Here is a 123,371-nt window from a genome sequence, read left to right as displayed (position 1 = left end):
AATTGTTCTCGTTATGTAAAAAGAAACATAAGAATGAGCTTGTTTTCAAGGCTTCCGGTGTTCGTCAAAGAAATTCCCGCTCACCCAAGGAAAAGCAGCAATAAAAGCCAAAGCTTTCGACCCTTGAAAAACAAAGAGCTCTGCAACGTCGTTTAAAAATGATGAAAGGCGACCCATTTTTGCTTTTCAAAAGCGGAAATATCTGACTTATAGGTAAAGTTCCTACAACGTTTCATGCAACATTTTCACAGAACTCCTTACTATAAATATACTTTTATACAATGTTACATTAGAGCCCTAGTATGCAGTATAAAAAATAAATTATGTGAAGTGTCTGATGTAAACAATCAAGTAATTACTTCTCCCTTCCCCTGCATGATAAATATGGGGTTGTGATTTTCCTTAAATAACATTATTATCCATATATTTTCCCTTCTCAAAATGCACCTTTTCGATCAATTTTAATAAATTTTAAATGAAAACTGTTAAAAAGTTTCTTCAAGGATCCTATTATTGCATACACGGGGTACCTCGCGGGTACCTCCTTTTACTAAATCCTTCTAAAATAAAACTTATGGCCTTTTAGTTTGCGTTTTGACAGTGATAGGATCAGACGTCGTTGTTGTTTATTTTTGCAAAATGAATTTCTTCAAATCCGATTTTGATAATTTCTTTCGGCTTATTTGTTTCTCCGTTGTAATGAAAACTCTGAGACCCCTCGATGGAAATTTCAAATTGCCTCTTTTGCTTATTTTCCTAACAATTTACATTCTAATTAATATTACCTTCTCCATAAATTTCAACGTTAAATTCCTTCTAAGTGACGAAGTTTCGGCAGTATCAAAAGTTTTTTCCATAACAATCCTTCAGGGGTACATGCAGCTTCTTATTAAAAATGTCGGTGGTACAATGAGACACGATCAATTTAAAAGTCTAACTGAATGGATTTATGATTTGCACAATAAAATGGAAGTTAATGAATTAATCAGGAGAATAGTTGAGGAAGAACTTGCAAAAACCGTCAAATATTGTCTAATATTCATCAAGTTTGTTACTCTATTTTAATTTTTATTGAAAAGTTCTGGAAGAATCATCAATTTGAATTTTCTTTCTAACTTTTCCAGATCATATTTATCAGTTTTAACAATGACTGGCTTTGTTGGTACAACTACCTTTATTCTAAAGAATTCCATCATCGTTGATATCCCGAATGTTGATGCAGAAACCTACAATGCTGTCTACCACTCAATTCAAACCTCAACCATCTATTTAGTACTCTACTGGTCGGCATTTTCGGATGCATCAATAATCTTCATTGGGCTCTATATTGTGTCATTCGGAACAATTACAAACAGGATGATTAGAAGCTTGAATGATCCGGAAAATTGGGTAAAATGTCCGGATCTTCTGGTTCAAACAATGCTCAAACACAATGAATTCATCCGAATGCTCAAAGTTTTCAATGAAGCCGTAAAGTTCGTGTCTTTCGCACAAATTGTGGTCAGTACTCTCCTTATTCTTACGCTCTTCTACACTGTTCGTGCTCATCCGGAGATCTTCATGACCTACACCACAATTGTGAGTATTTTAGTGCAGCTGCTACTTCTCTGCATTTTCGGTGAGATGATTGGATCCCAAACTGAGGAGATTTTTAAGAATCTCTGTCAAACAAATTGGTACGATTGGGGACCAAAGGAGAAGAAAATTGTCCTGACGATGCTGATTATTTCGAAGAAATCTTTTGGCCTAAAGGCAGCTGGGATGTATAACGTTGTTCTTGTTTCCTTCGTTCAGGTAAATTATATTTTTAATTTATCAGGTTCTAAACATTATAGATTTCTAAGAAAAAAATTAATTAGGAAAAAAGAAGTTTTATCCAGAAAAACTTTTTTCCTAAAAAAAATATTCTTCGTAAAAAATAAAATTAAGACTTAAAAAAAAAGAAAGATTTTTTTTTGATTTCATTATTTTCTTTCCATTAAAAAAAAATATTTTTTATTCTTACAGATTGTGAAACTTGCTGCATCTTATTCTGCAATTATATTAACAATGACAACATAAATAACAAAGAAAATATCACAGCTTCTAAAATACTTGTTAAATTAAATAAAAAAAATCGTTTAAAGACAGTTTTAGCTGTGATTCTTTTTTTTAAATAAATATCTCTTTGTCTTATCCGAAAAAAAAATGTTTTCTCATTATCAAACCTACATACATACATATGTAAATAGTTGCTTATTATTATTATTTATTCCATAGATAATTAGGCACAAATAATTGCTTAAATATCATTGAAATTCCTTTATAAATTTATCGTTTTTCATAACGATTTTTATGCTGTATTATTATTTAAATTTTATTATCCAGGGTGGTTGGCATTTTGGATAAAAAAGTTGTGTCTTAGATACATTTTTAGGGCGAAATCGCAGATAGAAATTATTTAAACCAGGCAATCCGTTGGTAACAGAATACATAGAAAAAAAAAAAACAAGTCAATAAATTCTTTATTTTTATTCATGCAATTTTTAAATCTCTATTAAAATTTTAACAAGATTTTTCTTCATTAAGGGAATGTTTGTCTCTTAGAAACCTCCAAAACGTGAAGAACCGAAACATTCTTATTCTGGTAAGAACCTTAACCAATTTGGGTAAGCGTTAGTTGGTCGAAGCTTTAGCTTCAGACAAGGCACTCAAGTCCTCATACCAGTGATAAGGTAAAGAACCGGGAGTGAGAAAGCGGAACCAGACTCAAACCAAGAATCAAGAGAAGAATTTGTTTAAATCAATTTTTAATTGTTTTGAGAAACCTTTGGTGCCAGAGGCACAACAACAGCATGTTGTAGAGCTCAGTTCCTCGCCGGAAATGGAAAAAGGTAATCTTTTGTCATCGTACTCTGCAGAAGGTGATTTTCCGCAAAATGAAACATGCTTTCAACGAGGAAAAACCTGGGTATACCCTGAACGTCGTGACCTGAGTTATCACTGCATGATGATTCGTCATCATTCTTCTTGTGCTTCTTCCAATGTCGTTCGAAATTGAAGACACTGATGCATTTCTTCCTTCTGTTGTCTTGAGATAGTGTAATCGCCAATTTGCTCATTGGGCATGGTCATTATCGCATAATATGAAGACCCCATGCGATTTACTTCAATTTTTTTTACTTTTTGGCAATCAAAATCTTCTTTAAAGATGTTGTTCAAAAGCGGTGTGCAGCTTATCTTTAATAACATCAGGTTCATTCGGTCTTGTACGCTCTGGATTGGATTCACCTGGAGAAACGTGGTCATCCGAAACTTTTCCTAAAGAAAAGATTTTTTTTTAATATAAAGAAAACATAAATGGTCGATTCTGATAAAAATTATTTCTTTTTTTTTTTCTAACAACTTAAAAGTTTGCTGTGAGTATTTGACCGATGGAGTTTTAGCTGTGTTTCTTTCAGATACAGCTTTTGTGTACCGAGCAAAATCGAAAGTCGTCAGATCGGGCTCAAACTTGGTATGAGCACGAATTAGGGTCCCCACATTCCAAAAAACCAATGCGCCAAAAACTTTTTTTCCGGCCGGCCGTAGTATAACACTAAATTGCAAGAGAACGGTGATAGATAGAGACTTGCGGTAAACGGCAAAGTTTAAATATCGACTGGAAGACATCCGATTATGATGTCAAATTTTACCCCTCCGTCCGCCATTTTGAATAACCTCAAAATATTTTTTTGCCTATATCTCAGCCCCTGTAATAGCTAAAAATCTAAAATTTTTAAATGTTGTAGGGGCCATCAATACCTTTCCAACGATATCTCATTTTCGAAAATCGGTCAAGCCGTTTAGTCAATATGGCCGCCACAATTTTTCATCGAAAATCGACCATAACTCGAAAACAGATTTACTGATTTTGATCAACTCGGTCCCAAATGAAAGCTTTCAACAAACCCTACAACTCTCTAGAACATCCCAACTTTCAAAGGTGTCCGCTAGAGGGCCAAAAATCAAAAACAAAATTTTCAATGAGTTATCGATGAATATCTCGAAAACGCTCATTATCGGTTTGCTTCATTTTTTTGATATATTATAGCCTACTATAACAACTATTTATTTAAAAAAAATAAAAAATAAATTATGTCGCCATTTTGAAAATATTGAGTTTCAACTTTGACATGTTATATCTCGGGTTCTACAAGTCCGATTTTGATCAACTCAAGCGCAAATGAAAGGTTTCGTGAAACCTTACAAATGTCTAGAACATTGCAATTTCGAGAAATGACCGCGAGATGCGCTAAAGTCAAAATCAAAATTTTCGAAAATTTTGAACTCAAATATTTCGAAAACTGTACGATAAATTTACTTCACATTTTGATATGTTATACAGTCGTGCTCTCGTGGTAGGACCGTCGTCAAAATGACTTCTCCGCGGTAAAACGGCTTCAGAATGAGGAATTTTGCCTTCGCAGTGGGACAATTAGTATCCTACCTTTCCAATAGTACTAATTGACCCACTGCGAAGGCAAAATACTTCATTCTGAAGCCGTTTTACCGCGGAGAAGTCATTTTGACGACGGTCCTACCACGAGAGCACGACTGTAGTTGAGGTTAAGACCTTTCCAACTATAGCTGAAACTCGAAAATCTATGAAGCCGTTCCCGAGATATGGCGTTTTAAACATTTCTTGGGGGATAACTTTTTAACTTTTTCGGACTTTGCGCGTATTTAATTGAATTTGCGTATTAGTTTGCTCTCACAAAATTGGTACACTGAAAGAAACACAGCTCTCGTAAGCTTGGTCAGTTTACCAGTACATTTAAATCATGCTGTTGTCGTTCTATCACAGTCCAGGTATTTAGATAGTCCTATACAATGTATTATTATAATGCGAATAATGCTACTTTGTCACTCTTTTTTGCAATTCTGCCACTCATTGTGCCACTTTTGCCACTCTTGCTACTCGCAGTGTAGTCAAATCATAACTAAGTCAACTAAGTTAAGAATAAATATAAAGGCAAAAGAATGAAGCTGAAGTCCAGATAAAAAATCCCTAAGCAGCAAAACAAAAGAAGAGAAGAAAGTTCAAAACTCACATTTTTTTACCACTAAAATTTTATTCTTGTTCAATAATATTTTCTCCAATAATTCTCTTTCTCATTTCTCCAACCTACATTTTCATTTTCATCATGCGCTAATATCGCTTCAAAACTTCCTCAATTTCATCGTCTTTCATAAGAGTAAATACTTTTCATCATAGAATGTATGTATATGTATAAAGTTAATTGAAATGTTTTTCTTTTTTCACTCTTCTTCACCTACCAGGAGAAACTTTTATTTTCCTAATTAAAAAAAATAAACCTTATTTGGAGAAAGAATATTTAAAAAAAATAAGATAAAAAAAGACAAGAATTTTTCTTTTTTTGTAAAATAGTTTCCTTTCATCATAAGATCTAAGTGGAAATTTTATCTGCTATATTTTACAAAATATGCAAAAGAAATATAATATTTATAAGTGAGATAAAATACAACTAAAAAAAAATGGATAACATCTTAAAAAAATTATTTATAATTTTGCATAAAATATCCTCCTATTTTTTTCATTTTTCTTAACTCTTTTTTTTTATTAAACATTTTTTTTATAATAGCAATTGAGTAGAAATGTTTTTATTTATTTTTTGAGAAAAAAGGAAAAGTTTTGTAAAGTAAATTTTCATTATAAAATACGTGGTCTTTATTCATTTTTTTTTTAATACAAAGCATCAATTTTCTTTTGGTCCAATCGATTCACTAGTAGTTTTTTTTTAATATATAGCAAACGTGTGTAGTTTTTTTTCACATCCTAAACATCTTGTCCTAAATATATATTTATATCAGTTTAATATTTTCTACAATTTTTTTTGTTTTCCTTTCAAAACAACTTCGCAAAAGTTCCCACCCCCTCTTAAAATCTCCTAAAAAGTCACTAAATTTCCTCTCAAATTGATCCACTTTTCCCTCCTAAGCAATATAGTAAGATTTCTTCATTCATTTTTCAATAAAAACTTTCGTCATAATCTCATCATTAAATGACAAAAAAATAATCTATATTTTAGCAAAAGAAAAAATATATTTTTCATGCTTTGAAAAATTCAACGGAATCAACTCTGAAAACATCAAAATCAAAAATCCAATAATTTGCTGTTTTTTTACATTACAAAGACACTCTTTTTTTTCTAAGTTGGAATTACACGTTATATATATTTTATGTATATATAATAGGAGCTCTATAATTGCCTAATAAGAGTTTTTCTTTAATATTTATGTATATAGTTTACCCTCTCATTGTTTCAATCTCTAAATCATCTCATGAATTTTCTTTTTTTTTTTTTTCATTAAAACTTTAGTAAATGTTTTTATATAATATTTATAGAAAAAATAAACATTAATTATTTTTTATTACTTTCAATGTTCCTCATTTCAATTTCCACCCAAGTTATACCTTTTTTTTACTTATTTTTGTTGTTCAATCTCTTATTGTTTAGTGAACAGCATCAATATCCCTCTGAGCCCGTGAAATCTTCAATTTATCCTTTGGCGTCTGATTCTCCCCAGATTCAAGAGCAAACATCTTCATTTTCTCCTTGAAGGAAAGCTTCTCTGGCACTGTATCGTTGCTCTTTTGATTCTTCTGCTGTTGCTCAGCCAGGCGTCTTGTCCGTGGATCCCTTTATTTTTTAATTTTTCATTAATTTTCATTGATTTATTTCATGAAAAATGAAAATTTTAATTTAAATAATTTGCAAGAAGGCAGGGACGTAATTAGGGAGTATTTTTGGGTGTCTAAACACCCCATAAAACTCCTGACAGTTAATTAAAAGAAATTTTTAAACGAAATTAAGAATGTCAAGAACGTTAAAATAAACGCTAGAACTAATATCAAATGATAAAATTAACTGCAAAAACACATGAAAAATGTAGATCGTCTAAAACGAAATTATCGGTAGATAAATATAAAGTTTTATCTGCATTTTGTCGACAAATGAATTACTGATTTATCGACATAATTAACTTATATTTTTGTCTGCAGATAAAACTATATTTTAAACAGCAAATAAATATGTAACTGATTCGTCTAAAGAATAATTACAGGTTTTCAGATAATCCACTGATTTGCCCGCAGGTTAACTACTCCGTAGATAATCAGCAAATAATTATCTGATATGTCGTAGATGAACTATTTTAGCTGTGATTCTTTTTTTATTCACAGCGTTAAGAAAGTTTAAGCACGTAATCTAAATTTCAAAAACCTTAATACTTTTTAAAATAGGGGAGACGGGTGTAAAAAAAGTCATTTTGCATAAAACCTCATCTGCAGGATTCCCAGAGGTCAAGAAAATTTCCTCGATAGGTCATTTTTATAGGAAATTTCCTGCCCTACAACTTTGTCTCAGACCACTTTTCTCTATCTCCACGGGAAATATGAGTTTTCGAGCTTTTCCTGAAACCTTTCGCTTGTGGGGTAAATATAGTCACCAGTGGGGTAAATAAAGTCGGTCGAATTTTCCGACATTTCCAAGGATTTTCCACCTGAGAGATTGATAGTAGTTGATAGCAAAACTTCTCACCTTTTCATCCGCAACAAGGAATTTCACTTTTATACCCAATTAAAACAGAGAATTTTGCGATTTTCTCAATATTGGGGCAAAATGGTGAATTTGATGTTTTCTTTAAAATAACTTTTAAAATTTTTTAATAAAATATTTTTCCTCAATCAGTATAACTATTACATACAATTTAGGATGTTTGATCACTCACTATTACCAATTTTTATAAACTAAAAAAATAAAAGAGGCAATTTCTCAAATTTAACTTTATTTTTTTTTGTATCTTTTTAATAAAAAAAAAGTTTTAATTGGTACACAAATCTTTCATTCTCAATAGATATTATAATGCCTTGCTAAAATAATTTCATTAAATTAAGATTAGCGAATAAAAAACGCAATTAACCGTTTTACCCAAGGATTTTTGGAACAGGCACATGTGTAAGGGTTTGAAAAATGGCCTGAAAAAGCATTTTCACGTTGAGATAGAGAAAAATCGTCTTAGACAAAGTTGTAGCCCGGAAAATTTCCTATAAAATAGTTGTAATGGGAAATCTCAAATATTTCCACAAAATTCAGGAAAAAATTATCTTTCAAAAATTCATCATTTTACCCCAGGTTTCCCCACTGATCGAATAACCTCCAAATTACAGTCAAATATTGTAGATTGGTAAGGCTTTCCACCCTAATTTTTTCCGAATTTTCCGAATTATAACTTAGGAGAGATTGGCATTTGAAAATTCCAAAATGACTCTTTTTACCCCGGTCTCCCTTCCTTTTAGCGTTCTTTATGATATTTAAAAAAATATATATATTTCTAAAATCACCCCCTTGAATATAATTCTGACTACACCCCTGAAAAATCTTTGCACTAAAATTTTAATAAATAAAAAACCCAAAAGAATGATTTTAAAAAAACTCACCGATAAACTTCCTGAGCACCAATAACGCCCGGAGTTTGCTGGATGGGCGAATTCCAAGACTCATTCTCCGGAGTTGTTGGTGTTTGGAGGAGAGCCGTTGTGTCTTGGATGAATTTCTGGCAGAGAGAAGAGAGAGAAATGAGAGAGAGAGATTAAATTTGAATTCAACAATCCGTTAAACGATTTTTTCATGCTAAAATACTCACATTGGGATCCTCCCGGATAATCTCCAGATCCGCCTGTTCTGGCATCAGGGATGCAGCACCTGCCACCACATTGTTCTCCTCATCGTGGAAGGACACCCTCTTGTTGTCGCGAACATTAATTGCCGACATGGGGCTAATTGTGGCATTTGGTGGGGTAAAGTTGTTATTTGTGGCCAAATGCGCGGGAATTGTGGGCTTCTTGACGAGATCAAGATGCGCTGGTGGCTTCTGCGGGAGATTTTGGCTATTCCGCAATTTTTGCTGCTGCTGCGACATCACAATGTACGAACTATTCCTCTCCGGAGGCGGTGGTGGGCCCCCATTGGGTGTCAGCTCAAAAGTCTCCCTCATTGTTGTCTCCGCCGCATCCCCGGGGCTGTGAAGTTGCTCAAATCCTGATCCACTGGGTGACACATCGGCAACATGGAGATGCGACATCTCCTTCGAGAGTAGCAAGGCCGTGGAATTCTCATGAATTTGCTGCTGATCAGCAAAACTTGCGGACTTTGCTTGCTTTGACGGGGAATTCGGGACACTTCCACCGCTCATTAGACGTCCTTCATTCCCCCCAACATTCATCCCATCCACCCGTGTTGCACTGTTGTGCTTCAGGATACTCTTGGGCTGCATTACGGCTGTCTCTGTGGGCGCATGACCATCCCCAATGGCATTCGTCTTCCCCCCAGCAACATTCGCCCCTTCGGGCTCTTCTTCGTGCTCCTCAATCTCCTGGGCACGTCGCTCAAAATCCCTCTCAAGCACCAATGTCTTCAGTTGCTCCTCCTGCTGCGGCGTTCGGTGCGCTTGCCCCGAAAGATCATTAATCTGCTGATCTCGCCACTGTCGCATATGCTCCCGGCGCATCTCTTGCTCCTTCTCACGCTCTTCTCGCTCCCAGGGATTCGTCCCCGGAAATCCTCCCCCACCCCCACCAGCACCCTTGTTGCCAGCTTGCCCAGCAACAGGGTAGTACGCAACCTTTGGGGGTTCAGCATTACTCGCCACGTACTGCGGTTGCTGCTTGTAGAGCGGATGAGTCGATGTGGGTGGCAGGGGTGGGGATAATTGCTCATCAGCCGGAGGAAGGGGTCGATGGTGCTGAAAAGGAAGCAACAATGGTCACTTTGTAAATATTTTCTACATTTTCACACACAAAGAGACAATATTTGCCACCATATCGAATTCGCGCGTGTGCCATTCAACACTACTTTAAGGGTTTTGCAAGAGGAAAAAAAAGTCCTTCTAAGAGAAGCTGGAGGGACTTTAAAAATTTACCAATTACCAAATTTTTTATAACTAAATTAATCTGAATAGGAAGAATTAAAGATTTTTCTCTCAAATTGACGATATTTTGTAACCATATAAAAAGAGCTAAAAAATGCAATAGTGACGTCATTAATTACAGTAAAGTATCTAGAAACAAATAAGATTTTTTTTTGATAATTTTGAATTATAGTTTATAGTCAAGTTTATAGTCTAAATTTTTTTTTATTTTAAGAGAAAGAAAATGAATTAAAAGAGTTTGACATTTCTTTCCAAACATTTGACATTTATCTTATAATTTTTAACGTTTGATGATTATTTTTTAAACGCATAACGATATTTTTTAAACTTTGATATTATACCCAGTAAAGAAATTTTGCCAAAAATTGAGGAATTATTGAGCTCAATATTGAGTCAATGTAGATCCACACAGTGGATCAACTATTGATCAATCAAACTGATAGATAATGGATCGTATTCTTTTTTTTTATTACGGGTTCCATCCGTTTAGATGATTTCCCCGGATCGTATTCTGCGACCAAGAAATCGTTGAAATCATTGAAATTTCAGTACAAATTCATGAAATTTGAATAATTGGTTAATAATTAGGCAATTAATGATCAATTATTGAGTTAAAATTGACTCAATGTTGATATAGTATCAATATTGAATCAATGTAAGTCCTCATAAAGGATCAATTATTGATCAATCAAATTAATAGACAATAATTGGTCAATAATTAATCAATTGATGATCAGTTACTGATTGAGTTAAAATTGACTTAATATTGATTCAATGTAGGTCCATATGGTGGATCAATTATTGATCAATCAGACTGACAATGAATGTATGAATGAATAGACAATGAATCGTATTCTGCGGCCAAAAAATCGTTGAAATCATTTAAATTTCAGTACAAATTCATGAAATTTCATTGATTTCTCAGTCGCAAAATGGGACTCAATAATTGGTCAACAGTTGAGCAATTTATGATCAATCCTTGATTGAATTAAAATTGACTCAAAATTGAATCAATGTAGAAACTAAGATTGATCAATTTTTAGACAATAATTGATCAATCTGATTGATTCAATGATGATTGAGCATTTGTTGGCTCAATCATTTGTTTACTGGGTAATTGAATTAGCAAAGGGTTAATAAGTGTGTATTTCTGAACACTCACCTGAGGTTTGGGGGCTGTTGGTGGTAGTTGCTTTAGAGGGCTCATTTGCTGCTGTGGCGGCGGATACTGCTGCTGGTTGTACATACCGCCACCGGGTGCTCCTGTTGGTGACATCATTGGTGGCTTTCCGGGTGGAGTTCCCATCATTGGACTACCCTGCTGAATCGGCGCAAGAGGGGAATTGCTCATGTCCAGCATCCCCATGGGTGCCATCATGTCACGTTGATTCCGACGTCGCAGCATCTCACCCATTTCGCTCATCTTGGCCTGCATACGCATCTGAGATGCTTGATCAGGTGCTGCATAGGGGTGCTGATGCCCCGTTGGTGGCTTAGCTGCAATCACTGGCTGTTGCTGTTGCTGCTGCTGCTGACTCGGATACGTGGGATAGTTAATCATGTTGACATTCTGCATACTCTGACTGGCTGAGATGTTACTGGCATAGCCACTTGAGTGCGCAATGTTGGGCATTGAGGGTGCGAGCATTTGATTCATTCGCAAACTCTGCTGTCCCTGCGAATCACGCAGGAAGGTATTCTTGGTGCGATTTCCCAGCTGTTGTTGCTGCTGCTGCTGCTGCTGAGGAAGCATCGAATAGGACATGGAATTGGTCTGATTTGAAGGCAAAGTGTTGCTATTCATGGTATTGCTGTTGAAGTACGCAGAGGCTGGACGGTTGAGGTGTGGCTGTTGATTGGTGGCATTGCTGCCTGTTGCTGGTGCCATCATTTGCTGCGTCGTGGCTGAGGATGTGGCTGGCTGGAGGAGTGGCATCGGTGGACGATCACCCAAATTCGGCTGGCTAATATTCTGCCCGCGATAAATGCTCAAGTTCTGATAGAAACCCTGATCATTTATCTGTCCCGCAGCTAAATTGTGAATACTTCGTGATTTATTTCCAGCCATTCCTGCAACACCCGTAACAACACACAAATGTTTATCCTTTCAGCAGTAACATCATCACTCTTCACTTGCTGAGCGAAGAATGAATTATTTTTTAAAGGAACCCCCAGAAAAAAAATCTAAAGCAAATCGATTTTTGAATTGGTGCCAATTTCAACTGCAGAACATGCGACACATTGTTACTGCACTACCCCCCCACCCCATTTCCGCCCCTTTTTTCGCGAGGGGGGGGGGCACAAGCAGAAGAAGAAGAACTTTATTCATTTATTCACAAAGTGGAGAGTAAAACTACTACATGGCAAAAAACAAGGAGTTGTGACGGAAAATTTAATTCTTCACATCAACTCTCGCTTCTTCCTCATGGGAGCTCGCGCGAGATATGAAATCCTCCCCCACCCCCCCCACATTTCCACATGAATTAAATTGAATCTAGAATTAAACGAAAACGTTGCACTAACCGTATTTATTTAGGAACGTGAAATATTCTCTTATGTGTTTGATAGTTTTCTAAATAAAAAAAAATTATTAACTGAATTTGAAATTTAATTTAAAGTTTATTTGCATTAACCCTTTCGCGTTCTTTGGGTCATTACGTTGATCCAAATGTGAAACATTCCATTTTGTAATGAATTTTTTAACACTTGGAGGATCGAGGTTTCTAACCTCAAAAGTTTGACCTTAATTTTCTATTAACACTCGGAGGACTTTACTGGTAATTGCTACCAATTAGAACCTAAAAATCGTCACAGAATAAAATCTATTGGACCTATTTTGATGAAATTAGCATCTATGTGTAGGGAATTTTAATTACTTTAAGATAGCAGAAAGAAAATCTCGAGAAAAGTCTTTTCTTTGGATGATAATTGAGGTCAAAGTCAGAATCCAACGCGGAGGATCAAATTGGTAATAACTACCAGTCAAAATCTCATATATTTTAGCCATTGTTTTGAGGTTATGTTTCCCCATATTTCCCAAATAAAGTACTCTTGTTCACTTTTCCTCAGTCAAAAATAATTAATGTAGACTAATTTTATTGCCGGAAGTGACTAAAAAGTTACTTTAAGAATCAAAGTTTGTGATGATTTAGGCGCAATAATAAATTATGTAAAATTGTAGCTAAAAAAGTCGTTTGAATTGGCAATTTTGCATCGATTCTACGCATTTTTTTCAGTGACGATTTTCTCAATTAAATATTTAGTAATTAAGTATAGAAATGCTTGAAGAAGATTGAGAATTAGTGAAACTTTCGATCCTCGTTCAATAAACTGATTAATAATTAATTATTGAACATATTTTATCAGCTGGTAGTTATTACCAATTTGATCCTCCGCGTTGTGCCAAATGTTGGGTCCTCCAAGTGTTAAAAGAAAATATTTTTCCAATTTTTCTTTTGACGATCTTGAGTAATGGAACTTCCCTACACACAGATGTAGAAATTTCCAAGATATTTTTAAGAGATTTCATTCTTAGACGATTTTAAAGAAATGACCAATTGGCCACTTTGGCCAGCAAAATCTTTCAGGGTTAATTTTTCTTTGCTTTCCCATATTTTTTTTCAAAAAAGGAAAAATGTTTCAATGCTTTGAAAAAGAACATTTTGAACAATTTATCAATCCAAAAAAATTAATTTCAGCATTTTTTCAATCTTAAAAAAAATATACAAAAAATATAGAAAATAAAATAAAATAATAAACTCACCAATATTACCAACATGATGAAGCGCCGGAACGGATTTGCTGTTCAGGAGTTGCTGACCAGCGGGTGATGGAAGGGGTGGTTTAGTGGTTTCTGCTCCAACACGGGATACATCTCTTTCGGACATTCTTCGCGTGCCTTTCATTCCCAAAAGAATTTTTCAAGAAATAAAACATTTTTCATTAAAAAATTAATAAAAAAAATTAATTGCAAACTATTCTAATAACAACAACAATAATGAAAGGAATAAAACACAGATGAAACATAAATTGAAAATTAATTTACTTTATTAAAATAAATTATAACAACAACATTGAAATGATAGAAATATCAAATATAAATATAGGTTGATTCTGATGGCAATATTTTCTATTTCTTCTGTTCTTTTAAAACATTTTGACTAACTTTTAATAAAAATTGTCGTTTCTTTTAGGTTAGAAATATGATTTATTTAACGTTAATAAAATCAAAGAATACGTTTTGAGTGAAAGTGTTCCGATAAAAACATGTTTCAATCTCAAAAAATGTAAAATATCGCAGTTTTCGTTTAACCCTTTCGCGTCTACGTGAAACATAAAAACATTGAAACATGCGCTCTTTTATCCCGAAATTTATTCTATAAACAAATTTAAAGGTCATTTTTTAAGCAAAACGTCTTCTTCGACTCCTTCTGCGTGAATTTCATATACTTCTTACTAGGAAAAACAATTTTATTTATAATAAAACTTCGAAAGAATCACAGATAATTGGAAAAATAAAATGTTTCATGTTTGGGTCAACGTATGACACAAAAAACGCTAAAGGGTTAAATCTGACATATTTCTTGTTTCACTGAACGTCAAAAAAAATGCAAATATTCAAAATTTGTAAGAAAAGAAAATATTTTAAACAGAATCAACCCCAAAGAGACTGGAAAGAAAAACATTTTTTTTTAAGTAATAAATAAAGAGAAACAGAGACAATCATGCAATTTTTTTTTGAAAGAATTGATTTTGTGCATGAAACAACGAAAAGGTGAGGTTAGGACAAAATGTTTCACATTACAGCATCAGCAGGGAAGCCATAGTGGGTCATCTTGAATAAAATCTGGGAATATTGTGCCTCCCATCGACCCCATAGGCACCATTTGCATGCTTTTGTGCCTTGCTCGCCTGCCGATTCTTAATCTGTCGCAGAGTCATGAAGGTTGGTGGCTGCGGTGCCCCCGGCAAGTCTGGGCAACTCTGAATACGAATCGGTCGACCCGTCATGCCCTTCCCAATGCTACCACCGGTGCAACATGCAGTTGGGCGTTTCTTCATCACAATGTAGGCATCGGGGAATTTCTTGTGGGTACGCGAGGGACACTGACCCGGGTGATAGGTGGCAATGTTGGGGACACTCTTAAAGCGATTGGGAGGTGGAACATTGTCAATACGATTGAATATCTCATCCATATGGGGGCACTTGCCGTACTCCTCAGCCATGAGATTAATCACCGATGCTGAGCACTTGTCAACACGACAGTGGAGGGTGCACGTGTACTTGGGCGGGGGTGTTTGTGTGCCAAACTTACTCCATTCCCTTAGCTGTAGCATAACATCCACGCGTTCAGCTTCACTCAGTTTCCCCTTCTTGGGGGTTGATGTTGTTGTGGATGATTGGGTGATGGTGTCGATATGTTGCAAATTGGGATGGGATTGACTTAGACGATGACGTGAGTGGTTATTGCTTTTTGTCGGGCTATACCCGGTGGTATCGTGGAGAAAATCAAAATATTTCGTAAGAGCGCGCACTTTTCCATTCCCCAGGATCACATCATCGTGATATGGTGCCGTTGTGGACCACACAACACGATGACCAACATTCTTTCGCTCAATTACACGATCGTAGTCAATGCCAGGTGGTGGTGAGTGTCGCATAAAACGCAATCGTAGCCGATTTATTGCAGCCTCCGTCGTTGCTGCTGCCGCCACACTTTGTCGGCTTGGATCATCACCACCACCGGGTGATTGGCTCGTTGTCGTTGAATCCGAATGAATGCCAGATAGATCCAGGGTCATGTCACTGAGATCAATATGTGGTCCCGATGTGTTAGATGGTGTCGGCACTGCTGCCAGCTGATCCCCATCCTTATCAAAATAAATACTAAAATTATCTTCTCTCCCACCAACATCATCACCATTTGCAATATCACCCGTTGTTGATGTTGATGGTGCCGCTGTAAAGCCATGTTGATCACAGTTTTGCCACTTTTTCAGTTTGCAAAACTTCAAAATTGACTCCTTGGTCCCTGAACACTTCTTCTTCATCCGCTTCCCAACGCTCATTGGCTCCTCTTGCTCTCGCTCCACAACCATTGGAACAACATCCGCACTGTAACCACCAATTGGTGGTGATACTTGAACCTTCTCCCCATTATTCCTCAAATAATCACATGTACTCGATTTACGGACATTCACACACACATTATTGCCATCAGTGGTCATTGCGTTATTGCTTGTAGCACCTGATGCCACCAAGAGTGGTAGAGTCTCCTCATCGTCGTTAATAATGTCAAAACTAACCGTTTTGCGACAACTCGCACCACTATCCCGGCGATTCTTGACAATGATACCCGGACTCTTGGAAACAGCCCCCATTTGACGAACATCAGGTTGTGAACTACTGGACGGTGGGAGGTAGGCTGCATGGACGGATGGGGGAGTATTGTCGTCATCAATAAAGGGTATATCATCACTATCAACACACGATGCCAAACTATCCTCATTTAGTGGCTGATTTTGCACTGATTCCGCCGAACGATTGTCCGAATTCCCCGAAAGGCTATCATTGTCATTCCTCACCACATCATCACTGTACTCCTCCACATAGATCATCGGTGGTGCCTCAAAATCCCGATTTAGGGAACTATTGCTAGCTATTGGTCTTGTATCACGGTACCGTGGATCAATGTGAATTTTCTGCTGAAAATTCGGATTTAGCAGTAAATCCTCATGCGACGACGACGAACTCCTCCGTCGCCCATACGGATCATAGTGATCCCCATAGCGATCCCCGTAGCGTAGGGAATACGATGGGGATCCACAGCGTTCCTGCTGCATCACAGGCATACATTCCGTATTAAATAAATACCTATTGAGGCTCTCCTCGGAGCCGCCTGAATCATAATGCTCGTAGTAACTTCTATTCGTTGCAAAGAAGTGCAATTGCTGCTGATGCAATTGTTGCATACGCAAACGTTGCTGGGATATTTCTGCTTCTTTACGCGATTTTTTTTCGCACGAAGAATTTATTAATTTCACAACATTTATTTTTTTTTTACGACGGAAAGGAACAAACCCAGCAGCATGAGGATGAGGCAGAGAATTAGTAAAAAGCTCATGTTACTTTGGCACTCGATTGATATTTTATTTATGTCTTTTGTGAACGCTGATTTATCTAATGTGGACTACAAAGTTTATAAAATAGGTTTTCTTCAAACAAAACTATTTTTATATAAATTGCAGAGGCGTAAATTAAAATCTCTGAGATAGGGCATGTTTTAACAAGGAATGTTTATCCGAATAAAAACATTAAAATTATTCAGATGATTCGCCAAAGAAATCAAAATATTCAGCAGACGAATATTTCTTTATTTTTAGTCTTAAATTGGTAGAGACTGAGGAGTAAAAGCCTAAAAAGTACTAAATTCTAGTCGAAGAAGTAAAATTAAATTTAGTATTTTATAGACTTAAATTTAGTACTTTTTTCCCACTGTATTCCTTGTATTCATTATACTTTTTTTAGGTAGAATTTACTATGTTTTTGGATAAAATTTAGTACTTTTAATTATTGAATTTAGTACTTTTTTGACTTGAATTTAGTATTTTTTTTTAATTCAATTTTAAGAAGTAAATTCAATTATTAAAAGCACTCAATTCGAATCGGAAACATACTAAATTCTAGCCAAAAAATATAGTAAATTCTAACTGAAAACGTTCTAAATTCAATAGGAAAAAGTACTAATTTTAGACTGAAAAAGTACTAAATTTAAGGCGAATAAGTACCTACTCAATTCTAGCTGAAAATAAGAATATTCAGATCTTTGGAAATATTGTGATTATTCACTAATCTACGAATTTATCGCCAAAATAGTCAATATATTCGGCAGATAAACACCCCTTGTGTTTTTAGTACCTAATCATTTATAAATAAATAAATAAAAATTTATAAATAAAATCTATAAATATTATAAAAATAATTTAAGTAATTAAAAAGAATGATTTAACACTTGGAAGACACGAATTTCTAACCTCAAACTTTGAGCTTAATTTTCTATTATAAAGAAAACGTTTTTCCAGATTTTCTTTTGATGAAATTCTAGTATTTGAAGTCGCCTATACATAGATGCAGAATTTATCAAAATAAATTGGATAGATTTTAATCTATGGCGGTTTAAAATAGTCAAATTGGCATCGATTACCAGTTTTGTCCTCCAAGTGTTAAAGAATCAATCTGCTTACTGACTGATGAGATTATTAAAACCGTTTTAAGAGAACCTTTAGGTTGTGCTTTTTTCCTAAGTTTAATATTCGTGTTCAACCGATTCTTATTTTTCCTTTATCTTTTTTTTGTTTATTAACACTTGGAGAATAGAGGTTTCTAACCTCAAAAGTTTGACCTTGATTTTCTATTAAAAGAAAATATTTTTCCAATTTTTCTTTCGACGATCTTGAAGTAATGGAACTTCCCTATACACAGATATAGAAATTATCACGATATTTTTAAGAGATTTTATTCTGTGACGATTTAAAAAAAAGAAGTCTAATTGGTCACTTTAGCCAGCAAAATCCTCCATGGGTTAATTCTAACGTGTGACGTGTGTTTAAAAAGATTGAAAAAAAAGGTTAAACGTTTATTTTGAAGTTCAACGATAGTTCTAGCTGTAGGACAGAGTTTATCTTAAAACGTTTTAAGTTCCTTTCTATCTAGTGTGTGGCGTTCTTTTTTTTTTAGTATAGACATTTATTTAAAACATTTAAGACGAAGATGTAATACATTTATTGAAAATATTTTTTATTTAAAGGATTTTCTAAAAGATTTTTAAAAAAAAAAGCCCAAAAAGCAAAAATTGAGTACAAAAAATCTTTAAAAATTGATTTATTCACATTAGATAAGTATTAGTTCACAAAAGACATTTTTTTTTTATAGTAAAAAAGAATAATTTTAAGTGCCAAAATATTTAAGCTATTCAGTATGAAGGGAGAATCTTCGGAAAAACCACAAATTTCCTCTTAAAATTTCAACCACAAACCACACCCCCAAAGGTGAGAAAGGAAGCTTTTATATTCAATCAAAATAAAAGCAAATTGTATTGAGACAAACTCACCTCTCTGAATCACAGGACTCGGTTGTTGAAGAAGAGTTGCAAGACCGTGATAAATGGCTCCTTGCTTGGCCACCTCCAAAGTGACCACAGGACCAGTTCGAACGAGATAATCAGCAGCCCTGAAAGCCAAAATCCCATTTCCATTAATTACAAAACACTCTGTCTTTATGCTCCATTTTGTGCCATCGCATTTGGTTTGCTTTTGTATCAGAAACACGCAATGTGGGGGGGGGGGTGGCTACCCATTCAGTAAATTATTGCGATTGTAATTCAAGGAAAACCCTGAATCGACCACCCCCTGAAACCACCCTATTCTGCATTAATTAAAAGTTACAATTAAACTGTCAGGCAGTCATCACAATCCGCAACCGTGTAAAAGAGATAAAGAGTTCCAAGAAAATTTGATGTTTACACCCACAAAACAAGGTCCCTCCTCTTCCCAAGCTCCCCCTAATCGCAGAGAAATTTGTAATAATAAAAAGAATAATAAACTATCTTTCATAATTAAGCGACAATTGCATTTAAATAACAATACGACCATGTATATAGCCTTATTAACTGTCTGTGTTGTTTTTATTGAATGAGAAAATTGGTGGTTAGCACGAAAGGGGTTATTTTCATTTAATTTTCCCATTTATCCAAACAAGGATAAAAAATTATTATTTTACTCTATATTTATGTTGATTAACTTTCACAAAAGCATGCATATTATTTGTCGCCCCTCTGCCGCAAGAGCAGCCCTAATGCAATTATACAGGTACTCTCACAAAGTTACCTACAGGTGCAAATCCCTCCGCAGAGGAAAATATGTATCGAGAGTCAATAAATATAGCATTGAATGGAAATTAATCGATGAGAAATAAGTTTGTCTTATTTTAGGACCACATTTTATTGAACTATTTTGAGAACTAAAAGGTAAAGAATATTTATAGTTTATTGAGCATATAAATTATGTTTGTAAATCAAATAATAGTTCATTGAATGATTTATGCTTCCTGTAGATTTAAGTGGTTTTGATTTAAATCTTTACAAGAGCTTCATTTTGGAATTTAACATAAATTATTTTAAAGCAAATTAACCCATTTTTTTACTAAAGTTTCTAAAGATTTATCGGTTAGTGAGAGAATAAATTTCGATGCGATTACCTAAAAAAAAAGGTTCAAAACTTTAATTCCAATTAAAAGGATAAAAAATTTCTAAAGTTTTGAGACTAGTTTAGGACTAGTTTATTAGCATAATTCATTTATAATAAAAAATTTAAATCACTGAAAATATTTTCTAGAATTTCAAAAATAACTGTTTAACCTTTTAAATTTTTAACGTTGACATTCAAGACTTTGATTTGTGTACTAAATATAGATAGCTAAATAATTAAACTTAGGAAATGAATTTTTAAATTTCAACGTGTTGCTAACTTAATTTTTTTTTCAACATTCAATTAGTAAAACATTCAATTTAATTATTTATATCCCGATTTTTTTAAGGTTTTAATCAATATTCATTAAACTATTTTCAATAAATGAATTTGTTAAAGTTCATAAGGATGATTAGTAGTTTACTTAACACTTGGAGGACCCAACATTTGGCACAACGCAGAGGATCAAATTGGTAATAACTACCAGCTGATAAAATATGCTCAATAATTAATTATTAATCAGTTTATTGAACAAGGATCGAAAGTTTCACTAATTCTCAATCTCCTTCAAGCATTCCTACACCTAATTACTAAATATTTAATTGAGAAAATCATCACTGAAAAAAAATGCGTAGAATCGATGCAAAATTGCCAATTCAAACGACTTTTTTAGCTACAATTTTACATAATTTATTATTGCGCCTAAATCATCACAAACTTTGATTCTTAAAGTAACTTTTTAGTCACTTCCGGCAATAAAATTAGTCCATATTAATGATTTTCACCGAGGAAAAGTGAACAAGAGTACTTTATTTGAGAAATATGGGAGAACATAACCTCAAAACAATGGCTAAAATGTATGGGATTTTGACTGGTAGTTATTACCAATTTGATCCTCCGCGTTGGATTCTGACTTTGACCTCAATTATCTTCCAAAGAAAAGACTTTTTCCGAGATTTTCTTTCTGCTATCTTAAAGTAATTAAAATTCCCTACACATAGATGCTAAATTCATCGAAATAGGTCCAATAGATTTTATTCTGTGACTATTTTTAGGTTCAAATTGGTAGCAAGTACCAGTAAAGTCCTCTGAGTGTTAAAATCATTTGTCTCCTATAAATTAATTATTTAATTTAAAATGATTTATTTTAAGAAATTGAAAGAATTTAATTGATAATTAATAAAGAAATTTAGAGAATTTTATATAAACCTTTTAGGTTAAGGGTTAATTATTAATCTTCATACTTTTAAGGTTTCATATTCAATGTAAACTTCAATGCAAATCTCGACCGATTCCCGAGAAACACTTTAACTTTTTTTATATTAATAATGTTATTTCGATGATGAGATAGGGATCAATCGAGAGCTAATTAAATGTACTTTCGATTGCAAGTGGAATTGTGCAAACTGATCCCTTCTTTTGATCGGAAGAACCTGCTGCCTCACTAAAAGTACTGATTTCTCGGGGTTGGGCATCCCCCTGATTTTTTATTACAAAAATTTAATAAGTTTTATTTCTCAATTTCAATGCGTTAAAATTTTGTATTTTTAGAGAATTTTAAATAATTAATTTCATTTAAACTTTCAAAGAATTATGGAATAAATCAACAAAAATTTAAGGGGTTTAGGGAAATTTAGGGAAGCCGTTTGATTTAATACTCATTCCAATATTCAAGTCAAATTCTTAAAATTAAGTACAAACACGTATTGTTTGAATGTCAAAACATGAACATAAACGGATTTGAAATGCAAACTTTAAGCATATTATGTGGCGTTATTATTATTTGTTGTTATATGCAAATTAAGGACATTTCAGCTGCAGCCATCAAGAGTTTATATTAAATGCTAAAATCCCCTCTGCACCGAAACTTTGACCTAAATTTCCTGACATACAACATGATTTTAATCTAAACATTATCCCTTAAACAGATTAAGAAAATAAACCTGCAAAACTTCCGAATTTGAATTGAAGAAATTCTTCCAATTTTAATTTTCTTTTATGTAATAAAATAAAGAAAAGTAAAAGAAACTCACCGTTCTTGGGTGATGCCAATAAGACTCTGCCCATCAACTCGCAACAGTTGATCTCCCGCTTGGAGCCTTCCGTCTGCATCAGCTGCTCCACCGGGTACAACGGATTTTATGTAGATACCCAGTCGCTCCTGCCCAGCACCCTTTGCCGCCACAATTGACAATCCCATGCCATTTGTATTCTTATGCAGCTTAATCACCTGAATGTCCGGCTGTGGCATCTTCGTGGACATGGCACTGGGTGATCTCTGATTGTACTGATGCATATACACCGTCCACAGCCCAATGCTCGTTGGTTGTGCTGCAAGTCGGCACATACCGGCATTCTGCAGTGGAGTCAGGAAGTCCACAAGTCCCGCCGGAATGCCGCGCACAACGTCACAACTGAAGCCATCTTCGGGCAAAAGGAGCGCCAATTGTGTGTCCGTTGACTCCTCAAGGCGCACCTCACGCCCATCGGCCAGTGTCAGTTCATCCGCAACTGATTCCGCCATCCGCAGGGCTGTATCAACGAGACTCAACGGAATGGGCTCCTGACTCAGCAGTGCCTTCATCTGAATTGAATTGAGACGAAAGCACGAATGTGCCAACTGTTGCACTTCAGCCACCGTTGTCTTTGGGGCCTGCAGGAACTGCGCGCACTGATTTATCTTCGCCAAATGACAATCAGCCGCCAATTCGAGCCCTAAACGTTCAGCCCAGAGCTCAAGGAGCTGCAATCGATCACTCACAACCTTCCCCCATGCGGCATTGCACATCTGTGGCGTTGTGACGATCTTATTGAAGCAAACCACATTGATGTAGTGAAAGAGTTGGGAGAAGAGCTGAATTGTCAGGGCAGCATTGACGCGACATCGTCGCAAGAGGGCCATATCAGCTCCGAGGACCGTCAACACGAGTCCTGCAGCACTATCGTGATCAATATTCTCCGAAAGGAATTGATTCAGTGTCTGCGACAGTTCGGCCTGCGAAAGGGGATTTTTTTATTTAAGGATAAGTCCAAAAGGAAAGTCAATCATAACGCGTCCAGTTTTAAGAGTTGGTATACCACAACGCGGATGGGTCAGTCTATGCGTTGTAATTTAATTTCTGAGTTGTATTAGTAGGCAAAACTGATTTTTTTTTGTGAAAATCAGTAATTTGATGCATAAAAATGGTCATATCTCTGGTTCTATAAGACCTACAGAAATTTCTTGACTACTTTTGGAAAGGTATTAAAACAGGCTATAAATTGACATAAATTTTAATAATTTTCAAGGTCACCTCCAGAACACAAAATGGCGGATTTTTGTTTCACCAAAACAGTTTTTGGCATTTTTTATCACGAAGGAATAGTTCTAGAGGTTTCTGATGTTCTAGGAAGATGTAGATAATTGTAAAACCTTTAATTTGATACCAAGTTGAGCAAAATCGGACAAGCAGTTCAGGAGATATAGCTCTTAGAACTTTTCAAATTCAAGAATTTTTCAAAGAGCGATATCTTCTAAACGGCGACATAGAATTTCTTCATTTTCGGACTGGTACAAGATTATTAGTCAGGCTACAACATATCAAAATTTAAAAGATTTGCCTAATGGGGATTCGGAGATATTGCCCCTTAAAGTTAAGCAATTTTTGTTTTTGATTTTAGCGCCTCTTGCGGTCATTTTTGGAACTTGAAATGTTTTAGACAGTTGTAGGGCTTCTTGAAACCTTTCATTTGATACCAAGATGATCAAAATCGGTCAAGCCGTTCTCGAGTTATATTGAAAAAACACTTTTTGCTTTAGGCCGCCATATTTGCTAAACCGCTTGACCGATTTTCGAGTATGAATAGTCGATGAAAACGTCTCACTGAGCTCTACAACATACTAAAATTTCAGACCTATAGCTATAAAGGAAGTGGTTGACGCTATTTCAAAATGGCGGACGGCGGCCATCTTGGATTTTGAAAATGCGAAAAAATGAAATTTTACACCCACATTTCTATAGAAAACATCAAACCGGAAGCCTCTATCTCTTGCCGTTCGAAAGTTATAAGGCAAAGTTTAGGCGACCGGCCGGCAGGCCGGCAGGCCGGCCGGATCAAAAATTTTCCACCACCATTTTCGTAATGTGGGATGTCTAAAACGTGCTCATACCAAGTTTGAGCCCGATCTGAGGTGGTCGGTTTTTCCGACGATTACAATACTTGGTATGCCACGATTGTGGTATACCAACTAATCTTAAAGGACGTGAGCTGAGTTCCTTAAATTTTTGTAAAAGACAAAAACTAGACATTTTACCTGGAATGAGTTGACCAGATGCCGAAAGGCAGATTGAACGGTCTCAGCAAGGACCTCTTGCGCCTGAAGACTGAATGCCGAAATGTGACGATCGGATTTGAGGAAATGCAAAAATTCCGAACTATTGGCCATCCAGAAGGAGACAACTTTCGGATCTGTATACTGCTCCTGGACGCACGTGTAGATCATATTAGCCACATGATGCAGGAAGGCCGTTAGCTTGTGTGCCCTCTCAGTTGGTTGCAAGTCCGGACGGTAGTGGGTTGATGCTCGATACCTAAAACCCGCCCAAAGTTGCATTCAATTCTTCTAAAAAAAAAACTTTAAAAAAATCCTAAACTAACCTAGCACAGAGGTAGAGCGTGTAGACAGGTGCGAGCTTGAAGTAGGGCGCATTGACATCCAAATCGGGTATCACTTGACGCAAGAAGGCCTCCTGGTGTGTCTCTGGGAATTCCAGGACAGCTGGCAAAATTGGCTCCTGCCCAGGTTCATTCACCTGCTGTATCTTCCCCCTTAAAAGCCAAATTAATCACCGCAAATGTCATTAAATCACTCAACATAAAAAAACGAAATCAATACCTTAATTAATTAAATTTGTTTCGTAATATATAATAATGTAATTTTAATCCATTTTATCAAATTGGAATTTGTTGCTGAGAGAAGCGTGATTTAACAACATTGACATACAACATTATTGGTGCACATATAATACCCATTTACAGAGAAAGCTTTTGATATAAAAAAAATTAATAAATAACATTGATGACGAACAAAATGATTTAAATGAGAATGATTTTTGTGGCAATTTTGTGACGTGTTCGCAAAAAAAAAAATAACGAGTACAGTGGTGGAAAGAATTATTTTTTCAATAAAAGAACATTTGAACAGCATAAAAAAGGAGTTTATTCATGCTTAGTATGGGTCATGATTTTATAAAAGGAAGAAGTCAGATCACGAGTAATTTAGAGAATCAAAAGAAAATAAGAAATCGCCAAAGAGACTTTCGGGATTACCTGGGAAAGGCCGGTAAAGATTTAATAATGACGTCATTACTGCATATTTTGCCTCTTTAAATACAAGAAGCATTGCTGCTAATGCCTCGTTGAATATTTCTAACAAGATTAATCATACACTTTATACAATAAAAAGGACAAGAGACATAAAAAAAACTGTTGTAGCAGCAAAAAATGTAAAAAAAAACCATCCCCCATTGCATCTTTCTTCAATTGAAGAGCATAAGGCATATGCTTCAATGCATAAAATAATGATCTTTTAATTTTTTTTTGTATTTTCTTATAATTAATGGAAAGTAAATAATAAGAAATCACTGTGATTGATGTTCTTTTTCACATTGATAACATTGTATAAATCACTGATGCATATGCTTTATGTATTTATAAAAGAGTTAATATTCAGAATGAGCGTAAATTTTGTGTGTTTCGAACCATTTGGACAAATTTTTTCTTGTTCTTGATGAAAAATGGAATTATAAATGATTTATTTTTTAACCCTTTAACGTCCAACGTGAAACATAAAAACATTGAAACATGCGCTCTTTTATCGCGAATTTTATTCTATGAATTTTTTTAGAGGACTTTTCTCAGTCAGAACGTCTTCTTTGGCCCCTTATGCGTGAATTTGATGCATTTCTAACATGGAAAAAGAATTACGTTCATAAATAATTGAAAAAATAAAATGTTTCACGTTTGGGTCAGCGTATAACCCAAAAAACGTTAAAGGGTTAACATTTATTCTTTCAGTTTTCTACTAATATTCAGCCTTATTCAGCGACCAAGAAACTCTTGAAATTAGCTTGAAATCTTGAAATTTCAGTGCAAAATTCAAATATTTTAAGGGTTTCTTGGTCGCTGAATAAGGCCTATTTCTATATTATTCTTTTTGACATTTCTTTAAAAACGTTTGACTTTCTCACCTAATGTTTAACCTCTAGGCCGCCAAGCGGGGTCGTTGAACGACCCCAGCCCTATATTTCGTGCTATAACTTAATAAATATAAAAGATACCATTCCCATCTTTTGGAAATAAGTTCTTTGGTTATCTGAGGAGGTTGTGTAAAAATTTCAGCTCAATCCGTCCACCACAAGAAAAGTTATTAAGGAAAATGTAGAAGAAGGGAATTCAAAAATTGGTGTAACGGCCATGCTGCGGAAAATTTCTTAGAATGAAGTTAGTCACATCATAAATCATATGGTTGAAGGGGGTTGAAGGGTTGTGTTTACTTTCTCACTTTACCTTCTCAGTGTCAGAATTATCGCGAATAAGTAACATAAACAACATAAAACATAATTAGAAGCATATAAATGTGCAAAACAATAAAGAATATTCGAGAAATATTGCCATTTATCACGGTGCGGGAAGTGAGGGGAATGTGGGGACGTAGTGAAAAAAAATAGCAGTTGCGGTCAACTTCGTGGCAAATTTCTCGCGAAGAAATTGTGAAAAAGGAGTGAAAAATGTTTTTCCTTAACATCTCCTTCTGCGTGTTTCCGGGTGGCGAATTTGTGATGCAAGGGGCAAGAGGACTATATAAGGAGTCTAAAGGTAGTGACCCGACAGTTCCCGGTTTTATAGTTTATGAGAAAATCGACTTCCTTCTTGGGGTCGTTCAACGACCCCACCTTGGCGCTCTAAGGAAGCTCCAAGGTCTTGGCGGCCAGCAGGTTAATATTAAATCTTAACGTTTGTTATTTCTCTTTTAACGTGTGACCTTTTTAGACTTATGTCGATTCTTTTTTTTAACATATGATGTTGCCTTCCTAACGTTTAAAGTTTCTTTTCTATCTTTGTCAATTTTATTCTAACGTTTAATGTTTTGAAAATTCTTTTTCTACCTTTTTTTTAATATAATTTTTAGCACGAAAATAATTTAATTTGACCTCTTCTGAAGTAGAGCCAGAATTTTTTGAAAGTGTCTTAGACACTCAAACACTCTTTCTCACTACGCTTCATGTTAGAACGGTTTTTAGAGTATAAAATTCAAATTTCAACGGTTATTGAAAACAGAGCCCTCTGGCCCAGGAATTATTCTCGCCACTGTACAGCATGTCCTCTGCGGGGGATGAGATTGAGGGGGCAAAACTGCACAAAATGAAATGAACACAACAAGGATATTTTTGAAGGAGGTGTGGTGAGAGTACCATTGAAAGTTGCTTGAATAGCTCAAATATTTTATCCTTTTGTTTTCACCTCACGGGCATTATGTTGCAGCAATATGTTACCAATCCAGAGCGTGCTGAAGTGGTAAACAAATTGTTTGGTGGGGGGGTTGTGGGTGAAATGATGGTGAGGAAGCCATCATACATCAAGTACATTCTTCTCTATTGTATATATGAGAATGTTGGCAATCAAGTGATTGACGAATATGTTGAGACTTTGGGGGAAGGGGCTGGGTGGGTGAGAAAAGAGTACAAGGTACACACTGATGGTGCTGATGAGGGTGGAAAATGTAGGTAGAGGAGAGGAGGAAGTATATGAGAACACAGCCACATGATTTGACTCAATTTACCTGCTTTGGAGCATGATTCAATTTTCATTGACTTGATGGGAGTTTTTTCTTTTCTTTTATCGCATAAATGATGAGTTTTTTTGTCGTTGTTGTTGTGTGTGTTTTAAAAAGAAGAAAAAAAAGAAGTTTTGGATGGAAAAATACCTGATTTCCTGATTAGATCCTGCCGATTTATTGCTCGAAATTGATTTTGTTTCCGTCTCAATGGTGCCATCCACATCGAAATTCGTCTCAAAGTGCTCCTTGTTTCGCATCTGTGACGATGGTACTTTACTGTCCGCATCCACTGGGGCGAGATTCTTGCTTTCATCGAGATATTGCTCATTGAGATTGTCAGTGCTGACATTGCTCGTCACCGTGGGCGTCGTACCACCACCACCCCCGCCTAGTTGTGCCGTTGAATTGCTATTGAGATGATGATGATGCTGCTGCTGCTGTGAGCTGTCGCCAATCGATTGATTGGCCGACGATGGCTCATCTAAATAGCTACTGAGCTTATTCAACGTCTGAGCTTGTGCAATGGACTGAACAGGACTTAGAGGACGCTCATCTTCATGCCATGATGGTGATGTCGGTGAACGACTACATACATCACAATCCCCGCAATTTGGGAGTTGTTTTTTCACAGACAATAACGTATTTTGTCAGGGAATACATATGACAAGGAAAGGAAAGGGATAAAAGGACGAGAAAAAAAAAGAAAAAAAAAACAAACACAAAATTGTTAAATTGAGTTAAAAACATAAAAGGATGAATTTGTGGGAATAAAACAAGCATATACAGACACAACACATACAGCATTTAAAAAAAAAATCCAAACAGTTTGTGCTTTAAGGTTTGTAATTTAATAAAAATTCTCCTCTTCTGTGTTTGCAAAAGCTCCACCTGTGTGCCTCACAGGTATGTGTCTTGTTCACCCTGCAGCACAGTGGAAGCTTGCAAAGGAGAACTTTGGCGACACAGAGAGTTCCATTCAAATTACATTATTTATGCCACGCATTAATACTTCATACATAAAATCGGCAGAAACAATACCCCATTTTAAGCAACACTGAGGTGCATTGAATGAAAATTTAACTCAATTAGAACGGAAGTGAGACACCCAAGCTCAACTCAACAAGTCACACAATACCGCCCCTTTTACACGAAGCATGGGGGTACAAAATTAACTCACCTGTCGTACAGGCATGCTGAATCCAATTGGGACTGCGATAGGGCCAAATTGTATCGACCATCCGATGGTGAATCCACAAAACGATACGATGACACACGCCCAAACATCACCACCGATCCATTCTGTAATTAGGTTTGCAGCGCAACAAATTAATTTCATATTTTCGTAACGAAACAATCAAATTTAGCGCTCATTGAGGGTGAAAATGGCACACAATATTACTTTTTAATTTAAAATTTATTTATTTGATTTGGATTTTTAATGATTTTCCTTTTAAAAATGGATTTAAATTGGTTAGACAGATAGACTGGTTTGTGTAGGGCCTGACTTACATCCAATCGTTTAAAATAATTGATTAATTTTTACAAAACTTGTTGGAAAACTAACCAAAAACTTTTCATTATGTTTAGTTTCTAAGCTATCTAAATTAGAACTTTATAATTTTAATATTTTTAATGTTTTTTTTACGTGTAAAAATGTTTAATATCTGGCTGATTTTAACAAAATAAACCTTCCAAATCGCTTTGATTTTTAAGTTATTAAATTGTTTTCCTTTAATAGTGCGAAAGAACTATTTTAACAGTTATTAAGGTTCTAAGTTATCCTAATTAGAACTTTACGATTTTAATTTTTTTTTACGTACAGATGTTTGATATTAGGCTGATTTCAACGAAGGAAACTCACCAAATCGCTTTGATTTTTAAGTTTTGAAATTGTTTTTTTTTTTTCTTTTATATTTCGAAAACACTTTATAACTTTTACATTAAGGTTCTAAGTTACCCTTATTAGAACTTTACGATTTTAATTTTCTTACGTAGAGATGATTTCGACAAAGGAAACTATCCAAATCTCAAAGGATATTAAATGATTAAACTAATTTAATATTTTTATAAATAATTTTTAAATCCAAATTGTAGGCAACACATTTATCAAAAGAAAAATGTACTGGTAAGCTGACCAAGCTTACGGGAGCTGTGTTTCTTTCAGTGTACCAATTTTGTGAGAGCAAACCTAAACGCGAATTAATTTAAATACGCGCAAAGTCGGGAAAAGTTGAAAAGTCATACCCTAAGAAATGTTTGGAAAGCCATATCTCGAGAACGGATCCATAGATTTTCATAAATTTTTTTTTGTTTGAAAGGTCTTGAAGTCAGCTATAACATATCGAAAAATGAAAAAAATTTATGTCGCCATTTTCGAAAAATTCGAGTTCGAAATTTTCGAAAACTTTGTTTTCGATTTTAGCGCCTCTTGCGGTCATTTCTCGAAGTTGCAATGTTCTAGACATTTGTAGGGTTTCACGAAACCTTTCATTTGCGCTTGAGTTGATCAAGATCGGACTTGTAGAACCCGAGATATGACATGCCAACTTTGGAAGGCTATATCTCGAGAACGGATCCATAGATTTTCTTCATTTTCGGCATGAAGCTAGATAATATGGTCAGCTACAACATATCAAAAAATGAAAAAAATTTATGTCGCCGTTTTCGAGATATTCATCGAAAACTAATCGAAAATTTTGTTTTCGATTTTTGGCCCCCTAGCGGTCACTTTTGAAACTTCTGATGTTCTAGAGAGTTGTAGGGTTTGTTGAGATCTTTCATTTGACCCCGGGTTGATCAAAATCGGTCAAGCCGTTTTCGAGTTATGGTCGATTTTCGATGAAAAATTGTGGCGGCCATATTGACTAAACGGCTTGACCGATTTTCGAAAATGAGGTATCGTTGGAAAGGTCTTGATGGCCCCTACAACATATCAAAATTTCAGCCCTCTAGCTATAATAGCGGCTGAGATATAGTGAAAACAAAATTTTGAGGTTATTCAAAATGGCGGACGGAGGGGTGGGGGGGTGGATTTGACCTCATAATCGGATTTCTTCAGGTCGATATTTAAACTTTGCCGTTTACCGCAAGTCTCTATCTATCACCGTTCTCTTGCAATTTAAGTTTATGATCCGGCCGGACGGCCGGACGGACGGACGGCCGGACGGACGGCCGGCCGGAAAAAAATTTTTTTGGCGCATACGTTTTTTGGAATGTGGGGACCCTAATTCGTGCTCATCCCAAGTTTGAGCCCGATCTGACGACTTTCGATTTTGCTCGGTACACAAAAGCTGTGTCTGAAAGATACACAGCTAAAAATGCATAATGCAATGTGCTTTTTATTTATTTTTCAATTTCTTAGAATATTTAAAAAAAAATTATCAAAACTTGACATTGGGCCTTATTCAGCGACCAAGAAATCCTTGAAATTTATTTAAAATCTTTAAATCTTTCATGAGTTTCTTGGTCGCTGAATTAGGCCCATTGGGTGGAATTCACTACTCAGTCGGCCTTAAAAATTTAAGTCGATTTTTAAGTCGGTCCTAAAATTTGTAAGTCGGTCTTAAAAACTATTTAACATTCAAAAAGAAAAAATTTTAAGACCGACTTAAAAATTTTAAGTCTGACTTATAAAGCTGACTTGAAACCTTAAGACAGATTTAAATTTTTATGCCCGACTGAGTAGTGAATTCCACCCGGAGCGGAAATTAAACGGTTCTTACACTAGAACTGATTGTCATAATTGACAAGAATTCTAGTAGTTCTAGTAGTTCGTGCATTTGTTAGATGGCGTTAGTGGTATTTTTTCATTGTATGTATGTTTTTTTTTTCATTGTAAGTGAAAAAAAATGGAGCCGGATAGGGAAAAAAATTCAAAGTGCTCTGGAAAAGATGGGCTTTTCGCATCTTCTTGATTACTTCATAGGTAAGTATATCTTAAGGTAGACATTTGGGGCTTTTTAAGCTGTCTAAATAATAACTTCATGACTTTTATATTTCGTTACGTTAAAAATACGTTTAAAATGTATGATATCAAGCTGATTTAGGCAAGAGAAATTTCCAACCATAAATAATATATTTTTTTAATTACTATAACTTGACGATGTATTAGGGAGGAATATAACGGTTCTAAAGAAATGAAAATTAATGATCTAAAGCTGTCTTAAAAAGAAATTGATAATTTTTATGATTCAAGTGTATTTTTTACATTAAAAAATATTTTATATCAGACTGATTTCAACGAAAAAAAAAAATAATCAAATCACGAAAATTAATATAAAATAATTAAAATGATTTTCAATGACACATAAAAGCTTTTGAAGCCAAATTTAAGACAACCTGCAAGGCTTGAAGGAGGCGAAAAAGTTGCTTTTGAGGCTCCTAAAGAATTTTCATTCATCTCTAACCCTTTTATTAAAATAAATTTAATAAATTCGAATTGAAAATTTCAATTTCTCAACTTTCTCTATTTTTCGAAGCTTTTTATTTTTAATAAATATCAGTTTTTCAATAAAAATCAGTTTATCAGATTTTTTTTATAATTAGAAGAATAATTCAAACGGAGCTTTAGAGCTTTTTCTTTTTATTTAAAAACTATTGAAGTGCCTCTTTCGGATCAAATGAGCGTCATGTGATATTCATCGCATTTTGCACAATTTCAATGAGGGGAAAAATGCTTTCCTAAATTGAAACTCTAATCATTCTTATCGTGTTTATGTAATACGATCCCTAAAACGTAGGAGAGTGAGAGTGCAAGAGGGCATGGAAAACGCCCCGCATTTTATCATATTATTTATTATTATACTATCCAAGTCACGTATTTATGACTTTCACGCGACGCCAGGGGATGGAGGTGAAGTGAAAAAGAGAAAACGCCTCATAATTGTATATTGCCTACAAATATTATGTCACATATTTAATGTGAGACGTTTTCCCTTCTCACACAACAGACATTCCTCCACTTGACACTTTTTTTTTGCACCAACAACTCGTAAAGTTCTTGAGATGGAGAGTAAGCAAAAAAAAATCCCATCAAGTGCAAACCCTCATCAAGAAAAGATATCGCAATTTTATCGTTTATCCAAACCACTACAAAATTTCTTCTTTTTTTTTCGTGAAAAGCCCTCAAAAGATACGATTTATGTGATTGAGCTTTCAGCGCGGAAAAAAAAGCTCATCGTTGGCATTTTGTGCAAGATGTGAAAGAAGATGCGGGGAGGAAAAAAAACGAAAAAACCATTGAGATTGATAGAGCAGCAAGAATGTTTGTGCTAGACATTTCCAAATGACTTCTTTTCTCGCAGCTTGTGCTCCATAATTGGAAATCTGCAATTTATACATATTATGGTTGGCAATAGTTAATTGCTGATTGTTTGAGAACACCAATGAATCAAACGAGAAAATTGCTTGTCTACTGGTCAATTGTGCCACACATAGCAATACATCGAGCATCAACATTTTCCACCAGAACACACTACATACCTACATAAACGAGGTATCTCATCGCATTTGAAACGGAAAAAAAGAAATGAAAGAAATTTTGTTCTTTCAATGTCAAACATCCCTCCACGAGCGCAATGAGATTTGATGGAATGTAGGTCAAACTCTTCTCCATCGTACATGAGATTTCTACTTTTTTTTTTGCTGGGCAACATCGACAATAGAATCATTTTAGAGTTGGAAAATTCTTTCAAAAGAACCTGATTGTACGTGAATACTTCTCTAAATTCCAACTTGCATTGAGCTTTTTTTTTGGGGGGTGGGTGGGAAAATTTTAAAAGGAAAATACCACAAGTTTAGTTCGGAGTAAAGGTCACCAAAAGATCTTTGAAGATGCATTGAAAGAAAGAAAAAAAAACTTGAAAATGTTTGCTAAAAGAACGATAAACGGAAGGTAGAGAAAAAATGTGACTCTTGGTGCTTAACTTTCAAAGAGATAGAGAGTCATTTCAGAGAAGCATTTTGCGTGCATTTTCATGAAAATCAAATGGATGAGAGAACAGTTTCAGGAATTTAAGTTGAATTTCCATGAAAATTGCTTGAGGATTGTCTTTTATGAAGATTTTTTTTTTAAATTAAATTTTGTATAATAAAATAAGAAGGGTTAAAAGAGTCGATTCATAATTGCTCGTTGGTCGTAAGTTCATTCAAAAATATGCAGAAAACAAACAAAAATTTAGAAAAAGTCGCCAATAAAGTAAGGAATGATAGAATCGGAAACAAGGGGTGTTTATCTGGCGAATATTTTGACTTCTTAAGCGAATCATCCGAATATTTCTGAAGATCTGAAAAATTATTTGACCATTCCTTTTTAGGGAAATGGGGCCCAATTTTGACTTTCTAGTGTCTTTTTAAATTAACCTATGGAAATTATTAAATCGCATTTTATGAAAAAAGCAACCACATAAGCGCAGTTTTCGTCTAAACGAACAAGATTTCTTTTAATTTTTGCTATCGAATGGTGCAAAATTTAGCCGTCTAGGAATTTGTGTAAGCTTTTCCGCCATTTTTGGCTAATTTTCCTGGCCTAAAACTTAAAACCGATAAAAATTCAAAAACGTATTTAGGAATTTTTGTTTGATTTAGTCTTTTTTAGCTGTGATTTTTTCGAAGAAAAGAATAGCACAGCTTCTGTGTCCACTCTAAAACTCAAGGTCGTCGGATCGGGCTCAAACTTGGTATGAGCGCGAATTAGGGTCCCCACATTCCAAAAAACGTATGCGCCGAAAAACTTTTCCGGCCGTCCGTCCGGCCGTCCGGCCGTCCGGCCGTAGTTTGGAGCTCAATTACAAGAGAACGGTAATAGATAGAGACTTGCGGTCAACGGCAAAGTTCAATTATCGACTGGAAGTCGTCCAACTATGATATCAAATTCAGCCCCCCACCCCTGCATCCGCCATTTTGAATTTTTTTCAATTTTGTTTTTGCTATATCTCAGCCTCTATTATAGCTAGAGGTCTGAAATTTTAATATGTTGTAGGGGCCCTTAAGACCTTTTCAACGATACTTCATTTCCAAAAATCGGACAAGCGGTTTAGCAAATATAGAGTTCTATCGTAAGTGGGCTATAACTCCTAAACCGCTTGACCGATTTGGACCAAACCGGTTTTGAATGAAAGATCTCAATGAGGTCTACAATTATCTATACATAGGAACTTTCAAAAGTTACCGCTAGAGGGCCTACAATCAAAAACAAAATTTTCGATGAGTTTTCGACCAGTTTTCGATTAATATCTCAAAAACTGGACGATAGATTTCGATTAAATTTTAGTATGTTATAGGTGATAGGCACACCTTTTAACCAAAAAAAAATAAAAAAAATTTATGTCGCGGTTTCAGAGATATAGACCAAAACAGGTTTCCATATGTACCGATTGTTGTAATATTGCCTTATATCGGCCTAACGGTACTTGATAGAGGCTTTTCGATTGAAGTTTCATTAGGTATAGTGGGCATGAACTATCAGATTTTAATAATTTCAAAATTCAAAATGGCCGCCTTCTGTCTTTTTGCTACATCAACAATTACTTTCACCTATTCACACATATTTTAAACAAACTATTTGGCGCCCCGCGAAGCGGGGCGCCTTTTTTATACATAAAAAATATAAAAATATAAACCTATAAATATACATATATAAGTACAATGATGGTCCAGCAGAGTAAAGGGAATGTACTGGTAAGTTTCACTTACGGGCTGTGATTCTTCCTTCAGATGACAGTCCAAGTGTGGTGAAAATTGAGGTGGATAAATTTTTAGGAATGGCTTTCTCACGCATCGAATCACAGCCAACGCGTGTAAATTCTGGGGAAAGGCTTACTCATGCGCGTTGGCTGTGATTCGTTGCGTGAGAAAGCCATTCCTAAAAATTTATCCACCTCAATTTTCACCACACTTGGACTGTCATCTGAAGGAAGAATCACAGCCCGTAAGTGAAACTTACCAGTACATTCCCTTTACTCTGCTGGACCATCATTGTACTTCACCACACTTTGACTGTCATCTGAAGGAAGAATCACAGCCCGTAAGTGAAACTTACCAGTACATTTGGGTTAAATTTACTACTTTTTTTAGCATTAACTTACTACTTTTCGGTTTGAATCTAGTCTTTTTTAGGCTATTATAATTTTTTTTAATAAATTTTGTTTCTCAATCTGAGCTGTTTTGGGACTGAAAACCAATTTGGTTTAAATTTATTCTTTTTTGGGGTTGAATTTAAAACTTTTTGTCTTGAATTTAGAACTCTTCGGCTTGAATTTACTACTTTTCGGTTTGGTTAAAGCGTTTTTATGCTTGAATTTAACATTTTTAGGCTTAGAATTATATTTGAATTTCTTTGGCGAATCATCCGAATATTAGTGAATAAACCGAATATTTCCGAAGATCTGAATAATTTTGTCCAGATAAACACCCCTTGATCGGAAATGCAATTACAGAAGAAAGAAAGGGAATCAATTTTCTGTTAAATAGCGACGTTTCGGCAATTTTTATTATTTTCTTCAGGCTATAGAGAAATTTGAAGAATATTTTTTTGAAATTTTTTCAATCAATAATAATTTTCCAGTTTTTTCGTCAACTATGAAAGGAGCTGAAAGCTCTGGAAAATGAGAGTTTTTCTGGGTGAGAACCCCCATTTACCCGACGAAAAACCCGGAAAATTATTATTGTGTCTATACGTCGGAAAATCATTTCTTTTTTCAAATAGTTTTCTTAGGAAATCAACGATCCGTTTAAGCAGTGATTTTCTAATGAATTTTTTTGCTTCTTCCGAGCTTTTAATACCATCAAGAGCAAGAAGGAACATTCCAATACTAAAACAATTTTAAATCAATTAGAAATTTATTATTTTAAGGCCTCTGTGTCCGAGTTGAAAAGGGACAAAATGGAGTTATGTAATCATTAATGAGAAACACTACAATTCAATTATTATGAAAGACTTTAGGCAATTCATTTGATTAATATCAAAATTATACCCAAAGAGTATTCAATTTCAAGAGTAACTGACCCCCAAACTATTGGATAATTTTGTCGTCCAGCAAATGTTATGATCCACATTTCGTTACACCCAACTGTGCTATGTATGTAATGTATCTATATAGCATAGAGAGAGAAGAACTCTCCATTCTTTTCCTACTAAACAACCACCCTCAATGTGAGGCACCTTGAACTTTTCCCTTGTTCACTTTCTCAACCCACCCCCGCGGGCTCATATGCGGGGGAGGGAGCTTTTCTGTATATATACAACACATTCCCTCGATGATATGAGAGAGAGCAACCCCCCTAAAACTCACAGTGTGACTTTTCTCCCTTATTTCATCGCGCTATGTAAAGCGTGCGCGTCAACATCAAAATCATGGCATCTAATATGAAAAAGCCGGAGGTACTCACATGCAAAATTGTCGGTTGCTGGATGTGGTGGCCATTGACAAAGGTCAGTGCGTCAGTGTGGAGCGGGGTGACGGTGCAGACACCCTCATGGAGGGAAATGAGACAATGGCGTGGCTGAATCAGTGGCCCAAACAGCTGAAGGGTGTTCGTATTGGCGGATCCCACTTCCACTGGCTCACTACCCAACTTGATGCGTCTCCCCCCGTCACCGCTGTGCATAACCTCCACAAGCATTGGACCCTCGCGCTCTGCTGACATATTGTTGCTGCCATTGGATACCCCAAGTGGTTTCTTCTTCCGGCGCCGCGGCTGTGAATCCGCCGGACGTCGACGTACATGAAACATTATGGATCCTTCGGTGTTCACCCAAAAGAGCACCACCAATTTTTTTTCGTTATGTGTTGTCCCCACGATGGTGCCATGAGCATTTAAGGAGGGAGGCGAAATAAAGAGAGAGAATAAAGAAACAACCATTAATTTATCATGTCACACTGAAAATTTTACAGCACATTGATAATTACATTCAACATCTAACTACCACAGGGTGCACAAAAATTTCCAAAATTTATTTTTCATTTTATTTTGATAACTTTTACTTGATAAAAATTGAGATATCTTTGTTTTCTTAAATATTGTTTAAAAGAATTTTTAAAGTAAATAGAAAGGTTTAGTTTTAAGTATTTTGAAGGACTAGGCGTCTCCATTGCAATGTCTTTATTGTTAGATACACTTGATATCCTTTAAATTATAATGGTCAATTTCATGGCATTTTTGTGATAAGATTTGGAGTTTTTTGATTATTTCTTCATGAGAATCTAGCTAGAAGATATCGTAAATCCCAAAAAAAAAGAGAAAAGAAATCCACTAAAGGATTAATTTTTCAATGGATTTTTTGATGATTTTTTCAATAATTTTTTTGAGGTTTGAATCGTCAAGAAAGAGACAGAGTGACAATGGAAGAAAACTGGAATAAATTTGACCGTTACACTAATTTTTGAATTCTCTTTTCTTACATTTTTGTTAATAACTTTTTTTCTGGTGGTCGGATTGACCTCAAATTTTTACACAATCTTCTCAGATAACCAAGGAACTTATTTCTAAAAGCTTGGTTCTATACATCTAAGAACTAAGGCGCAATTAATTGAAATATAGCTCTGGGGTCGGTCACCTACCCCTCATAGTAAACGAAGGGTTAAGTTTGAACTAGAGATTCTAAAAAAAATTAAAAAGAGAAAATTTTAAATTCTAATCAATATTTAATCATTTAACCAGAATCTAAGTAGTTTTTATTAATTTTTGCTAGAAAATTAACTTGAAAATCGCTCTTAAATATCCTCGAGTTTAAAAAATTATTTGATCATTTCTTAATTCTCTTAATAAAACACCAGGGGCTATATTCTCTAAGAGTGAAAAACTCTCGTGATAAACTCCCAAAGACTTTTTGCAGGGAAAAAGTAAGGAAAACTTCACGTGAGCATAATCCACTAAGAAAAATAATGCATCCGTGATAAACTTCCGTAAGATTTTCCCGGTTTTCATGTTTCTTTTAAAGCGCTAAAACCTTCAGGAATTTATCACGAGAGTTTTACACTCTTAGAGAATTCATGTCCAGGCGTCTCCATTTCAATTAATTAATGTTAAATTACGAAGAGAATGAAGCAGCAAGATACAGGTAAAAATCTCTTAAAAAATCAAAGAGAAATGGTGAAGTCCTGAATTATTTTTCAATATTTTTAAATTATTTTAAGGAAGTATTAAGATTACCAGGCGTCTCCATTTCAACATCTGTATATTTTCTAATAAAAAAGAAGGGATTGTTAAAAGTAACAATTTTCTCCCTTAATTTTCAGGTAAAAATTATCCTTAAAATCTTTAAAAGTAAATTAAAATTATCTGAATTAGTAAACAAATTAAGTTTTAAATGAAATTGCTTTAAAAAATTCGAAAAAAGCAAAATTTCATTCATTAAATCTTAAAAGTTCTTTATCAATTTATTTCTCTGAAATAAGCAAATAATACATTTTAAAGCAATTTAATTTGCCATAAAAAACAACCAATCTTCTAGCTTTTGATTCAAAAGTTTCTACAACGAGTAATTCCTAAACAAATTCCTTGGGAAAAGTTTTGTGTTGATTCGGTAATAATTGGTGGGAAATTGTGGTGCACCCTGTGGACTACTTAAACCATTTTATTGCAGTATACGGTTTACTATATGTACTAAATTTGCCCTTCACTCTCTCACTTGTTCATTTTCTCATGTCACTATCAAGGGTGAGGTCACATGTAAAGCACAAAAACACATAAGTGAGGTATGGGGACTCATTAAAATATTCTCTCTATATTAAACATAAAAGATTATTAAGTTCTGTACAACATTGAGCATTGGAGGAGGTACACATAAAGTGTTACAAATTCTCCTTCTTTCTGCACACACTCTCTGTTTCCGATTTAATCGATTCCTCTTTGCGTTTGGACCAACAAAATTGAATTAAAATAGCGCATAATGGCTGGTCCAAGCAAGAAAAGAAGGAGGAAATGTTCTCCATAAACACATATAATTTACATAACATCACATGTTTAAAGACACTTTTGGCATTAAATTCAGTTAAATTTTCTACAAACTATATATACGAGGGAATATTAAAGTATACAAAAAGCACACAGATAGCAAGGCAACAAAAGAGGAAAAACACCGAAAAAGCACACACACAGACAATATATAAGATACAGAGGAAGAAAAACGGGAAAAGAGAGATAACCAAAAGAAAAAAAAAACGGAGAAAAGAGGAAAATTATGAAAATTGAATAATCTAATTTGCAATCGTCTTATCACGAAAATGGGTGGTTTGAGGAAAATTTACTTCTTGATTTATAAAACATATAATTGAGCAATATCATTCCAATTCACGGGTATGCTCATTATCAATTTAACCGTGACGTCACATTTTGTACCCCCGTAGTGAACTTTTCAACAAAAAAAAATTTAATAATTTAACAATCCAAAACACTCTTGAGTGTCAAGCACAGAGCGCTACACAAAAAATCACTTTTCATCAATATTTATTTAATCTCTTCTCTCCGCTTTCGCTTTTTTTTTTTAAAAAACTATTTTTAAAATGATTTTTTTTAATTCTCCCCAATAAAATCCCACACACAACCCTCACAGTTGAGTGCTTTTCCACTTATCACCAAACGCTATGGAAATATTTTATTTTGAGCGGTGTCAGTGCGACACTTTTTGGGAAAATGCGCCCACAAATTTTCAATAATTTTCACGGCCTCTGTGTACCCTCCATACAACGAAAAGTCCTCTCTTTGCTATCATTCTCTCATCGCCGCGACGCCACTCTCTCGCACACGGATCGCATTTTCTTCCAATGTACAAACACATACCGAAAAAAAAAGGAACTATGTCACGAATATATATAGAGCATTACTTTATCGATTATTGTCTCTCCTAATGAACCGTTATGGACAAATAGAATAAAAAGAAGAAGGAGCAACTCCACGGAATGCCATTGACAATATTTTATCATACCTATACATTAAAGCTCCCCCATTTATATATATTAAAGCTCATCCGGCTCTCTTTCTCTCTCCGTGCTCACACTTTCACTATATTAGCTTTTATCATAACATCGTACCTACTACATTTAATTTATTCAATCGTGCTGTATTGCCCCCTCCCTCTCCCCACCCACACTGATTACACCCCAGTGGAGCTAAACAATCAATTTTCTAATTTTCCCCGAAATAAAAAAAACCTCCTCCCTCCCACTACTACAAATTCAAACTATTAAAACATTCTCCCGCCTATTGACCACATTTTCCACATTTTTTTCCACCGTCCGTCGCTGCACGTTTCCCACATCCAAACCATTTGCCATATCCTCCACCCCTCGAGGGGATAATTCTTTTTTTTCTCCCTCGCAAAGCTCATTGAGTGCAAAAACCCAACGCGTCAATCGCAATAAAAGATACAACATCACAAAAGGAGACAAAACGAAGGGAATTTGTGGTTATACTTGAGGGAGCTTTTTAAAGCACATTCGCAAATTCTTTTCTCCTTCACAATGTCCTTTCTTAAAGCCCTCTTTTAAAGCACCAACATTACAATTTTATCTTTATAAGACGTTCCTGAAAATCCTGAAATTAATTTTTCTTCCAACAAACATCGACAATTGAGACAAATTTTTAACTTTTAATTAAAATTAAATAATCAAAAAAATTTATATGCTAAATAAACTCCATAAAATCGAAGGGATTTTCAATTGAGAAAATCACATTTATTTATAAATTTCTCGAGGAGAAAAAACATCAATGAATATTTTAGAATTTATATTGATTTTGTGATTCAAATCATTATAAATTTAAATGTTTCGCGGGATATATATTGAATATCGCTGAGAAAATAGAAAGATTTTCTCTTTACACCATCCGCTTTCCAAGAAGGATCTCAAAGGAAATAGAGCTGAGAATAAAGCGTTGGGATTATTTAATTTCGAATTTTCATTCATCTAAACGATGTTTTTGATTTGATTATATATTTGACCATTAGGGGAAGCTTTTGGGAATTTTTTAAAGGAGATTGTGCACAGTATTTGAGAAAAAAAATTCAGATGATTGATTTAATAATTAATTTGCTTTAAATTTTTCACAAAATAAGGAAAATTAAAATTATATTCAGTAAAAAAGTACGAAATTCCTTAAAAGAAAAGTTTGTATAAGATTCTTATTATTTCCTATCAAATTCAAATAAACGTTTGTCTGTCTAAAATGTAATTTTAAAAAATTATAAGAAAAATTACAAATTGATTGAAATATTATCGATTTTATTTTCTAAACTATTTTAGCTGTGATTCTTTCTTCAAATTTTTAATGTAATTCAACGTGATATTTTCAATTTATTAAATCTTCTACTTTTTTTATATCAAATAAAATAAAAATCTTGACGAGGTCTCTTTCAAGTCTTCTTTTAGCGGAACAAAGATAAAGATTTTATTTGTACTTAAATTTGTCCCATTCTGCTTAGTCATGATTTCCGATTTTCCTCTTCTCGGATAAAGAGTTAGAATTTATTACACACAGAGAATTCTGAGAAAGGAAAGGTTAAATTTTATTGTCTCTCCACTGTTTTTCCAATAAATTTTTATGCCACCTGATAAGGAAAACCAAGGAGAAAATCGCCAAGGAAAAACCACAAAATAAAGAAAATAAAAGAGTGAAAAGTTCTAAGATGAAACAATATGCTTTTGGGAATTTTCCTTTCCTTTATTTCAGAGTTTTTCAGAAGCTTTCTTATGCAATTTTATCTCGTAAAAATTAATTAAAATTTTGTGAAAAAAACGAATAATATGAAAGTTAGAATTAATTACTTCAGATCGCTTATAAAGCCATTACTGGCGGCTATAACAAATCAATTTCTCGCTGTACAAATATTAAACAAGAGCAAACTAAACTAAAGTGAATAAATCTCCTTTAATATTTACATTAAAAGGTGTTGTTACTTGTAGAGGAAAATGCTCTAGTTTCGACCCTACAAAATTTTTCCTTTTCAATATGAAAGAAAGAATAAATTTTATAGAAATTTTCCTCAATTTAGCCTCTATAAAATAACAATTCTTGGAATTAAATTCTTAAACAACAAGAACAAAGTACAAAAGATTCAATTTATGTAGTACGATGCTTCCCCTTTCCTCCTAATTAAAACTCTCTTTTGCACAAAGTGTCAAAGTTTTATAATTTTCCCATTAAATTAAAATGTCTCCCCCCCATTAAACCATTTGAAAATCTTGTTCAAAAATTCCGCATGAAACTTTTAAATGACATAAAAAGCATACAAGACTGTCTCGGATAATTTATCACATGTAAGCAGAAAAAGAATAAAAATATCTTCACGGCGCGGAGGGTGTAAATTTTTAAAGCCACCACTTTTTCTTTGTTTTTTTCCTCTAAAAAATTCACAAGTCTCAATCTAAAATCCCACGATGGAAATGAAGCTGAATGCGGGAGAAAAAGGGGTTGGGCATTGCATATAAAATGTTTAATGGTGCTATGCAGGAAAAGAATGTTAAGAGAAAATGATCATGACATTTTTTCCTGACATTTTTTTGTCATTCCCTCTCACTCCCACTAATGTATTTCTGTATCTTTCGTCTTTCTCTGACGCATGCTTCCGACATTTTCATCATTCTTTTCTGTGCACTCAACATGTTTTTCATTTCGTCTTATTTTCTCAGTTGGGGATATTTTTCCATGAAAAAGTGAAAATGGGCTTTCCTGAAGTGTTCTCAGTGCCAGGAAAGCCGTGAAAAGTGGAAATTTATGGTCATTTAGCGGCCAAATATGTGCAAATGCGCGAAGTGAAAAATCAAAACATTCTTTCCCTGACCAATTTTTCTGTATTTTCACGACACAAATCACTTCCTGCAGGTTTTTTGGACTTTCCCACAGGTCATCTGCAACAAGGAAGGTCTGTGTGGGGGGCAGGAAAATGCTTCCTGGGTGGTGGAATCCCACCTGAACACGGAAAAACTGGTCCGGGAGTGAATGTTTTGCTGTAGAAATTGCACAGTTTTCACTTATTTGGCCGATAAATACCCACGATTTTCCACTTTTCAGATTTTCACAGGCACTTAGAACACTTCCACAAGCCGCTTTTCACTTTTCCCGAACTAAAATATCACAATTTACAGAGAAAATTGCAGAAAACTTACAAATACGTTGACTTCACAAGAGCTGGAAAAAGAATGACAGAAAAAAACATGTTCCTGCGACATTGTTTTTCAAGCTCTTGCGTAGTCAACACGTTTCTTATTTTTCGTCAATTTTCTCTGTGAATTGTGATATTTTATCTCGGGAAAAGGTAAAAGCTGCTTGTGGAAGTGTTCTTAGTGCCTGTGAAAGTGTGAAAAGTGGAAAATCGTGGGTATTTATCGGTCAAATAAGTGAAAACAGTGAAGTTCGACAGAAAAACATTCACTCCCGGACAAAGTTTTTCGCGTTCAGGTGGGATTCCACCACCCAGGAAGCATTTCCCTGACCCCAAGCAGACCTTCCGTATGCAGATGACCTGTAGGAAGGTACAAAAAGCCTGCAAGAAGTGATTTGTGTGGTCAAAATCCAGAAAAGAATCCCGTAAAAATTGGTCAGGGAAAGAATGTTTTGATTTTTCACTTCACACATTTTCACATATTTGGCCGATAAATAACCGTAAATTTCCATTTTTCACTGTTTTCCTGGCCCTGTGGACTCTTTAGCTAAGCATTTTCCACTTTTCTTTGAGGAAAATATCCCCAAATGTTGAGAAAATTCAAGGAAATAAAAACATATTGTGTGCAAGAAAAAAAGCATGCCATGAAAAAAAAAATGTCGTCACCATGCGTGGGAGAAAGACGAAAGATAGGAAAATACATTAGTGGGAGTGAGAGGGAATGACAAAAAATGTCAGGAAAAAATGTCATGATCATTTTCTCTTGACATTCTTTTCCTGCATAGCACCATAAGGGATGATTTTTCTTCATTCACTTAAAAAACAAAAGTATAACACTAATCACGAGGGTGTGGGAGGGCTCTTAATTTATAAGGAAGGTGGTAATTAAGGGACTTCGGACAATTTCTTTAAAGGGGGTGTTGTTGTATGGATTACATGTAAAGGGGAGAAAAATACCAAAAAAGCACATAAATTTTCAAGGCTTTCAAGACAAGAAAAGAACATTATTTTTTCTTTCAATTACACTGCCCTTCTTTTTTTTCTCATTCCATATAAAACATTCATATCAATCTACTCACGGCGAATCCCCCAATCCATCATATTTCTTTCTTTTTTTTCTTTACAATACTTTTTTTTCACGTCTTACAAAAGCTTCGACAAAGCTCTTCCTCTCCTCTACGTATGCGTAACTTTTAAATCATAAGACTTCGTATTAACCGTAGCACTGAATTTCTTTTTAAAAGAAACTTTTAATCTTTCACCCTCTTTTTTGTTACGCGTTTTTTCTCTTGTTCTTCAGCAAGAGGGTGCGTGAGCGGAAAAGAAAGTTTTAAATGACAAAATTGTTTTTCCTAACATTCATTTACGTATTACAACACCATAGAACTCGTTGGTGGGATAAATGTGAGTTAATCTGTAAATTAGGTTTTTTTTTTAAAGAAAAAAGAAAACTTTGAATTAGATTTGAAATATTTAGCATTTTAATTTTATTTAAGACGATAGAACACTGATATTTTTTATTTGAAGAAAAAAGACGAAAGAAAAACCAAGAAAAGCTTTGTATCCACCGAGAATTGGATACAAAAATAGTATATCGATGTATATCCGACAAAGTGAAGTATTTAACTGAAATTCATCAGTCTGTGCGATAATATTGATAGAACAATTAAATTGTCTTCTCAATTCCGGTTATATTTATTCCAACCAATCTCCCTCGCGTATTCTCTTCTCAAATTTTAATAAAACGAACAAATTTTGCACTTTATGGCGGATTTTTTTTTAAAGCTTCTCATACAACCTCTTCGGGGAGCTTTTTTTTTACGAGAAAAGACACAAAAGACCGTAGAAAATACGTTGTTTTTCACGTTGTCTTAATATCCACACACGCACACACATTCTCTACACGGAATAAATTAAATTTTCTTCCCGATATTCCCCCATGGTTGTGTTGGAAGTTCCGAAATTGCGTCTATGGCGACAGAAACAATGTTTTGTCCCGTTGCAGATAGAAGAAAAAAATGCAAAAAAGAAAAGCAAGAAGTTTCTAAAGAAAATGTGTTGTTGGAAAAAAAAATAGTAAAAGGAAAATTCTTTAAAGACGTTCTAGTACAAAAAAAATGCGTGTTCACTGCGATAGAGTAGACACAAGACAGACACAATTCGATATCGTTCGGCATGACTTGATTAGGTGATGCTCCCACTCTGAGAGTATGTGTCACTCTTACTGCCAGTTGGTGTGGCAAAGTTCTCCCCGTGAAGCCCTCGCGTCATAGAGAATGTTATGTTGGGAAAATCCAAGAGAGGATTCCCCTTTTTTCCCATTTAAAATTTTCCTCTCATTTTCCCCGAGAGACGGAGAGAGAGCGTGGAAAATGTGTGTCAGATGAATAATATTCTACCTGACATTCATACAGCGCACCACGAGATTGTGCTTTTTTTTGAGCAAAAAACCCACGAGACATTCTACTCTCTCTCTCTCTCTTTCTCTAAATTGAGCATATGGTGGAAAACTATTTGAGCTTTTCCGAAGAAATCAACTCGGAAGGTATCGTCTGAGAAAGTTGAAAGCTCTTCTCAAATAAGGACTTCAACCTGAAAGCTTTCAATGCTGAGAAACTTTCGAAGAAACACAAAAGCTCTCAAAGGAAAACAGTTCATGGTCAGAATATTTCTTCCTTGCAATTCTCATTTAAAAATTATTTAAAGAAAAATCATTCAAAAATGCGAAAACAATCACAAAGTCAATCATAACGCGTCCAGTTATAAGAGTTGGTGTCCCACAACGTGTAGAAGTTTGTTAATGCGTTGTAATTTAATTTGTGAATAGTATTAGTAGGCAAAGTTAATTTTTTTTGTAAAATTCGGCAATTTGATGGATAAAAATGGTCATATCTCTGGTTCTATAAGACCTACAGAAATTTTTTGACTAGTTTTGGAAAAGCCTTGAAATAAGCTATAATTTAAGATAATTTATGATACTTTTCAAGGTCACCTTCAGAACACAAAATGGCGGATTTTTATTTACCAAAACAGTTTTTCGCATTTTTGTCCTGAAGAAATGGTTTTAGAGGTTTCTGATGTTTTAGAAAGTTGTAGAGCTTTGCAAAACCTTTAATTTGATACTAAGATGAACAAAATCGGTCAAGCAGTACAGGAGATATTGCTCTTAGAACTTTTCAAATTCAAGAATTTTTCAAATGACAATATCTTCTAAACGGCGACATAGATTTTCTTCATTTTTGGACTGGTGAAAGATATTAAGTCAGGCTACAACATATCAAAATTTAAAAGATTTGCCTAATGGGGATTCGGAGATATAGCCCCTTAAAGTTAGGCAATTTTTGTTTTTGATTTTAGCGCCTCTTGCGGATGTTTTTGAAACTGGAAATGTTCTAAACAGTTGTAGGGCTTCTCAATACCTTTCATTTGATACCAAGATGGTCCAAATCGGTCAAGCCGTTCTCGAGATATATAAAAAAAAACACTTTTTGCTTTAGGCCGCCATATTTGCTAAACCGCTTGACCGATTTTCAAGTATGAATTGTTGATGAAAACGTCTCACTGAGCTCTACAACATACTAAAATTTCAGACCTTTAGCTTTAAGGGAACTGGTCGACGGTATTTCAAAATGGCGGACGGCGGCCATCTTGGATTTTGAAAATGCTAAAAAATGAAATTTTACACCCACATTTCTATAGAAAACTTCAAACCGGAAGTCTCCAACTGTCATCGTTCTCGAGTTATAAGGTAAAGTTTGGCGCAGAGGCCGGCCGGCAGGCCGGCCGGCCGGATCAAAAATTTTCCACCACTATTTTCAGAATGTGGGAAGTCTAAAACGTGCTCATACCAAGTTTGAGCCCGATCTGAGGTGGTCGGTTTTTCCGATGATTACAATACTTGGTGTTGGCCACGAAGTGGAACACCAACTAATTGAATTTCACAAATACATACACAAAAAGCTCTACTTGAATTAAAAAAAAAATTAAAAATTCTTTTCCTTACCTCGGGATGTTGGGTGATTCATGAGAATTGAAAGGGGGCACTCATCATCATCCAAAATGTACTCAGTTCCATCACTATTAACCTGCACCAGGCAGTAGTGAAGGGGATCCGTCTTATCGAGCCCATACTTTGCCAACATCTCCCGCACAACGGCCTGCGCGCAATCACGAATAGACAGCAGGAGTGTCTTGTAAGGCACATCACGGCAAAGGCTCTCCCCATAGATCTTGAGGGTCCCCCCAGTATCTGGTCCACCGTCTCTCGAGCGAAATTGCTGCAGTTTCTTCTCCAACTTCTGTTGCCGACGCCTTCGCATAACGGCCTCAGGATTCGATATAGACCTCGTGAATGATGTCTCTGGCAATTCCGTGTACAATTTCTCCGCAACGTGATTCTCAACATTAGCCGTGTTTGTACTTTGCATTTTTTGCAATTTTTCCTTCTTCTTTTGCTCCTTCTTTTCACGCTTTGACAATTTCCTCTTGAAGTTTGTATCGCCGCTTTCAAGTGGCTAAAAAAAAACCAGAGGAAAAGTTTGTTAAAAACCGTTGAGTATTTGAAATTTGATCTAAAATTAAATTGACATTTAGTTTGACAGTTTGGATGATCTGTCAAAAAAGATGTGTCAAGTTTGATTTGTATGTTAATCCATTTAGAAATTTACTTGTTTTATAAAAAGAATTATTAAAGTTAAGCCAAAAAATACTTTTGATATAAAAACTAATTTTGCTTGACATTTTGGAACATCTGTCAAATAAAAAAATTCAAATGTCAACTTATCGTTAAGTCTGTTAAGACATTATTATAAAAATATTATTTATTTGTTAAACAGAATAAATTATTTGTAGCTCGATAAAATATCCCTGAATTGTTAGATGTTCAAACATATTTTACGTGGCATTTGACATTTTATCCCAAATGTCAAAAAAAATGTGTCAAGTTTATTTATTTAATTTATTTATTTTACAAAAAAAGTGATTAGAAGTGATGCTCAATAGAATACTTTTGACATAAAAATGCATATTGTTTGACATTTTAGAACATATGTCAACGGAAGAAATTTCAACTGTCAATTTATCGTTATGTTTGTAGAGAAATTAATAGTATAAAAATATTATTTATTTGTTGAACGGAATAAATTATTTATAACTCAATAAAATATCCCTGAATTGTTAGATCTTCAAACATATTTTATTGAACAGCTGAGATTTCATTACAACTGCCAAAAAAGTTGTGTCAACTGTCATTTTATTTGTTACTTTTCAAAAAACAAAAGAAACAATTTTAGAGCAAATCAATTGAAATAAAATTCAGCAAAGGAAGACTCAAAAGAAAAATTTAAATAAAAATTAAATTTTACATTTAACCCAACAATAACAATGAAACATTCCAGTCTATTCTTGCCTTTATGCATTCAAGTAAATTTCACGTGCAATTTACAAATAAGATTTTTCTCAAGCGTGAAATTGCAATTTCCCTCATTCTCATGCCAGGAAAACATCCCAAAATAGAATTTCTTCCATTGCAATCATTAATAGAAAATTTTGCTCCTTACATTTGACTTCTGTTCCGTATTCCTGAGCAGAAACCTCCCTTCTCTGTCGTCAATGTGCCAGTTAAGTTGAACAAGAAGGGGCTTCTCATCACCATTGAGTTTCCTCTCCTCGTGATTTGAATGCACCTCATATAGGGCATAGTTGGGCAGTGATAGCATCCGCATGTCCGGACGGAATTTCTCAATTAGCGTCTCAATGACATCCTGAACTGTTGCATCAGATGCCACCCGAATGCACTTTGTGGCGACTTTCTGACCCGCATCTTGGAAGTAGAATCTCATAACACCGTGAAACTGGAGATTCTGCAGGAAAAAGCGTTAAATTACAAACTTTTTTACATTTTGAAAAGTATTTTTAATATTCGCTAAAAGAAATATTTGTTGTATTCTTAATATGCGTTTAAAATTAAATTCTTCGCGGTTTTCTCGATTTTTGCAACTATATTGCGTAATATTCTCAATTCACTACACTGTAATTCAAATTTTAGTTATCATTACTAAAAATGGCCTAAAATTCTAATTGACATAACTAAAGAATTTTACTAATTATAAGTTTACTGGAAACTTTAGTAAAGTATTTGACTAAATTGCCTATTAAACTTTAGTAAAAGAGCAACATAACTAAAATTTTTAGTAAATGTTCCATTATATACAAGAGGATGGTAGGGGGAAATGGGGCAAAATGTTAGAAAATCAAGACCACACATCTCCAATATCTCAGTAAATATTATTTCGTAATTGTTCTAATTTAGTCAAAAGGTACCTTTTATAACTCTAACTAAGCCTATAAAGTTTTATAATAATTGATCTAATATTTTGGGACTTATTTAAAAAACAAATTTTTCGAATTTAAAAGTTACTTTGACCTTTCATTTCAATATCGTATTTTGGCGTATTTCTCTGTAATTTTTTTGATCCAAATGCATTTTTAGATAGAGTAACTATTGCTGAACACGAATCTAGTCTAAATTTTCCGAAAAAATTTTCCGGGTTTTCCCGTATAACACTGACACTAAAAAGTACCACTTGGGGCAAAATGTTAGAAACCGTTTTTAAGGCTGTTAACTTTTTTTTTGTTTATTTATTTTATTTTTTTCCAGTCGGCACACTTAATACTTATAATTTAGCATCTTATATTACTCGCTATTACTAATATAAAATTATTTAAAAAATAAAAAGTGCAATTTTATAAATTTTTCATTTTTTTTTGTGTTTTTTTTTATAAAAAAAATTTCTAATTGTTACACAAATATCTTATTATCAATTGCTTTTATAGTGTCTAGATGAAATAAATTCATAAAATTGAAATTTAAGGCCAAAAAACGCAAACTAACATTTTGCCCCATGATTTTTGAAACAGGCAAATGTGCAAGGGTTTGGAAAATGGCCTGACAATGCATTTTCCCGCTGAGATAGAAAATAATCGTCTGAGACAAAGTTGTAGCCCGGAAAATTTCCTATAAGATAGTCGTCATGAGAAAACTCAAATATTTTTAGGGAAATCAGGAAAATGATCCTCCCAAAAAACTAACAAATTGCCCCATGTCCCCCTATAACCTCATTTTCTGTGAAGAAAAGTCACTTTATGTTGACCAAAATGTATGAGGAATTCTCGAATCTCGCTCAATCTCGACCGATTCCCGAGAAACACTTTAACTTTTTTTATATTAATAATGTTATTTCGATGATGAGATAGGGATCAATCGAGAGCTAATTAAATGTACTTTCGATTGCAAGTGGAATTGTGCAAACTGATCCCTTCTTTTGATCGGAAGAAACCGCTGCCCCACGAAAAGTACTGATTTCTCGGGGTTGGGCATCCCCCTGATTATATATAGACTTTAGTAGCAGGTTACTAAAATTTTGAATTACAGTGCATATTTTATGTTCGTTAAAATTCAAAATATTCGTCAATATTCTTCATAATTTTGCGATTATTCCCAAATGTAGAATCTTAAAGAAAAATCTTTATTACTCCATACCTCATCTGGCTCCGATAATTCAAACAGATCCAAGCGATTTGCGTTCCATTGCTGGATGACGGAACGCAGGGCTTCACGGTCCAACAGACGTTTCTCATTAGCAGTCATTTTCATTGAAGGATTCCTCTTCAACGGCTGCGACAATTATTATCTGTAAATGCACAGAAATGCGACAAATTAATTAACACATAATAACATAAATGAGGGAAAATCACAGACTATGGAATAAATCATTCATGTATAGTACAAGAGAAAAAAAGAGTTAAGAGTCTATAAAACGATTTGTCTTGAAGATTGTACAATTTGCATCTCCTCCAATGCAATTTCTTCATTTTATTCTCTCACATTGCTTTACATACTATATTTTTATTCAAATACCGCACCTCATTGTTTTGCCGCAGTTCTCCCGTTTTTTTTGTACTAGGTAGGTATCTTTCATGATTATAAAAGAGAAAAAATATTCACAAATTCTTCTTGAATTTCACCGTCAGCGTGAAATGTCGGCTGGTTACGCTATAAGAAATGTCTCGTGAGACAAAGAACAATCCACGGTAAATGAAGGTAAGCTCACAGAAAAAACCACAAAAAAAATATTTTCCTCATATTTTTCTATTACTCATCATCCAACATACCACAACATTTTGCAATTACCACGAGAAGGTCAATGCCACACAAGTACCGAGATTTATTTTTAAATTTTATATACACCAACAATCTGTGCAAAACGAGAAAATTCCAACCACTCAGAGATCTCACGAAATATATGTCTCACAAGCAAATCACAATAAATGCACAATTATTTAGCTGCCACAGCAACTATATCCACCTGTTTCCCTCAATCTCAACACACAGAGAGACACAGACCCTCGTGAAATACCCGCGAGAAGCATTTTACAGGCAATTGAAGTGAAATTTCTCCATATACACAAACATCGTAGTAAAACGAGAAGATAGAGACGTGGATATTAAAATACGAACACACCTTTCCGGTCACCATTATAACGGCGTCAGGGTAACAATTTTCCTCTTTTTCTTGCAAATTTACACTACCCAACAGAATGGTGCTTACTAATTGGTCTTAAATGCGAATTCTCCTAAATCGGATAATTTTTTCTTTCAAACTATATTTTAAACCGTTTTAGACACTAGATGGCTCTGGGGGTTACTTAGCCCTCTTGTGTGGAAAAATTTGTAGAGATTTTATTCATTTCTTTGGTCCTAAATCATATTAAAAATTAGAATTTTGTCCCTTGAAAGAAATAAAGCAAAGGCCTTCAGGAAAAATATTTTGTCTGGAAAACTTGCAATATTTTCTTTTCTGTGAAAAATTCTTCCTATTGCATTTTTTTCCTTGAAAGTTACATTCTTCTTTCCAAATCTGCCAATCTGATCAAATTCGGACGAGGCGTTAAACAGTCGATTGAAGAGAAAATTGAATTTTCTGCCGATTTTGATTATCCTGGTGGATTTGGAAAGGGGAGCTTCCAAGATAAAAAATCCAATTAGAAAAGTTTTCACAGAAAAAAAAATGTTTTCCAATTTTTCAGGACAAAAAACTTTTCAAAAATTTATTTAGAAACTTTCCTAGAAGGTTTTTGAAAAATTGAAGCTCTTTTCTTGCTTTCAGAGTTGGGCAATTTCATGTAAAATTATTTGTTTTAAGTAAATAAGTAAAGTATATGTAAAGTATACAAAAAATGTAAAAAAGATGTAAAGAATTTGTAAGAACAATATTTAAGAGAGAAATGAGCGGAAAAAACCTAAAGTTTGATTTTTCATTGTTAAAATTAATTTAAGTAATTAACTAAAAGACTTTAAATCAAAAAGTTGTTTTGCATTAACGGAAAAATTGATTGTAAAGAGTTTGTCAATTTTATTAAAAGGTTTTAAATTTCTTAATATATTAAGAATTTTTATATAGGAAAAAATGGGTTGAAGAAAGGGAATGAGTTCAATTTCAACAAATTTTCTCCTTAACAATAGAGCTGAAAACAATTTTTACAAAACTAGAAATGAACTTTTCCATAAAAGTATGAGAATTTACGAATCTTTACTTTTGAATACTGTTAATAAAATCATAAAATGCATAATTTACTTCACAATTTTGTCTCTGATCAAGATTTTTTTGTGTCTTAATAAATAAAATAACTTTTTACATAATTTTACAAAATAATTACATTTTTTTTTTCAATCAAAGAAATATTTTGCTACCATTATTTTTCTTTACATTATTTGTAAAATTAAAATGTAAAGAAAAGTATTTAAAGAAAAAAGCATGTAAAGAAAGGAATTGTTTACATGTAAAAAGCATGTAAAATGTAAACAAACCGCCCAATCCTGCTTGCTTTTAAAGACATAATTTGATAGACACTTAAACACTCTTTCTAGCTACGCCCTTGATGAAACTAAAATACAGCAATAGGTTAGATTTAAATCATTTTCTTCAACGATACAAGCACAAGTATTATATATACATACGTATGTAGATATTCAACATAAAATCTAAACGTTCCTAAACTTTTCCCATCGTCTGTGAGTGATTTACAACCAAAACAAGAGAGAAAAAGAATCGTCCACACAGCAACTCTATTTGGTCTACAAATACCAACTTGTGTGTACAACCGCCATCGTGAGAGATGTGACGATGGAGATGTTGCAAAAAAAAACCAACCAAACACCGTTTTGACCGATCGCGATCATCGTTCATTCATCCATTCATTTCACATCCCACCATGTCGTCGATCATGATGCTTTTAGAATGAAAAGACTTTCTATTTTTAAATTTCTAGAGCAATTTTGCCGCAAGGTGTGCTTTTTCTCTCTCCTTCCTTTTATTTTTCTTGCAAAATGAAAACCACACACGGGATTTTCTTCTCCATAACAGCATAATGCAACTCCAACTTAATTAATTTCCAATGAGAATCACGATGAATTTCTTTGACTTCTTTTTTTTGCCCATCACACTGTCTCATTATTTATTCCACAACGAGTGAGAAGAGTAAATAAGTTGTGAAAAAAAAGTTCATAAATATTACTTTTCATCTATTGCTGATGGAATTTCTCTCACCTGTGAATATGCTGAAGATTTGTACATGATAAAATTTAAAGAGTCTCAATGCTTCATACTTCTTAGGCGCAGCATGATTATGTTTTGTTATTCATGTCGCAAAAGGTGAAGAGAATAGACCCAAAAAAAATGTTGTTAATTTCTTTGTCAAAATGCTGTTGTACATTTAAAAAGAAATTATAAAACATGCTATAAATTCAACAACATTCGTCACCACTAAAATTCTTTTGCCTCAGTCTCGCATTATCTGGCGTCGTCTTGAAGAGCGCAAATGAAGAAGGAAAAATCTTTATTTTTTCTTCAAGTTTCTTTGCGTGTTGGTATTTTATTATTCTCACAACCGCTTTATTTCCAAAGTCAACACAAATAATACATAATTTTATAATTTATTTGCTGCGCCATTTAGACAAGAATTGGACACAAAACTTCCATCACACCGTACCCCCGCATTCTACTCACCAAGAATGTTCTACTCATTTTTTTTTCTTTCTTAAACACATCAACAATTTTCTTTAACACTTTGATAGCCAGCATCGCTCCTCCCACTTGTCAGGACAAAAAAAACGTATCATTCTTCGTGACTGTTTATCGTCTTAAATTTCAAGGATTTACTGAGTTTTTAGGAACGTCATAATCTGAAGTATTTTTCACAGCAAAACATTTTCTTTATCAAACCTAAATCATGCATTTTATTGGAGTTTTTTTGTGTTCACAACTTCTCAACAAAAAATTTCTCTGTCATCATATATTTCAAAAGATTTTTAATTAATAGAGTGAAAAAAAAATACACCAATATTTACAAAAACGAGCGTGAAAGAAAAATAAACATTTTGAAGTCATGTGAAAGAAAAGTAGACCTTCATTCACTTGGGGCAAAATACAAAATGGGCTGGACAAGGTGTTCCAAAGTAAACAACCTAGAAAAATACTCGAAAATCTTAAAGAAAAATTATAATATCGGCGTTCAAATCTCCCGCCGATATTCGATTCGGCGCGCTTCCCCCAGACGCGCGCATCTTCCGGAAACGGGAGATTTCCATCCCCCAGATCATATAAATATCGACCACCGACCTTTGCTACATCACTTGGATTATTCTTTCTCACTGATTTTGTATTTTCGTGAATTTTAAATAAATTGAATAAAAGAAGTTTAAAGTAGAAGTCAAAATCTATTTATTGTGCGAACCTTCCAACGGCGACGAGTCTGCTCTTATTAATTACACATATCATTGAAGGTAACGACACAACAAAAATAAAAATTTTTGAATTTTGAAAAAAATATTTTGTAAATCCGTAAAGATTGCAGAGATATATATATATCGTATGGCACTAGTACGGCACTAATAAATAAACACGAAATCACAATTCTACAATTGCACGTCCAGGTTTTGGAGCCACAAAATAGAGTCTCCTGTCAGGTTATTTAAAATATGAATTCCTTCATCAAACTTCCGATTAGGGCATTCATCCAGGATGTGTTGAATAGTTTGAGAAGGACAACCACAGTCGCATGCCTCGCTCGTAGCCATACCCCATTTGAATAGGGTGGATGCGCTGCGGCCGCAGTTACACCGAATTCTATTAAGAATTGTCCATTCTCTTCTAGTTAAGCTGAAGCCCTTCGGTCGTTTGGTGGGGTCGGGAATTAAAAATGAATTTGCTGCCTGGGCTTTCTGCCACTCAATCTTCCACCTATCTCCGATATCAAAAGACTCACCATGAAGCTTTTTTGCGGAGCTCCAAAAGGGTTTTCGTGATTTTAATCTTAAGTTAGGAGCATCATTAACGATGTCCCTTAAAAGAGTATCGGAGTCTTTTAGTTTCTCCCATCTCTGGACCACGGTTTGAGCCCTTCTAAGATGGGGGGGAGGAATATTAGAGAGGACAGGGAGCCAGGGAGTCTTAGTTGGCTTCAGTGTACCCGAGATTGCTCGCATGGTGGTGTTTAGCTGGACGTCAACTTTTTTGCTATGGGCACTGTTGCACCATACTGGTGCACAGTACTCCGCAGTGGAGTAGACCAGGGCCAAAGCAGCTGTTCTGAGTGTCTCAGCGTCAGCGCCCCAACCCGATCCAGCGAGTTTACTGAGAAGATTGTTCCTAGTTTTAAGCTTTTCACAGAGCTTTTCTGTGTTTTTCTTGAAGCTCAAAGTCCTATCGAGGGTAATCCCAAGATATTTCGGATTAGGATTATATCTCAGTTTCTCGCCCTTGAACTTCACCGCAGCCACCGCACCCGCTTCTCTGTTATTCAGATGGAAGTTGCTAACCTCTGTTTTACTAGGATTCGGCTTCAGTCTCCACCTCACGAAGTATTCGTCCAGTAAGACCAGGTCCCTTGATAGTACTTTTGAATTATGCGCGATACTCCTACTTTCAGTGAGCAGGGCAATGTCGTCGGCATATTGGAACCTTTTTGCTGAGGTGCAGGGGATGTCACTAGTATAGAGGTTGAAAAGTAGAGGAGCTAAAACTGAACCTTGTGGGAGTCCATTATTGAGGGTGCGAGTGCGGCTGATTTTTCCGTCCAAGAAAACCGTGAAGTGTCTATTAGAGAGCAGCACTGTCATTAAATTCAGGATTTTTCTACATGGGACTGTTTTTGCTAGTTTCAAGAGGAGCCCTTCTCTCCATACAGTATCATACGCCGCTGACAAGTCAACGAATACTGCAGTCGATTTAAGTCCTTTCTGAAAGTTTGCTTCTATTTGTGTTGTGAGAGCGAGGACTTGCTCGCAGCAATCTCTGCCAACTCTAAACCCAGCCTGCTCTCGAGGGAGAACCGACTCAATAGTTGATTCTATCCTGTTTGCTATGAGGCGCTCAAGCAGTTTGTAACACGTACACAGCAGAGCAATAGGTCTGAAGTGGTTTGGTGCTGTTCCATCTTTCCCTGGTTTTAAGACAGCAATAATTCTGCTCTGCTTAAACAATTCAGGTACCGAGCCAGAAGCCAGGACATCACTGAAAAATTGGACGAGCCATCTTTTGCATTTCAAGCCACAATTCAAAATGAATTCTGGATAGACTTCATCGGGGCCTGCCGCCTTTCTCTTTTTCATTTTTCTCAGTGCAGCACTGAGTTCCGCAAGAGAAAAGTCCCTGGAGTACGTAGGGTTGTCTTCCAGAATACGTTTAGTACTCCGAAGATCCCTTTTTACTTCTCGAGATATATTCTTATCCACGGGTGCTTTAGACGTTTGCACCACATGGGAAGCTATATTATCAGAGGAGACTGATTTTGTGGTGGCATTACCGGGGATATCGGCCGATCCCAGTCGTCTAACCAGATTCCAAGCCTTTCTGCTAGAGTGGGTGAAATTCATATTTGCAGTAGTCTCGTGCCATTTAGCTCTGCGATTTTTATTTAGTTCATCAAGAAGCTCGTTAGCAATATCCTGCCGTGGGTGGCTTTGATACTGCGCGAAAAGTTCCTGGCATTTAGTATTCCAACCGGGGATATACTCTTTACGGAATCCCCTAGGAACGTGTTTTTTCGCAGTTGAAATTATTGCAGAGACGAAGCGTTGGTATGAACCCACTACAGGAGGAATAAAATTTATGATGTAGTCAAGATCCTCAGCGTACTTCTCCCAGTTGGCCTTCTCGAAATTCCATCGGGCTTTAGGGATTGATTTAACTAGAGGTACTTTCGTTCCATAGTCAATAATCACTGGTCTGTGCTGACTATGCGGAAAATCATTCAATACTTTTCGACTAGCCATTGTAGCTCTGTCGTCAAGGGATGATTTAGAGATGAAGCACAAGTCAGGAGTATACTCCTTTCTCCATCTCGCGGATTTGAAGGTACCTCGATCTTTGGCGCAGTATAATAGCTGAAGGTTCTCGGCGTTCATCCACTTCATTAAGGCTTCACCATTTTCATCGTTTCTTTCATATCCCCATAAGTCCGAGTGACTATTAAAGTCACCCAGGTAGATAGTGGGATGCTGAAAATTAGGTATAGGAGAATCCGGCCTATTAACAATTTTAGGTAAAATTTAGTTCTTTACAAAAAAAAATTGGTTAGATTTAGACATCATGGCCTAAAGAAAAAAGGTCGGAAGTCTGTTCGGCTCCTGAACCCTTTTAAACCGACTTACGTCTTTTTCTTGGTTAAGAATTTTAAAAACTCTTTTAGAAAATCCCAAAACAAATTCTTTTGTAAAAAAGACACCTCAACCAGCAAACTCTGTAAGTAACCCACTCAAAGATCAAACGAGAAAAAATCACGAAGAGTGTTAGAAAGGGAAAAAGATTAAAAACAACAACATAATTTGCCATTTCCAGTAAATTGAGCTCTTTTTTCCCACAGATCATCATCTAATGAAGACACACAACCATTAATAAATTCATCCGAGGACTGTCTTCAAAATGCATTAGAATTATAAATGAGATATATAGTGGTGAAATAAAATACATAAATAAATCTCGAAAGTTTGTAATTACATTTCGCTCATTTATTTTGCATTTTCAGCATTCGCAGATCTCACTGTTTGCACATTCTTTATCTCATCCATGCCATTGATAGCACCTTCAAGAGTCTAGTATTACGAAATTATTTTTTTTCCAACTCCTAAACTCTTCATTCGGACTCTTCTCTTTATTTTTTGCTTTAAAAACTTTTTGATTATCCCATCGTATAGGACAAAATTATGTACAAATCCCCTGAAGAATGTCAAACATCAAAGTAAAGAGGTGTACAAAAAAAGCACTCACAATAGACATCAATTTGTAATTTTGTTGAAACCATCACCCTAATCGAAATACATTGACAAGGTACACGTGAAAGAAAATAAAAAAAAACCCAAACGACGCAAAAAGCATTTTAAATCAACAATATTGCCAAACAAAGAACTTCTGCTGAACTTCTAGGAGGAGTCACTGTATTTAGTGGCCGTTTTACCTGTGAGAGAGATAAAGAAGAACGCCATTGCTTTTGGATTGAAATAAATTTAGAAAAAAAATGTAGCTCAAACAATAGGTATTACATTACATCACAATTACCTATTATGATGATGCTAAAATACTCCCCACATTTAAATTCAACATGCTGGACTAACTGATTAAAGTACCTCCACCAAGAATTTACATCTGTTCCCATTTAATACAAAATACCTTCCTAACAGATATTTATGCTTAAAACATGCACAAGAGAATAAGAGGCGAGGAGAATAAACCACAACGCAGAAATCACAGAACCATAAAAGATGATCAATATTGTTTTGTAGCAAATATAGACTAAAAAAGGAACGTCGCATGTTGAAAACATAATAACAATATTCAAATTTGATGGAAAGAAAAGGCAAAAAAAAACGAAGAAATGGAAATACAGAAAGGTTCATCCCGGCTGACCTAGAGGAGTTTTGTGAAATTTGAATTGTTAACTAACACACAACGCTCAGTATTACGTTAACCTAATTTTAAGGTTAAGAATTAGAAGATAAATGAATATTTCAGGTATTCTGTCTAATTATTTACATCTGAGGAATTTCTAAAAAAAAAAATAATTGTTTTATTTTTGAATGATTTCCAATAAAAATGATAGAAACCGGGTTTACGTCAAGGGGTTAACGTCGTTAAGGATTAGCAAAATAAGAAACAATAGATGTTTTTTATGCTAAATCAGTCAAAATCAAAAGCTCTTGTAAGATAACAAAATGGGAATGAAATTCAAAGGCAACATCGAAAAAAAACGGCTAAGTTGGTTCGCAGCTCATACAAAGTTAGCCGGTTTTACAATGTAGTCCTCGAATTATTATCTCCAGAACAAGAATTCGTTAAGAAACTTCGCTAAATTCTATATAAATAACATGTTTTACCTACATATTTTTAAAAATTCTTATATCTGCTAAAATCGTTATTTCCAGCCTTAATTTCATAGAAAGTCTCGTCTCTTTATTCTATTTTCCCGTCTTAAGGGTAAGATCCTTTCTATTATTTTTTTTTTTATTTTATTAAAAAATCCTTAATAGAACACATTCTAGTTAAGACACAAATCAGTAAATTTCGTGTTTCTCTTAATACATATTTAGAAATTCTTAATTAAATTAAAAGAATATTTTAACAGCATAGATCCTCAAATTAGTATAAGTAAAATTACTGAAATTCTTAAGAATACAAAAGCACAAAGACTTATTGTATTAGAGAACAAAAAACTGTCTTGGATAAGAAAAATAATAGTATGTAAGGGAACGTGGCCCCATTCGGACTGGTTAAGACCTTTTTCAATTCTCTATTACTTAAAACTGATAAAACTTTAAATGTAGTAAGTTATGGGAGTTAAAAGAGCATTAAATGGGCTTTAAAATGGCACAAAATTTAAGAATATTGCTTTTTATTTTATATCATTTATTTTTCTCATTCTGCGTGGACCTTTGGAGGTCCGAATTGGGCCACGTTCCCTTACTAAATTGTTAGAACTTACAAATCTTTTGATTCTTTTTCACAGAATTCAAAAAAACAAACTTATTTAAAATTTTTTTCTTAAATTTCCTTAATTAACTTTAAGCCTAAAATAGTTTTATTTTATTTTATTTCTTTGCATATTCCACAAACTTTATCGCATAACTCCCATATTCATATACATTCATGCAAATTTCCCGGAAAATTAAAATAATAAATTCCTATTTGTAAGTAATAAATTTAATGCTCATTTATTACTTGGTTATATTCAACATACTTTGCATTCCAGGTTTTTTTTATGATTCATTATTCATAAAAAAAATATATATGTGACATACTTTCCTGATAAGACTATAGTTTGTCAGCAATATAAGATATGAAGAAAAAAAATGAATAAACTGAAAAAAAATTATACGGAAGCATTCTTAAGTTGGTTTTGTATACCATTTAGCCCTTGAAGAATTTCGTTAAAATGCTGCACAATTATTTTGTTTATCGTGCTGTGATATATCGTGGGAAAATTAATTGTCTAACAATGAGATTCTTTGAGGTTTTCATTATATCTTTAAGACTATTAATTTGCAAATTGTTATAAAAGTTGTGTTATTTTTTTATTAAATAACATTGCCCATTTAGCAATCACTGACACGAACATTCTAAGTCGCGGGAATAGGCCACCGCCTTATGGTGGTTTTGTCTGGCCAACCGGGTTGATTCAATTGAATGCGTGCTCCACAGTGAGACGGAGCGGTCCCCCCATCGTCGTGTAAGAACCCCCGTATTTTATGCTTCACAAATATGCTTCAATAAAGATACTTATGGTCATTAGTGAGTGCGTTATTTGGAAAATGCAGAGTTCCTCATTTTTATGTTGAGAACAAGAGTAAATCATACACACAGGGAGGATAAAAATTAAATAAGGTTAATTTATTAAATTGAATTAAAGTGAACGTAACTATTTGAATCAATTGACACTCTCAAGTTCTCTCTTCTCAGGGTCAAGTGCCACCATAATTCTTAACCATCTTTGAGAATTCTTTACAATGCAATGCTGTACGTACATTTTTCTCTTTAAGCTCTCCTTTGCAACAAAATAACCCCACGATTGATGCTGAAAGTGATCAACTATGTGCAATTTCACCCTCATTTAATCAAGAATGAGATGTGGGGAAATTATGCTAATTGAAAAGTCATTATGCTCTCCATGTAATTCTTCATCTTTCACTTCCACACTGTATGCGGTTTTTTTCAGCACTCTTTTCGCTCTTAATTTGATTTAAATCACTCAAGTCTGCGTGAAGGAAAGTGAAAAGCATGACCCACAAATCTCGCGCGTACACACATTGAATTCCCACACAATCGAAGTTCATTCATAACAACAACAAAAAAACCTATAAGAAAACCACTTTACACAATTTTTGAAGCATCTCTCTCCTTTCCACACCAATTTACCCAACGTCTTGTCTTCTTCGTCTCCCAAAAGATCGGTGTCATATATCTCCTTGAGTACAGACTACATAGCAGCGTCGATATTTATGAATTTTTGTCGTCATGTTTAAATTCACCTGCTCTCGTCAGAAAAAAAACTTGCCCCAGAGAGGCGTTTTGCATCTCACAACAACACTGAACTTGACATCCAAAAAAACCTTGTTTTACAACGATCCATCGTATAATGGATCACTTACCCTCGAGTTCGAAGTTCCCCTTCAAAAATACATTTTGGGATTCACTTTTCCACTAAAAAATACTATCTTTCTCACATTGAAAACTATGTCAGAAATTTTTGGGATATTTTCACTTCAAAACATACATAAATAAACCCAAAAGAAAAGAAAGAGAAACAGATACGAGACCACTTGAAAAATATATACACAAAATTTCTCTTTCACTTGAAATCTTGAGAGACTTTTTTCCCCATTAACGTTTGAAGACTATCTCCATTATGGGGAAGAAAATTACTTTTCTTCCCGAGAATAAATGGGTAATTATGACTCAAAAATAAACATGAATCACAAACTTATACATACCGCTTCTCCAACAACAAGAATAATGTATTTTAATAATCACCAATCAATTTAATTTGAAACTATATTGAAGTGATTCAGCAGCACGTCTCGTCTTTTGCTCAAACAGGGCATGTTTGATTCAACAATTTCACAAAATCTCCCCACAAACTTCCCATTTCTTCCTCAAAAAAAAATCCCCGAAGAATTTTCTTCGACAGTTTTATTTGTTTAATCGATATTATTCTTTGGGGTTCTTTGGCAAGAAAGATGGCATAAAACACGAGTGTATGTATGTGCAAAACTTCCAAACATCCACCCACATATACAAATTTCAGGGAGACTATTCGCCTTTTCATATCAAACTCCATCAAATTGAGGCAGAAAAAAAACATTTTTTTTTTAAGAATTGGGAATCAGTCGATTACGTGTAGACACACAAATTGCTTTGAAAAAAGAAATGATAATCATGCGAAATAAGACAGGAAAATGGGGATATTTTGACAATATCGACATTCTTCTTGCGAAATAAAATGTTTGATTGTGGATGAGATAAACTTTGCCCCGACGGGTACGTTATCACAAACGATAGAGTACACTGAAGGTTATCAGAAAGCATAATTATTTGTAAATTTCTTTGTTTTGATGCATAATTTTTTTTCCACAAAATCCACTTTAATGTGTTTTTATTTTGTTTTTAAATTAGCAATAAAAGAATTATGTGGAGGCGCCTGGTGGCTAATTAGCACGCAATTTCTTCTTTATTTTAACAAAAAAAGAAAAATTTGAGAATGAAATTTGTTTTTTTTATGATTTATTATTTCTTTAATAATTTTTTTTTTAATTCTTCATTTTTAGTTACATTTTTATAAAGTCCTGAAGTTTTGAAAATATTCATGCAGAAGCTCTGAACCTCTTCCTTAAATTGAATCCACTTAATTTTTTGATTAAATATTAAATTTTGTTATGATTTTGTGCATTTAAAACAAATAATTAAAATTATCGAGACATGAAAAGTCCAACTTAAAAAAAAAACTAAACTCTAATAAAAGTAGAATTTATTTTATTCATTTCTTGATATTTACAGTGGTTTTCAACACAATTTCGAATTAATTATGATTAAATTAAAAAAAATTTCTTTAAAGAAAAAGAAAGTTAAAAAAAAGAAAATAATTGCTGGTTCTCTTTAAAATAATTGTTGATCTTTTTACATACCTATCCTAAAAATTTATTGACTTCAGTGAATGACACAAAACACTTTATAAGTTTAAAAGTTCTAAGAATACGTTTTTATAAAATAAAATGAAAAAAGAGGAATACGCTTCATAACTTTATAGGAATTAAATTTTTATTCTTTTTATAATTCTTCAAAACTTTCGTTTCTTGCTTCTCAATTTAACTTAAAAAATAATGTTTAAACTGATAAAAAAATTCTAGGTTACCACCAGGCGTCTCCATCAATTTCAAAAAAAAAATCTTGGAAAAACAAATAGGTAACAATAAATTAAAGAAAAAACTTACAAATCTTAAAAAACAAATAATCAAATCAAAAATCATGTTCAATGAATTTACAAAAAAAAATTGGAGGTCTTTCCTTTTAAATTATGAACAGCCCTTTTGGTTCCTCCAAGCAACAACCAAATAAACACAAATGAGGGAAAATTTTCTGCATAAATTCCACGTTATTTGTTTATTTACATAAAACAGTCCCAAATTCAATTTATGACCCTCTGGCTACATCGAAAATGAAACGCTAAAATGAGATTTTGGAACGATTAAATGTCGTTCAAAATCATCATTTTTAAACAAATCACAAAATCACTCGATTGAAATTTTATTAACAATCCCGCACTAAATGAGAACTATAATATTTGCAAAATAAAGCTAACATCTCCAGAGCCAGCCACATACCATTTGTTAATTCATCCATTTTGACATGACACACACACGATATTGAATAACTAAATATTTCACATTTATATGCATAAATCAATGAATAGCCCCCATTTTGCTGACGTTGGTGCATTCCTAGCACGTGTTTTTGTAGCATTTTTGGGTCAGTTTTTTTTTTTCTTTTTTCTCAGTGCGAGAGAATGTTTTAAAATCAACAAGAGATGCTGGATTTTTTACAAAAAAGAAGAAAACTCTCTTGGTTATTTTTCCATTTCAGTGAACTCGGTGGAATTACTCGGAAGTCTCGCGGAAGCCACAACTTGGCCACCCCCATCTCCTCCCGCGCGGATCTATGTAGCTATACAATCTTACACACATGTTCCCATTTTTTAATGGGCAACAACTCGCGAGAGAACAAACATTTGGAGAGAAAACCTTTAACATACGTTCCTGTGCACCAAATGCAACAAGAAAAATAAATCAAATACACCAAAACATTGCATTATGTGGAAGTCACACTCAATTGATTTCACGATATATGTACATATGTATGTTGGTTGTATTGTACATAGTACACTCTAGAGAGGAAGAAAGGCCATCAACGAGGGGCTAAACGGTGTAAAAATTTTCTCTGGTTCAACATTTGAGGCGAGATGAAGAGATTTTTGGCATGGGGTTGGTACTACAGCACTAGTGTGTGAATTGAAATTTTCATTAAACAAACCCTCCCCATGTCGATTTTTTCACACAGCCACACAAAAGGTGAATCTATTTAATAGAAAGAGAACAACTAAATGGTAATCAGCGACAGTGAAATGAAGAACTGAGAATTGCTTGCATTTATTAATAAATAAATACGAGGTTTTTTTTTCAGAAGCACAACACACTAAAACTAACCCAGCAGGAGCAAGAAAAAACCGTGAGAATATTGTTATAAAGTAGATGTCAGGGGCAACGAGTTTCATTCTCTCTTTCACAACACCACTCTGCATGCACATAACACACTATATGGTGTTACCTTTTCGTGTAACAAAATTAATGTGAACGACAACGAAGGGCTCGAACCAGGAAATTCAACCATACATAAGTAGAGGAGATTTCAAACGCACCCTAAAGGGCGGAATCACCGGCACACAACAACGGACGCCGAACAAAATCTCCCCTGTGAAATGGAATTATTAATTCCCGGCCAGATAGACCCGATTTTCAAGCCAACATAGCTACCATCTGGGTCAGTAGCAAGTGCAGAGGAAGGCCTCCGCGTGAATAGACCGCGAGGGCTCTACCAATTCTTTTCCCGCTTACTCATGCATGTCTCCCCAGTTGGTCTGGGAAGGAATGCCAACATAGGCAAAGACGGTCACAGTAAATATACGAGATAAGGGTTTGTCGAAGGTATATAGCAAGAGGTTGAAGGTATAGCGTCGAAAGGGAATGACTTATTGTCGCATTTAACACACAGTGAGCCTCTTCCGGAGGAGCTCTGACGGTTGTATTTGAATTATTTTTTTCACGTCTGCCGCACCCCCACAAAGGGGTTTCCAAGTAGTCACCAAGAAGGTATTTTCCACGAAAGTAAATCTATGAGAAATGTTTCTCTAAATCAAATTTTTTGTAGAGAAAGTTTTTTTTTATTTAGGACACAAAATCCTCAGAGAAAGTTTTCTTTATTCTCCTCAATTTCTTTTTCCTTCTATTTCATGCACATTTAATTAATTATTACTGATTGGTTTATTTAACGAGAAAAAAATGTCTCAAGATTGATAAGGTTTTTTCTCGATAAGAGGTAAGGTTAGGCTGAACGAGCAACACCCGCTTTAACCCTTTAACGTCCAACGTGAAACATAAAAACATTGAAATATGCGCTTTTTTATCGCGATTTTTATTCTATGAATTTTTTTAGTGAACTTTTCTCACTCAGAACGTCTTCTTTGGCCCTTTACGCGTAAATTTGATGCATTTGTAATATGGAAAAACAATTACATTCATAAATAATTGAAAAAAATAAAATGTTTCACGTTTGGGTCAGCGTATGATCCAAAAAACCTTAAAGGGTTAAAATCATAAATACAAGAAAATAATGAAAATTACTGCAAAATAAAAATGAAAGAATGAATTTTCATTCAATGAAAAGACAATGAAAAAAATGTTGTATCTAAAATCAAATTGATCCAATAAATCTAATTAATAAGTATTTAAAAAAAAAAGAATTTATTAAAGTGAAATTATTAAATTTTTAAAAACGGTTTAGGTTCGACGTAGAATTTCTAAAAATATAAAACATTTCTAGAAAATCAAAAAGATTTGTATTTTTAATCCAAATTAATGAAACTAATTCAGCTTTCTTGTAATTTTTAGAACAATTTGATTATCCCTTTAGCATTCACGTGAAACATAGAAACGACAGAAACATTGAAACATACGCTTCTTGTTTCGCGATATTTATTTTATGGACGTTCTCAGAAAACATTCCTCAGTATCAAAATCTTCTTTGGCATAATTTACGTACATTTTTACGCATTTCAATGTTGGAAAACAATTAAATTAAGTAAAATAAGTTAAAGGGAAAATAAAATGTTTCACGTTTGGGTCATACATATAACCCAATAGACGCGAAAGGGTTATATATATATATATAAGGCTCTAAATTATAAAGTTTAATGCTTAACTGATGCTGCACTAAATCTTCAATCAAACTTTCTTATTATTTTCAATAAAATGCGTGTATTTTATGCTTCATCGTAAAAACACTAATAAAAGCAAAAAAAAATGAGAACAACATGGGAATTTTCAATCAAGGTCAGGGTGATAGCAAGAAGTAATTACAGAGAAATGTAAACAAAAATGTATAAAAATTAATATCCTACCTAATTGAAATTTAAATACAAAAAATACTCAACAGGCGATAAGGAACAAATATAAAGTGCTCGAGACTTGCGTATAGCAAATACAGAGAGTCGTAGATTGTGCAAAAAAAGACGCCATTAAAGGCTTATTGTTGGCAGTCAAGAAAAAGAAAGAAAAAAAAGCAAGAAAAGCCCTTCTCTGCGTGGAAGATCTCACACCAGTCAAATAAATTGAGTCCAATTGTTCTTATGTGACAGAATCGTTTAGCAATGTAAAGTCTCTTGACTCTATCAGATGCTTTTTTTTGTTATTAGCAATTTCCGGTCGTTATACCTCCATCTTGGCGCACAGTGGGATTTCTCTTTTTTTTCTCTTATTTTACTTCTTAAGCCCACCATTGAGAATATCGTCTCACCGTAAATTTGTGGAATATTTCAGTGATTAGTCAAGATTGAATTTCTGAGAATGGAGGCATTTTTTTTTCAATCAGATTTATTTACTTTTTGACTCGTTGTGGCGTTTAGCATCGGAAGTTGGGTGCCGCACTTGCATATTGATCTCGCACTCTTCTTGTATTCGAGAATGTGGGCGTTGGTCGTTCAGATGGATCGTTTTTTTTCTCAATAGCTTTTGCTGTGTCTTCCACACAGCGTCTGCCATGGAATGCGTCAATTTGGTCAGTGCCCTACGCGAGATCATATTACCATACAAGCCATCCACCCTCTCCCTTCTTTTCTTCTTTCCCTTCAATTCTTTGCAAATCCAAAGCAGACACAGAGATTTAATTGAGACCTCAATGCATGGAATTGTCTTTCGTTTTTTACTCTGGAATCTTGATGATATCATCACAAATTGAAAGAATATCTCACATTGAGTTTTTTGTGTATGAATAAAACATTATTCATCTCCAACCCAGAGCTTTGCTAAAAGAAGAATTTCATTGTCGCGAAAAAAACTCACCAGCTCGTGATTTTTGTAGTAAAAATTTTCAAAGAGATCGAGAGCCAGACATGAAGATGAGGCCTTGATTGAAAACATTCCATAATATCCAAGACAAGACTAAAAAAAAAAGAGGTGCGTCTCTAATTTACAAATATATAATTTTTCACTTCTTCTGTTTTGGATATTTTTTTATGTTCATTCCTTTGACGCGATTTTTGTTTATGTAATTCACAGATTTTGGGTGAAAATCTCATTATTCGTCAAAATACAAAACACTTTTAGATTAGAAATACTTTATGAGGAAACTTTCTTGCCCAATAGACAAATTGAATATTGACCCATGACATTTTTATGGGTAATAAATTGTGATTTTAATATTTTATACCTCTTCTGTGAGCTTTCTTCCACGAAAAAAATCACTTTCGGTGAAAAAGTATATAATATTCGAACCTCGTTGGCAATTTAACTATAATTTGGATCTATTTAATCGCATAAAAAAGTGTTTTAATTTCAACAAAATAAATTTTTGGGAAAGAATTAAAAAAAAAATTAAAGGCCAAGGGGTGTTTATCTGAATAAAAATATTCGGATCTTCGGCAATATTCGGAATATTCGCTAATATTCGGATGATTTGCCAAAGAACTCAAAATATTGATTTTTGGCCTCTAAATGACTCAGATTAAGAAACAGAAGCCTGAAAAAATATTTATTTCAAACCTCATAAGGACTAAATTCAAACCGAATAGTAATTTCACCCCTAGTCATGATAAATTTAAGCCTAAAAGACATTAAATTGAAGAATAAAAATATTTTTTTAGTCCTAAAGAGGCAGAGATTGAGGAACAAAAACTTAAAAAAAATATTTAATTTAGGCCTAGAAAGAACAAAAAGTAGTAAATTCAACCCAAAACTTGCTTCATTCTAGCCTAAAGTATTTGGTTTTCAATCCTGAAAAGGCATCTCCAATCTCAAAAAAGTCTATAAAAGACTAAAATTGAAGCTTAAAAAAATTAGTTAATTCAGGCCGAAGAGTAATAAATTCAAGCTAGAAAGTACTAAATTTGACCCAAAAAAAAAAGACTAATTCCAAACCGATATATGTATATTTAATTTTCAGTCTCAAAACTTCAATGATCGAGGAACAAAACTTTAAAAAAAAATCATTAAAGCCTAAAAGAGGACTAAATTCAAACTGAAAAAGTAGTAAATTAATACTAAAAAGTAGTAAATTCAACCCAAAAAAGACTAAATTTAACCCTTTAAGGTTTTTTGGGTCATACGCTGACCCAAACGTGAAACATTTTATTTTTTCAATTATTTATGAATGTAATTGTTTTTCCATGTTACAAATACATCAAATTCACGCATAAAGGGCCAAAGAAGACGTTCTGAGTGAGAAAAGTCCTCTAAAAAAAATTCATAGAATAAAAATCGCGATAAAAGAGCGCATGTTTCAATGTTTTTATGTTGCACGTTGGACGTTAAAGGGTTAAACCAAAAATTCCTAAATACGTTTTTGGATTTTTTTTTTTTTTGGTTTTTAGCAAGAGATGTTCATGTGAAGTCAAGTACTCAGGTAATCGAAAATATTCGGATGATTCGCTTAAAAAACCAAAATATTCGCCAAATTAAACACCCCTGTTTAAGGCCTTTCTCGCAAATTTTTCAGATTTATTAAGGTCTTAAATTCATTTAATTAAAATTAATAAATAACTCAAAGCTATTAAATTTATTTATTAATAAATGTTTTATGCTTTTAAACCTTGGTAAGAAGAATAAATAGCAAGTAAGCTACCTTTATTGAATGCTATATACAACAGCACAACTACCTTGAATTCTTTTAAAATCATAAAATCCTACGGCAAATAAGACACAAAAATACCTTAATTTTCATGCACTAAATATGCGAATGAAAAACATCAGCTATGTGCACAGTGCAGCTATGTTTAGGAACAATGTAATCCCACACAGAGGTGCACAATGCATCATTGCAGTTGTACCATCCACGAGTAAATTTTCATTCCATTTGCGCTGCAAAGCTAAACATATCATGGTGTTGTGCATTAATGAAAGGTATTTTCTTGCACAATACCTTCATCGTCTCTTCTCGCCATCAATAATTTCATGCAAAAATTCTTGAATTGACGAGAGGAGCGCATTACCTTGAGCTGTGGATGGAATTCAATGAATGTGCGCGCAACAGGTTGTCACATTTGTATCATTTCCACACAATAGAGGAGCCCCTGACAAACACACAAAATGGCACGCATTACACTAGGATTTATCTCATTCAACAGGACTCCTTTTGAGACGTATACCTACATAATATGTACCTACTGTACATATGTGTATTAACCTCCTTTTGGGGGGTAAAAGGGACAGTGATGTCGTCGTAGGGAGACGCGTTCAGGAAAAATTCTCATAAATCACCCCTAATGCAAGCAAAAAAAAAAAGTTTCCTTTCCATCTGTGAATTTTACAACGAGGGAGATTCATTGCTGAGTGGGTCAAAATTCAGACAAATAAATATATGTTACGTCCAAGAAAATTATGTACATTTATAATATAATTTTGAAGCTCTCAGTAAGTCTGCCAAGATTGCCAAGGTGAAGAAGAATTTACACAGAGCGAGAGGGATTTGTTTTGGGTCACATAATCTTGTCGCTTTCAGCATTTTATCCCGTATAGAGCACATATATATAATGTTGTACAGGGCATCAATAAAAACCCCCAGAGGCAGAGAAAATAATTCCCGTAGAAACTTTACAAGACTTCCAACATGAGGTTTATTTGAGAGAGTGGTTGTGTGTGATAGGAGAATTATGTGGAACTCTCAGAGACGCAACAAAACAGGTACAATCTTCTATACTACGCTGTGCCAACCTGCTCACAGGTAAGAAAATATTTTTATTATTGTCGAGCAGAGGAAATGTTGCACAACACGCACACACATTTTTCAAAAGCACCAAGCAAACCTAATCACCACACACAGGAAAGACCTCCATCGGCACCCTGACGTCTTGCGTGTTTGTTAGCCAAATGGAAAAGTATAAAAATGCCTGAGAAAAATGGGGAGAGGAGGAGAAAGATAAGAATGTGGCAAAGTGATAGTTTTCAAGTCTTCCAGTTTTGTTGTCTTTTACAAGAAAAAAAAATTCTTCACGCAGGTATTTGAGGAAGGTTGAACTTATATTATATACATACATACATAGTTAAAAAGATGTACATCCATAACGGAATTCCATCGCTGTCATTTCTTCATCATCATGTTTTAAAACACCGCATCGTATTACCCACGTTTTACTCACCATCATAAGAGAAATTTGTATTGACAATTTGAGTCATTCAGCAGCATTCGTGTCCGACTTATTTGAACTTTGAGTTGGGAATTTAAAACCATAAATGCAAGAGTTTTGTGATTTTTCAGCATAAAACTGATTTCTTTTTCTTCCATTTTGTCTCATTTTCATTCCAAAATTGCAACTAATTGGTAGAGATGCCTTCTTAGATCTGAAATATGAGCTTAAATACCTCTAATTAGGTATTAACCCTTTGGGGGAGCTTTGAGATCAAAATGCCCAAAATAGAAATATTCGGTTTTAGTGCCACGTTGATTGTAAAAACAAACCGAAGACTATTTTCAAAGAAATTTAATTTTGAAAGCTCAACAGAATAGCTTTTGAAAGACAAAAGTTTCAGCGTTTTATATGTCTTATATAACTAATAAAAATACAAATTAATAAAAGCTTTTAAAGTTTGAAGAAATATGTTTTTAAAGATTTTAATAGATAATCCTTTTTGTAACCCTTTAAAGACCAATGGAACGTTTTCATTCGATAATTTCTTTTTTCGTTAAGTATTCTACTTATCTTAATCTTATCTTGTACACTTCATTTACTAATAGACAAAATCAAAGAAAATATATATAGTAAAAATGGAAAATAAGTAAGATTATCCAATAAGTTTCCAATGAAATTCCAACGGAAAATTTCCGTAATTTCTCCACATTCAAAAAAGATTCTTTTCATTTCAAGAAGAGCTTTTCGTTCCATAATTTCCCTAACTTATCTGTATTTAATGAAAAACAGAAAATACAGAAAAAAAAATTTGGAGAATTATACGATTCTCCATTAGAAGTGTCCAATGAAGTTCAATCCGAGAATATTCGTAATTTATTTTGCACCACAAAATAAAGTTCTTTTCACTTTTAGAAGACTTTTTAATGAGACAAAGGGGTAGATTTTGATACAAATCTTATCTTTTCTTTCCTTATAATTCGTCAGTTGTAAAATTTTGAATTTCTTTCTTTAACCCTTTAAGGTTTTTTGGGTCATACGCTGTCCCAAACGTGAAACATTTTATTTTTTCAATTATTTATGAATGTAATTGTTTTTCCATGTTACAAATGCATCAAATTCACGCATAAGGGGTCAAAGAAGACGTTCTGAGTGAGAAAAGTCCTCTAAAAAAAATTCATAGAATAAAAATTGCGATAAAAGAGCGCATGTTTCAATGTTTTTATGTTTCACGTTGGACGTTAAAGGGTTAAACGGGTTTCTGAAAGAAAATTATTTTGCTATGCTAGGGCTCTTGAAAGTTCTTTCTCTCTGTTTTCTGGAACAATTATTTCACTTTTTCTTTTATAGAACAACAACAGAACGATTAAAAACTCCATCAGTCAAAATCTTTTAAGTTGTTAGAAAAGAAAAGATTTTTATCAGAATCTACCCCAAAATTAGAACTTTTTCTGTAAATTATGTGTAATAATAATAAGGTTAAATATCTAGGGAAAAGCGAATTAAAAAAAAAATCTCACGAAAGTCCAGGAAAAGCTTAAAGTATTTCAATGAAAATAGAGAAAAAGTGATTTGTCATTCCTATTGAAAAGTCATAGAACTTTTTTCATGCCACTTTGCACTATCTCTCTTCTGGAAAATATGATATTTGGAGCTTTTACCATGTCAACAGGTCTTATCAGCCTTCTCTTCATATATCTACGTGCCACGTTAATTAAAACTTTATTGTAACCAAACATACACATATCTATTAAAAATCAACCCAGATGCATGTTGCAATTCTAAATTAGATATTAGTTTTCCCACAAAATTTAACTGGACTACATTTGTGTTGTGGGAAATTCGTTAGAATTAGAACATAATAAGTCCCTCTAGACAAAATGAGACAAAAAAGCCCATAAACTGTGAGATAGTTAGTGAGGCGCGGAAAAAAATGTGCAGGAGAGGAACTACAAGAGGGCGTTTTTGTAATTTGGAACGGAAACACACTCAAGTGAAGCGAATAAAATCGATGTGAGACGGAAGAAATATATAAATACGAAAATATACGCCAAAAACAGTGAAAATACCTCAAAAATTTCAATTCACCCGCCTCACTAGAGTTTTAGCGTCGCTCTATGCCATTTCTATGGGGAATTTTTTTGATTTGGAAATTGTGAAAAATCAATCATTTGAACCCACAATACATGTCGTAGACACACGGGCAGATTACATGATGGAAGCAAATTAAATTATTTCTCAATGGAGATTTTTAAACAAAAATTAAACCATTTTAGGCACGAGGAAGGATGCCCTGAAAACATCTCCGTGTGATATATTTGTCGATTTAAATTGCAAAAAGAGGAAAATCGAACAAATCAAATTGAAATTGATTCATAAACATTTGTAAGAGGAAATTGCAATGAATTTCCGTACACTTTGGCAAATTTAGAATGGATCTCTCACGAGATTGTTCATCGATTCAGATCATTAACCTTCACACAAACACACAGAGAAATCAATTTAAATTTAACCCAAATTTTTCTCTTTCAAGAGGCCTCACAAATTGATTTTATTTCGGATACTTTTGAAATGGATCTTCAATGAGCGTTGAAATGTTGAAAATAAAAAAAATTTCCAAAATGTAACACGATAGCGGGAGAATGTTGATTTGTTAACCAAATGCATTCAATGCTGTAGAATCTGCTCTGACAAAATGATTTGACTAAAAAGTAGAGCATGGGAAGTTTTTCCAATACTATATACGGTCGAAGGTACAAGCCCCCTTTGAACTTGCCTTTATTATTTAATTAACTTGCTTGGAGATTAAATTAAGACTGAATTTTATTTCTCAAAAAATTCTTCATTCGCGCTCCCATTGTTGGAACACAACAACAGAGAAATTTTGCAACAAAAATACCTCTAAATGCGTTTTATTGTTATTTCCTTAAACACGAGACGAGAAACAACAACAAAAAACTACCCAACCCATAGAGATTGGATTTATAAGAAACCGCATTTTTACTCTTTGCGAATTGTTACGCACAGTTGTCGCGTGTTTGAGCAGAGAGAAGCAATTTAAAATGGTATCTAATAGGTGAATAATGGAGAAAAAAAATGAATGAATGAGTCATTTGCAAAGTGAATTTCGCAATTTGCAAAACTCCACTTTTTGTGCATGAAATTAAAAAAAAATACCTACATATGTATGTACATAACGTGCCCAGACAATAAAGTGAGAGAGAAACCTCATATATGTGGTCAACTTAGCATACAGTGCAAGTCAATGATGAAAAGTATAAACAATGAAATTAACCAATTTGTCGTCTTTTCTTGCATTTTACAATAAGACCACTGAAGACGTTGAATTTGGGGTAGGTAAGAAAGGTAAAAGAAAGTGTCTCCCTCCTTCGGGTAAATTAAATTATGTGCGACTTTCATTCATACAACTCCGCAAAAGAAGGTCAATTTTTTTTAAAATATCTTTTTCACCGGAGAGATAATTAAGTGGTTGATGTGGTGGCTTCTGATGTCATAAGCTTGTACATTGAGTAAAGAAATTCTTGATGATCAGCGGAAGTTGTGTGAAAGTTATCGAGCAAAACAAATCTGATTTATTTGAAATTAAAACACATTGAGTGATAAATATGTAGGCCATATCAGAGTAAAAAAAAACTAAATACATAGATCGTTTAATTTGATGCATTTGATTGTTCAATGAGAAATCTTCAAGAAAACCTTCCAGTTTTGCAAGATTTAGTACATTGTTCTAAAGAAAATGTAGCTTAGCACGTCAAATATTAAAGATTAGAGACAGTCCTTGTGGAAAATTAGTTCTTTCTACATTTTTCATCTCACAAAGATTCTTGGAATGTTTGACAATGAAAATCTTTTTTAGATTTAAGGGATTTTTTTTAGAACTGTGAAATCTTTCAATTCTGTGGGAGTCAAAACGCGGGATCTGACCTTTAGAAAATACTCTTTTATTATTTCTGCGACGTTTCGGAAAGTTATGAAGAAATTGTCCATAATGTAATTGCAGGCCTGAGGAAGGAGAAATAAAGCTCCGAAACGTCGTAGAAGTAATAAAAGAGTATTTTCTAAAGGTCAGATCCCGCGTTTTGACTCCCACAACATTTGTAAATTGACCGAATCTCCAACATTCTTTCAATTCTTTTACACAGACTACGCGATAAAACATTAAAACTCGTGAATTTAAATAAATAAAAGTTATTCCATATAAAATCCTATCCTAAACCTTTATTTTATTTTGATTATTCATTTAAAATTCATTTTTAAAACAAAATTTATACGTATTTTTATGAAAAATTATGTTTTATAAAAATTTAACTATATTGTACCTGATGAAGGTCTAATATTGACCTCAAGTTGTGAAAGTTAACAAATTAAATAGGAAAATCCACTTATGGTCGATCTTTGTTGGAAAATTGATCTGAAAGCAATTTAACGACCGCTAACAGCCACTAAACTTCATTAACTTTATGTTTTTTTTTAACCCTTTGTGGTCCACTTTGATCCGATTTCGCAATTTTGATATAATTTTTGTTTAAAAATCTTTAGAAAATTGTGAAAAAAGGGAAAATAAACGAGAAAAATCTTATAAATTAACGGAAAATTCGTACTTTTTGAATGGCAAAATAACGTTTTAGCATGAAACGCAACACATATGATCACACTAAAGCTATGTTTCATGATCCCTAGTATTTGTATAGCAATTTTTCCTACAAATGTATAGGTAAAACATAAAACACACTAAGCAATTCATTTTCACACAGCAACAATTTTTTGTCCGCCATTACAACCACCAAAACGGTCTGCAAGACCGGTTTTCTTACCTTTGCAACTGCATATGTGTACGTGGTTTTATATAAAATATCTGCATGTGTGTGTGTTTTTATATAAAAATTCCTTTTCTTGGCCACTCAACACACCTTTTCGCAGCTAATTTTGCCACCTTTTTGCATCACATAATCCAATTATTGCTGCACAAATGTCACACAATAGCACACATGTACACTTTGTTGCACATTCCACTGATTTCCACGCGATATTTCCACAGGTTTTTCCACGGAAAAACAAGAGCAACGCACAAACACAACCGTATCCGAATCGAACGACTTCCAGACTAAATTCAAACTGACACACAACTAGTGGATGAAGCATCGAAAAGCCGCAAAAGAGAAATATTAGCACCCCTTAGCTGAAAATCAGAGGAATTTTCTGCATTTTTCCGCGGAAATTGGGCTTTTTTCCACTGGAGAAATATTTTTCCGTGGATAAGTTTTTAACTGAAAATTCAGCGGCGACGCTAAAGATTTAACTAATATAAGGTTCATTAAAAAATAGCAATACTACGGATTTTGATTAAAATTCACATTTTGAATCAATTACAATATCAGTGGAAAAAATGACGAGGCAGCGAGAAAACTCTTGAATTTTCCAAGAGAAAGACAAAGGAGTTTATACAAATTCTACAGATGCGAGAAATAATAAATAGAATTTAATTTAGAACTTTTTGTACCAACATCTTTAAGAACTAATCAAGGAATGGAAATAACGAAGGATCAAATTTGTTGTTCCTGAGAAAGAACTTAATATACTCCGAAATCAGTATTTTTCAATTTCTTTTGGAAAATGATTTGAAAAAAATATTTTTTAGGTAAAAAAACAATAATATTTAGTATGCTATGTACAACATACATATGTATGCGGTATGCCAACTATTTCGCTAAAGAATTCCTCTATGTTTCTTCTAACAGAGAAACTTTTTATAGGGTATTGCAAATATCGATAGTTATCGATAAATATCGATACTTTTGAACATTTTGAAAAGAGACTACGTAAATTTTTGGCGCATAAAGCTTTTTATGTGTGTTCTGTGTAAGTTGAAAAAACTCGAAAAACTTCATTAGTCGATATTTGTTAAAAAATAATATTCGTTTGATTTCTCTTGAACAAAAAAAAATAAAACACAGTAAAACAAATTAATTTATCGATTTTGACTGTACTCATTTGGAGCGCAAAATTATCTATCCAAGATTGGAACCTTATCGATAAGTCGTTAGGAAAATATCGATAAAAATCTGAAAGTTTCCACAGTTTCTATTTAACCTTCCAACCACTAGGTACAATATATGCGGTGTCCCTAATTTACCTTCACTTGCCGCCAATTTATAAAAATTTCTTTTCAAAATTTTATAAAAATTATTTCTTTTAAAATAATCTCTCAAGAGACGCAAAAATATTCACAAAAGTCCTTATACCTACATATTGAAATGAATGAAATGAATAAATGAGTAGGTACCTACAGTGGGACCCCAGTACAACGACCGCTTGGTTGAACTACTCTCGCGCATTGAAAATAATGAGTGTGAAGAGTACATCCGAGTGGTCGTTGTACTGGGGTCCCACTGTATATGAAAAGGTTCTTGCAGGCTATTGCTATTCTTGCAGGCCCGAAGAATAGGAAAATTAAAGCCTTCAAATCGTCGAATTAGTCGCATTAGAATAAAAAGATTTTCAGAAGAATTCTTGGAATTGCAGAAAGATTAAATTTTGTTGCATAATCTGTGAGTTATTTTAAGCAGGATTTGAGGCTGTCGTCCGAAGGGTTAAAATTTCTATTTAAATAATTTTTGTATAATAAATTTAAAACGATTTTGTCAACACTTTTGACTTGAAAAAATGGTAAGAAAAATGATCAGAGAAAAAGAGCGAACACCTTGGAAGATTCAAGAAACTTTTCTTCTGAACTTTCTTCAACTCCTTGCACATCTTAAGCTCCACGACGAAGAGCTTTAGGTGGACTTTTGCATTGCGACCATACTTTATCTCAAGAAGAAAATTTATTGATCAAAGTGTGAGAAATGAGATATGCTGGGTTTAGTGGGAACTTTTATAGATGAATTATATGATTCTTAAGGAAATTCTTTCAAATAAAATTTTCAAGATTAGTTAAGTCTCTTTTCCATATTTTCTTTTACTGTTAAAACTTAAATTTATTCTGAAGATAATTTGTTAGCTCAACAGAATGATTTTTCTTTCGATTTATCTTAAAGATCGCCAAGAAATTCAATCCAAAAAAAAAGGATCTTTATGATTTTGAATTAATTTAATAATTTTTCGAAATTCTTCTCACCTTCGTCCTGATATCTGAGCCCTCTGGGGGTGCTGCCTCTAACCACACTCTTCGTGAACTTTCCGTTACCTATGATATAAAAGCCTCAACGAACGTGGTTGGAATTTTACTTCCGTGCAAATTTGTGATCAGAAAACGTGCTCAGTGATCCCCTCATTGTCATCCTTAGTTTGTCTCTTCCGCCTCATTGCCATTGCCCACCCAGTGAAAGTGTTGCATTAAAAACGCCCACATAGTTGCTCAGGAGAGGAGCAAGAAAATTTCGGAACGAATAAATTTCCACCAAATAAAAAGGACAATGAGGCGGCGAAATTTATCACTGTTTTGTGCTATTTTAGCCATTTTATCCCTTCATGGTGCAAATTCCTTCAAGCTGTCCCGTTCATCAGCCACCCAAGCGGCGCAGATGAACAATAAAACGGCCGGTTTTACACCAGTTCCCAACTTACGTAAGTACATCTCTTATCTCGCCCCAAATTCAATGCAGAATGGTGGTGTAGCCCCCTTCGCATCTCATGTATTTTATCACTTTTTGCCAGAAAACGAGGGATATTTTTCAGCTCTCAATCTTTAATTGTTGCCAACAGAAAGTTGAACTTTTGCCGTTTAGCTACTTGGTTGGGGGGCAATGGGGTGGGGGGAATCATAGAAAGAAATTAGAGTTGGGATCATTTTGAAATTTAAAGCGCATTTAATTAAATTTCTTTTATTTAAATTTTCATATTCGCGATTTTTTCCAGCTCTTGTACTTTCCGCATTTTTACTCCATACCTGTAATTTTCTCTGCTATATATATTTTTAGAGTCCTTTTTCCACTTAATTAAACAAAAAATAAAATTAAAGTACTATGAAGGGAAGCCATTAAAAATTTTTTATTATTAATAAATTCGAAGGAGCTTTTTAAAAATTCAGAGCACGAAGGAATATTTCAAAATTTTCACGGAAACACCTTTCGCACGTTAAGGCATAAGCCACTGAAGAATCTTGATAAAAATTTATGTGTTTCTCAAGACAAGATTAAATGCTCTTGCCGGTAAATAAGAGCTTTAACTGTCTTCTCAAGCACCTCTAATGAAAATTTACCCCTTTTTCTCACCTTTCCACTCACCCCTCTTTCCATTGCCCGAGCAGCTGTGAAAAAGTCTGGGTTGCTTGTGAAATACGACCCCTGCCCAGACTCCATAAAATGTGTGCCGCCAATTCAGTGTCCAGCCCACGTAAACCTCCCCGATGCGGAAAAGCCACGTCCGTGCGAGCTGGATAAGGGTACGGGGCATGGGTTGTGCTGTACAACGGGGCAAAATCACACAGGTGAGGAAAATTGTTTGACGAGGAAAATTACGGAAAAATTGCAAGAAGACAGTGTTGATTTTTTTCACCTCTTCTGCACCTGCAGCATCCAAGAAGAAGGAGCATCATCATCTCCATCATCACGCATCGAAGGCTGTGAGTGTTCAGAAATTATTCCAAGAGGCAAAGGATCAACTTGTGGGCATGCAGCATCGTGCATTGCTGTCCAAGGCAAATAAAATTGAACCTGGGAATCCGGAATTTGCTCATCATTCTGTCTTCCTGACAAGTGTTCGGGATCGCAATAAAGTCAATGCAAGGACAGATCGTGCAATGCAGGAGGTCATCGCTAGCAGACTTTTCCGTGAAAGGTAAGATTTCCTCCAAGGATTTTTCTTTGAAAAATTTACTGTTCTCTCCCACAAAATTATTTCCACCTCATCCCCACTCACAAAATCACGAGAAAATCGATTGATGCCAATAAATTTTTGTGGAAAAGCCAAAGAAAGCTCATACGAAAGCTTTTGACCTTTTAAAGGAAGAAAATTCATCCAAGTGTGACTACTCCCTTGTCTTGCATTTGTTGAACTTCTCAAATCCAATTAGTGTGATTGGCAGAACAAATCTTTGGCACCACATTTTAACTTCTTCAATCTGATATATCCATTTTCATGAGGATTTGAGGAAGAAGCATTTGTGAAGTAAGATTGAGGAATTTACACACAGAAAAATCAAACCACAAAATATGAGCTCAAAAGTGAATTTTTATGGGTTGTTCAATTCTAAGAAAAATTGAGGTTTTTTTTTAAGTTTCTTCATATTTTCGGTATTTTTTAAGTTTCTCATGAAAAAAAAACATTTAGGCTGAAAAGACGAGTAGAGTCAGTTTTAAAAGATAAAATTACGTTTCTGAAGTTTTTCTTCAGGATTTTTTTTATTCATTCAAGTTTCTTATTGTGAAATAATCAAGAAGAATCTGCTTTGAATCATGTCATAAAATTTCTACATTTTAACTGACCTTGCTGTCTAATTTTACCAAAAAAAAATTTTTTTAAGAAAGAAATGGAGCATTTTTTTTTAGTTTTCTTTTTGGAATCTTCCAGTAACTTTTATTTTTTCATGAAAAATGATTGCACAACTCACAAAAAATATTTTAAGGGAATCTCTCAATCTTTTAGAAGATATTTTAATATAAATTTTTAAATTTTAGTAATTTTTTTCACAGAAAAAATTCAAAAACTTCTGTAGTTTCATTAGAATTATTTATTATAGTTTCTCATGAAAAAGAAGATCATAAATACTCCAGAAATCATTTAAAAATTCCATTTACTTAATTTTATAGTATAAATGTTAAAGATACGAGTCAAATGACTCACACGTGAGGAGCACAAAAGATTTTTCTGTGTGTAGTGTGTCTGTGATAAGATTTCTTCGTTAAATTGGATACCTATAGCAGACAAATTGACCTTTTTGACGACTGATTGCATCTTTTAAGATTCACATCTCACTAATGGGTTTAATTAAGGATTCCCTTTAAAATGTTATAATTCCATGGCAAATTAATGGAATGGGAATTTTTCCATGTTTAACCCCTTTATGACAAGAACATAATTTAAAATGCATTTCGATAAAAGAAAGAATTTTGAAAGTTCTTGCGAAAATTTTCACGAATATTACTTGAAAATTTATTTTTCAGTGCAAATTTGAAAATTAACCGAAAAATTATAAATAATTTCATCTAATGGATGGAAGCCAAATCAAATTAAAGCAACAATAATAAATTATTCATTAATTTAAATACGTTGATATTGCTTTTATCAAGCAAACAGACGCTGAAAATAAATTTAATTAATCAAATAATTTGACTTATTGGGTCAAATTGTAGTATATACACATTTTATGAATTTAATATCAAAATAGCATTGTCAATATTTAATATTAGTCTATCTGGTGGTTATTAAATTCTCCATTTATGAATTGCAAACTATATTATAAAAATTAATTCTGTTCATTCAAAGTAATAACTGTTGAACAGATATTTTTGACTTTTATTCGTTTTTCATTTTCATTTAAAACGGATTAAAAGTTTCATTCCATTTTGTTTTAATACTTTTTGCGGTTTTTATTTTAAAACCATTATTGGATTATAAATATTCAAGAATCTCAAATTAAATATTAATAAATCACTATCAAAAAGTTTTCAAAATAATGAAAAAAACGTATTAAAAGTAATTCAAGAATTTATTAAAATAAATTGTCAATATTTCCATAGAAAATCCATTTTCCTTCAAAACTTAAAAAAAATTTCATGTTGGAAATTACTTTTGAGTTGGTTCTAGAGAGAAAAAAAACTATTTCTGTAAAATATTCATGAAACAGAAAATATGAATTTTACAAAATCCTGAACAAGTTTTTTTTTTGAGAAAAATGTCAGACAATGAAAAACAATCGAGTAGAATTTACTCATGTTTTAGAATTATAGACATAAAGAGGAGAAACTTTTATTGTTCATGGCTTATCGCACTGTGGGAAGAGGAAGTTTTCCATCCACAATGGTACAACTTTTACTTCTCCCATCCCTTCTTTGCATTTTCCCATTTGAATGGACGGAGAAATCTCCGACTTTTCACTCCTTCGGTATGTAAATGTAGGATACTGCATAAAGTTCACAGCATTGCAATTCTCCTCTCCCCCCGAAAAGTCTCTCTTTCTGTGTGTAAGCAATTCAACCTCCCAAAATGTTATTCAGCATTCAATTCCCGCCCAAATATTAACAGACTATTGCAATTATTGGCGGGAAAATTAATTAAAGATAGAAAATTAAATGAAATTTTAGTGGAAAAGCGGTAAAAGCGCTTGTGGGAAGTTCATTGTTTGAATTTAATTTAAACCCACAAATAAAATAAAATAAAAATTTTATTATTTTGCTTCCTGTCACCCAGAGATATTATATTTCTTACACACTGTATCTCATGGGTAAAAAAAAACATTTTAATTTATTTATGTGAAAATCATCATTTTACGTTTTAAAAAAAATTGAGCTGCTATGAATGCTTTTATCTGGCAATAAACATTATGAAAAAAAAAATGATGAAAACGTGTGGGAAAAAAGAGAGATTTTAATTCTCAACTATTTATTAATATTTAAACCATTGAAATGAAACTTTTCAATCAATAAATTTTCCAGGGAACATTTGTATGTAGCACACAATTTGCAATTAATTAACTCAAACCGGGATAAAAGCACACACATAAACAGAGAGAAAGTTATTCACTACAATTTAATTGGAAACATCAACAGGGCTTTTTTTTCCTGTGAGGAGCATGAAAAGGAAGTCCCCAAAGTTCCATATCGAAAGATTTCAATCTCATCCACCGAGTAAATTTAACGGCAATTTAAAAAGGATTTCCTCAGCAGAAAGATATAATTAAGAGATATGCAAATGAACATCCTGGGAGCATTTAATGAAAAATATTCATGGAAGTTTTCCAAGCCAATTTATGTATGAGCAATTTTTTTGTCTCCTCTCTAATTTACAGAACTTGAGAACAACTCCGCCAACTTTCTTTTCGCACCCCCGCCACCCCCAAGCAGTGTATTTATATCCCTCTCGTCCCCTGGTGTTTGTATAAGGAACAACTACGTGCTAAAAATTATTATCCGGTGTCCTTTTACGCTTATTCCACCAACTAGGAAAGAAGTTCTCTCCTGTTAGAAAAAACTTTATACATTTCTGCGAGAAAACGAGGGGGGGGGGTGGGTTGAAAGAGAAGAAAAAAAAGGATTTTCCCGGAAGAAAGTATATAAGGATGTGCGACGTCCCAGTTACTCCAAATGCATCTTAATTAGCATGGAGAGTTAAATGATCCATGGTGAAAATTTATCCTCAAAAGATATATCAATCACCAAGGATAAACTCCCTCGTAAACTATCTTTTTCTCTTTTCTCATATTTGTGAAATTTGGGAAATATTCTCTATAAATTTTATAGTTGATATATACCTATATATACATATGTAGGTATATAAATTTTCATGATAATCTTTCAGTATGAGCTTATGTTAAATGCATGGGATATAGCTGATATATTAAATTCCATTTAATATACTCACTTGTTTAATTAATACGTTAATTTATTGGAAAATCATTTGCAATTTATTTTTTAATTTAATTAATGATTTATGGTGCTATGCAGGAAAAGAATGTCAAGTAAAAATGATCATGACATTTTTTCCTGACATTTTTTTGTCATTCCATCTCACTCCCACTAATGTATTTTCCTATCTTTCGTCTTTCTCTCACGCATGTTTCCGACATCTTTTTTTTTTCATGGCATGCTTTTTTTCTTGCGCATATGTTTTTATTTCCTTGAATTTTCTCACCACTTGGGGATATTTTCCTCAAAGAAAAGTGGAAAATGCTTAGCTAAAGAGTCCACAGTGCCAGGAAAACAGTGAAAAATGGAAAATTACCGTCATTTATGGGCCAAATATGTGAAAATGTACGAAGTAAAAATCAAAACATTTCTTCCCTGACCAATTTTTACAGGATTCTTTTTCGGATTTTCACCACACAAATCACTTCCTGCAGGTTTTTTGGACCTTCCTTCAGGTCATCTGCACACGGAAGGTCTGTGTGGGATCAGGGAAATGCTTCCTGGATCGTAAAAAAAACTCCTGAACACGGAAAAACTGGTCCGGGAGTGAATGTTTTGCTGTAGAAACTGCACAGTTTTCACTTATTTTGCCAATAAATACCCACGATTTTCCACTTATCACACTTTCTCTGGCACTTAGAACACTTCCACAAGTCGCTTTTCACTTTTCCCGAGCTAAAATGTCACAATTTACAGAGAAAATTGCAGAAAACTAACAAATACGTTGACTTCACAAGAGCTGGAAAAAGAATGTCAAAAAAAAACATTTTCCTGCGACATTCTCTTTCAAGCTCTTGCGTAGTCAACACGTTTCTGATTTTTCGTCAATTTTCTCTGTAAATTGTGATATTTTAGCTCGGGAAAAGTGAAAAGCGGCTTGTGGAAGTGTTCTTAGTGCCTGTGAAAGTGTGAAAAGTGGAAAATCGTGGGTATTTATCGGCCAAATAAGTGAAAACAGTGAAGTTCGACAGCAAAACATTCACTCCCGGACAAAGTTTTTCCGCGTTCAGGTGGGATTCCACCACCGAGGAAGCAATTCCCTGACCTCAGGCAGACTTTACGTATGCAGATGACCTTTAGGAAGGTCCAAAAAACCTGCAGGAAGTGATTTGTGTGGTGAAAATCCGAAAGAGAACCCCGTAAAAATTGGTCAGGGAAAGAATGTTTTGATTTTTACTTCGTACATGTTCACATATTTGGCCCATAAATGACGGTAATTTTCCATTTTTCACTGTTTTCCTGGCCCTGTGGACACTTTAGCTAAGCATTTTCCACTTTTCTTTGAGGAAAATATCCCCAAATGGTGAGAAAATTCAAGGAAATAAAAACAGTTGTGCGCAAGAAAAAAAGCATGCCATGAAAAAAAAAGATGTCGGAAACATGCGTGAGAGAAAGACGAAAGATAGGAAAATACATTAGTGGGAGTGAGATGGAATGACAAAAAAATGTCAGGAAAAAATGTCATGATCATTTTTACTTGACATTCTTTTCCTGCATAGCACCATTATTTATTTAATTTTTTGTGAATAGTAAAATTACGTATAAAAATTAATAGCAGGTATTTAATGCAAATATTTGCTCATTATATTAATTTACAAAAAAAAACAAAATCAAAGTCTATAAGGATTGAAATTATTGGGAAATAATTGAATTAAAAAATTTTAAATGAAATTACTCTAACGGATCAGAACTGAAAACATTTCAATTGACGATAGAAATACTAGGTTAATAAAAAAAATTAAATTAAAAAAATAACAAAGAAAAATAAATAAATTGAAAAATATAAAAATAAATAGAAATTTACAATTTCTTCTTAACGCTAAAATAGAAAGATTCTTATTAATTTTTTTTTATGAATTAATCTATTAAATTTGATCTAATTAAAAGTAAATATTAGAAATATAATATTAATAAAATAAATAGAAATTAAGAAAACAAAACATAAGATTTTTTTTAAATTTTTGTTCAACTCAAAATTCAAAAATTTAAATTCGAAATAATTCTTTATTTCTTTTTTTTTTAATCTCAACCCACCCTAAGGTCCTTGGGTCTACTGACCCATGTAGGACCGCCAACATGTTTTATTCCTACTTTTATAAAAAAAAATAAAATAACGTGATATTAACTCTTTTGGGACGTTTTATTTCTTTCTAAATATATAATTGAAAAATCAATTGTTTAATTTAATTTAATTTTTATAATCTAATTTTAATTATTAAAAATTAAAATTGAATATTTTATTATTTCATGAATAACGCCAAAAAATAAAAATAATTTCTAGCATAGTCAGGTGGATTTGTATTTTCACAAATTTTCAATTAAAATAATGCAAAATTGTTTGCGACAGACCATTATTCTTCCATTAAATACCGAAATATCGTTATTTTTTATCTCCCCGAGTTGCCGAGGAACATTTTCACAATATATTTCCAACTCTATATAAATTCACTTTGGACATGCTTGAATAAAAAACTACCGAGATATTATTATACACTGATGCATGTGATTAAATTAAACTACATTTTTTTGTCAATTTGTAAATAAAATACACCCGGAAATTTTGTAGCATAAAAATGTTAACTGAAATACAATTTTTTTTTAGTTGGGTATTTGTAAAACATTATCAAGCAAATAATTGAATTTTGCATTTTAATTAAGCAGAGATTTTTTTCTGTGGGATCAGTTAAGTGGGTCATCAGGTGTGTAAAGTGATGAATGAAAAAGAAGGTTTATTTGGCTTTTGATTTTAGACGAGGTATATTTTAAAGTTCTTTTTAAGAAAATATTAAATAAATTGGAAAAAAAAATCAAATATAATTGTTAGTTTATTAGGTTAGACCCATATTATTTTAGGTTATGTTTTTTTTTAAATAATTATTGAAGGTTTAGAACTCTAAAGCTCAATTGTTACAGCAGTTGCTTTGAATAGAACTTCAATCACTTTTCATACTTTTAATTTATTTTCCCTTAATTCTTCTCACAGTCCTTAAGGTCTCTAAAGGGTTAATATAATCATAATAAAATAATTTTATACCATGAATAAATTGTTAATGTCGAAAGGTGTTAATTTTATTTGCGATGTATCCCTGTTGCGTACAAATTTCATTAAAGGAAAATTGTACAAAATCAATTTGTGGAGTCATCTCCACAAAAAGCCGCTTCACCTTTGAAATTTTCATAATTTAGCGCACACCCTCCTTGTGAAAATTATTCTTTTGTGTGTATTTTGTCAAATTCAATTGGGAAATTTGCCTCCAAAAATACTTTATACGCGTCAATTTATGCTGAGAATTATACAAATTGGGAAAGAGGGGTTGGAACTCAATATTTACGTCTATTAAACAATTCATAAACTTTTCTTGTTGTTCATGTTTTTTGGTATTTATGTAACAATTTTGCAAAATGGTTGTGCAAATTTCATTCTCATAATTAAAAAGTTTTTAATTTTTCACTTGTCTAGCCAAGAGCTATATCCAATTTTGCCACAATAATATATATTTAGCTGTGTTTATGGTTTATGCAAGTGAGTTTTTGTTTCTGAAGTGATATAGCAAATAAAATGGACAAAAGGAATGACATATAGTCCTTTAACAATGCTGTTCATTTTCATTTTTGCTTTTTCCTTTTGCGGGGGATTTTCTTCTCTCTTTAGTTTACAAGCACAAGTTAATGCTATATGTTTGGAAAATTACTGAAAACATTACAATTTCCCTGGCTTCTATTGATTAATTTCTTCCCCCATAGCATATTGTTGCATAAGTCTAAATTGCCAGATGCTTGCCAAATTGATAATTACGACCAAAATTTCTATGATTCATGAGAATGTAAATTTCTCTCATCGTTTATTTGACTAATTTGTTAAACCAATTTCTCGTTCTCCTGAAATTTCTAGATATGTATGCTGTATACTGGGTGTGATAACATAAATTAAGAAAATTTATTAGATTCCCAATCCAGTGTATGAGGCAATTTGCAAAACCCCCAATTGCAGAAACATTATGTGAAAATTGATTGTGAGATTTATGGAAAATTATTCATTTATTTTGAAATTAAAATCTGACAGTAAAATAAATTCATAAAATTTAGGAGAGACTGGGGTAAATTTAAATCTTAAAATATCGTTTAAAAAATTAAAAAAAAATCCTAATGCCACGACTTTATGCATTTGTTGGGATTTTAAGGGTTACCATATGATAAAGAACTTAGAGTGGTTATAATTAGCTAGGAATTAAAATTAAATAAACAACCCCATTCAATCCCTAAAGCTTAAAAATGATTTTTTTGTCAGGTTAATTAATAAGCCCTTTTATATCCACCTACATGTAGCATAATTGAATGAATCAACATTCAGTAACATGCAAATTACTGATATCGTTTGAAATGGAGTTTTTTTTATGGTTCCTTTTGAATGTATTTTAATTAATATCCGGAAAAATGAAAAATAATACTTTTGGCTCCATTGAAGTTCATAAAAAATGAAAAATTATGCGCATAAGCTCCGTCAAATTATTAATATTTCCTTTCGTTTTATTTTTTAATGAAAAATTATAAGAGCTTTTTCGATAAAAAAGGCATTAAATGGCATAAATTACATTCATTATTTTTTTTATGTGGAGTTTTACAATATTTTTGATCGATATTTGTGATTAAATACCTTGATTAAAAATGAAAGGAAAACCTTTGAATTGATTTAAATTAGTATAAAGTGAATAATGGACTTTATTCAGCGACCAAGAATTCCTAAAAATCTTTGAATTTTGTACTGAAATTTCAAGATTTCAAGCGAATTTTAATGGTTTCTTGGTCGCTGAATAAGGCCCAATATAAGTATTTTTTTGAAAGAAATTCTGATATTCTGTTAACAAAAAATATAGAAAAATTGAATATTTTGCAAAATTAGAAAAATTATTATAAAAAAAATATAAAATTAAAATTATTTTTCAATTTCTAAGGACACTAAGAGGCGCAACGTTCGCAAAAAAGTCAGATAAAAACTAAAAGGATTCATTCCTTCCACCTTGGCTCACGCTTCTGAAAAAAAAAGCTTTAATCTTTCATTTTTCTTTATTGGCCGAAAAAATAAAGGAAATATGTAAAGAAAAGAGAGATAATTATAGCAAGAAGAACAATTCTCCATTGGAAGTGTCCACTTTTGCCATCTATTAATGAAAAAAACTTTTCTTTATTTAAAAAAAATGAATGAAATAAAACGAATAAGAACCTTCTCAATAAGATCCTCTTTCAGAATGAATACATCCCAATTAGAGAGCATAAACATAGTGGAATATATCCTTTAACTTTAATGTGCAATTAATTCTCAAATACAGGGAGGAAATATCAGTGCGTGACTTTAATCTGGAAAACTTCGATGGTGAACTTGTTGGGGCATCACTGCAGAATGATTGCCAGAATTTGGATGCACCCTGCCCCAGACGCCCCCGAAAGTATCGCCTCCCCGATGGCACATGCAACAATCCCGTACCCGGACGTACAGCATGGGCATCTGCCGGAACACCTCATGAACGCCTCCTACCAGCTGCCTATGTGGATGGAATCTGGGAACCACGACTAACATCGGCCACGGGACAACCACTACCGAGTACACGCGACATTTCCCGTTTCGTATTCCCAGATGTAGATAGACCCCATTCCACCTACAACCTCCTCGTGATGCAATTTGGGCAATTCCTCTCGCACGATGTCACACAGACAGCATCAATTACCAATCGTGATGGCACCCCAATTTCCTGCTGCTCAGAGGACGGTACACGTACCCTACCGCCGTCACAGAGCCACTTTGCCTGCATGCCCATCCCCATATCGGCAGACGATGAGTTCTACGCGCAATTCAATCAGAGATGCATGAATTTCGTCCGATCAGCCATTGCACCGAATTGCCGACTCGGTCCCGCCAGGCAATTCGACCGCGTGACCCACTATCTCGATGGGAGCCCAATTTATGGGTCTAATGAGCAAACAGAGGCCGATCTGAGGACATTTGAGGGTGGCAGATTGCGTATGTTGAATGACTTTGGGCGTGATTTACTTCCCCTCAGTCAAGATCCACAATTTTGTGCTCAAATACAACCAGGCAGCGTGTGCTTTCAGGTATGATTCACATTCTTGCTCTCTTCTTACTTTTTTATTTATTTTTTAATTTTGATATAAAAACTATTTATCTTTATTTATTTATTTAATTTTATTTCATTAGGTCAATATTTATCTTTAAATTTAAGAATAGTGTGGAGAATATTTATGAAAATCTTGGGGGAAATTACTCAAAATTAACCCTTAACAAGAGGGATGATTATGTGAATGAAAAATCTTCGAACATTCGTAATTTTTTTTAGTAAATATTCGGAATGTTTGTAGAAATTCATCAAAAGGAATATTTTTGAAAATTTTATATTTGTAAACAATTAGTTGTATTATAACTCTTTTAAAATTTTTTATTAAAATTAATAATATTCGGGTATTTGAAATTTAGAAAAAAAAAATTTAAAATACATTCGGAATATTAGACAAATTCATCATTAAAGTCAATCATAACGCGTCCAGTTATTAGAGTTGGTATACCACAACGCGGATGGGTCAGTCTATGCGTTGTAATTTAATTTGTAAGTAGTATTTGTAGGCAAAGTTGATTTTTTTAATGAAATTCATCAATTCGAAAGACAAAAATGGTTAAATCTCAAGTTCTACAAGACCTACAAAAATTTCTTGAGTAGTTATGGAAAGGTATTGAAATAAACTATAATCTGACATATATTTCAATACATTTCAAGGTCACCTCTAGAACACAAAATGGCGGATTTTAGTTCTATCAAAACAGTTTTTTGCACTTTTTGTCATCAAGAAATGCTTCTAGAGGTTTCTGGTGTTCCAGAAAGTTGTAGAGTTTTGCAAAACCTTTAATTAGATACAAAATTGAGCAAAATCGGATAAACCGTTTAATAGATATGACTCTTAAAACTTTTCAAATTCAAGAATTTTTCAAATGGCCATATCTTCTAAACGGCGACATAGATTTTTTTCATTTTCGGACTGGTGAAAGATATTGAGTCTGGCTACAACATATCAAAAATTCAAGGAAATATATGATCAGGATTCGAAGATATTGCCCCGTAAATTTAGGCAATTTTTGTTTTTGTTTTTAGCGCCTCTTGCGGCCATTTTTGGAACTTGAAATGTTTTAGACAGTTGTAGGGCTTCTTGAAACCTTTCATTTGATACCAAGATGGTCAAAATCGGTCAAGCCGTTCTCGAGTTATATCGAAAAAACACTTTTTGCTTTAGGCGGCTATATTTGCTAAACGGCTTGACCGATTTTCAAGTATGATTTGTTGATGAAAACGTCTCACTAAGCCCTACAACATACTAAAATTTCAGACCTCTAGCTACAAGGGAACTGGTTGACGGTGTTTCAAAATGGCGGACGGCGGCCATCTTGGATTTTTAAAATGCGAAAAAATGAAATTTTACACCCACATTTCTATAGAAAACTTCAAACCCGAAGTCTCTATCTCTTACCGTTCTTGAGCTATAAGGCAATGTTTGGCGCACCGGCCGGCCGGCCGGATCAAAAATGTTCCACCACCATTTTCGTAATGTGGGATGTCTAAAACGTGCTCATACCAAGTTTGAGCCCGATCTGAGGTGGTCGGTTTTTCCGACGATTACAATTCTTGGTATGCCACGATTGTGGTATACCAACTAATAAGAATATTTAAAATATGCGAAATATTATTTTTCTAAAATTACTAAAAATTTAAAGAAATATCTATTAATTGACAACATTTAAAGGATAAATTCCGATGAAAATGCTAAAATTTTTGCCAGATAAATACCCCTTGATCATGAATTTTCTCTAGAACTAATATATGGAATTCTAACTGATATCTATCTATAATCTCAACCAATTTTAGCCGATTAGACGATTTTTCGTTCTAAAAAATTAGATTTTACAACGAATTGAATTTCCCAACCACTTTTTTAATCAAAACTTCAAACCTCCACATTTGGGGCTGATGAAAAGAGAACTTAAAAGCCCCTTTCAGTTAGAAAAAACCAATATGAAAAAAAGACACCCAGCAGGGGAGACACTTTATAATCTAAATGCAATATAATCCTTCTATATAGGGCGGCGACACTCGCACAAATCAGATTATCAGCATAACTGCGGTCCATATTCTGTATGCGCGAGAACATAACCGTGTGGCTGCGGAGCTTGCCCGGTTGAACCCTCACTGGTCCGATGATTTACTCTTTGTCGAGGCAAAACGCATTGTCGTGGCGGAGCTGCAGTTTGTGGCGTACAGTGAGTTTCTGCCACTAATTATTGGCACGGAGACAATGGCTCGATTTGGTTTGAATGTGCGCACGGATGGCTATAGCGATGATTACAGTACTGATGTGAATGCTGCTGTCACAAGTGAATTCATAACGGCCGCTTTCCGCTTTGGACACTCCACCGTGGATGGGGTATTTCGTACATTCAGCGAGACGATTGATATACCCGATGTTATGTTCAATCCGGCGCGCCTCCTACAGAGATCCTTCTACGACGACATCCTCGTCACGATGACATCGCAACCGATGCAAGAAGTGGATTCATCTATAACAAATGGGGTGAGTTCTTTTGCGCTTATTATTCATGTGGTGAATGTGAAAGCCAGAGGGGGGTCATAGGGTCATCTAGGAATTAATGTGTGGGTTTGTGCATTCGTAAGCTTTTTGGATATGCCCCGAAAGCTTGCACATTAATCATGTATTCCTCCTTCCACACACACACACCATTGAGGACAAACCATGGATAATTCTAACAAATGCGATTCTAACAATGTCGTCAAATAAGCAATAGTGTGGTGTTGTAGATCCATTGTAAAAGCTCGCCTCTCTGAAAGCTTAATGCGCTTTCAATCACATTTCAAGTTGAATCTGCAAACTCCAAACTAAAGGTATTTTGTTCGGGGGATATCCAAATGCAATGAGCAATGAATTTGCGAATTCCACGAGGTTTTGATTGATTGGATCACTTATGGGTAGATGCGGAATGTGGGAGTTAAGCTAATGAATTCCAGCATTATTTAAGCTGATCAATAATGTGCTTTATTAGTCGTATAACCTATATAGGCTCTTTAGGTTTACTTATAAATCCAAAATTTCATGTTAAATGTATATTTGAGAGAGAGAGAGAAAGGGGAAATCTTTTGGGAATTTTCTTTTTACAGAGGTGCTCAGAATAACGTCTTTTTTTCAATTTTTAGTTCATTGAGACTTTTCCGAAACACTAAATATGGCAATTTTTGGTTTTTAGGAATGTTTTAAACCAATCTAAGGGTTTAACTTAATTCCATTGGCTCCTAAAAGCTGAAATTTTCAAGAATGAGAGTTCTTAACCAAAGAAATATTTAAGGATTAACCAGAACTTTTTAGCTCATGCGGTTTCTGAAAAGATATCTTGAAGCTTAGTTATTTCGAAACTGTTTAATAACTCAAAGAAAAATTAATTCGATTCAAATGAAATTGATTCCTAAATTTTCGTTATTTCTTTTAAAGATTTTTCCTGAAAGATTTTTTTCAAAATCGGTCTAGTAGAAGGTCAAAGTTTGAAGTTAGAAATATCGGATCTTCCAAGTCATTGATTGTTTTAAAAGAAAATCTAGAAAAAATAAAATTTTTAATGAATTTTTCAAATCTGTAATCAGGCTCTAAAAGAATTAAAAAAAAAAACTTAGAGCTTCCAATGTTAAGGACATTTTCATTTTTCAATGAATATTGTGCTCGAAGAAAATCCCGTTTAAGTCCCATAAACATAGTAGGGGAGAGCGGGGCTAATAAAGTCACTTAAGGGTTTAGAAAAAGCCTAAAATATCATATTTCCTAGCTAGATAGAACAAAATGATCTGAGAAAGAGTTATAGTGCAGTAAATCTCCTAAAGAAGTGAGCTATACATTTTGTTTTATCTATGTGGGAAATATGATATTTTGAGCTTTTTCTAAACCCTTTAGTGACTTTTTTAACCCCGGTCTCCCCTACCTAATATAATACTTTAAAATAAATTGTCATTAAAAGAATAATTTAGAAAGGGCATAAGTCATTCAAAATTCCAGAAATTCTTTAACCTGCTGGCCGCCAAGACCTTGGAGCTTCCTTAGAGCGCCAAGGTGGGGTCGTTGAACGACCCCAAGAAGGAAGTCGATTTTCTCATAAACTATAAAACCGGGAACTGTCGGGTCACTACCTTTAGACTCCTTATATAGTCCTCTTGCCCCTTGCATCACAAATTCGCCACCCGGAAACACGCAGAAGAAGATATTAGGGAAAAACATTTTTCACACCTTTTTCACACTTTCTTCGTGAGAAATTTGCCACGAAGTTGACCGCAACTGCTATTTTTTTTCACTACTTCCCCACATTCCCCTCACTTCCCGCACCGTGATAAATGGCAATATTTCTCGAATATTCTTTATTGTTTTGCACATTTATATGCTTCTAATTATGTTTTATGTTGTTTATGTTACTTATTCGCGATAATTCTGACACTGAGATGGTAAAGTGAGAAAGTAAACAAAACCCTTCAACCCCCTTCAACCATATGATTTATGATGTGACTAACTTCATTCTGAGAAATTTTCCGCAGCATGGCCGTTACACCAATTTTTGAATTCCCTTCTTCTACATTTTCCTTAATAACTTTTCTTGTGGTGGACGGATTGAGCTGAAATTTTTACACAACCTCCTCAGATAACCAAAGAACTTATTTCCAAAAGATGGGAATGGTATCTTTTATATTTATTAAGTTATAGCACGAAATATAGGGCTGGGGTCGTTCAACGACCCCGCTTGGCGGCCTAGAGGTTAATGCTTAGAATACGATAGAGCTGTCTTAAGTCTTTTAATTCCCAAAATTCATTAAAACTTTCAAAACATTATTCATTTCAGTTTCAAATCTAGAACATTTTCTATTCCCAACTATGTACATTACATTACATTACATTTATAATTCATTATATTTTCTCTCATTAAATTCCTTTAAAACCTTTAGATTTTATTCTCAGAATTTAGGCCACTTAACTAGCTTTTGAAGTTCCAACGGAATGGTAATGTGTACACGTGTAGCTACTGGAGAAGTACTAAATTTATTTTATTGACTTAAATTAGTTGTAATTCATGAAAATCCTATAGGTATATAATAGTTAGACTCCATAACACTTAGAAGAAGCAAGCTTGAAAATGTCAATTTGCATTTTAGCAGCAATATTCCTTTTCCGAAATTACACCAAACTCCAAGACTAATCTCTGCATAACCTTAACTAATATTGTATAAATCGAGGATATTCTAACAGTTTAAATTTATTATAATTTCCTACATTCCCGGAACCTCGAGCATATGCTTAAAACCCCCACACACACACTGTCAATTACAATACGGCTTTTCACAAAACGGTGAATTCGGAACATTCACGGAGGTACCTACCTATATGTAGTAGAGAATTTTCTCTCTCAGCATGGCCTCATTCAGTCCGGCTTTTCCAACATTGTTCCACTGACAATTATGCAAATTCTCACGAAAATTCCCCACCAACTTTTCTTCTTATATACCTACCTCGCGTATATTGGAACAGAGCGTATATAGAGTGAGTGCCCTACACCACCCCCAAATGACGATTCTCATCCACCCACACACCCAGAGCAGAATCCATTCAATGAATCCCTTTTTGTGCCTCAACCCAAAGGCCTTTTTGGAATTGGTGGGGTATGGTGTTTAAATTCAAATCAGGTGCAATTATAATTGAAATCAAGAGAATTTTTCATAGGAAAAGGAATTGTGTGTGCCTTCTCTGTATTCATGAGAGTACCGAAGAGCGATGTAATTGAAGAGCTTGAATATTTGACTGTACATTTTCAACATCCCATTAAAGTGGGGAGAATTATTCAGTGGATTTGCAAATTAGTAGGGTATATGTAGGCGGAGGGAAAACGGGGAAAATTCCCCCGAAGCTCCTGCATGTGTCAGCATTGGCGCATTTTAACGTTTGCCGACGGAGTACCATGCAATTGGGTGGCTGTGTGAAAGTAATATTTACATTTGGAAGTTTGGGTTTTGGGAACGTATATGTACTTATATAAAATCCTCTATGCGGTGATTAAGGATAACGAAATTTAGTTGGTATACCACATACGTGGCATGTGAAGTCTTAATGCTTTAGGTAATAGATCTGACTCCATTTCAGATTGGATTTGAACTTTATACAAACACGCCAAAGTATGTCCTTAAACTAAAAATGTCAAATAAAAAGACTTTGAGACTTCTGATTTAAAATCGTTCTAAGTGTTGGTTAATGTTCTAAAGATTAGCAAGATTTATTCAAACGTTAGATAATAATTTAAAAATCGAAAAGTTTTAGTTTCAGCCCATTTTAATCAAAATCGGTTAAACTGTTTTCGAAATATATCGATAAGACATTTTTCAGGTTTAGTCGACAATATTGGCTAATTGAAAGACAAAGTTTTTTAAAGTTTGATCTAAGTTTTTTAAGTTAGGTCCGATAATTTTAAACCAACCAATTAAAAGTTTTTTAGGCTAGGTTTAAAAGATTGTTTAGGCCAAGCTAAGGTTTTTTAAGTTTAGGTTTTGAAGATTTTAGTTTAGGTAATACTGAATCAGTACTGAAAGCCTTTTTCCCTTGATTTTACGAATTTCGATGAGCTAAGACGGCCAATTGGCTTAAACGATTTAAGCCCGTCTTGGTAGTTAATTTCACCGATTACAGGTTATTTCATCTCAATTATAGGTTGTTTTTAAATTGCGATATCTATAAATCAAAAATTTCTAAAGCTGCTAAAGTGCTCTAAAGATTATTCTTTAGAAACTTACTGAACTTTATAAAGAAATTAAACTCTTCACCCTTCAATGCAACTAATAAATCAATTAATAACGCACGAAAAAAGCTCTACATGTGGTATACCAACTATCACAATAACCATAAGTGTTATCACTGGATTTTATATGTTTAATGCAATTTAAATATAAAGATCACATGTATATGTGATTTTTCTACCCAACTTCTGACTATGAGTCTCGTGAGTCTATTTGAATATGGTTAGTGGGTGTGCGGTTGGGAGATAGAAGTGGTTTGGATTATTTATTGAGTGAAGATCTCTGACAAATTGCTGTGTCAAAGAGTTGTGTGTGTTATAAGTTTGAGTATAAAGCCGCAATAATACTGGAAGGAATAAAATAACCCAAAATAACCTATATAGCAATCTTCATACCCATTATTAGCTTTAATGTAATACATAACTTTATGAAAATCGCTATATGCGCGCAAATAAATTTAAAACGAGATGATAAAACTTTCGTGAAAATTTAATAATATTTATTTGAACGTATAGTTATTCGGAAGTTGGTTAAAATTGCATTTTAACGCGCGAAGTGTTGACGTACAATTTCAGAACTTGCATGAACTTTTAACTTCCTGATTGCGCCAAAGTTCAAACTTCTATCATTATACGCTATTTAACAGCTTTAAAATTATGTATATGCTAATAAACATATAGTATGAATAATAAATTTAGAAAAGCTCAAAGCAATTTGTAAAAATACAAATTAAACTATCTACTTATTCCTCTATTAATTATTTATTTAATTAAAACTTTGCAAAGAGAATCTGTTCCTCATTAGGTAATGTTTCTTTTAGATGTTTTTCTTTCTACAATTTTATGAGAAAATTATACTAATGAAATTAATTTGTTGTGCAAAATAAACAAATAATAAGTTTAATTTTATACCAAAAATTAAACACAGAAGCTTAATTAACATTTAAAAAAAAAAAGTAAATTCTAATTAATAAGACTCTTTTAAGAGTTTTCTTTTTGAACTTTCACCAACTTACACAAAACTACTCAAATTTTCCTTAATTAAATAACTTTTCTTTCAATGTTTCGAGTTTTTTTTCTAATGAATATTCCAATGAGTTTGAGGATATCCTTTGTAATTAAATTATGAGCCAGCAACATTCTCTATATATATATATATATATATATATATATATATATATATGCAAAATGGGTGTTAAGGACTTTTCATCCGGAAATTATATATAAAACATTATTATTCATGGGAAAATGGTGAAAATGCAAATCTCAAATTATGTACAATACATCCTGTATCAAAAACAAAACCATATTTTATAACATTTATTAAATAGCTGGGTCTAATATTAAAATTTTCCGATATTTTCCACAGAAACCTTTCAATTTTCAATAAAATATCCATAGTTTTTTGCGGTTTGGTCAGTAAATTAATGATAAATTCTAATAATAATTATTCCAAAATATTGCGCTTTCATTTAGTAGCTTTCCCACAATATGCGAATTATGCGAATTTATATCCCCTCTTTTCATAATTTCACTAATTGATGTCCTTTTGTTTCCAGTAAATTTGAAAGCTTCGCATTTTCCAAACAATAAGTATTAATTTCACGGAAAATCTCTCGCAATAACATTATAACAAACCTTAGCATTTGTAAAATAATATAAAATTTCCCTTCAGCAACACATACATTCATCAATTGGGTGTTGTAGTTGAAATTTTGCTAAATTAACAATGAAAATTTTCTATTAAATACAACATCATTTGCAACAAATTGAACCACAAAATTTCCCTGCATAGTTTTCCAGGTTTTCCATGAAACCCAAGCATTTTCACAGAAACAAAATAATACCGCGTGCATCGCTAAAAGGGGTAAAATCATAATAATTCTCCGAACAAACATACATAATAATAAATTGTGATGTTGTGTGATGAATGATTGACTGAAGGGGATGTATCTGGGTGAAAAATACGGGAAATTCAATTGCTTCAATGTTTAGAATCGAAATCCCCTACAAATTTTTAAAGGAGTTTATTCGTTTCTCAATAGAAAACCTTTCATTCGAGAAAGCAATCGAAATACGCGTAGTGTTGTAGAAACTCAATAAAAAATCATCGAAAATGTCCATTTTTGCTTGTAATCCGAGATTTGGCAAAATTTTGATTGAAAATTCACACAATGACGTCATCATTGTAATTTTTGTTTCTTTCAATGTATGAAACAATGTCTCTTCCTTCGTGCATTGAAGAAAAGAAAAGAAAGACAATAGTGACGTCATTTGTTTGTATTTTTAGTCAAAACTTTGTAGAGTTTTCTTAACTGAACCATATGTCTGTGAATTTTTCTTATAATAAAATAATATATTAGAATAAAGTTAAAAAAAATAAAAAGAAATGAGTAACCGAAGATAAAAAATTGTGTTATTGACTGACTATTGCGCAAAAATTGTGTGATTGATCACTGATTGAGGAGAAATTGCTTCACTAATCAATAATTGAATATAAATTAACCAACCAATTGATGAAGAATTTATTAATGAATATTCTGTCAATAGTCAATCATTCATAATCAAAAATTGATCAGGCTAAAATTGATAGGGGAGGACGGGGCTCTTAAAGTCACTTAAGGGTTTGGAAAAAGCCTAAAATATCATATTTCCTGGCTAGATAGAACAATATGATCTAAGAAAGAGTTATAGGGCAGTAAATTTCCTAAAGAAATGAGCTATAGGGGAAACTGGGGTAATTCGGTGAATTTTTGGGAGATAATTTTTCCTGAGTTCCGTGGAAATATTTGGGATTTCCCATGAGAACTATCCTATAGGAAATTTTCCGAGCTACAACTTTGTCTCAGACGATTTTTCTCTATCTCAACGGGAAAATGCTTTTTCAGGCCATTTTCCAAACCCTTCCAAATTTGCCTGTTCCAAAAATCCTGGGGTAAAACGGTTAATTGCGTTTTTTGTTCGCTAATCTTAATTAAATGAAATTATTTTAGCAAGGCACTATAATATCTTTTGAGAATGAGAAATTTGTGTACCAATTAAAACTTTTTTTTAACAAAAAAAATACAAAAATGAAAAAAAACGTTAAATTTAATAAATTGCCTTTTTTTAGTTTATAAAAATTGGTAATAGTAAGTGATTAAACATCCCAAATTGTATATAATAGTTATACTAATTAAGGGAAATTATTTTTTCAAAAATTTAAATAGTTATTTAAACTAAACACCAAATTCACCATTTTGCCCCAAGCGGTACTTTTTACTATCAGTGTTTTACGGGAAAACTCGGAAAATTTTTTCGGAAAATTCAGTTTAGATTCGTGTTTAGCAATAGTTACTCTGTCTAAAAATGCATTTGGATCAAAAAGAAATTGCAGAGAATTTCGCCAAAACTTAATTTGTAGTTGAGAGGTCAGAGTAACTTTGAGGTTCGAAAAATTTGTTTTTCAAATAAATGCCAAAATATTGGATCAATTATTATGAAACTTTCTAGGCTTAGGCAGGGGTAGGAAGTGCAACTACTGACGAAATTAGACAGATTAGCTCCCACTTCTTCTTGAGATATTAATTTTTATTTTTTTTTTGAAATTCACCATTTTACCCCAGTTACCCCTACATTTCGCTTTATCTATTTGGGAAATATGATATTTTGAGCTTTTTCGAAACCCTTAAGTGACTTTTTTAACCCAGGTCTCCCCTAGTGTCTAAATTGAGTCAATGTAGATCCACATAGAGGATCAATTATTGAGCAATCAGATTTGACCTGAGATTGATCAATAATGACTGAATCAATTAATTTGCCATTTATTGATCAATATTTGATTAATTCAATTGATCCAACCATCATGTTTGAACACTTACTGTCCCAATCAAAATGTGTTTTGGGTATAATTTCAAATGCAAAAGTTTAAATTTAGGTCATTCTCACACCTTATTACTAATTTAATTTGAACTTTAGACATATGCATAAGTACATATAAGGAGCTTTCGAAAGCTCACTATATGAACAATCACAGCAAATGTACAAAGTGTATCAGTAATCATTTGCAAATATATACATACATATATCACATATATGTATTTAGTATGTTATATAAATTACTTATTGACTTTATAGCTTTAGGGTTTGCTCATGAAATCATCACCAGATACTCACCCCTTGATGATTGACTGGCAATAAATTGGATTTTGGCCGAGCTTGTGTTTCTTGGCGTCAGTCAAATGCACGCGCTATGATTAATTCTACGGAATTTTGCAATGGAAATGCAGACGGAGATTTTATTGCTTTGCTGCGAGGGTGGAAATGGGGGTGGTGTATGTATCAATGGGATGTGAATGGGAATTGAGTGAAAATGTGCAGACTTCATATGAGGGCGGGGAGGGGGGGGGGGAGTGATGGTGCTCACACCAGAAATTACCATTGTATTATGTTCCTTTTGCCAATGCTTGCCTCATCACGTTTGTTTTTCCATTCTCTCTCTCTTTGCCGCCATTTCAGCTGAGTCAGTTTATGTTCCGTGGAACAAATCCCTTTGGCCTGGATTTGGTGGCGATAAACCTGCAACGTGCTCGAGACCATGGGCTGAGGACGTACAATGAGTACTTGGAGTTGACGGGTTCAAGGAGGATTGGTAGTTTTGGGGATTTGGGACCTGAGATTGCGTCTCGCCTACAGCGTGCATATGCCTCACCGGATGATATTGAACTCTGGGTGGGTGGATTACTCGAAGCGGCTGACACTGATGCCCTGCTGGGACCGACATTCTCCAATATTATTGCGGATCAATTTTCGCGACTTCGCCGTGGGGATAGGTATTTCTTTGAGCATGGGCCACAGGTAAATCCGGGTGCATTTACCCCGCGTCAACTTGCGGAAATTCGCAAAGCAACAATGGCACGATTGCTATGCGACAATTCCGATGGGATTCTCCTGCGGGCACATCAACCTCGGGCCTTCCTCCTACCAACAGCCGCAGGCAATGAGCAAGTTGCCTGCAACTCAAATGCAATTCCACGAATGGATTTAGCGGCATGGAAGGAAGAGTGAGAGATTTCCTCTCTGTCCTAAATCGATAACCTTTCCCCCCCCCCAACCCCCATCACCTCAGATATATTACTCTGTGTGTACAAAGTTTCAACCCCCATTAACCCCTCCATATATGGTGTCATCCACACAATCCTTTTCCATACACACTTTCAGTAGGTATGTATTATATGTATGTATGAGAGAAAACATTAAATTGCTGGGCAATAACTCGTCTGATTTAATTCCAACTTTCGAGAGGATGTCGCACGGAGTTTCCAAACTATCACTAACCCCCCTCATGCGCCAAGTGGCCCCAATTTCGATCCACCCACCCCCCACTTAAACTATCGACTGCGCGGCTCTGTTGGGAGGATGAAATTGCCCCCAATAATGGTTGAAGATGAAGATGAGCTGAGAGTTAGTAGGAGAAGAAGCAAAAAAAAAAAGAGAGATGAGGGTACGAGGAGCCAGAGTCTATAGTACCAGCACCAGGGCGACGAGTGGAGATAATAATAATGTTTGGGAGTATATAGAAATGGGGTCAAAGTGAGAAGTTAGTTGTAACATTATGTGGCCATGTGGTCGGGTGCCACCATCATACCGCTTGAGTCGAAAGCTGAGATCAATTTTCTTTGCACAGTAAATCCCTCCATCCCCAAATTATGGCGGGAGAGAGGGGGAACATCATAACGCGAATTGATGTACAGGGATTTACAAGGAGAATGTCTGATCGATTTTCAATATGGCATTTAGGCAAAAAGAAAAAAGGAAAATTCCTCAAATGGAATGAGAAGGAGAAGTCTGATAAATCAGGAAAAGATCCCCGAAGCACCCAAAGAAGAAGATTGATGGGGATGAAATTGAAGAGATATCAGCCGTGTGACGATTCCTCACATTTGTCACATCTCAATCCGTCCTGCCTTGTTGAGACAACGTATCTCTCCTCGATGGCAAATGATGGATTTAACAAAAAGGGGCCTCATGGGGGGGTGTGTTACATGTGTGCTACAAAATTCCTTCAATAAACTATTTTAATGGAACAGAAAGGATTGAAAATCAATTTGAGTAAAATAATTTTTTAAATGTGAATTAGTTTTTAACCCTTTAAGGCTTAATTAAATGTAAATGACTCGGAAAATTTTATTTGTTGATCTTTGTGGGAATAAAAGTGTAAAAGAAGAGTCAGAACAATAAATTAAATTTGATTAAAGGGAGAGTTTAAGAATCTTTTAGGTGAAATTTCAAGAACTTTGATAGAAAATTGACTTTTCTAGAGGATTTTGAAATTAAACTGTATGAAAATTTCTAGTAATTTTTGTGAAAATCTGGATTAAGAAAGAAAATTCCAAGGAAAATTCATTCTTTTCTTGGATTTTTATGAATTTATCGAATTTTTGTAATGAAGAAATGGAAAAAAAAATTGTCTCAAAACAGAATAAAGATCACGTTGTATAATCAATTTCTAGTCTTTTATTCCTTGATGTATGTCGAAAGAGGTCAGAAAGCTTTTTTGGACAAAGGATACAAAGAAAGAGTTTTTCATTAAAGAAAAATAAATTTAATTTAACCCATTAATATCAGCGTTCATTCTTCAAATTGAAAATTTCAAAAATCATTTTTAATGATTTTCCTAATAGTACAGCAGATTTAAAAATTTACCTCGAAATAATTAAACTAGAATATATGTAGATCCAATTTTTCTCGGGATCGGCTTAAAATTTGATCCTGATCAATTTCCCGTTGAAATTGGGGTCATACAGGTTGAGGAAAATGAGCACTTTCCCCGATTAATTTTCCCATATGTTTTCCAAGAATTTGAATAAAATTGAACAGGTAGCGCCACGAGTGGCCACAAAAATAATTTCAAGTTGACGAAATTTATGTTTTTTGTGACTTTATTTTCAAAGAATTTATGCTGTAGTGTTATGTTTTTAGTGCATTTTATGCTTTTATATTAAAGAAATATGTGTAATAAGTGCATAAAAATCAGCCGAAGGGCAGTGCGATGTGAAAAAAGTGCATTTTTTGTGGTCCAAAAAGGTGAAAAACATCACTTTTTCCAGGTGAGTTTTCCGCATGAAAAACACCTCAGAATGCAATGCGACTACCTCACAACGATTTTAGAACGCATGCAGAATCTGAGGAAATCATATTTGGTCAGGGAAACCCCCCCAATTTTCCGGAACAGAGCTCCAAAGTTTTCCCGCGAAATCATTGACAATATTGTCAACCCTTTGTTTACATTTTTTATGTGAGCTGATTTGAATTTTTTTGGGGCGTTTTCCTAAAAATTGAGATGTTTTCCAGGCCTAAATTGATTTTCCTTACATTCTAAATGCATTGTAGGCTTTAAGTGAAGGGTTTCATAGCATTTTAAATACAAATAAATTGGAAAATTCACGCGATATGATGTCTCCACCACGACCCTAGGCAATTTCGCGGGAAAATTTTGGAGCTCTGTTCCGGAAAATTGGGGGGGTTTCCCTGACCAAATATGATTTCCTCAGATTCTGCATGCGTTCTAAAATCGTTGTGAGGTAGTCGCATTGCATTCTGAGGTGTTTTTCATGTGGAAAACTCACCTGGAAAAAGTGATGTTTTTCACCTTTTTGGACCACAAAAAATGCACTTTTTTCACATCGCACTGCCCTTCGGCTGATTTTTATGCACTTATTACACATATTTCTTTAATATAAAAGCATAAAATGCACTAAAAACATAACACTACAGCATAAATTCTTTGAAAATAAAGTCACAAAAAACATAAATTTCGTCAACTTGAAATTATTTTTGTGGCCACTCGTGGCGCTACCTGTTCAATTTTATTCAAATTCTTGGAAAAATATATCGGAAAATGAAAATGGGAATGCTCAGTTAGCTCAACCTGTATGACCCCAATTTCAACGGGAAATCAATCAGAATCAAATTTTGGGGCTTTCCTGAAAAAATTGAGACTACATGTATCCAATTAATTATTTTGAGGTTGAGGTTAGAAAACATGTTAATTTTCTTGGTCTATAAATATAAATTCTGATATTTTCTTCAAATTAACCTTGCAGTTAGAATCCATCCTGTAAACAAGCGGCAGCCAATCAAAACTACTTTACATAAATTCGTCAGCCAAAGCAACTTGAAGTTTGTAAACTTTTTGAATACTCTTTTCCATCCCGGAACGGTTTGATGTGTGTCCGGAAAGTACCATATGTGCCTGGAAATTCTGCAGGATGACTGCCAATTGCATCAGGAAGTTTCTAAGGGATCTTAGGAACTTCCTTTTCATCACCCGGCTGATCCTTGTGTCATCTTTGGGCCAAAATCTTAGTCTATAAAAATGCTTCAGGATATTGCAAAGGGAACTTCATAAATGGACCGATTTTGACCCCTAAATGAAATCAAGGATCAGCCGGGTGTTAAAAAGGAGGTTCCTAAGATTCGTTAAAAACTTCCTGATGCAATGAACAGTCTTCCTGAACAACTTCCAGCCACTTATGGCACCTTCCGGGAAGCACATCAAACCGTTCCGGGAAAAAAAGTTTATTAAAAAAGTGTACAAACTTCAAGTTGCTATCAGCCAATCTAAGCTTTTCTTTTAAAGACAAATTCTTCTTCTTATTCAATTAAAAGTTATTTGAAAAGGTGAGTTTGAAATATAAAGTTCTATCCAAAAGAGAGGCTTTGGTGTAAGATTGGATGATCCCTTCTAAATCAAAATATTTTTTTTTACATTTCCGTACAATTTCTTTTTTTATTCTTTTCGGCAATTTCTTGAAAAAAAAAATTACGAAATTACTACTGGAATTAGGTGTGAGGACTAATGGGTTAAGTAAGTAGCAATTAAATTACATTTCACAAGCTAAACTTTATGAGGACATTAAGAAAGGCTATAAAATTTAATAGTGAGTTGGGGATAAGACATTTGTGTGCATATAAGGGTTATAAAATTTAAAAAAAAAAAAGTAATTTTTGTCTGACCAAATTAATCATTTTCTTCTCAAGACGCAAATATTTATAAAGAAGTTAAAATTAAAAAAAAAAGCTTTCTTCCGTTATTTAGCAATTCAGTTTGTTAATCTTACCGATTTTGCATCAATTCCTTTCCAAATGTTCATTCCTTTTGAATTTTCTTGTGATTTCCGACGTTGCTATCAAAGCTCTCAAAAAATCAATCATCTTTGTCTCAAATGCACCAAAAACGAAATTCATTTTGGAAATTGTGTAGCTCTATTTCTGTGTATGACAACCCCTTCAATATGCTTGAGCTATTTGCCGATATTCCGGTTGGTGGTTAAATGCAGACTTTGAGTAGCTCCGCTGCACCGGACGTGCATCCGACGAACTAACTTTGTTCGCCACTTTTTACCTTCCTCTCTCCTTCACTTGCTTTTGAAACTTCCAATAACTTGCAAGGTCCTATGCGGTGGGGATTACTACTTGGGCCGGAAAAGCTTTCACATGAATATGCTGGGTGGAAAAAAAAACACGAAGCTGAAGGAAGATATTTTAATTTTTATCCCGTGGCGCTTCACACACACACACACACAAAAAGAGAGACTCCAAGTCCTCCGACACTCTTTTAGCTGCCTTTCATCGTCATTTTTTTGCTGCTTCCTCCAAAAGCACAAAAATTGTGAAAGGGTGCAGGGATGGAGTTCTGCTGCGGTGAGATGATATTGACGGGGCTTGGGGTGAAAGGGGGCAGGAAGGGCGGAGGCAGGGGGTTACCATGAACTGTGTAGCAGAGTGCAGAAACCACACGACTGAGAAAATGGAGGAATGCCGTGAATATTTACAGAGCCAAACCGAAATTTTACTGCATATGCAAATTGAGATGGGAGGGGGAGAGCTTGGAAACACTGTATTTCACATGGGAGCACACAAAATACACATTTCCCGTTGCTATCTATTTCCCGCGCCGATTTTCCGCCACACTAAAATATATAGGCAAAGTTTTATTGCTCAAACCCGTGGGCATTGCCACACGGGAGGAGTAGTTGTGTAAATGATAAATTATTTAAATTATATTTTTGCAAAATGAGAAGTTTGAGAGGAAAATGAGCCACGTATTATGTACGTACATAGTTTTGATATGTTCACAAAAATTGAAGGGGCTTTTAATTGACGAATATTTGTACTTCTTTTATTTATAGGGTAGCCAGGAAGTTTGGTCACGATTTTAACAGATAATAATTATGCGAAGATTCAAAAAAAAAAATTCTTTGCTTTTCTGTTCAAGGAGTTTATTCGTTTTTTATAAATCAAAAACCTTATTGAAAGCTAAAATTGTGATACACGTATAGAGAATTAAAAGAATAAGAAAGTATCAGAGAAAAGGGAAACTTTTAGGGAAATATTTGGACCACAGAAATTTATTATTTTCCGTTTGGATAAGTTGGGAAAACTCTTTAAAGTCTTTAAGGAGTTTATACTTACCTTCTGTTCATACTAAGCCTTCGTAGATATTTTATGAACAAAGAATGACGTCATTTTTTACATTTTTAGACAAATTTTTGTCTACTTTTTCTAGCCAAGGGGTGTTTATCTGAGAGAAAATATTCGGTTCTTAGGAAATATTCAAATGATTCGCAAAAAAGAATCAAAATAATCGGCAGACAAACAACTTTTTTTAGTCATAAAATTCAAGCTTAAAAAATACTGAATTAAAGCCGAAATAAGTTATTCACAATTTATGTAGTCCTAAAGAAGCAGAAATTTCTTAATTCAAGTCTAGAAAGCAATGACAACAAACCGATAAAAGTTTTTCAGTCCTAAAAAAGTTCAGATTAAAGAAAAAAAGGCTTTGAAGAAGTTTTCTTAATTCAAGATGAAAATTTTATACTGATTCTACTAGTACTAAAAAGGTTCAGATTTAAGGCAAAAAGCTTTAAAAACTGCGTCGAAGCCTAAGCAGTACTAAATTCAACCCTGAAAAGTACTAAATTAAATCCAAGAAAATAATGAATTAAGACCTAAAATATAGTACTAAATTTTAAAATCTGAAAGTGCTAGATTCAACCCAAAAAGAAGTTTTCTAGATTTTCAGTTCTAAAAGCTTTCAAAATGAAAAAAATCTTATAAAGCTAATAAATTCAAATCTAATAAAAGAACAAATGAAAGGGGTTTTTAGATGAATGAAATATTAGGATTTACCAATCTTCGGATGATTTGCTGAATTAAATCAAAATTTTCGGCAGATAAACACCCCTTGTTCCTAGCTGACAGTTGTGAAAATTGAAAATTTTCTTCGGCGATTTCTTACTCTTTTTTTTAAGATTATTCATCCTCCCCTAATTGTTCATCAAATCAGATTTTTTTTATTTATCACTGACTAAACTCCTTTTTTTGAAAAATTGATTTTCTTAGAACATTTTTTAATATTTTTCAAAGAAAATATAAAAATTATTTTATTGCAACTTGACCCAATTCCATCATCCCCAATGTTTCTTTTAAAAATTGCGAATATTTTGCATATAAAACCAATAAATTCTATTTCACGTTTTCCTTGAAAATTTTCATGCTATACAATGTAGGTATCTTTTTTTGCGAAATCTCTTTCCGCAGAAAATATGCCAACTTTGCCAGCATTAACAGCCCGTTAGCACCGTGGAAAAAAAGGCACAAACTTTGTGACTTCTTTTATTTATGGGTATTCAGCCGAATTTTTTGACTTTCCCTCCGTATCACCACCCCCCATCAGGCAGAGAGAGAAAAACCACCATCGCGGCTCAAGCCCCAAATCCCATATGTAGAGTCGAAAGGCATATTGTGGAGGAGATATGTGAGAATTGGGTTATTTATACGAGTGAGTATTAGAAAATATTTTCAAGCTCTTCCGGACGTCGGTTTGTATTATCTTGCATCAGGTGCATGTTTGGTATTCTGCACCCATAATGTGAGAACATTTCATCGTGGCTCCCATGGCTCTTGTTCCACACGGTTTTGAGGGCGGGGGGTGTACAGTGGGGGTGAACAAAGGCAATGTGTGGAGGCATCTTACACACTCACCAGTGTGTGCCTCTTTGGAAGGGCGAAATGCTGTACAAAACAGCACCAATTTCATTCTCAAGGGATTTACCCAAAGAGAGCAATACAAAAGGATTCTGACCCACCATTTGTTCCCTTTTTGCCAAGCCATTCTCCACTGAAACATGGCTCTCCCATTCAAAATCATTGCTTCAACATTACCCCGTGAGTATGTTGTGTTGCTATGCTATGTTGCTTACATATATGTAAGTATAAATAGCATCCAGAGATGGAAAAGCTTTGAGGAAAAAATCCTCCTAGATGAGGATGGTGATTAATTGACAGGGAGCTTTTCACACGGTGTGTATACCACGCTGTCTTACTTGCGTGGAAAAATCCTCACCATTCACTTTTTCTTTTTCTTCACTCACTCCCCCCCCATCCCGCCAAAGAAAAAGGAGAAAAGAGAAAAACCTCCTCCACTTCCTCCTTCAAAAGCCGGCAAATCCGCGCTTTTTTGTGCCCACTTAAGCCACCCCCACGCCTATGTATTTTACACAACAGACGGAGATATCAACGGCTTTTATCATTTATACTGCGAGGTAAAATATCATTAGATGTTTTGTGGGAGCTTTTCTGTTCATGATTTCTCTTTGATACAGCTCCATTCTCCATTCCTTCTTGAGTGAAGGGAGGAAGTGCGGAAAATCTTGTGAGAAAATACGAGAAAAGCGACTTCTTAAAACTGTTTGTGTGTCAAAATCCACACACACACAAGAGGGGACGGAGGAATTCAATTTCAATCGTTTGTGGCAGAAGTTGCTGATTTGGCTCTTTTCCCAACAAAATAGATATACCCGGATGATACGGATGGTATGTTTTACGATTTTGCCAAATGCTCCTAATGCTTAGAGATTTCGAAATACACATCGTTTGCGGGGTGATCCACTTTGGCTCTTTTAGGGAAGGAAAACATGAAGACAAACATTGCGGAAAACCCGAAAAATGTTTAAGGTCCGTTGGAAATGAACCCACAATTTGGTTCATTTTATGGAAGAAAAGTTGTTTTGAATGGTATTTTGATTATATTTTGATCTTATATGTGAATTATGATTATTTAATTGAATAAATAAATAAATATTTAACTTAAAATCTAACTCTTTGAATATTTTGTTTTAAATTGATTTTTAAAATTTAACGATTTATTCAATAACTAACTAAAATTAGTTATTATTATTATGTTGCTTTTATTTAGGTTCTTTTATATTTTTTTTTCATTTATAATTTCAATGAAAGTGAAATGGAAAATTTTACTTTTCCTCCGGTGAGCGTCGGAAATGAAATCTCAGTTCAGAATTAAACGCGCAATTCTGCCAGAGCTTTCGGCACAAGACAGTGCCTTCCTCAGTGGATCATGTGCAAACAATTTCTGAACATCGTCAAATAGTTTCTTGCAGAAGGCATACTAACATGGAGAGGGCAACAGCGTAATTGAAAAGGTTGCGCACCTGAAGTCTCTGCTGGACGACAATTTTTCAATTACGCTGTTGCCCTCTCCATGTTAGTATGCCTTCTGCAAGAAACTATTTGACGATGTTCAGAAATTGTTTGCACATGATCCACTGAGGAAGGCACTGTCTTGTGCCGAAAGCTCTGGCAGAATTGCGCGTTTAATTCTGAACTGAGATTTCATTTCCGACGCTCACCGGAGGAAAAGTAAAATTTTCCATTTCACTTTCAACATTTCACGTCGGCTTCACTTAATTATATAATTTCAATTTCAGATAAAAATTTAAGAATTTTTCTAAACCCGATCTAAGAGAAGTCTAAGAGCTCAAAAGCAGATTTCTTTCCAAAAAAATGTTTCTTAACATAAGTTAAAAGAAAACTTTAAGTTTTCTTTCTTATTCTGACGTATTGATTATGTTGCTAGAGGCTTCCGGTGTTCGTCAGAGGAAAATTCCCGCTCACCCAAGGAAAAGCAGCAATTTATGCCAAAGCTTTCGATCCCAATAGTGGCTCTTCTTCAGTGGTTTTGCTTGTTGTTACTTGGGGATTGTCCTCCTCTCTCTATGCTCCACACACTCATTAGGATTTCCCGCAGATTTTTCCTTTTTACTTTTCAATTTTTCTTTTTCACTCTTTGTTTGTACTTTTATGTTTGGCGGATATTCTTTGTGAAACGTTAAGAATTCCTAATAAAAAGAAATACTGCTTGGAAGCATTGCAGTAATCAGGCAGTAGATTTTGGTAGGTAGGTAACTGAGAAGTAACTATGACAAAAGTTCAGTAACCTAGCACTAGATTTCGGTAGCCATGGCAACTATGCAGTAACCAGGCAATAGATTTTGGCAACGGACGGTATTTAAGACGTATTTTGGCAGTAACCTTTAAAATCTTCTGTTTGGATAATGCGTGAATACTGCTTGGATAAATCACCTTAGGATGGTTTTACAGACTTTTTTCAAGATGAGAAAAAATTTTCAGCGTATCCTACTCTATAAGATTTTCAGTAGATCACAAATCAGTAAAGGGAGTACATTATAAAAACTAAAACTTGCTTCTAGATTTATTATCTGCATTTGTAATCAATATGCATCTATAAAATTTAGATAATAGTGCAGAGAATTATGCTACACGACTCCAAAGTCTTAGCTTCTAATAGTTTGTTTAAGGTACATGTACGTCATGGAGCTAATTCCTTAGATTGTGCAAGGATTACCTAATCGCTCCCATTTGGAATTTCAATTATATGGTTCCAATCGTCCTAATGGTGTTCAACAATCTATACAATGTTAGTTTAAATCAACGTGTTGTATCTACAATAAGTAATTTGATGCTTCGGCTCTAGACTCCAACCTCTTGAGTTGGCTTTTCAGCAGTTACGTACACCATATGGTACTCCTGTTAGGTGTTGGATTGAATGTTAATCACATGGAGAGAATCATTGCTGTGCCAGCACTTACTTAATGAGCCTTCGAAGGACACATTATCTCCATGCCCTAAATGCTCTCTGTCGCAAAACGTGCAGTGTGTGTTTGCGGGGGATATTCTATCCGGTTGGAAATGAATTTTTGCGAGTTACCTGTGAATGTTTTGCGAGAATTTACAACACGCAAAAATGACTTCTCACGTAATTCCTGCACACCTTTATTAATCACACCATAAAGCATTTAAAACCATAATTCTGCGCTATTAAGATTATCACTGGAGCGGTGGTATACAATGTTGAAATATTACTTTTATAGCCTGCGCGGGTAATTCGGAGAGAATGGTATATAAATCTGACCAAGAACCTGTCAACGGGGTTAGTACGTGATGTGAAAGATGTTCCAAGCTTCGGGCAATTATATGCTGTATTCGCCTTAATTCAATTTCCACACAAAAACGGTTAGTTTTGGACATTCCTTTTCGCATGATATGGTAGAAAGACCGAGGTAAAGACGGTAGAAGGAGCATTCAAATATAGAGGAGCTGGGGTAAGGCGATAGTGGGGGTTTTGGTAAAGGATACTCTGGGCTTGTGTGAATTATTCTCGTGTCATAAATTTCCATTTTAAATTAATCTTCCTCACGAGATGTACCAGTTAATAGCTCATTGAAATTTAATGACTCCTCCATCATAAGATTTTCATGATATTCTATCCAAAGATAAAATCTCGCGCGTCTTATATAGGTATGTGCTATTTAATAAGATGCGCCTTAATTATGAAATCAGCTTAATTGACTGTCACGAAATGATTATTTTACAAGCATCTTCGTCGCACTGAAAATTTATTCATTTGAACGCTGAAATCGATGGACTTTGCCAGCAAAATGCGCGGCATTGTTAATATTACGTTAATTGTTGGACAATTTTGCTATGTATTACACATAGCGAAGACGATGCGGAAGGAATCTCCCTCCTCCTAAATAGTTAATTTCATTGTGCGTATCTTTATACAGTTCTCCTTAACAGAGAGTCTGCTTCTTCACGCCATTTAACATAACACTTGCTGGTTTATATTTTGTAGAGAAGTGAAACGTTTTCCAGACATCCTCCTTTGCATGGAGGACCATTAAAATTTGTGTTCACTCCATGTATTCACTATGAGCATCATTTTCGTTGATTTGACCATTTTTCCATGATTTTATGCTATGTTGGGTCAAAAAAAAAAGCAAAAGGGATGATTCTTCTATTCAGCGCTATATGGAATGGAATGGGGCGAGGGTTGTTAAAATATAAGATATGGCCTACAAATGCAAGTAGAACGAGGACAGAGACTTCTTTACATTCCAAGACCTAATTTTCTTTCCAACAAAGTTTCAAGGGAAAAAAGCTGTAATAGAAGCTTTTTATTAAAATATAATGGGAAGTTAGCTTAGCTGAATTCCGCTGAGAAAGGATCAAATCCATAAACATATTTTGTACCTGGTACGGAGAAAAGTAAAAGGATTGATTCATAATTTTGCAAGGGGTTCTTATCTGAATAAAAAATATGCAAATATTCGTAAAACCTTAACCAATATTCGGAATATTCTAAAGAAAAGACTTTAAAATTAAATAATATAAAATACCTACATACATATTTAATTCACATAATGAATGAAATAAAATAAAACTTTAAAATTAAAAAGGATTCGGAGAAAGCGATAAAATCATTTAAACTGTTGGTAAATTTTCTACACTGAAATAGCTATAAATCGTAAAAAATTTAACACAATTTGCTAAAACGTATTCCAAACGATTAGGTTTTAAAATAAGCAAAATGTTACAAGAAATCGAACGATAAAAACAAACAAAATGCTCTAAAAATTGCAGAAACTCCATAGAGAATGAGTAAAATACAACAAAAATGCTCAATTTGGTTTTACTTTAACATCGAAGAAGACAAATAATTTTAAAAGAATCGCTTAATTACCCAATCTGACTTAGTTTGAACTTTTCAATTGAATAGTAAATTAATTGCTAAAATATTAAATATTCGGCAAAAATGCACAAATTTCTGTCAGATAAACACCTTCTTGATATTTTTCTGAGAAACATTAAAACCAGGTAAATTTCCTGGAAATTCTAATGGAGGAAAATCTTCTACATCCGGTATATTATATATCGTTAAAAATTGTTTACTTCCTCTTCTCCAATTTCTTAACATTTTAGGTTATTTACTTTGGGTAGAAATCTCCGCGCACGTGGAATGGAATTTTGAGAATTTTCAATTCTTTTTTTTCTCAAAAAAAAAACTTTTATATATAATTCTAAAATTGAACTAAAAAAAAAATAATTTGCAAATAAATTGAAATGAAGCTCCGAGAAAAACAGAAACAAAAAGCCAAATTCAAGAACCATGAAGCTTTCCTATCTTTCCTATATAGTTTGTTTATTCTCAAATAACTTTATTCACTGCTGAATTTTTCTTTGGAAAAAGAAAAGTTGGAGCTTTTCATGTCTTGTCTTGGCCTGACAGATCACTGCTGGGGACCGGAATGTCCCAAAACAGCCACCGAATTGTATCCATTGAGTGAGCAAAAATTTTAAGCTTATATGCGTTAGGCAAGGAAAAAACGCCTCACAACCAAAAGAAGCTCTCTTGGGAAAATAGCATACAATGAATGTCAGGCATGGGAAAAAATATTGCTTCAGAAGAACTTCCATATAAAGTTCTTTGGCGGACTTTTTTTTTACGTTGTATTATATCCTTTTAGCTGTGATTCTTTCGAAGAAAAGAATAGCACAGCTTCTGTGTACCACCTAAAATGCAATGTTGTCAGATCGGGCTCAAACTTGGTATGAGCACGAATTAGAGTCCCCACATTCCAAAAAACGTATGCTCCAAAAAACTTTTCCGGCCGTCCGTCCGGCCGTCCGTCCGGCCGTGGCATAAAGTTTAATTGCAGGAGAACGGTAATAGATAGAGACTTGCGGTAAACGGCAAAGTTTAAATATCAACTGGAAGACATCCAATTATGAGGTCAAATCCACCCCCCCACCCTTCCGTCCGCCATTTTGAATAACCCCTGAATTTTGTTTTGCCTATATCTCAACCCCTATTATAGCTAGAGGTCTGAAATTTTGATATGTTGTAGGGGCCATCAAGACCTTTCCAACGATACCTCATTTTCGAAAATCGGTCAAGCGGTTTAGCCTGTATGGCTGTCACAAATTTTCATCGAAAATCGATCATAACTCGAGAACGGCTTGACCGATTTTGATCAATTTGGGATCAAATGAAAGATCTCAGCAAGCCCTACAACTCTCTAGAACATCCGAAGTTTCAAAAATGGCCGCTAGGGGGCCAAAAATTAAAAACAAAAATTTCGATTAGTTTTCGATGAATATCTCGAAAACTAAATCATAAATTTTGATTAAATTTTAGTATGTTATAGTTGAGGTCAAGACCTTTCCAACGATAGGTCATTCAAGAAAATCTATCGAGCCGTTTCGGAGATATAGCGCTCTAAAGTTAGTATTAAATATCTCGGGTTCTACTAGTCCGATTTTGATCATCTCAAGCGCAAATGAAAGGTTTCGTAAAACCCTATAAATGTCTAGAACATTGCAACTTCGAGAAATGACCGCAAGATGCCCTAAAACCAAAAACAAAATTTTCGAAAATTTTAAATTCGAATTTTTCGAAAACTAGATCATAAATTTTGATTAAATTTTAGTATGTTATAGTTGAGGATAAGACCTTTCCAACGATAGGTCATTCAAGAAAATCTATCGAGCCGTTTCGGAGATATAGCGTTCTAAAGTTAGCATATAATATTTTGGGCTCTACTAATCCGATTTTGAGAAGATCTTTATTATGTGAGGTTTTGTAAATGAATGTTGAAATTTTTAAATTCATATAAGTGTATGAACAAATAGTGGAATATATAGGTATTGTGCGCCCCGCGAAGCGGGGCGTCTTATATATACATATATAAGTATATAAATACATAAAAATATAAAGTAGAATTGAAAACTTTTGGCGCCCCGCGAAGCGGGGCGCTTTATATATACATATAAAGCATATAAATGTAAATGCAAAAGTAAAATATAACGGTAAAATATATATAGCAGTATAGTATAGATTACTAAGAAAAGGGAATGTACATGGTAAGTTTCACTTACAGGCTGTGATTCTTCCTTCAGAGGCCAAGTAAAGTATATGTAAATGCAAAGTTTAATAGATAACTGCAGAGTATGGATTATTAAGAAAAGGGAATGTACTGGTAAGTTTCACTTACGGGCTGTGATTCTTCCTTCAGAGGTCAGTCCAAGTATGATATTTGATGAAGATTGAGGTGAAATGTGGCAGAAAATTCAAGTGTGTCATAAATTGGGGGTGCAAACTCTGGGGAAGGATGACTCGCGCCAGGAATCACAGCCAATGCGCGAGTTAGCCTTCCCCAGAGTTTGCCACCCCCAATTTATGACACACTTGAATTTTCTGCCACATTTCACCTCAATCTTCATCAAATATCATACTTGGACTGACCTCTGAAGGAAGAATCACAGCCCGTAAGTGAAACTTACCAGTACATTTCGTTCTCAATTCGAAGATTGTATTCGTCTTTTCTGCACAATAGGAAAAATTCCATTTCTTCTCCACAACATTCGACGATGTTCGGTAAGAGGTTTTTGGTGGGTTGAGGAGGGGGGAGGAGGGATGGAAAATGGGGTGAGTGGTAGAATGAAAAAAAACGAAGTGAATTTTGCCATCGTTGCTTCCAATCCAAAAACATATACAATAGATTGTAATTCATCTATCATTTGAGAGTATTCCAACTCTTCCAGCACATTGAGAAGTCCCATCAAAAATTCAATTTCTTCCTCCCAGTTACATTACATATAAATAACATATAACTATACACCCCATGTAACTATGAATGAATAACTTATTTTGGCTAAATATCAACTTGTTTTTCCCCATGAAATACATAGCGTGGGCCTCTGCCGCCTCGCGTCATATCGCTTTGTGTCCCCTCCAAGCGCGCACTTCTTTTCTGGCTCCAATCTCCATGTCTATATAGCACACACAAGGAAAGTTTGTAAGTTGCATTAAAAAGTTTTGCGAGGGGCTTTTGTATGCATTGAATCTTTGCCTTTGTGTGGAGTATTTTGAAACTTTCGCAACATCCTCTCCACGCCACAGCGTGCTCCTCATTCCTTGACGTAGTTTTTCTTTCACAAACACACCGCCCACGACTCCGGAGAACCCTCAAGAGATGAGTTACGTAACGAGGTGAAGAAAGGGAAACAAGACAAATTCAAAATATTTCCCATCCCTTGCACCCTCTGTGCCGCCACCCACCCCAAACGGCACGCAGAGGAAAAGGCAAATTCCCTTGAGGGCATTTGTGAATTCCATAGATGGCCACAAGAAGAATTCCATTGCTAATCGTCTTTAGGTTTCCACAAAAAAAAAACTTTTCGAATTTTCTCCACCAAATTCATATCCCGAAGAAGAAACTTTATTTGCGGATGGGGAGAACAGAGTGATTAGAAAATCAAGTCAAAAATTATTACCCATTTTGAATGTACCTAACTTTTGGAATGTTGGCAATCCTTTGGGGCGGCAAAAGGGGTTTGGGGCATTATAGCGCGCCCTATTGAGCCTCATGACGCAACGATTCCGGCATATTTTGAGGAAATTTATTTGAGCACTTTCCTTGGCAATGGAAAAGCTCTAAATTTTAGCTAAATAGCAATTCATATTCTACACAATTTGAGCTTTTTCGCAAGCAAAACCCGTTATAATGGGAAATTCTTTTCTGCTTTTTATTATTTATATGAAAAGTTCTTGAGATTTTTCATGTTCAGTTCAAAATAAAAATACAACGAATAGACAAATAAATCTAGAAATTCTGTTAAAAATTAGATTCAATTTTCTTTAATTTTTAATTAAATTTATGCAAAGATAATGAAAGATACAGTCGTGCTCTCGTGGTAGGACCGTCGTCAAAATGACTTCTCCGCGGTAAAACGGCTTCAGAATGAGGAATTTTGCCTTCGCAGTGGGACAATTAGTATCCTACCTTTCCAATAGTACTAATTGTCCCACTGCGAAGGCAAAATACTTCATTCTGAAGCCGTTTTACCGCGGAGAAGTCATTTTGACGACGGTCCTACCACGAGAGCACGACTGTATTCCCATATAAAATTTATATACATTCGGAATTCATGATTATGTGGAAATAAATTGATGTGATTTGAAAATGTCGACTAATTAATTATTATCCCGTGTGAATGCAGTCAGTGTAGCCAAATTCTGATGCCTGATAATTCCCAACATTAGTCGATAACCGCCATAACCGCACATTTATATACATGAGATGATATGTAGTTGTTTAATTACCGAAATATCGTTTTGGTCTAAATTAATTCTGCAATATTTTGATTTGACCTAAATTTTGAAAATTAAAAGGTATAGTTGGGTCTCAATTTGAAGCCAAATTAAACACAATTTTATTATTCTATAAAACACAGAGAGAAAAAAAGGTAAATACAGAGGTACTCCGCAGTAAAACATTATTGAATTTTTCGTTTTAAGTCAATTGAGGCTATTCTGTCAAATTTCTTTTCTTTTCTTAAGAATTATCGTATTCTATGAAAAATTTTATAAAATTTTAACAGGTTTTTTTTTTTCTTTTCTTTAATTGTGTTTTTAATTGAAATTACTTTTCCAATGCCATTTGAAAATCTTTCTGAGTGTTTTCTAATACAACTAATTCTTTGCTTTTCTTTTATAGAACGACAATAGACCGATTTAAAAACATCAATTGTTAAGCTGTACCCATACGACAGCGTCAAAAGACGTTGTTCGTTGTTTTTTCTCACTTGCTCCTTGTCAAAATGTATCGCGCTGTCACTGTCAAACAAGAAAGGCGGTTATATAACATAGAAACCGCGTTTCTTGTTTGACAGTGACAGCGCGATACATTTTGACAAAGAGCAAGTGTGAAAAAACAACGAACAGCGTCTTTTGACGCTGTTGTAAGGTTAGGGCTTAAAGGCCTGGCCATACGACAGCGTCAAAAGACGCTGTTCGTTGTTTTTTCTCACTTGCTCCTTGTCAAATTGTATCGCGCTGTCACTGTCACACAAGAAAGGCGGTTATATAACATAGAAACCGCGTTTCTTGTTTGACAGTGACAGCGCAATACAATTTGACAAGGAGCAAGTGAGAAAAAACAACGAACAGCGTCTTTTGACGCTGAAGTCAAAAGACGCTGTTCGTTGTTTTTCTCACTTGCTCTTTGACAGTGACAGCGCGATACATTTTGACAAGGAGCAAGTGAGAAAAAACAACGAACAACGTCTTTTGACGCTGTCGTATGGGTACAGCTTTAAAAGCTTAAAACCGTATATTCATGGAAATTCAGAATCATATAAAGTTTCAAGTTTGGGTTAACGTACGCCCCAGTGAACATCAAAGGGTTAAAAGTATAGCAAAATAATAAGAGAAATTATCGGGTTAATAGACCCTTCAATGCCTTGAGAAAGTCTCAATATACAGTAAAAAAAATGGAATGTCAATAAATATTCTTCTACGGGACATCACTGTAAAAGTTACAGAGCTTTTCTCATTTCATATTAATTATTAATTAACTTGCAGTAATGGGCTTCACTGCGAAGCTCCAGAGTAAATTATTTTCTTATTCTCTTTAAGTTTTGTCCATTAGATACTTCAGAAAGATTTTTAATCATAAAATTTTTATGTTTTGATGCTTTAGGATAAATCCTTCCGAATTGCGTCAGCCCAGGGACGGTAGGTCAACCCAAACACATCCTTTCAATTTTAGAGGCCAGAGCTTTCGACGCTAGTCAGTTAATCGTATTCTCTTCAAAAATAGAATCCCCCTACATGAAAATCAGCAAGATCATTCAATTTAGACGTTTGACGATTCTCAAACAAAGACACAATTGAGTAAGTTAGGAAATTTTGAAAAATTGGAAAAATTGAAAGAGATGAAATATTGAAAGAAAAATTGTAATTTATTTAAATGTTTAATAAAAATTCCAGCCACTGAGGAAGACGCACAGTAGCGTCGAAAGCTCTGGCCCCTAAAATTGAAAGGATGTGTTTGGGTTGACCTACCGTCCCTGGGCTGACGCAATTCGGAAGGATTTATCCTAAAGCATCAAAAACATTAAATTTCCGTCAGTATCAACCCGATCATAAAATTTTTATTTAGTGATTGGTAAATTTAATTTTCAATATTTAATACTTTATAAAATATTCAGATTTTTAAAGTAATTTTCAAGGAATCATTAAGATCAAAAAGATTTAAAGAGATGAATGTCTTTGTAATGAATCTTCAGCTTCTATCTATTCTATAATTAAGGTAAACCCCTTTCTTTTCTTACCCAGAAAATTAATTATCTTTCTATGAATGGTAATTAATTTTCCAAGAAAACCATAAATGCAGTCATCCTTAAATGAACATTCCGTTGTGCAAAAACTTCGCACAAAACTATATACACAGGAAATTGTACATTCAATAGCAATGCTATTTATCAACAAATTGCCAAGTATTGGAGCCATTTATGGGGTTGGGAAAGGCACTCGGAGAGTTTGTATTCCCCATTGAAGGGCCCCAAATTCAATTTTATCTCCCGAATGTAAGCATTTCAAACACAATTACACTTTTATTGTCGTCGAATGCATTGAGAATTTCAATTGCGGCCATTTGGGTGGGTGTCTTCGCATTCCGAATGGGGTGTGCCGCCCCCGCATAAGATACGGTTCAACCCCTGCAGTGCAAGTGAGTGCGGTATCATGCAGTGGGGGGTCGGTGGGAGTTTTCTATAATGCTATATAATTTGCAAGGTAATGTACTAACAAAGCTTTAAAACATGGGTTCATTAATTTTCGATAAGTCGAAACTTTTTCTCCCCATTGTTACAACTTCGTTGTGAAAATGAGTACAAAATACTCCGCGCCAATATTACGAAGGAAAAAAACCTCTCTTGCGACGAGAGGTGAACAATGGTGATTACCTACACCCCATGGGGGAGGCGGAGGGAAGAACAAGGCGGGAGAGGGAGGGAACTGTGAAAATTACTCTGTTAAAATTGTAACAAATAATCCTCTCGTTCTGTGCTTTTGTGTGTGGGGGGAAAATTTTATGAATGGGTGGGCTAAAGAGGAAAATATCCGCAGTGAGATGGGGATGAATTTGTGCAAAAATCAACGTCCTTTGTCGCAAAACTGGAGGTGAAAATTTATCAGGGACCATACGGGTCGATGCTTCATATATATCCCGGCAATTACTTGATGAGGGAGCTGTGTGTCACCGACAGAAGGTGCGTCACACTAAATAGGAACAAAGAGCCACAACCATGTGGTTTATCGACATATGCGGATAGCCTGGAAGGGATGGGGTTGTGTAGGTAATAAATTTAAAGCAGGTGACTTTATAAATTGATGAGAGTTGAGAATGTACCACGGAGAGGCATTTCCAAGGAGCAACTTGTTGATTGCCAATGGTGGCTGTGGTACCCAGATTCCTCAAGAGCCAATAAACTTTTTATTAACCATTTCCTTGGGAAAAGTATTATATGCTGCGAAAATGGAGCAATTGTGCTTTTTTGGAGCCGTGGAATGCAACACACTTTAGAGAATAGATGGTACATTGAGCTTGCAAAGTGAGCCAATATTCCGTGACTTTCAGCCACAGAGGGAGAATATTTGCAAAAGTTTTATTATGCATTTTTCCCCATGAACTGCAAACATGGGAGGAATAAAATGCACTCCTCTCCTTTGGGGGATGGAATGGGCAAAAATATTAAAGTTTCCCCATTTCGAGTAATATTACATTGTGTGGTGTGGCAGCAGTACTACTACATATAGCACAATGGCATGGAGAAAATTTCTCTTGGGGATTTAAATGACGCACCCTTCAAATGAAAACAGCCAAATGGTATCCAAAATTTTCCGGCCATTTCCACATCCGGACAACTACGGGTACAACTACAATGATTTCACACAGATAAAGGGTTGGGTCATTCGGTCATTCATAGGGTTCATCAGAGCACAAGCGGAGTGCTCAGGGGGTAGCACAGGGTGTGTTAGATAAGATGCTGAAAATATTAGGGCATTTACTTTTCAACTATTTTCACCTCTTCCTGCTGCTCTGCTATCTAAGGGAATGGTTCAATAATTTTGAAAACTTGAGAAGTTTCTCCAACAATTCGTAGAGTCGTTTAGTTGGTAATCTCCCAAGAATGATCCTGAATAGGTAATTCCAGAGGTGTAGCGAAGGGGGGTGTTTGATTGTCTAAATATATCTAAAACTCAATCTAAAAAATATTCTGAATACTCTAAAATTTAAAACAGATAAAAACAAAAATTTAGCAAAATAATTTAAAAAAAAACAAAGATTTTCATAACGATAAAACGAAATCAAATGTAAGGAAAAAGTTAAATATTATAATAAACATCAATCGTTAGAAAATAACTTCAAAAGCTAGAAATGAATAACAAACAGACAAAACTGGCTTAAAATGTTAACGTCAAATAAAAATCAAACGATAGAAAAGAATGTTAAACTTTAGAATAAATATTAAAAGATAAATATTATGATCGCCACACGTTAAAAATAAAATGGTATAAACGTTAAAAAGACCTTTGACAAGAAACAAAACGTCAAACGTTAGAACAAACGGCAAACTATTTTTTTTTCATCCAGTCTTCGTCAGTAGGGGCTTTTCTTTTTAACCAGGCCATGAATTCTCTAAGTATGAAAAACTCCCGTGATAAACTCCTGAAGGCTTTAGCGCTTTTAAAGAAATGAGAAAACCAGGAAAAACTTACAAGAGTTT

The 123,371-nt window shown here is 34.2% G+C and overlaps 3 protein-coding genes across 7 annotated transcripts; 1 reads left to right on the top strand and 2 right to left on the bottom strand.

Moving 5' to 3' along the window:
- Positions 1 to 5,073: 5,073 nt before the first annotated feature.
- Positions 5,074 to 77,264, bottom strand: LOC129790643 (afadin). Of its 5 annotated transcripts, none has more exons than XM_055828244.1 (16): positions 76,964 to 77,264; positions 51,676 to 51,826; positions 49,694 to 49,996; positions 48,139 to 48,649; positions 37,424 to 37,776; positions 29,214 to 29,335; positions 28,184 to 28,621; positions 24,856 to 25,026; positions 24,512 to 24,788; positions 22,251 to 23,212; positions 19,083 to 19,201; positions 13,736 to 13,870; positions 11,135 to 12,042; positions 8,689 to 9,786; positions 8,483 to 8,598; positions 5,074 to 6,683 (listed from the first exon to the last, which is right to left on the bottom strand). In XM_055828244.1, exons 2-16 carry the CDS (start codon positions 51,787 to 51,789, stop codon positions 6,497 to 6,499), a joined length of 5,814 nt encoding a protein of 1,937 aa, XP_055684219.1. In that variant the 5' UTR covers positions 51,790 to 51,826; positions 76,964 to 77,264; the 3' UTR covers positions 5,074 to 6,496. The 5 variants fall into 5 exon arrangements, with proteins under 5 accessions (XP_055684219.1, XP_055684220.1, XP_055684221.1 ...); XM_055828245.1 differs by having other exon boundaries at positions 28,184 to 28,525; XM_055828246.1 differs by lacking the exon at positions 28,184 to 28,621.
- Positions 14,000 to 18,947, bottom strand: LOC129790683 (uncharacterized). The gene has a single exon (XM_055828348.1). The coding sequence runs from the start codon at positions 16,942 to 16,944 to the stop codon at positions 14,803 to 14,805; it is 2,142 nt and encodes a 713-aa protein (XP_055684323.1). The 5' UTR covers positions 16,945 to 18,947; the 3' UTR covers positions 14,000 to 14,802.
- Positions 77,265 to 79,322: 2,058 nt separating the features above from the next.
- Positions 79,323 to 102,851, top strand: LOC129790675 (chorion peroxidase). Its single transcript, XM_055828335.1, has 6 exons — positions 79,323 to 79,715; positions 80,398 to 80,577; positions 80,663 to 80,927; positions 90,040 to 90,820; positions 92,852 to 93,340; positions 102,093 to 102,851. The coding sequence occupies exons 1-6, from the start codon at positions 79,565 to 79,567 to the stop codon at positions 102,639 to 102,641; spliced, it is 2,415 nt and encodes an 804-aa protein (XP_055684310.1). The 5' UTR covers positions 79,323 to 79,564; the 3' UTR covers positions 102,642 to 102,851.
- Positions 102,852 to 123,371: the final 20,520 nt, after the last annotated feature.

Source organism: Lutzomyia longipalpis, chromosome 2 (genome assembly GCF_024334085.1).
Source record: "Lutzomyia longipalpis isolate SR_M1_2022 chromosome 2, ASM2433408v1".
Classification (NCBI taxonomy): domain Eukaryota; kingdom Metazoa; phylum Arthropoda; class Insecta; order Diptera; family Psychodidae; genus Lutzomyia; species Lutzomyia longipalpis.
Note: the sequence above shows the minus strand (reverse complement) of the source record. Positions and strands in the feature narration are given on the sequence as shown.

Excerpts from the sequence above, each read along its gene's own strand:
- LOC129790683 (XM_055828348.1), bottom strand. The coding sequence starts at position 16,944 with ATGCAACAATTGCATCAGCAGCAATTGCACTTCTTTGCAACGAATAGA.
- LOC129790643 (XM_055828244.1), bottom strand. The coding sequence starts at position 51,789 with ATGAAAATGACTGCTAATGAGAAACGTCTGTTGGACCGTGAAGCCCTG. Across the intron at positions 48,650-49,693 it reads ATACGGAACAGAAGTCAAAT|CCACTTGAAAGCGGCGATAC; the intron begins GTAAGGAGCAAA and ends GTTTTTTTTTAG. Across the intron at positions 24,789-24,855 it reads ACGCTCTACCTCTGTGCTAG|GTATCGAGCATCAACCCACT; the intron begins GTTAGTTTAGGA and ends GGCGGGTTTTAG.
- LOC129790675 (XM_055828335.1), top strand. The coding sequence starts at position 79,565 with ATGAGGCGGCGAAATTTATCACTGTTTTGTGCTATTTTAGCCATTTTA. Across the intron at positions 79,716-80,397 it reads TACACCAGTTCCCAACTTAC|CTGTGAAAAAGTCTGGGTTG; the intron begins GTAAGTACATCT and ends TTGCCCGAGCAG. Across the intron at positions 80,578-80,662 it reads AACGGGGCAAAATCACACAG|CATCCAAGAAGAAGGAGCAT; the intron begins GTGAGGAAAATT and ends CTGCACCTGCAG.